Raw genomic sequence first — 144,179 nt, 5'->3', positions numbered from 1 at the left:
AAGCTCAGGATTCGCATCTCAAAAAGATGTGTCCTTAAGGCCTCAGAGGCTTCAGGACAGAGCGATTTCTTCTCGCTCTATTAGCTCTGAAAAGCTTCTTCGCAGGCCCCCTATGTATCTCCTGCAACAATTCGAAACGATCCAGGGCACAGGGCAGCTGCTAAGAGGGGCCGTATGCGGGGTTTATTTCTTTTGCCAAGTTTGCTTCGTTTTGTTTCCTTTCTCTGCTCCTGTGTCCCGGAGGGGCTGAGGACGCCAGTGCTTGTGGCCGATACTGAATCCAGGCCGCAGGGCTGCCCAGGAGAGCCGGGCTGCCGGCCAGCTCCGCCCAGGGGCTGCGACCGCCCCCACACCTCCCCGACCCTCCCCCGCCGCATCACCCCCACTGGGCACCGCCCACCCCGTCCCCGGCCCGCACCCTGCCGCTCAACCCCACCCCTCCCCTCCCCCCCACCGCCAGCACCCCCACTGGATACCGCCTATCCCTTCCCGGGCCCGCCCCTGCTGCTGCAAGCCCCCCGTACCCCGCACTGGGCACCGCCCACCCCAACCCGGACCCACCCCCTGCCGCTGCAACACCCCTACCAAGCACCCTCGCTGGGCACTGCCCACCCGTCCGGGGCCCGCCGCTGCTGCTGCGCCCCGCCCGCCCCCGTCACTCCCACTGGGCACCGCCCACCCGGTCAGCGGCCCGCACCCCTCCCGCTGGGCCCAGCCCGGCCCAACGTCTTGTTCACTCGGTGCCCGCGGCCGGTCGCTGCACGATGTCCACTGCCGGGACCCCGGTCACTCAGCAGGTCCTCGGGGTCGCCGAGCCGGCCGAGCCCCGCGGCCCGGAGCGCGGGCAACCGCTGGACTCCGCCGTGGCCGATCTCCCGGTGCTGGACGCTGCGGGCAGACAGCTGTCTTTCGGGGCGCTGTTCCGGGAGCGCCGGGCCGTGGTGGTGTTCGTGCGGGTGAGTGGGCCGCCGCGGGGGCCGAGGGACTCAGGCCCGGCCCTTTGCGCGCCACCTGCCCGGGGCGCGGAGCGTGCGACCCCCGGAGGCCACCGGGCCGGCCCGGTTTCCGCGCGCGGGACAGGAGCGGCCGAGCCCCGCGCGCCGAGAGTGCCCGCGCCCAGCCCACGCGCTCCGGTGCTCTCCGTGCTCCCGCGCGCCGGGAGTGCCCGCTCCCAGCCCAAGCGCTCCGGCGCCCTCGTACCCCCTCGCGCCGGGTGTGCCCGTGCCCAGCCGACGCGCTCCGGTGCTCCCGTGTCCCCACGCGCCGGGTGTGCCCGTGCCCAGCCCACGCGCTCCGGTTCTCCCTGTGTTCCCGCGCGCGGGACACCCAGTGCCCCGGAGCTCCGACCTCCGGGCGCCTTTGTCCCCTACCCGGGTGTGGCCGCGAGTCCGCGAGCTCTGGTGTCCCGGGCGCCTTCCACCCTCCTGGACCACGAGGTGGCTTGGCAGCGCGTGTTGCAGACTTGGTGGAGTCGGACGCTAACGTGGCTTCTCCCTTCCGTGCCCTGTCGGGATTCTAGCATTTCCTGTGTTACATCTGCAAGGAATACGTGGAAGACCTGGCCAAGATCCCCAAGAGTTTCCTGCAAGTAAGTCCTTAAGGAAGCAGCCGCTTTGCTCCAGCAGACTCAGTTGGGATGTGGAAAATAAAATTGATTAATTCAGTACCCCTGCTGTAATAGTGTTCTTTAATTTATACCGTTGAGAAACTAAAGTGAATTAACGACCATTTAAAATTCTTAGCAAAAGATATCTAAATTAATTAATTAATTGAAAATTTTAATATATGTTATTTTGGCTTAATTTTATTCTTTGAACTATTCTTTTAGAATCCTGTAGTGGGATTTAAACGGAGCAAGGGTTGAGTGGGGAGAATTGTAGGAAACATTTCATTTCTAATGACATGTGTATGTCCTTTTCTTTCCCTTAAAGGAAGCAAATGTCTCTCTTATAGTAATTGGACAGTCATCATATCATCATATTGAGGTAACTTATCACACATCAAGAAATTAACAAATTAAATGTTTCAGATATAAAAATTAACCATTAATTATAGTTTAAAATCGCTTTAAAATAGATTATGATTACTGTTCTTTCATACTCTTAAAAAATCATTTTTAAAAATTTTTATTTCAGTCTTTCTGCAAACTGACTGGGTATTCTTATGAAATCTATGTTGATCCCGAAAGAGAGATTTACAAGAGATTGGGGATGAAAAGAGGTGAAGAAATTGCTGCCTCAGGTAAGACATGACAGTCTTCCAGAATGGCCTGACGGTGCCTTTTCACACCTGGTAGATGGAACAAGTAGTAAGTTCATAAATCATGGTTCTAGAAGTGGTTCACACACTTAGACCCCAAAAAACTCATTTCCTAGGTGGAATGGTGTGAAAGCCTGGGAAACCCTAAATGGATGGGAAAAGCCAAACTGATTCCAGTGTACTCAGGATGGCTACCTTCTTTTGTGAAAATAAACGTAACTTTTGTAAACATGAAATCTAGGGCTTAGGAGACAGTACAAGCATTAAGCGTTTTCCTGAGTGTGCCCACGGTAAGCAGCACTGTCAGGTCTGACTTAGCTCCCATCCCACCCAGCTCCCCAGAAAGGACTGTGGTATGGATGGATGTGTGTGGTGAAAAAGACTTTTAAAATACTGCAGTTATCCCAAGATTATGGGAATGAGAAAAGTGGTGGGCTTTTGCTGCTGTTGTTATGGTTTTTTTTTTCAAGCAATGATTATATTTTACTTTGGGAACTAGAAGTAAAACAATATTGCATAGTTAGTATGTTTTCATAATTTAGCACCAACACCTTGTCTATTCCATCCTCTTTTTTCTTTTTTCTTTTTGGGTCACACCTGGCAAGGCTCAGGGGTTACTCCTGGCTCTGCACTCAGGAATTATTCTTGGCGGTGCTTGGAAGGACATATGGGATGCTGGGGATCAAAGCCCGGTTGGCCACGTGCAAGGCAAACACCCTCCCCGCTATCCTATCACTCCAGCGCGCTCTTCTTTTTTAAAATTTTATTTTAGACATCGTGGTTTACAAAGCTGTTCCTGGTATAGTTCCTTACATAAAACCCCCAGCCCCACACCTTCCAACAGACTGTCCACTGTCAGTTCTCCAGTGAGGAACTCTCCTTTCTCACCTGAAGCTCGGCTCTGGGAGTTCTTTTTTTTTTTTTTCAAATTTCATTTTATTTTTTTCCTTAATTTATATTTTTAAGGTTGTTCACAATAATTTGTTTTCCAACACCAGTCTCACCACCATTACATCTTACCTACCATCATTATTTCAAATTTTCCCAACTTAAGGCTGCCCCAATAGCAGGCCCTAAATAATTTATTTTATAGTGCTTGTTATGAATAATTCTCTAAAAATGATCGGAAAAGGTTTTCTTAGAATAAAATGTGGAAGATTGTTGTATATCTCACCCTGGAGCCATTGAGCCCTTGTATAAGAGATTACTAACATGTTGTTACAGGTTGAGCCTTGTGTGCTAATATTTGTTTTTAATTGAGATCGGTTGCCTTCTACCTTACATCCTATCCAATGTGTTCTACTCCTAGTATACCAGTAGTATAGTATGAGATGTCACGTGGCTGCATTTACAGCTGCACACTCCAGGACTCTGGGACCTCTTAAGTGATTGCTTTTCCTCTTTGTACTTTTTTATGTGCTCCATGACTGTGCTTAAGGCTACCAGGTGGAGGATTCTGATGCTCATTCATCTATTTGGAGGCCCCTCCCCTCAGGGAAGCGTGCTGTGCCGATGATGGAACCCACGTTCCTGGTGCAAAGCCTACACACACCAGCTGAGGGCTGGCCTCATGCCTCTTTTGAGGTCCACATTCCCTGCTCTTAGTATAATTATATATTTAGTATTTATTATTATAAGAGTTTAAAATGGCTTATATGTGTTTTAGGTAGAAAGAATTTGATTTCTGACATACCAAATAAGAGAGCTAGACTCAAATAATTCATCCACTCTCAACAAATAGTACTGAGCATCTGTATTGAAAGCACCCCAAGGCCAGTGATAAGAGGCAGTCTTAAACTGAAGTTTAATCTACTCCAAGGAACAGAACCAAACAGCCAACTGTAATAGAGTCTAAGGGTTTGCAATCCAAAAAAATATGTGCTGGCTCTAACTTTGCAGAAATGTCTGGGGAAAGAAGGATCTGGAAAGCCTTCTCCTAGATTTCGCTGGCTGCAGAGGGGCCAGCAGGTGCTGTTGCTGCCAGGAGCACACACTTGCAAGCAGAGAGGCATGAGCAACCAGGACTCTTGGGAAGTGCAGACACGTGTGGCCAGAGTTTAGGAGCCACTGTGGAGGTGGTGTGGACTGAAGTCAGGGTGTGGTCAGTTCATGGCATAGTGTGTGTGGAGGGCGGGGGGGAATCATGCCATAGAATTTGTTCTGTGGGTCCTGAGAGCCTCATGCAAATGTCTAAAGCAGAGAAGTGACATGATCAAAGATGCAGTGTGAAGGACTAGGTGGAGCTGGCCAGGCTGGAGCCGAATGCTCATCAGGAGGTCCCAGTGGGCTGCAGGGAAATGAGAAGCAAGGGCCTGGAGTGGAGGGGAGGATGGAGTGGGTCTGGGAGTGATTTGTGAGGTCGAATTGACATGATTCTTTGCTGTTTTTATTGTTGCTATTGTCATTGGGACTCAGCTGGTAGTTCATAGAGAAACTTACGGTGCCAGGAACTAAAGCCCAGACCTCACACATGCCTCATACATGCATAAGGCACAGGCTTGAGCCATACCCCCACCTCTTTCTGATGTTTGTTTTTAACTTTCATTTGTTTGGAGGCTGCGCCCCTCTGTGCTCAGGACTTACTTCTCAGGGCTCTGCTCTCAGGGATCACTCCTGGTGGGACTTAGGGGCCCATATGTGGTGATGGGGATTGAACACAGGTTGGCAAGTGCTCCAGCACCCCCTTTACTGATATTTTTAAAGAAAGCAACCTTTCTTTAAATCTTAAATTTAGTCCAGACTAATGATGTGTGTCATGAACTTGGGGTTCAGCTGGCTCCCTTCCCCCACTTTATCTGGGAAATAACAACAGTACAGATTGGTAGCTTTCCTTTTTCTGGTCGGGGATTGAGGGGAGGTATCTCCTAAGGAGGTTCTGGAGTTCCACTGGCTATTCTCAGCCAGTCTGACCAGTGGTTCAGTGCAGGGGCCCAAAGATGTGCTGCTGCCTGGACTTGCTGTGACGCAGTAACCTGCCACTTCAGCATGCACCGAGCTGCACTCTGGGACCATGCAGGTGCAGACATTTGAGCCAGGTCAGGTGTGTTCTAGGCATCACCCTAACCCTAGCCACTGTACTGTTTCCCAGCCAATTACTATTGATGCTTGTTTTCCTGAGCTTTAATAGTCTCAGCGTGGCTAAGGTCTTTTTATCATTTAATGCTTTGGATATAAACTGTGAGTTTCACTTCATAACACCTCATCCATCACTTGTTGCCCCAAAGATATAGAAAGCAGATAAATTATTAACCAAATAAATGCTTATAATCATAAAGCAGGTAAAGAAAGCAGATAAATTCTTAACCAAATAAATGCTTATAATCATAAAGAAAATGTATTTAAATCTTCTAAGTTCCTTTAATTTGCCCTATACTATTGTTACCAAACAAAAAATGTCAGATTAGGGGCCAGAGTGATAGTACAGGGGGCTTGCCTTGCCCATTCGACATGGGTTGCATTCCTGGCATCTCATATGGTCGACCCTGCCAGGACTGATTCCTGAGTGGACAGCCAGGAGTGAGCCCTGAGCTTCACCAGGTGTGGACCAAAAACCAGAAAAAGAAAGAAAATAATGCAGGTTTTACATAAAAGTTGAAGCTGGAAAAATAAGGGGTTGGCTTAAAGGCCTGGAGCACATATTTGCATGCTGACACCCTAGGTTTCATCCCTAACACCATATGGCCTCTCTATGTCACTTAGAGCCCCATTCCCCAGCACAGAATTGAGAATGGACCCTGAAATGCCCAAGTGTGACCTCAGAGCCAAAAACAAGCTAGACAAATGGGATTATGCTTAACAACTAACCTTGTTCAATTCTAGGTTGCGGGATCAATCAGATTAGAATTCTCTTTGGATATTAAATGGTCCCCACTGTTTTCATTTTCTCTTTTTATTTTTGTGGGAGATATCCCTGGTGAAGCAGGGGTCTTGGGCCCAGTCTCACTGATTCCTTGGTACCCCTGTGACCACACGCAGTGGTGCTAAGGTGGGGCTGTGTGTCAGTGGTGGACCCCAGAGCCTTGCAGATAGATGCAAGGCATGTGCTCAGTTCCTGCCCTGCTTCCTGGGCCCAGAGCCTCACTTGAATGGAAAGAGATAGCTTGGGCTTCTGAACATTACTTTTTGATCTAAGATAATAGAAAACAGTGTCTGAGTTAAGAGGCTGGTTAAAAAAAATTACATACTAATGGACCCATTAGATTGATGAAAACTAATAAACATCTGAAAATATTAAGAAATCAGACTGGTTGAAGCGGATTAGTCGTCAAAAAACAGAAAGCTAAATGCAAGGCCTAGCAAGTATTGAAGCAAGATTAGATACAAGGATAAAGAAGGTGAATCGCTTTACTCACAGGGAGTGGAAGTAAAGCTCGAATCACTGTGGGGAATGAAAATGAAAACTGAGAGCCAGGGAAATACAGAATGGTCACTATCATTGTACTGTTGCAGCTAAGCCTCCATCTCAGGAGAATACATGGTAGAAGGTTCATTATCTTTTGATTTATATTGCAAGACTGCTGTATTCAATGTGTGACCCAGATGCAGCGTCCAGGAAGGATGCAGTAGGAAGGGCACAGGCTTTCTACAGGCTCGAACGTCTTTTCAGCCCATGCTTACAAGAACACAGAAGCACATGTGGGAGGTGTTTAGGAGCTGGTGTGAAAAGTGATACTATTTTGCTCACCTTCATGTGACCATGTCAAATTGCTGGGTAGATGGAGGTGTAGTTCACCTACAGGGTCAAAAAGGAAAGGTGCATCTCTGGTGTCACATGTCTGTTAGAAAGGAATGCTGCCTGTTAGTGGGTGGGACTCTAATCAGTGTGCATGGGAGATTTGAAAGGAAAATACTAAAAGTTTGAGATGGCAGAACTATTCTTTTTTGAGTGGCAAAATGGGATCTAGGTCTAATATCACTTCTTTCCTTGAAGCACTAATAACAGTGCTTTAATTCTCAACTGATGATGTTAACCGATCGATTGACCATACCCACACAGTTATCAGGCTCATTGAGGTTTCTCGGGAGTTCAAGATGCTGCTCTGTCTAATGTTCATTGATTTAAAGAAGGCCTTTGATTCTGTTGAGACGGAAGTGGTCATCAAAGCCCTAGCCAAACAGGGCTTTCGAACTCAATACATCAGGATCCTCTGTGAACTGTATTATGGATTCACCACCAGGATCTCACCATTCTACAAGGAAGTGACCACTGGCGTAAAGAGGTGGGTTCAGCAGGGTGATACCATTTCACCAAAACTCTTCAGTGCCATCCTTGAGAACGTCATGTGACAACTGGAATGGGAAGGAATAGGAGGAGTGAAGATAGACGGTCGGCAACTACACTACCTCCGCTTCACTGATGACATCGTCTTATAACACCAAACATTAGCCAAGTGGCACAAATGCTGGCCAAGTTCGACCGTGAGTGTGAAGGGTCAGACTGCAGTTGAGTCTCACGAAGACAATGGTTATGAGAAATGGATTCGTTCCTGACATTCCATTCACTCTCAATGGAACGAATATTTCTGAATGAAACAGTTATGTGTACCTAGGTCAAGAACTCAACATGACGAGTTGCACAGAAGGAAGAGAGTGACTTGGAACGCCATCAAGAGCATTGAAGAAATAGCTAAGAGGATGAAGAACCTCCGGCTCCGGGCACATCTCTTCAACTCCACTGTTCTTCCTGCATTAACATATGCCTCAGAGACCTGGGCCCTACAAAAACTGGATGAGAGCGCCATTCGGGTCTCCCAAAAAGGAATCGAAAGAGCTGTTCTTGGAGTATCATGCTTCACTCAAGTGAGAGAAAGAATCTGGAGTTCAGACCTCCGTCGACGATCAAGAATCAGGGACGCTGTCTTATTTTCCAAGACGTCAAAAATCAGATGGGCTGGACACGCAATTCAATTTGGAGTCGACCGCTGGACTAGAGCTGTTACAGACTGGATTCTACAGAACGTCAAAACATTGCATGGCTGCCCACCTACGAGATGGTCAGACTTCTTCGTCAAGACCCTGCATGAACGGTTTGAGGCTCTTTGTGTTCCTGGAGTGAGCAGACACCACTAGGCTACACTGGCACATGACAGGGATGAATGAAGATGTTATTGGCACCCGCTTGAGCAAATCAAGTAATGGGATGTCAAGAGATTAAGATGTTAACCGAAAGCGGATTTCCCTCGCTGGTGGGTTCTTGAGAATTGTAGGAAAGATTTGCATACAAAACTTATTAGATTAAAGGTAAGAATTTATTGTACAGATGAAGTAGATGGATTCAGGTAGGTCTGGGTCCCTGTCCAGGTGTCCAGGCCTCTCCTTTGCCTATGAACGATGTCCCCAGTCCTGTCCCTGCGCTGATCTCTCTGTCCTCTGTGCACTTTTCCCATCTCTGGCCATGCCACATGCCTGTGGGCGAGATCCCAGTGCTCTGTGCCTGTCGCTGGCCCTCCCTACTGTACCCCAGCAGTTCCTGTCATTCTGTCTGGGCTTTCCTAATCTCCAACCATGGCCACGTATATGAGGGTGAGACACCTGTGTTTAGCTCCTTGTCACTACCTGGGCAGCATCAAGCCTGCCCGACCCTGAGCTTCCCTGGGCATCCAAGCCTTACTTGTCTTCTGCTGCTGTCTGGGCCTATGTGGGCTGCCTGTACTGCACTGTGTCCAGGGAACACAGCCCCACCGGAGAAAGGAGAGAGTCCAGAGAGTGCTGGAAGGGGGGGGGGCAAGGGGAAGAGGGAGAGAGGGAGGGAGGGAGGGAGGGAGGGAGGGAGAGAGAGAGAGAGAGAGAGAGAGAGAGAGAGAGAGAGAGAGAGAGAGAGAGAGAGAAAGGGTTTAAAGTGACCCGGCACTCCACACATCTGCTCCTTGTATAATGACAGTATCCCTTACCTCTCACAGAGGAGGTTTAGCATTATCTGGAAACATTTGTGGTTGTAAAAAGTGGTGAGAGGCTGGAGAGATAGTGCATCAGGGAAGGTGTTTGCCTTGCATGCTGGCACCCTGTAGAGTCCCCCAAGTCCTGCCAGGAATGAGCCCTTAGCTCAGAACCAGCAGCAAGCCCTGAATACTGTGAGATGTTGCCTCTAACCAAACACCAAATCAACCCCCACCCCAAGAAAAAAACCTTGGTGAACAGGTTAGAGAGATAATGCAGCAGTTAAGTCACTTGCCTTGCATGCGGCTGACCCAGCTTCAAGTCCCCACCACCACATCGGGTCTCCTGAACACTGTCAGGTGTGTCCCCCAAACCAAAACAAACAAAAGCAATTTGGTGGACAGAGCTACAGCATTCATTAGGTGCAGGGCGCTAAATTTGCTCTACACCCTGCACTTCATTGAAGAATTTTGTAGTCCAGAATATCAATAGTGAAAAACCTTCAAGAAGAGTTCACTAGAGGAAGTAAAAAGAGAAAAGCAGAAAGTTTGATAACCTACAACAAAGAAATGTTTGGTTGCCAGCCGCTCAGTAAAGCAGGAGCAGAGGAGACAGACTTAGGAAGAGCATTTCCACTTCTCTGCTCAGCCCAGCTTGGCCAAAGGCTCTCAGGAAATGCCTGGCCTAGAGCCAGAACTCACACAGGCATTTGGGGTCCATCACCTTTCCTTACCGGAAAGAATTTCAGAAGGCAATGAAATGAGGAAGCAAGGTAGGTCTTATTGAACTTATTTAGAAAGATATGTGAAAATGGGCTGAAGAGATATCACAGAGGGTAGGACATTTGCCTTTCATGTGGCCAAACCAGGTTTTATCCCTGGCATCCCATGCGGTCCTCCGAGAACTACCAGGAATGTACCTGAATGCCGAGCCAGGGGTTGGCTCTGAACATCACCAGGAGTGACCAGAAACTTTCTTTAAAATTTAAAAAATAAGATGTCAAGGGAAAGAGAAGGAGAAGTATATGTTCAAGAAAGGACACAGGTTTCTCTTAAGTGGAAATAAGCAAGCAAGATATACGTTCAAGGGAGAGCACAGGCTTGAAGAGTCAGGCCTGAATGGCTTTCAAAAGAAACTTCTAGGTTGTTGGGAGGATCCTCCCAGGATGGGAGAAGCATGCTGAAAGTAGACTATAGACCAAACATGATTGTCACCCATTGCCTCTTTTGCAAACCACAACACCCAATAAGAGAAAGAGAACAAAAGGGAATGCCTTGCCACAGAGGCAGGGTGAGATGGGAGTGGGGGTTCGGGGGGAGGGATACTGGGATCCGTGGTGGTGGGAAATGGGCACTGGTGGAGGGATGGGTATTTGATCATTGTATAATTGAAACCCAAACACAAAAATTTTTAAGTCTACAACTATACCTCATGATGTCTCACTAATAAAAATTTTTTTTAAAAAAGAAACTTTTATACATTTCTTCCAAATAGGTGTTTTTGTTGTTTGTTGTTGTTGTTTGTTTTTTTTTGTGTGTGTGTGTGTGTGTGTGTCACACCTGTTGATGCTCAGGAGTTACTCCTGGCTCTGCACTCAGGCATTACTCCTGGCGGTGCTTGGGGGACCACATAGGATGCCGGGGACCAAACCCAGGTTGGCTTTGTGTAAGGCTAATGCCCTAACCCACCCTCCACCCTGCATAGAGTTTGATACACATACAAGTTAACCTGGGTGTTATCACAGGAAAGCCTTGCACTGTTGGTAGTCTCTTCATAACCTCATCCCTTGCACTGTTGATTATTCTCTCATAATCTCCCGAATTCTTCTTAGCATCTCCTTTTCTGAGGAGGCCCACCTTTCTCTGGTTGGGCCCTTGTGTTTCTACAGCTGGGTGCTGCCTCAGTTTCTTTTCCAAGGGGCTTAGAATTTATATGTATTAAAAGGATGTGCTCTCCATACCTTTGAGTTACTTCAGAGCTAGAAAATCTCTTAAGTTTTATTTCTCAAAAGCACATTACAAGGGTCCCCCTACTTATCTGTCTATAGCAGTTTTATGGAAGTACTAAAATTTCCTTTTTAGTATCAAGTTGAATATAAAATAGTAATATCTAAAGACGGCTCCTAATATTTCAGGACACAGCCCCCACATCAAGTCAAATATACTCTCAGGAAGCATTCGGAGCCTGTGGCGGGCAGTGACTGGCCCTCTTTTTGATTTTCAAGGAGACCCAGCTCAACAAGGTGGAACCCTCATTTTAGGTCCAGGTAAGCATACCTTTCTGTGCTCTAGCCGGAGGCATCTTTTATTTTCAATACCTTCTGTATTTTGATATATAAATATTGAACGTAATGATCCCATTCATGCCTGAGTGATTTCAGATATTTGGAACAGGGAACATCAGCTGTGGTTTGTTGAATAGAATGCCTCTGGAATTCTTTTTACAAGTTTGGTAGTGGGGTCAGGGTGTGATTCACTACAGTGTATCAGTGTATGTCTCACACATATGAAATCTTGAGTTCAATCCCTGGCACTGCAAAAACAAAATGAAGGAGGAAAAGATTTATTTTGTATATTTTGTTTGTTTGGGCCATACCTGACTGTAGTAAGAGCTTAGTCCTGGCTCTCTGCTCAGGGATCATTCCTGGTGGTGCTCAGGGGACCATATAAGGTGCTGGGGATCAAAACTAGGTCAGCAACATGCAAGGCAAAGATCTTACCAGCTGTACTAACACTCTGGTCCCAGGAAGAGTTTTTTTTTAAGTTCAGATGTAATCTTTACTTAAGCGATAGCACAGCGAGTAGGGCGTTTGCCTTGCACGCAGTCAACCCGAGTTTGATTCCCAGCATCCCATATGGTCCCCTGAGCACCACCAGGAGTAATTCCTGAGTGTAAAGCTGGGAGTAACCCCTGTGCATCGCTGGGTGTGACCCAAAAAGCAGAAAACAAAAAGAAGGAAGTGTCTTTGATTTTAGAATCTTTCTTTTGCTAATAAGATACAGTATGCTACATAATTCTAATGATTTTTCCTATACTTATGTAACTCTTAGAAACTACAAAGACTGAGATGAGAAATTTCACAGTAATGTCATCCCAGTAGGATCATAGCAAAGCTGGTAGGAAAGTGGCACACAAGCCCACCAATCTCAGTGATCCTGAACAACGCACAGAAGGCTCAGCTGCACCAGCCAGCACAGCAGAACTCAGACATGGTGTTACCTTAGTAACACTACTGTGAGATATAACAATCATCACAAATTGACTCTTATTGATCTAAGAGATGATGATTACATTTGTCTTTGTGTTGTTACAAACAAGATGAAGTAAATTTGGATTTTGTAAAATATATCATTAGTAAATAGCCAGGCATAAATGAAGTCATGAAATTTGCTTATAAATGGATAGACATGGAGAATATCATGATGAGTGAAATGAGTCAGAAAGAGAGAGAGACAGATATAGAATAACTGCATTCATTGGTGGTGTATAAAAATATATAGTATAAGACTAATATCCATGGCTAAGGAAAACAGGGGCTTCAGTGTTGATTCAGTGTTTTGAATCAATCACAAGTATGTGGGGGGTGGGGGGTAGGTAAGATAGAGAAGAGACCAATATGATAATAGCTGGGAATGATCACGCCGGACAAGAATTGAGTGTTAAAAGTAAATAAAGAGAGAGAGAAAGAGAGAGAGAGAGAGAGAGAGAGAGAGAGAGAGAGAGAAAGTAGAAAAGTACCTGCCATAGAGGCAGGCTGTGAGGATGGTGGGGGAGGGTGATGGGAGGGAACTGGAGGACATTGATGCTGGGAAATGTACACTGGTGGAGGAATGGAGGGAATGTACACTGTATAACTGAAACCTAATCATTTATAAGGGTCTTTCTCATAGTGATTCAATTAAAAAAAAAGTAAAAAGAAATTGCAAAGCTTCCTCAATTCTAATAAGCAGTGCACTTAATGACTCATATTATCTGCCGACCTTAACCATTTCTTCTTTTTCTCTCTAGGGAATAACATCCATTTCATACACCGTGACAGGAATAGGTTGGATCACAAACCCATCAACTCTGTCTTACAGCTTGTCGGTGTTCAGCATGTGGACTTCACAAACAGACCTGTGGTTATCCATGTGTGACAGGACCGGCTGTCTGAGTCAGAGGTGCCCTTGCTGTCACGCCGGGTCCCTGGAGTGTGATGGTCTGGGCAGTGTCTGCCTTGTGGGCTCTGCCCCGCCTCTGAGGAATTTGAAAAGACCATGTCAGAGTTGAATTGCAAACTGAGAGGCAGCCATTGCCAAAAGTGATAGATATTTATGATTTTATGACTTTGTTTTTAGTTTCTTCTTGGGCCACACCCAGCAGTGTCCAGGGCTTACTCATGACTGAGCTCAGGAATCATTCCTGGTGGGCACATGGAATCATATGAGATGCTGGGGATAGAACCAGGAGGGCCCCATCCAAAGCAAGTGCCTTACCTGCTGTAGTATCACAGTCTCCCCTGGTTTTATGACTTTCAAAGTTTTATACAATATAAACTTTTAAAAATTATAAATACTGTTCTTCATCTACAGTCCTTTTTTCTATTTAATGGAAAGTTTTAGGCCTTGTCCCGCAGGTAGGTAGGAGGAGCAGGTCCGGGTCCGGGGTGGCACTCGTGCCCTGAGCCCCCACCCGTCCCCAGCACCTTCCAGCTTTCCCGCCACCGCTTCTGGCTCCTCTACTTCTGGTGGACCCAGAGCACTGTCTTGTCTTGCAGGTGTGGCCGTGGAGCCAGGGGACGTGGCCTCTGAGCTAGGGGGCGTGGCTAGAGGGCGCGGCCTCCTCTGAAGGATGTGGCCAATCACGCAGCTGCAGTTATTTTTCCCATTTCCTAGCACTTTGGACTCATATCTCAACATTCATCATGTAATTCGGGGGAGAATATCCAGGCCAGTAATCCACTAGTTTATCCCAATTGCACCATAAAACCCGTAGACACAAGAACCTGTACCAGTCCAATGTGAAAGAATACATCCCCCGAAGCGTCAACAGAGGCCTCACATTAGCCACAGAGGAGCACATGAGAGGAAGCTGCAACTCCTGAAGGTGAAAAAGGCGACCACCAGAGACCGACTCACCTAGAATCCCTAATCGCACCAAGAGGGAAACTGATAGTGAACTGGAAGATCCCACCTCCATACTACCATGAGAACATGAAGAAACAGCGCAAACTCCCGCCACGAAGGGAAGGTGAAGAAAAAGGTCCAGAAACCCCAAAGGAAGCTACTCACAAATATGAACTCTCCGATAAGGAATTCAGAATCAAAATGTTGAAGATGTTCAATGAACTCAAAGAAACAGTGAAACAGACATCCAGGAAATTAAAAGAGGACTTGAATGAAACAGCGAAACAGGCAGTCAACAAAATATGGGAAAAAATGAGAGTAGAAATGGAAAGGCTACAAACAGAAGTGTCATGAATAAAGGATTGATAAATGAAATGAAAAACTCAGTGGGTGCCCTCAACAGTAGAATGGCTACAGCCAAGGACAGAATCAGTGATCTTGAAGATGAGCAGCATAAAGCTTGCATACAACAAGAAACCATGGGAAAAGACCTCAAAATAGCCCTACGGCAAATCATAGTCCTAGGGGATGAATCCAAGAGGAACAATATAAGAATCATCGGAGTCCCAGAAGGACAGGGAGGCAACCCCAATGAAAAAGCCACAGTTAAAGATATCATTGCCGAAAAGTTCTCAGAGGTGGAGAATGCAGGCATCCAGATCCAAGGAGCATGAAGGGTGCCAGCTAAAAGAGAACGTAATAGAAACACTCCAAGACACCTCATAGTCAGAGTGATGGATGATACAGATAGATACACGATATTACAAGCAGCAAGGTCGAAGAAGGAAATCACATACAAAGGAGCACCCCTTAGATTTACAGCAGACCTATCAGAGGAAACCCTCCCAAGCCCGAAGACAATGGGGATATAGTGAAAAAACTCAAAGAAATGAATGCCTCACCAAGAATAATCTACCTCGCTAAACTCCCACTCAAACTCAAAGGAACCATACACTATTTTGCAGATAAACAATAGCTCAGGAACTTCATAGGCTCAAACCCAAATTTAAAAGAAGGAATAAGGGGGCTTCTGTTACACAAGAAAACCTCCTACAAGCACAACAAATCCCTACAGAAAGATGGCACAAAACCCTGTGACAATAATCTTTCTCAACGTCAATGGTCTAAACGCACCAATCAAGAGACACAGAGTGGCAAAATGGATTCGGAAAATGAATCCAAAATTCTGCTGCCTACAAGAAACACACCTGAATGGTCAGAGCAAACACAGACTCATAGTCAAAGGATGGAAAACAATCCTTCAAGCAAACAACTCCCTCAAAAAAGCTGGGGTGGCCATGTTAGTATCTGACAACATAGTTTTAGTTGTAAAAGGATTACAAGAGACAGTGAAGGCCATTTTTTACTAATCAAGGGATATGTTCAGCAGGATGAAATCACACTCCTAAACCTATATGCAACTAACGAGGGAACAGCTAAATACTTAAAACAACTGGTAACAGATTTAAACAAGGACATTACTAGCAACACAATAGTAGATGGGGACTTCAGTACTGATTTATAACCTCTAGATAGATTACCAAGAATAAAAATTGTTGATAAAATAAAACCAAGAATAAAACTCGGCCAGAAAACACTGGCTGTAAAGGAAGAAATAGAAGAGAGAGAGAGAGAGAGAGAGAGAGAGAGAGAGAGAGAGAGAGAGAGAGAAAGCTAAAAGATCTATATAGAGCTTTGCATCCCCAAAAGAAAGAATACATGTTCTTTTCCAGTCCACATGGAACATTCTCCAAAATAGACCATGTGTTGGGTCACAAAACATACTTCAATAGAATCAGGAAAACAGAAATTATATCAACTATCTTCTCAGACCATGATGCACTGAAAATAGAAGTTAACAATGCACAGAGAAGGAAACTCAACACCTGGAAATTAAACAACTCAATGTTGAACGAGTGGGTCAGGAAGGAAATCAAGGAAGAAATTAAAAGATACCTGGAGGGGGCTGGAGTGATAGCACAGCGGGTAGGGTGTTTGCCTTGCACGTGGCCGATCCGGGTTCGAGTCCCAGCATCCCATAGGTCCCCTGAGCAGTGCCAGGAGTGATTCCTGAGTGCAAAGCCAGGAGTAACCCCTGTGCATCGCCAGGTGTGACACTAAAAGCAAAAAAATAAATAAAAAAACATACCTGGAAACAGATGTGAAAGAAGACATTACCAGAATCTATGGGATGCAGATAAAGCAGTGTTAAGGGGGAAAATTTATAGCCCTGCAAATACTCCTCAGGAAAGAAGAAAGAACCCACATAGATAACTTGACTTCACAGCTCAAGATCTTAGAAAAGGTCCAACAAAAGGAGCCCAAACCAGGCAGAAGGAAAGAAATAATAAAACTTAGAGCTTACATTGTGCTGACAAAACTGGACAGCTACATGCAAAAAAATGGGCTCAAATCTCTACATAACACCAGGTACAAAAGTCATATCAAAATGGATTAAAGTCCTCAACATCAGACCAGAATCAATAAGATACATTGAAGACAAGGTTGGCAAAACACTCCACGACATTGAAGCTAATGGTATCTTCAAAGATGACTTGCCACTAGCCAAGAAAGTGAAATCAGAGGTAAAGAAATGGGACTATCTTAAACTAAAAAGCTTCTGCATCTCAGAAGAAACAGTGATCAAAATACAAAGACAGTCTACATAATGGGAAAGGATATTCACCCAATACCAATCTAATAAGGGGTTGACATCAAGGATTTACAAAGCACTGGTCGAACTCCACAAGAAGAAAACATCCAGCCCCATCAAAAAATGGGGTGATTGGGGCTGGAGGGATAGCACAGCAGGTAGGGCGTTTGCCTTGCTCACAGCCAACATGGCCGACCCAGGTTCAATTCCCAGCATCCCATAAGGTCCCCCGAGCACTGCCAGGGTAATTCCTGAGTGCATGAGCCAGGAGTGACCCCTGAGCATCGCCGGGTGTGACCCAAAAAGAAAAAAATATGGGGTGATGAAATGAACAGAAACTTTCTCCAGAAAGAAATCAGAATGGCTAAAAGGCACATGAGAAAATGCTCTACATCATTAATCATCAGGGAGATGCAGATCAAAACAACAAAGAGATATCACCTCACACCACAGAGACTGGCCCACATCCAAAAGAACAAAAGCAACCAGTGTTGGCACGGATGTTGCAAGAAAGGGACCCTCCACTGCTGGTGGGACGATTTTCAAAAAATTAGAAATTGAGCTCCCATTTGACCCAGCAATTCCACTCCTGGGAATGTATCCCAGAGAGGCAAAAAAGTACAGTCAAAATGACATCTGCACTTGTATGTTCATTGCTGCACTGTTCACAATAGCCAAAATCTGGAAAAAACCTGAGTGTCGGAGAACAGATGACTGGTTAAAGAAACTTTGGTACATCTATGCAATGGAATACTATGCAGCTGTTAGAAAAGATGAAGTCATGAAATCTGCATACAAGTGGTTCTACATGGAAATTATCATTGCTAAGTATAATGAGTCAGAAATTGAGGGACAGACATAGAAAGACTGCAATCATTTGGGGAATATGAGGTAACAGAATGGGAGACGAACACCCAAGAATAGTTGCAGTAAGTACCAGGAGGTCTGCTCCATGGCTTGGAAGCCAGCATCACATGCTGGGGGAAAAGACAGCTCAGATAGAGAAGGGAACACCAAATAAAGGGTGTTTGGAGGATTCGATTGGGATAAGAGATGCGTGCTGAGAGTAGCCTATGGACCAAACATGATGGCCACTCAATACCTCTATTGCAAACCACAACACCCTAAAGGTAAGAGAGAACAAATGGAATGCCCTGCCACAGAGGTGGGATGGGTTGCAGGGGTGGGCGGGGGAGGGTTACTGGGATCATTGATGGTGGGGAGTGGGCACTGGTGGGGAGATGGGTACTCGATCTTTGTATAATTGAAACCCAAGCACAAAAATGTGTAAGTCTACAACTGTATCTCATGGTGTTTCACTAATAAAAATTAAATTAAAAAAAATCTTACGAATAATACATAAAAGGAAAGGATCATTGCTCAAGACCATTTTACCCAGTGAAAAGTGGGCCAGAAAGAGCACAGTGGGGAAAGCATTTGCTTTGCTTGCAGCCAGCTTTGTTTTGGGCCCCATATAGTCCTGTGAGCCCCACCAGGTGTGATCCCTGAGCACTTCCAGGATGTAGCCCAAAGGAAAAAAAAAGAAAAAAAGAAAAATGCAGTATATCAAATCTTTAACTGTGTAAACTCACTCAAGAGGGGGCACGGCACCCACAGCGGCGGTGGCTCTATCTCTCCCGCCGCCCGCGTTCTGTAGTCTCACCCTTCTCCCACCCCGGAGAGGTTGATGGCAATGGTCAGGCAGAGGAAGGAACGAGGGCCAGGCTGGTAGGTATTAGTCGTAGTTTATTCTGATTCTCTCCTCATCTGTCTCTCTATCTCTGCCCCCATTCTCCCTCCTCCAGCTACTTCATTCTCCTTCTCCATTCCCCTTCATCCTCCTTCTCTGGAGTCTGGGTTCTGATCCTCTCTGAACTCTCTTCTTCCTTCTGCCCCAGCCCGCTCCTACAGTACAGTTAAATCCTCTCTCCATGAGGAATTGGGGAAAACAATTACATAGGTGCGATCACAATCAATAGGGGTAGAGATCAACAGGGGTAGAAATCTTAGCCTCGGGGAAGACCGCTCCTAGGACAGATCCTTCCTCAGCAGGAAGACCCACCCTAGAGCATAATCCCGTGGGCGTGCCTCTCCTCTCCTTGCCCAACAAGCATATAAGAATATAATATAAATCATTTTGTATGGATACAGTAAGAAATATCTTAAACTTATAGAATTGCTCTCCTAGGGCCATCTCGATCTCAGACTATGGTGCTCAGGCCAGATAGTCTTTCCCACCCCTAGCAGGATCCTAGTCTTGTCGTTACCTTTGGATCATGACAGCATTTGTCTGTGATCAAACTCTTAACTTATAGTTAAGAATCGTGGCACTTTGGCCTGGCCCATTTCGCTGCCAGGGTAGCTCACTGCTTGCCCTGGGTCCATTCAGTCCCTCGTCGGGACCCTGCTTTTGGGGTGTTAGGAACTAAGGGCAACTGAGGCTTAAGTCGAGAAAGATGCCCGGGAGTGAATAATATTCAAGGCCAATCAAATCCTAAGTTACAAAGCATAATGTTAACGTTCTTTCTGTATCTATACAAAAAGGTAAACTATACTTTAAGGTAAACTATTCATAAGGCATAAGGAGAGGAAAAGGGCAATATTTCACTCATACATATAAAATCATAGATTTCTGGGAAACTGATCTTACAAATTAACAAAGTCTGATTAAGGGGAAAGCTGATTAACTGGGTGGGAAGGAGAGCATAGGGAAGACTGTTTATATGTTTACATGTAAACACAATGGAAGTGGAAGTGCTTCAGGAGCACTGTGGTGGGTGTAACCAGATAAAACCTAAGCTTCTTGAAGGACAAAGCAATGTTACCCAACTTTTAACTATTCCTTTTTTAATGTGCTTCGGAAAGAAGACAGATACTAGACATCTCAGAGTTGCCCTGAGGTCTCCCACGCAGCGTGGCGGGTCCTTCTAGGGAACGCACCAGTGTTTCTCAGCCAGCATGGCTGGTAGTTTGGTGTTCAAGCCCCACAGTGCTGGGGGCCAACTGCATTTCCTTACCCATATTTTCTGTATTCCCCAACTATTCTATAATGAGCATGGTTCTTTTTTGTTTAGCCTGCAAATGATTTTTAAAAATTATCTGAAGCACCAAATAAATAGGATCCTCCCAGGATGGGAGATGTATGCTGAAAGTAGACTCTAGACAGAACATGATTGCCACTCAATACCTCTCTTGCAAACCACAGCACCCAAAAGGAGAAAGAGAACAAAAGGGAATGCCCCGACACAAAGGCAGGGTAGGATGGAGGGATGGGGGGTGAGAGGGATACTGGAATCAGTGGTGGTGGAGAATGGGCACTGGTGGAGGGATGGGTACTCAATCATTGTATAACTGAAACCCAAGCACAAAGATTTGTAAGCCTACAACTGTACCTCATGGTGTTTCACTAATAAAAATTTTTTTAAAAAATTATATGAAGATCTGGGGTCGGAGTGATAACAGCAGGTAGGGCGTTTGCCTTGCACGCAATCGACCGAAGTTCAATCCCCAGCTTCCCATATGGTCCCCTGAGTACCTCCAGGAGTGATTCCTGAGTGCAGAACCAGGAGTAAGAGCTGAGTGTCACCTGGTGTGACCAAAAAAGCCAAAAAAAATTATATGAATATTGTATTCCTCAATGTATTTCTACGTAACGAATTTGACAACGTTGCAGATGAAAAGCCCTAATTGGAGAGAATATGCAAACTGAACCTTTGAAAGATGTATTAAAAGCTACTTTCAGTCCCACTATTTCATTTCATGAGGATTTCAGGGGAGAAGAGTGTTAAAAAGAAAAAAAAAGAACAAAACTGTTTTAAATAGTTAAAGTATATATATGTGTGTGTGTGTGTGAGAGTGTGTGTGTGTGTGTGTGTGTGGGTGTGGGTGTGTGTGTAAAATATAGTCAGTTTTTACTTTTTGAAAGGGGTTTTGAAAATCATTTAAATTTAAACCTTTGCAACTTAAATGTAAACTGTGCTTCAGTTATTCATCCTTTGATGGCTTGTATTTCCAACTCCTAAACTATTGTCACCTTTTGTTTTCAATATGTAGAGTATTGACATACTAAGTTTAATGGGGGAGGCAGAGTGATAGTACAATGTGTAGTGCTTTTGCCTTGCACACAGGCTACACGGTTTCCATTCCCAGGATCCCATATGTCACCAAGCACCACCAGGAGTAATTTCTGAGTGCAGAACCAGGAGTAATCCCTGAGCATTGCCAGGTATATTCCCCAAACAAACAAAAATGTTTAGGGGAGTTTGGAAAGATGGAGATAGTACAGCAGGTAGACCTTGCACACTACCAATCCAGGTTCAATCCCTTGCACCACAATTGATACCCTAAACACTGGCAGGAGTAAGTAATCCTGAGCCAGGAGTAAATCCTGAGCATCACCTGGTGTGCTTCCCCCCAAACAAAAACAAGCAAACAAACAAAAAAATGGGAATTATTTAAGAAACTGATGAACAGTATAGCCAGATCAAAACATTGGTTGTTATTAGCAAGTAAATATTCCTTTGAACTTTTAATAATACTTTTTAATATGCAAAGTGACGCTATAAAATATTCAAATATCTTAATGTATTTGTGTATTTTATGTACAAATAATGAAGTCATCTTTAATCAATAAAATGTAAATTGTCATAAATTTTAAAATGATTTGTGCTCTGTTTTCAAAGAAAAAAAGACTAATGACCCAGTTCTCTATTGATTTTGGATTTAAAACTGCTGAATCACAACTAACACAAAAACTTACATATTTATAAATGTACAATTTTCTCTAGGGTGCATAAATGTTCTTCATATTACTTCAACACAGTACAGTTCTGTAAATACAGTACAGTGGTAATTGCCTATCGAAGCAAGTGTTGAATATAAAAATTGCTTATAACACTGCCAGGAATGATCCCTGAGAACAGAACAAGGAATGAGCCCGGAACAAAGCTGAATGTGGCCAAAACTAACAAGCAAAAACCAATTGCTTAAGACAGGTGCTGTAAAGTGTGTAAAAATGCTTCACCTTTAATAATGTACTGGACAAACATTCAATGCCTGAAACAACTGTATTATGAACAACTTGATAAATCAGTGCTTAAATTTCAAAAATTTTTTTTTAGTTTTAAAAGGAATCAGAAGCCTAGATTGACATGAAGAAAAAAAAGAGCATTGGAGAATAAATGAAGATAAAATACTTGGGGTTTTGTTAGGGTTTTTGTTTGTTTGTTTTGGTTTTTGGGTCACACCCAGTGGTGCTCAGGGATTACTCCTGGCTCAGCACTCAGTAATTATTTCTGGGGACTATAAAGTATGCCAGGCAGGGATCGAAGCTGGGTTGGCCTCGGGTCGGCTGTGTGCAAGGCAAATGCCCAACCCGCTGTACTATGGCTCTGGCCCCAATACTGGTTTTTATAATTCAAAAGAAAGAATGTAGCGCAAGACCAGAGAGATAGTAAGCAGTTAGGACACTTACATCGCACTTGGCTATCTGGATTTCCTCCCCAGTGCAGTCTATGATCTGAGTCTTTCCAGTGTGAACCTTGAGTGCAGCCAATGTGCTTGGCGCAAATCTTTGAGTAACCTGTTAGGGATAAATACATAGAGATACTGAGTAAAAGAATGCTCAATATTTCTATGATGCTAGTTACTACTTCAAGTGTTCCACAAAATTCTATGGAATTTGTATCATCACCAACTTCACTATTATACAGGTAAGGGGGAAAATGTTTCTTTTGTCTAAAACTCGAGCGGGCCCAGTAACGTCTCCATTGGAGACTTTGTTGTTACTGTGTCTGGCATATCGAATACTCTCGGTAGCTTGCCGGGCTCTCCGAGAGGGGCGGAGGAATCGAACTCGGGTCGGCCATGTTGGCCGCTTGTAAGGCGAACGCCCTACCCGCTGTGCTATCGCTCCAGCCTAGCACAGCGGGTAGGGCGTTTGCCTTGCATGCAGCCAACATGGCCGACGCGAGTTCGATTCCTCCGCCCCTCTCGGAGAGCCCGGCAAGCTACCGAGAGTATCTCGCCCACACGGCAGAGCCTGGCAAGCTCCCGGTGACGTATTCGATATGCCAAACACAGTAACAACAAAGTCTCCAATGGAGATGTTACTGGGCCCGCTCGAGCAAATCGATGATCAACGGGAGGGCCTTTACTTTTACTTTTACTTGTCTAAAACTAAGAGAAATTAAGAAACTTCGCCAGGACCAAAACTGCAGAGAACTAGGCTGCCTCTACCCACTGGAGCCTCGCTTCCTTCCCTGGGGGCTGCGCCTGTGTGGCTACCGAGAAGCCATTCTTTACTCCTTGGAAAGACTTTGCACAGTGGGAAATTCGACTTACGTGCCTGCAGAGAAATTAGACTTACGTGCCCTGAGGCCAGTCTGGAGCCATGTTAGCGTGTGTTGCAGGGAAATCTGTCCGCAGATCCAGGAGCACTTGTGGAACTGCTGTGGCAGCAACAATAGAATGAAAGTAACAATCGAATATATTTGCTTTTAGAGAACTTGGTGGTGAACTAGCAATCTGAATAAAGTGTTAATTTTATCCTGACTCTGGAGGACAAAATTGACATGGATCATGTGAAAACAAAGCAGACTTATTCAAAGAAGAATGATCCAGAAGGTAACTAAGACATGCAGCTCTAGAAGACATGCACACTGTTCAGTGAAGAATGACCATTCACTTAGATCATAGTTCTTTCCAGTGAATTTGCATTTTGTGAGTTCCAGGTTTGTTTGTGCACATGTGAAAAGTGAAGTAGCTGGGTCCAGAGTGAAAGCACAGTGGGTAGGGCTTTTGCCTTGCATGTAGCCAATCTGGGTTCAATCCCAGCATCCCATCTGATCCTTAACATTTTAATTCTTTTAAAAAAAAAAGTGTTCCCTTCTTTTCATATAATTTACAGTTTACAAAGTCAAAGTAAAACCTTTGGGAGGTTATTCTCACTGATCAAAAAAAACTACTTGTTTTCATGGCAATTACAGAAGCATAAATAAATGAATACATATTTTGGTTAAAAAATACTACCTTAAGAAGCCCATGAAACAGAAACACCATTTTTGTGATGTGCACATAATCCATTATTGCATCCAAACAAGCTGCCAACCAAAAGAGATAGAGCTGCCAAAATGATCAATTAAAAGATGGTGCGGGGCCCAGCGACATGCTCAGGTAGATTTATCTGCCCTGCAGACACAAGGATATGAGTTCAATCCCTGACACTGTCCCACAAGCCTAATGTGACTCTGGTGGCAGTGCTCTTGGGTCCTTGGAGAAACCCTGCTGCACCACAACCAAAACCTGTTTCTAAAACAAAATTTTAATACTATGCCAATCTTCTTACAATGCCATTTTAAAAAATGGATAAGTACTCAGAACATTTCAAAGATTTCTTTAGAAATCATTCCAATCATGCTATTTAATTCATGCTGAAAGAAGCCTATAGTCACTGATATTTTCAGAATTTGATTCTTAAGAACTTAAAATGCCACATGTGAATGCATTTACTGATTTGATGTAAATAAATAAAACTTCATATTTCCAAACTATACATGGCCGACCTGAGTTCGATTCCTCCGCCCCTCTCAGAGAGCCCGGCAAGCTTCCGAGAGTATCTTGCCCTCACGGCAGAGCCTGGCAAGCTACCCGTGATGTATTCGATATGCCAAACACAGTAACAACGAAGTCTCCAATGGAGACGTTACTGGACCCGCTTGAGCAAACTGATGAACAATGGTAGGACAGTGACAGTATCTATGTGTGTATTCATCCATTTTCTATTTAAAGCAATATTTTCCCCTCTATAGCTTGAAAGCTCCAATTCTTATATTTTGTTGTTTGTGTGTGTATATATATAGTCTCTTGTACTTGTGTATATATATGTGTATATATATGCATATATATATATGCAAGTACAAGAGACTCCTGTGAATAAATTGTTTGCCACCAAGAAAATAAAGAAGAAAAACAAACTGTTTCAATAATGTAATAGAAAAATACATTTGTAGGGGCTGGAACAATAGCACAGTGGGTAGGGCGTTTGCCTTGCACACGGCCAACCCAGGTTCGATTTCCAGCATCCCATATGGTCCCCTGAGCACAGCTAGGAGTAATTCCTGAGTGCATGAACCAGGAGTAACTCCTGTGCATCGCAGGGTGTGACCCAAAAAGCAAAAAAAAAAAAAAAAGGTATAATTAGGAAAATGTAGTATCAATGACACTCTGATAAAAATGACCTGTGACTACAGGTAAACAATTTAAGGAGTTATTTGTCATGTTTTTAGCCAAGAAAATGTCCCCAGTATTCTATGAATAAGAAATGCAGTATTTACTTAGACTCCATGGGCTGCAGCATATCTCCACCAATCAGGGGTGTGGCTCAGTAGGAAGGCATATGCCTCAGTTGTACGAGACCCAGGGCCCAATCTCCAGCACCACAAATATATGTTTCAGATTCACTTACAACTGGCTCCGGATAGATGGCACGGCCAATAGGGCACTTGCCTTGCTTGCGGGGGGGACATACAAGTCAAGTGCAGGGCTTGATCCTAGCACCACATAAATATAATTGGTCCCCTGAGCTCTGCCAAGAGTGATCTAAGCCAGGAGTGAGCCTTGAACACCACAAGGTATGGCCCAAACCAAACCCAAACAAAACAGAATTACCTAAAACTTTATAAATATGTCTGCGTGTATACAGATACTCTGGTGAGCACATGTTTGTATTTACACTTAGATATTTTTAAGTTTTAGGTACATAAAGGTACATAAAGGCCCTCCCGTTGATCGTCGATTTCCTCGAGCGGGCCCAGTAACGTCTCCATTGGAGACTTTGTTGTTACTGTGTCTGGCATATCGAATACTCTCGGTAGCTTGCCGGGCTCTCCGAGAGGGGCGGAGGAATCGAACTCGGGTCGGCCATGTTGGCCGCTTGTAAGGCGAACGCCCTACCCGCTGTGCTATCGCTCCAATTAGGTGATTTAGGTAGTTCTAGGTAATTCTGTTTGTTGTTGTTGTTGTTGTTGTTGTTTGTTTTTTGGGTCACACCTGGCAATGCTCAGGGGTTACTTCTGACTCATGCACTCAGGAATTACCCCTGGTGGTGCTTGGGGGACCATTTGGGATGTTGGGAATTGAATCCGCATCAGCCATGTGCAAGGCAAATGCCCTACCCTCTGTGTTACTGCTCCAGCCCTGGTAATTCTGTTTTAAAATGGAAACAATGGACCAAACACAAGATATCCTACACGTATCTTATATAATCTTGCACTATAATTGATACATACAAAATAGAAAATATTATTTCCCAATATGAAAGTAACAATGAGTTGGGGAAACCAATGGATGGGAAGAATTCATCACAGAGTGCTTTAGGTCAGTCTCTTACAGCTGGGGGCCTGGCCCCATAGGTCCTCGGTCCTGTCTAAGAGGTCACAAGAAGAAAGCAAGTTGTAAGGAGGTCATAGTTAGAACAAGGCTGAGAAACACTGGTTCATACTCTGAGGTTTTTACCTATTAGGTAAAGGTAAAAGGTAAAGGCCCTCCCGTTGATCGTCGATTTGCTCGAGCGGGCCCAGTAACGTCTCCATTGGAGACTTTGTTGTTACTGTGTCTGGCATATCCAATACTCTCGGTAGCTTGCCGGGCTCTCCGAGAGGGGCGGAGGAATCGAACTCGGGTCGGCCATGTTGGCCGCGTGTAAGGCGAACGCCCTACCCGCTGTGCTATCGCTCCAGCCTATTTATTTACCTATTAAATAAATTATTTACTTTATTTATTTACCTATTAAATAAATTATTTACTTTATTTATTTATTTACCTATTAAATAAATTAATAAAGGTAAAGGTAAAGGCCCTCCCGTTGATCGTCGATTTGCTCGAGCGGGCCCAGTAACGTCTCCATTGGAGACTTTGTTGTTACTGTGTAGCACAGTGGTAGGGCGTTCGCCTTACACGCGGCCAACATGGCCGACCCGAGTTCGATTCCTCCGCCCCTCTCGGAGAGCCTGGCAAGCTACCGAGAGTATTCGATATGCCAAATAAATTAATAATTATTATAAATAACAGCACTCCAAGTTGTCATTGACTATAACCTCTACACTATTTGACACTACTATTAAAGACTTCAACTAAGGTGCCAGAGAGATAGTACAGCGTGTAGGGTGCTTGCCCTGCATGCAGCCAACCTAGGTTCAATCCCCAATACCTATTTGGTCCCCAAGTCTCACCAGGAGTGATCCCTGAGCACAGAGCCAGGAATAAGCCCAAGCAGTGCTGAATGTCACCCAAAAGTAAAAAAAAAAAAATTTAATGGAAGCACTGTAGGATAACATTGGTTTGTTCTTTCTCCTTTGCCACAGGGAGTTTACGTTTATCGGTTTACTCCTATCACAGTGCTCCCGAGTCACTCCCATTCCTCTGTGTTTATCTGTAAACTCTTTTTTGTGCTCTCCTCCCCAACCAGTTAATCACCTTTTCCCTTAATCAGATTCATTTCAATTGTAAGGTCAGATCCTTCTAAGGACATTGAACTTGTATTGTAATTTACAACTATTTAAGTGGTATTATTAGCTGAGGAAAGAAGGAAGCAACACACCCTGAGTGGAATCCCACCCTTGAGTGGATCTCCTAGTAATCTGGAGTAATCTCCTTAGATGAGATTTTGTCCTTGAATTAATCTCCTGGAGGTTTTAGGTCTCTGTTGATTTGTTAATGTTCAACCCCACCTTTATATCCCCACCCTATTTCTATATAAACTTCTATATGATTTCTATATAAAGTAGGCTGTAAAAGTGGGTTGGGGAGAGGCTGGAAGGAGAATGAGGGGGAAGCAAGAAGGAGAATGAAGGGGGGAGAGAAAGAGAAAGAGAGAGAATGAGGGAGGGGGAGGAGGATAGGGAGGGGGAGAAGGGGAGGGAGAGAAGGAAGGCGGAGGGAGAGGGAGGGAGAGGGAGAGAGAGCGAGAGCGCGCGCGCGAGAGAGAGAGAGAGAGAGAGAGAGAGAGAGAGAGAGAGAGAGAGAGAGAGATCTTACAAAGACTAAGGCTTGATCTGTTTGCCTGCTGCCCAAGCTGGAGGACTGTAGCAAGGCGCAAGGCAGCCAGGGTGAGGCACGGGGCTGGGGAGGCTGAATGTTGGGAGTTGGTACTGGTGGTCTAGGCTGCAAAGTTTCTGCACCAATAGAAGCTAGCCACAGATGCTCTGTGGGACTGATGGATGTTATCTCCCACTCTGCCTAAGCAGGCCTAATCCTCACTCCACAGTGCACAGTGAGGCAGTAGACAAGGCCACCCAAAGCCATAAAAGAAGACAAAGGCTGAAGGAGGTTGTTGAGTGCCTGGAACTCACTACTCTTTTTTTTTTTTTTTTTTTTTTTGCTTTTTGGGTCACACCTGGCAATGCTCAGAGGTTACTCCTGGCTCTGCACCCAGGAATTACTCCTGGCAGTGCTCAGAGGACCATATGGGATGCTGGGAATCGAACCTGGGTTGGCCACATGCAAGGCAAACGCCCTACCCGCTGTGCTATAGCTCCAGCCCATGAAACTCACTACTCTTGATGGAGGTAGGCAGATAGACAGGGAAGGACCCAATGGCAATGACATTCCTGAGAAGTAATGAAGACACTAGTTCTAAGGCTGTCCGGACCCACTATATGGATACAGAAAGCAATATCTGCTAAGACCTCCTCAAGCAGCTGACCCTGAGAAGACTGAACCCTTCCCTAAAGAAATGGCCTGAAGGAAAATCCTAAAGAACCTTCAATCCCTTTCTTTAATCTGATTAAACTCCCAGTTCAGCCCAAAGAAGACTCTAGGATTTCTGAACAACAGCAACTAGAGAAAATACTTAAAAAAAAAAACTGTCTAAAGCCAGTTCAAGGCTCTCTCTGCCTTTGAAGAAGCCTGCATTCTCTCTTGAGCATGTTACTCTCTCACTTTCTCTCACTCCTTCCCTTTCCTAAAACCTTCCAAATAAAACCTTTTTTTACTTCTCTGCTCATCTACTCCTGAAGTTCTTTTCTGTAAGGCAAGAGAAGAATCTGGTAACCCTGAATAAGGCCTAGGACTGACTTTCCTTTCCTGCAAAGAGCAATTCCTCACTCCAACCTGATTCCATGGCTCCCGGAGAAATCGGGTGGTGGTGATGTAGGCAGGTAGATAGGGAAAGGCTCTCTGCAATGAAACAAAGTCTCATAGAAGAAGAATTCTAGGACTGACCCACCCTGTGGAGACAGAGAATAAAGACTTGATAAGACCATCCCCACACCCTGAAGATATGGGCCTCCTCCCCATGAAATTCCTCCTTTCCGAGAACCTGCTTTTAATCCGGTTGACTCCAGCGACCCAGCCCCAAGGAGATTCCAGAATATTCTGAGTCGGAAGGATCTATAAGAGCCAGCTCAAGAGCCCAGTTGGGGCTCTCTCCACCCTCGGAGAAGCCCGCGTTCCCTCTGGACGCGTTACTCTCTCTCTTACTCTCCATTCCCCCGCTTATCTGCTTATCCCTTTCTCTCCCTCTCCAAAAGCCTCCAAATAAAACCTGTTACTTCACTGCTCGTCTACTCCTGAAATTCTTTTCTGCGAGCGAGACAAGAACCCCAGAAACCTTGGGTAAGGCTTGGGACTGGTCTCTCCTTTCCTGCGAAGAGCAAATTCTCGCCCCAACTTGAGTCCATGGCTCCCCGAGCAATCGGGTGGCGGGGATTAACTCCCGTGCCGAGAAGATCAAGCGGACTTCAGGTGTGGCTTGACGGCCACCTTGTGGGGCTGGCAGGGCTTAGGCCCGTGCCGAGCAGGTGCTCACTGCAGACTTTACCAGTCCTAGCCTACCCAGGGTCCGGGGTGGCAGAGGCGGGTAGGGAGAAAGTGATTGTCTTTCTCCTCCCCACTTCACATAAGTCACCCGTGGGGTCCACCGGCATCAGTGGGAACCAAAATTCATTCTAATAAGACCAAGAGGACATCAGGTGTGGCTTGAAGGCCACTTTGTGGGACTGATGGGACTCGAGGTTTGTGCTATGTAGGGCTCATCTCAGACTCTATCAGTCCTAGCCTTCCCAGTACGTCTCCAAAGCAAAGGCCCATCAGGAGAAAGTAACTGTCTCTCCTCTTGGCCTCGCATAAGTACTGTGGAGACCCACTGGCTTCACTTTCTCACATGGTGACTTTGGCATGGCCATAGCGAGGATGTGCAGGGGACAGAGGAAAACAACAGCAGATGCCAGAAATGAGTAAAGAGAAAGGACGAGAGAGGGCGTGAGCAAGCTGCAGGCTGAAGTCACTGCAAGGCACTCCCTCCATAGGGCCGTGGAAGCCTCAACCTTAATTTGAATCTCCAGCACTCCATATGGTTCCCCAGCACACCAAAAGCCATTTCAGAGCAGAGCCAGGAATAACCTATGAGCACTGCCAAGTGTGGCCCCAAAACAAGAATTGGGAGAAGGAAGAAGCAAGAAGAAATAAGGCGAAGAAGAGGAGAATTGGTCCCCAGAGCCTGCCAGGAGTGATTTCTGAGCACAGAGCTTTATCATAAGTATATGTTAGATCTTCTCGGACACATTCTCTGTGTCTATTGGACATGATCCTATAATTTTCATATTTTAATGTGGCATATCACATTAATTGATTTGTATATATTGAACTATCCTTGCACCCCTGGGCCAAATTCCACTTGATCGTGGTGTATGATCATTTTAATATATTGCTGAATACAGTTTGATATAGGCAAGTAGGCAGATAGGGAAGGCCCCCTCCCCAGGTGATGGCAGTAAATTTCCTCGTAAGTAAATGCTCTGAAGTTGCAAAAGGCCAACCTTGCAAAAAACAGAAACTAAGGCCAGACAAGACCCTCACCTGGTGCTAGAAGCGGACCCTGAGGAGACTGGACACCTCCCCATGAAGGAAATTCCTCAAATACCCTTGACCTCTCCCTTAATCCAATTAATTTTCCTGATTCAGCCCAGAGAAAATCCAGCAGGATCAAAGGTCAAGAAAAGGAATTTCATAGGCTGCACCCAGTTTCACCTACTTAGCAATAGATTCTTTTTTTTTTTTTTTTTGCTTTTTGGGTTACACCCAGGGATGCTCAGGGGTTACTCCTGGCTCTGTACCCAGGAATCACTCCTGGCAGTGCTCCGGAGGCCATATGGGATGCTGGGAATTGAACCCGGGACAGCTGCGTGCAAGGCAAATGCGCTGTGCTATCGCTCCAGCTCCAGCAATAGATTCTTATATAGGTAGAAACCCCACGTGGGGGCACATTTAAGAAACCTTATATAGGCCACCTTTTGTGTGTGTGTGTGTGTGTGTGTGTGTGTGTGTGTGTGTGTGTGTGTGTTTGGGGTTGCACCAGCGATGTACAGGGTTTATTGCTGGCTCTGCACTCAGGAATTACTCCTAGCAGTGCTCAGGGAACCATATGGGATGCTGGGAATTGAACCTGGGTCGGCCGCGTGCAAGGCAAATGCCCTACCCGCTGTGCTATCACTCCAGCCCCTATAAAGGCCACCTTGAACAAGAAAGGGATGAGTGGAAGAAAATAAGGGGTGTGTGTGTGTGTGTGTGTGTGTGTGTGTGTGTGTGTAGAGGTATTAAAACTAACTACAAATTTTACCATTCTCTAACACAACTCTGTTTAATCTTTCTTATTGGAGAAGCATAGGTAACTGAAAAATATATATCAGAAATACTATTCTAAAAAATAAGTAGTGTTGAGACTGGAGAGAGAATACAATGGGTAGGGCTCTTGCCTGACACATGGCTGATCCAGGTTTGTTCCCTGACCCCACCAGGAGTAATTTCTTTTTTTTTAAATTTTTTTTTAATTTTTATTAGTGAGACATCATGAGGTACAGTTGTAGACTTACAAATTTTGGTGCTTGGGTTTCAATTATACAGTGATCAAATACTCATCCCTCCACCAGTGCACATTTCCCACCACCACGGATCCCAGTATCCCTCCCACCCCTCATCCCCCCCATCCCACCCTGCCTCTGTGGCAGGGCATTCCCTTTTGTTCTCTCTCTCTTATTGGGTGTTGTGGTTTGCAAAAGAGGCAATGGGTGACGATCATGTTTGGTCTATAGTCTACTTTCAGCATGCTTCTCCCATCCTGGGAGGATCCTCCCAACACCCTTTATTTGGTGCTCCCTTCTCTATCTGAGCTCCCTGTTTCCCTCGCATGTGTGGTTGGCCTCCAAGCCATGGAGTAAAATTCCTGGTACTAATCTCGGCTATTCTTGGGTGTTAGTCTCCTATTTTGTTACTTTATGTTCCCCAGATGAATGCAATCTTTCTATGTCTATCCCTTTCTTTCTGAGTCATTTCGCTTAACATGATACTTTCCATGTAGTACCACTTGTGTGCAAATTTCATGACTTCGTCTTTTCTAACAGCTACATAGTCAGGAGTAATTTCTTAGTGCAGAGTCAGGAGTTATCCCTGAGCATAGTCATCTGTGTGATCCCAACCCCAAGGCAAATGTTTTATATATATATATATATATATATATACATATACATATACATATATATTTATATTTGGGGTATACATGAGTGAAACATGAGTTTTCAAACAAAACTCCAATCCAAAAGCCCTCCTTCAACCAGGCAACCAACCCTGTGGTCCCTCACTTAAACTTAAGAGAATGACAATGTCTCGTAGGAAGTCCTCATACTGCATCCAGAAAAGATAGCAGTGCAATAAATATTTCATTTTCTCCTTTTTTACAATTCTAAGAATTTTTCAGTCATAGTGTCAGAAACATGAAGTGAATTTCAGATAAATGTTGAATCACCAGACTATCCAAGGAACTAAAACCAGTTATGCTTAAATATGCCGGCGAAAATTCTGGGTTGTGTGTTTCCCAGTGATGTCGGTGGACAACACGGGTGGCTCACATGAGTCGGGAGGAGAAAGACAGGTCATTCTCTCCCGATCTGCCTCTGCCACCCGGGACCTAGGGTTACTGGGTTCTTGTCTCGCTCCCAGAAGAGATTTCAGGAGTAGACAAGCCGTGAAGTAAAACAGATTTTATTTGGAGGGTGTTTTGAAAGTGTGGAGGGAAGGGGCGGGGGGTGGGGGGGGGGGGTGGGGGGGGGAGAAGGAGGAAGGAAGGGAGGGAGGGAGAGGGAGGGAGAGTAAAGCGCTCAAGAGAGAATGCAGGCTTCTCCAAGGGTGGAGAGAGATTCCTACACAGATCTCAGCATTAGATAGGAAAGCATGAAAGTACACATCTCAAGAGTGGGTAACACATGTGCTCAGGTACCACATGGGCTCGGGCACCATATGCGCACCCTTCCTTTGTTCAAGGTTGCTTTTACAGGCTCTTCTCAGGTTGTCTTGATCAGGAAGTTCTGGAGTCTTCTCTGGGCTGAATCACTGAAGTTAATTGGATTAAGGGAGAGGTCCCAGGATTTTTGAGGAGAAGACTTCATGGGGAGGGGTCCAATCTCCTCAGGGTCGGTTGAAGGTCTTAATCAGGTCTTTGTTTTCCCGTATCCAAGAGTGGATCAGTCTTAAAATTTTCCTTCTCAGAAGTTTTGTTGACCTCAGTTTCATTGCCGAGGGCCTTTCCCTGTCTACCTGCCTACATCACCAGTGCCGGTCACTCTCTAGTTTCTATTTACATTTGACCTTAAAAATGATGACTAAGGGCTGGAGCAATAGCACAGCGGGTAGGGTGTTTGCCTTGCATGCAGCCAACCCAGGTTCTAGTTCCAACATCCCATATGGTCCCCTGAGCACCGCCAGGGGTGATTCCTGAGTGCAGAGACAGGAGTAAGCCTTGTGTATTGCTGGGTGTGACCCAAAAAGAAAAAAAATTATGACTAAAACTGAAATTTGTGGTGTCTCATATTTATATTAATGTTTCAACATTAATATCATGTATCTATTGACCAGCTTTCTATTAATTGTATTTATTTATTTTTGGTTTTAAACCACATCTGTGATGCTCAGGGTTTACTCTTGACTTTGCACTCAGGAATTAATCCTGGAGGTGCTGGAGGAACATAAGATACGCTGGGGATTGAAGTCTGGTCATCTTTTTAGGAGGCAAATGTCATATTGCTATACCATGGTCCTGGCCCTCCATTAATTTTAGATGAAGTTTTCATATTTTTAGGTATAGGACCTATTTGAAATATACACACAAAAAAAACATTTTTCCATAAGCATCTCTCATGGTAAATTTACCCAGGAAAGAAATAACTTATAGGTGCATTGCAAGCTTTTTTCTGACTGCAGTTCGCTTCTGACCTCACTTCCTTGTGATTCATTCCCGCTCCCCCCCCACCAACCCCCACCCAATCCTACTTGTTGGGCCTCTAGCCTCTAGTCGTAGCCCCCTCGTAATCCCTCCCCCGTTTACAGGATTTTCATCCTTGGAACATCCTGGTGGGGGGCTGAGACCCAAGTTGAGAAAGGACTCTTTTCCTTCATTTCTTTCTATTTGGGGACTTCACCTGGCAGTGCTCGGGGATAAGTCCTGGCTCTATGCTCAGGGATCACTCTTGATGGGTTTTAGGAAGTATATAGGATACCAAGTGTTGCAAGATGACTTGGTAAAGTGGGGAGCAAGGGAGGTTTCCTTGAAGAAACTGTTTCCACCTTCCCAGCCGGTCCTGAGATGGCAGATTGGGAGAAAGTGACCATTTTTCTCCTCTCCATCTCACATAAGTCGGTGGGGGTCCCCCCAACTTCAACATGATCTTCTCCAAAGTCACATACAATTCCTGAAAATTGTCTTGGTCAGGAATTCTCAGGAATTCTTTATATAAAAGTTAACCTGAGTGTAGTCCCAGGGAAGGCCTGGGCATCTAGATGGTCCTTTCCTGTTCTTATCTTGGCCTTTAGATGGTCCTCTGCTTGGGGGGCACCCTTCTCTGAGTTTTGCCTCTGTTTTTCCCTCTCAGAAGAGCTCCGGATCTGCATCTTAATAGGGTGTGTTCCTCATGCCTTTGGACTGTCAGGTATTATTTCCCAAAAGCTCATTACCAGGGCCCTCTTATCTATTTGCCAGGAACACCGGGATCGAACCACGGGCTGGTGTACATTGGGTACGCATCTGACTCTGGGCATTGCTAGGAGCAATTCCTGACTGCAGAGCCAGAAGCTCTGAGCACTGGGTGTAGTCCCCAAACCCAACCTAAACCAAAACAAACAAAACAGCTGTTTCTGAGCTTCCACGAGGAAACCAAGAACCTGCGATCAGTAAGTTCCTGCAAACCAAGACTCATTTGCAGGGCACTTTACCACCCCCTCCCCCCTCCAAGTCACTTGTTTCTCTGCTCTTTCTACAGACAAAACTTAGACCACTTTAAATTTATCAATTTTTTTAAAAAAGAAATCTTAGTAGAAAGTGAATGCGATTCCAAAATTTCTGACAAAATTGGCAGTTTTTTTTATTTTTTAAGCTCCAGACTGTTAAAACCTTTCTTCTTTATTATGCTGGGCTAAAGGTTAAAAAATGGTCTCTAACTATGGAAATTAAATAGTTCCTACTGGAAGTACTGTGAAAATGTGCATTTCTAACAGGCCTCCTCATGGATAATTCAGATTGTTTTCTCTGAACAGATTGATCGTAATTGAGGAATTACAGGAGAAACTTGAAAATAATGAAGGACGGAATTAGAAATAGTGAAAATTGGAAACAGTTTACTTGAAGTTGTGAAATTTGGGGTCATGAGATCTAAAGACTGTTTTTCATTCAATTTTCAAACCCTCGCGGTGCTATCACCAGAATTTTTTTTTTTTGGTTTTGCTTTTTGGGTCATACCCAGCGGTGCACAGGGGTTACTCCTGGCTCTGCATTCAGGAATTACTCCTGGCAGTGCTCAGGGGACCATATGGGATGCTGGGAATCGAACTGGGTCTGCCTCGTGCTAGGCAAACACCCTACCCGCTGTGCTATCGCTCCAGCCCCCAGAATTTGTTTAAATGTCCTCCAAACGGGGAGTTTTGCTTATGTTCCAGAAAGATTGGTATACTTTAATCTAGTAGAAAAAAGGGGTCTGGTTACAGTTTTCAAATACAGTGCAAGGACTAAATTTGCCACCTGTTTTAGAAGTTCAGAGGACCTGATGACACCATAGCTAAGGAAAATACAGCAGCTGCTGTGTAAAATGAGCTAATGAAGGTACAGGATTCCGAGAGGAGAAACTGAGGCACAAGCCATTACTTTATATCATATTTCCAGCAATTTTACCGACTCCTGAATTCAGGAGCTCTGGGTTGATTTCTTTGAAGGCTGGGCAACGATTGGTAACTAGAACGTGGCCGATTTACACTGTAGCGCTCCAGTTCTGAGACCAAGTCTTCCTTGTCTGCAGGGCGGCGGGCACTCTGTCCACACCACCCCAAACCATGCCCCTTACATGGACAACCGAGAAATACTCCCTAGAGCCCACATGCCCAGGAACGCAGTCAGGCAACTGGTGGGGGCGGGGCGGGGGCGCTGGCGGCAAGTCTCAGTAGCCCCCTAAAGGAAACCGGGCAGGGGTCCTGCCCCGGGCCGCGGGGAGGGGCGGGGGGCACAGAAAGTTCCACGGGCAGGCGGCCAGAGACACCCGCTCGCGACTGGCCGGGGCGCAGACTTTCTTTATGGCGTCACCGAGTACCTGCCTGTAGCGACGCGCCGTCCGCGTGACGTCACGCGGGCCCGGCCAATGGCAGACCCGGGATCGCGGCCCCGAGGAGGGTTGTGGGCCTTTTTTTGTGAATGAAGCTCTTCGGAACAGCCCTCCTGGGGGTCCCGGTGGGCGCGCGCGCTTCTCCCGGGCAGCGTGGGCCGCGCGGGCGGGCTGCGGGCCCTGGGGGCGGGCTGGGGGCGCCCGAGCCGGGCTGTGGGGCCCGACCCGCGGCGGCCGGGGCCAGCGGGCCGGGCGCGTCCTGCGGCTCCTGCGCGGCCGCCTCCGGCGGGGCTCGACCGCTCCGTGCCCGGCGGGGGGCCAGCGCTCGGGGCCATGGTCGTGGACCCCTGACGGGCCGCGACCGCCCCCATGAAGCGGAAGAAAGAGCGGCGGCAGACCTGGGCCGCCGCGCCCCCCTCCGCGCGGCGCTGCTCGTCCACCTCGCCCACGGCGAAGAAGAGCCGCAGCTCCACGTCGCAGGACCTGGACGATCCGGATGAGCGGGACGACCTGTACCTGGACATCACCGGTGAGCCAGCCGCGAGCGAGCGCGTGGCCCCGCGGCCGCCCCCGGGGCACGTTCCCCCGCACTCGGCCCCCGGCCCGCCCCGCGGGACCTGACCGCCCCCAACCCCCACTTCGCACCCCCTGGGCTGCAGCCGGCTCCGCCCGGCCCCCAGGACCTGCAGCCTGGGCCCCCACCTAGCCCCCCGGACCTGCAGTCGGCCCCGCCTCCCGGAGCTGCGTCGGCCACGCCCCCACGGGCCGGGCCGGGCAGTTGGCCACGCCCGCGCCCCGCCCCCGGAGCTGCGGTTGGCCACGCCCCCGGAGAGTGGCAGCCGGCCACGCCCCCTCGGAACACCCGCGCCCCCGCGCGCCGGGGACCGCTGTTTGTGCCGCAGCGCGCTAGTCCGAGCTGTGACTATCCCTTTGCAACCCCTCCGCGCCAGCTCGCCGGCCGAGGTCACCATGCTAGGCTGCAGGCGTCAGCAGGGCGCCGCACAGCTCCTCCAAGTTCGCGAGTTCGGGTCCATAGCGCCTGCGGGGCGTGCGGGCTTCGTGGCCCCAGAGGGAGCATCGAGCGGCCAGTGGGGGCTGGCCAGACCGAGCCTTGAGCGGCCCCCGAGGGAGCACGCTCGCTCCCAGTGGGGGCTCCATGGGCTTCGCGCCCGTCTCCTCTCGGCCGTTTCAAAGGAGGTGGGGCCGTGCCCAGTGGCCCAGCCGGCACCCAGAGCCACGCCCCGGCCTTTGGTGCGCTCAGTCCTCTCTTCCTCTCCCCGCGCTCGCTTGGGGACCACCCTCCACCTCCTAAGGAATGATCTCCTCCAGCTCCTCGGTGTCTACAGGGGCGGCGTGGGTGGCGTTTGTGAGCGCGGCGGCGCAGAATTCAGAGAAGTGACTTTGGTCTCGTTGCAGGCCAGCAGAGGAGGTAGCAGGGCGGTCCTGGGGAAGCTGTTTCTTAGAATCTCCAGTGCTCGAGGCAAATGGATTCGCCCTGACTGCTGTTGCATTTGCCATAGGTGTCCCCTAAGTACCTTTGGGCTTTGGATGTGGTGACAGATATGGAGACTAGGAGCACCTGGCATGTAAACAGTGTTTAGGGAACGTGCAGCTCTCTCCCAGGGTGCGAATGTGAGCCCTAGGCTTGTAGGGGGGTTGGTTATACATGTGAATATGAGCCACTTGAATGCGAATAGTCAGAATCTCAGTTCAGAAAGTGTGCAGACAAATTTAGATGAAATTCTTTCCTCCGTTGATGAGTAGGCTGGAGGTTAAAGTCTTCATTTTGCACAATGTAAAATGTAAAAAGTAGAAACTTCGGCTCTACCCTCAGCATATGTCTCCATTTTGCACAATGCTGAGGGTAGATCCAAAGTTTCCTTTGTTACATGGATGGAGGAAGACGCCGGACAGGAGCTGTCCCCGGGCTGTGCCCACATATACCCGGACCCCTCTATCCGATAGAGCTGTCGTGAGTGAAGCCAGCTCCACTGAGCTGAGCATCCCCATGGCGTGTACATCTGGGAGAGGCAGAACCCATAGAGACTTGTACTTCTTTGAAAAAAAATCTAAGAGTGTTTTATTTCACTGCAAGTTATTGCACTTAAGGGGTAGAGTGTTCATTCTACATGTACACAGGAGTATGTAGTGGGAACTTTTAGTCTCAATCAATTTCCCTAGAGGCAACTTATTTTCCTACGTTTTGGAAAAATGTTCTCAGAAACAGGCTCTGTTTCTCCTGCCTATCTCAAGCACGGCAGCACAGATTTCATGCACAGAACACAGTTTTGCATGTTTTTTTTCTTACTGGTAGCACAGTGCTCTTGTGAGTAGATGCAGAACTTACTCATTCTCTTTTAGTCACTGCTTAGATTTCAGTAGGGACCATTTGGAAGTAGAAAAACAGAGTAGAGTTTATGTGGCTTGAAATGTGAGCCGTATATTTAATAATATATTTAGAGGATGGGGCTGGAGAGATAGCACAGCGGGTAGAGCGTTTGCCTTGCACGCGTCCAACCCGGGTTCGATTCCCACCATCCCATATGGTCCCCTGAGCACCGCCAGGAGTAACTCCTGAGTTCAGAGCCAGGAGTAACCCCTGTGCATTGCCAGGTGTGACCCAAAAAGCAAAAAAGAAAAATATATATATATATATATTTAGAGGACCTCTTTTTTTTTTTTTAATCCCCACTACGTTTGTGATCATTTATTTATTTTTGCTTTTTGGGTCACACCCGGTGATGCACAGGGGTTATTCCTGCCTCTGCACTCAGGAATCACCCCTGGCGGTACTCAGGGGACCACATGGGATGCTGGGAATCGAACAGGGGTTGGCCGCATGCAAGGCAAATGCATGCACAGCAGATAGCTGTGCTATTGCTCCAGCCCCATAGAGGACCTCTTTTTGATGAAAATTTAGGTTGCTCTCATCACAAATGAGGGTTTTTTTTGACCTACTGCTTACTTCCTGAAGTAGAAAGGTAGAATGACTAGCTTTGCTGAGGCCAGTGAATCTATGTTAGAGCAGAATATTGAGGAAAGTGCTGACAAATCATAAAAAATAAACTGCTATTCTTTTTATCAGGATTCCAGGTTCAAATAGTGGCTCCCTGGAGTAAGGGAGCCAGCCTTCCCAGGGGTTTCTCCAGCTGTCTCTCAGTGGCAGCTTTCAATTTCTGGAAAAATGATACTAAATTAGTTTGTCTCAATTTGAGGTATTGGTATTGCACAAGCCAAATTAAGGTGACTTTGGATGTAAGAGGCAGATTTCTTTTCACTGGGCTCACTGGGAAGGCTCAGAGGCCTTGTCAGAAAGCAACTTCCTTTATAGTTGTCTTTTTCACTTAAAAAGTAGTGCATGTATGTTTTAAGTGTCCCAGCCACTTGGGTTCTGCACTAAGGAATCACTCCTGGTGGGCTTGGGGACCGTAGGGGGTGCTTGAGATCAAATCCAGGTTGGCCACATGCGAGGCAAATTTCCTTGCATGAACCTTATCAAGGGAGATAAAGTTAGTCTCTCTCCCATAGTTTTCTATGCAGATTTAAAGTTTTTAGGAATACCAGCAAAAAAATGATCTCTCTCTCTCTGGTTTTTGGGCCACACCCACTGTGCTCAGGGCTTACTCTTGGGGTCTGCACTCAGAGATCAATCCTTGTAGTACTCAGGGCACCCTTTGTAGTACAAAGGATCAAATCCCTGTTGACTGTACAAGGTGACCACATTAGCCTCTCTCTACTCTGACCATGTTCTCTCTAATGGCTGCATGGTATTACATTGTATACTTGAATTGTGTTTTATTTAATGGTAATAAATGGTTATTTGAGGGTTTCCAGTTTTATCTTCAAATGACTACAGTAGCCTACATGCCTATTTACATATTTAACTATCGCAGAGCAAACTGAAAGTGGAAAGGTCCTAGTATATGGGCTTATGCAGGCATATGAGGAATTTTAGATGATTATGAGTAATGTTGCTCTGGATATGCATGTTCAAGTGTCTGTATGGACATCCATTCTAGTTCCTTTGAGTAAAGACCTAGGGGTAGAATTGCTGGGTCCCAGGGTGACACTTTGAGGTTTTGAGCATCTGCCAGACTTTCCCAAGACGACTCCACCCCCAGGATTGTCCCCAGAAGTTCCCCTGTCATTTTAATAGTGGTTACTAGATGATGAAGATTCTTCTGCTATAAGATTGGTAAAAAGTTAATGTATTCTTTTTGTTTTGCTTTTTGGGTCACACTCTGCACTCAGGAATTATTCCTGTTGATAATGGTGCTCAGCAAAAGCTAATAGGAACATCCCAACTTTTGGATGGGGTGAAGTAGGAGCTCTGTATGTATGCTACTATTCAGTAATGAATAATACAAGAATGAACTGTTACCAATCAAGCTGGAAGAGGAAGGGAGCTGATGAAGTTTTTTATTTGAATTTGGTACCCAATAGTTCATGGTAGAGAAATATCCAAAGTCAGATTTGAGATTTTATATGGACAGTCAGATTTTTATTTTTCTTAAGCCTTCTTGAGACTGTATTGTTTTTATTTCTATATTCCTGTCTCTTACCTAGAATTTTCATAAAATGACAGTGCACACTTTCCCTGTTTTCTGTTAAAATAAAAAAAAAACTCAATATTTATTTTCATTTTGGGCCACACCCAGCTGTGCTCAGGATCTCTGGTTCTGTGCTCAGGGATCACTTCTAGCCCTCGGGACAGTAGTGCCAGGTATTGAACTGGCTTTGGTAACATGCAAGACCTTCACCCCTGTACTATCTTTTGGGCCTCAGCAAAATAGTATTAAATATTATTGCATAATATGTTAAATAAGCTATAGGCTGTAATTGTTGGTACAGAACTTCAATTTATTTTACTTTCATATTTTTCAAATTTTCTGGTTGTTAAAGAAAATTGGTAATAACTACTGGAAAAAAAGGACTCCTGGTTGTCTTAAATTTTTATGATAATTGAATGATTATTGTATAAAATACATATATATATGTACATATATCTTTTATAGGGCGTCTTTGTGCCACACTTGGCAGTGCTCAGGGCTTACTCTGGTTCTGCTCTAAGGGACCAATCCAGTTGGAATTAGGGTACTATATGGAATCAAACTCAAGTTGGCCACATGCAAGGCAAATGTCTTCCCCATTATACTATTCCTCTGAACCCATATTTATTATAACTTGATCACTTGATCACTTTATATCCGGTTATTCATCGATTTGCTCAAGTGGGTGCCAATAACATCTCCATTCATCTCTGTCGCATGCTAGTGTAGCCCAATGGCATCTGCTCGCTCCAGGAACACAAAGAGCCTCAAACCGATCATTCAGGGTCTTGACGAAGAAGTCTGATCATCTCATAGGTGGGCGGCCACACGCTCTTTTGATGTCCCTTGGAATCCAGTTGATAATGGCTGTAGTCCAGCAGTCGTCTCCAAATCGCATTACGTGTCCAGCCGGTCTGATTTTTGACGGCTTGGCAAACGAGATAGTGTCCCTGATTCTAGATCGTTGACAGAGGTCAGATCTCCGGATTCTTTCTCTGACTTGAGTGAAGCGTGATACTCCAAGCTTATCTCTTTTGATTCCTTTTTGGGAGACCCGAATAGCGTTCTCATCCAGTTTTCATGGGGCCCAGGTCTCTGAGGCGTATGTTAATGCAGGAAGAACAGTGGAGTTGAAGAGATGTGCCTAGAGCCGGAGGTTATTCATCCTCTTAGCTATTTCTTCGAGGCTCTTGAAGGCGTTCCAAGCTGCTCTCTTCCTCCTGTGCAACTCAGGAGGAGTTGAGTTTTTGACCTAGGTACACATAACTACTGCATTCGGAGATGTTCGTTCTGTTGAGAGTGAATGGAACGTCAGGAACGAGTCCGTTTCTCATAAACATTGTCTTCGTGAGATTCAGCTGCAGTCCGACCTTTCCACACTGAGGTTGAAGTTGGCCAGCATTTGTGCTGCTTGGCTAATGTTTGGTGTTATTAGACCGATGTCATCAGTGAAGCGGTGGTAGTATAGTTGCCGACCATCTATCTTCACTCCCATTCCTTCCCATTTCAGTCGTCGCATGATGTTCTCGAGGGTGGCAATGATGAGTTTTGGCGAAATGGTATCATCCTGCTGAACCCTTCTCTAGACATTGATGATCACTTCCTTATAGAATGGTGAGATCCTGGTAGTGAATCTGTAATACAGCTCATGGAGGATCTTGATGTATTGAGTTTGAACACCCTATTTGGCTAGGGCTTTGATGACCACTTCAGTCTCAACAGAATCAAAGGCCTTCTTTAAATCAATGAAGGTTAGACAGAGTGGCATCTTGAACTCCCGAGAATCCTCAATGAGCTTGATTACTGTGTGGATATGGTCGATGGTGCTGAATCCTTTGCGGAACCCGGCTTGCTCGCATGGTTGTCCTTCATCTAGTGTTCTGCCAATCCTATTTAGGATGACTCGAGTGAACAACTTGTAGATGACAGACAATAGGCAGATCGGGCAACGGTTGCCAATGTCGTGGATGTCTCCCTTGTACAGTAGAACAGTCCTGCTGGTTTTCCACTGGGACGGAACCTGGCATTCAAACAGGTAGCATGTGAAGAGCCGAGCCAGTGTATTGATAGGTACTGACGGCAGATTCTTCAGGTGTTCAGGTCTGACCTTGTCTGGAATGGGTGCTATTCGCTTCTTTACCAATGAAATGGTGTGTCAGATTTCAGAAGGGAGAATGCTGGGAGCGACATATCCATCCTGCAGAATTTGGTATGTGGGCAGGTGAACGTGGCTATCGAAGAGATCCGAGTAGAAGTTATGGATAATCTTCTTCATTGCCCTTCTGGAAGATGTGATCGATCCATCAGGATGTCGGAGGGCAGTCATCTTGGTCTTGTAGTTGTCGACGGACAGGTGGGTGTTTTGAATGCTTTTCCTGGCTTCTGCTACATCGGCCTGCACTGCTGCTCGTCTCTCTTTGAGGTCTTCCTTTATCACTTCTCTGCACTGCTTTGAGTGTTTGGACATTGGCTTCTGGTTGCCTGAGGCTCGAGCCAAGTCACATTGGTAAATGAGCTCCAGAGTTTTTGAAGACAGACATCTTTTTGTGGCTTTCTCTCTCGGCATTCCTCACACAATTATGGAGGTACTGAAACAGTCGATCTATTCTTCTTCAGTGTTGTCAATGATGGCGTCTTCCCATGTTGCTGAAATAGTGTCAAAGAGCTCCCAGTTGGTGGTCGTTCTGCGAGTTCTTTTCTTAAACCTTGCAGCCCTTTCTTTCCGTTCTGTGAAGTAGAATATTGCACGAAATTTTCATGCAATATTCTACACTTCTCTAGTGTTGAGACGGTGGTCCGATTTCGTTTGGAATTTTTGGATGGCAGTGACATAGGTCAGGCAAAACTGTTGATTGAATATGGTGTGGTCAATTTTGTTGTGGAACTGTCTACTGGGAGATTCCCATGTCCGACATTTAGATTTGGCCTTCTGGAACTGTGAGTTACCATGGATGATTTTGGTTGACTTGATGAACTCGGACAGTCTCTCACCCTGTTTGTTCCATTCTAGGCCATGGGTCCCGGTATGAGTTCTTTGGCCGATCTTCTCGGTCCTATATTGTCATTAAACTCACGGACAATGATCTTGTAGAAGGTGTGGTCTTCTTTGTAGAACTTCTCCAGCTCCATGTAGAACTTCTCAATTTCTTCTTCATCGTAATTGGATGTTGGTGCATAGGTGATGAAGATAAAAACTGCTGACAATGAGCCAGCAATTATTCCAGTGTAATCGTCCGATTTGGGTTGTTAGGGATTTGAATGACAAGGACACTGACATCACCAACACCTCTTTTGTCGCATGTTCCGAGGAACATTTCTTCTCTAGTGTAGAAAATGGGGGTGATGTGATCAATGCCTTCTTGTCTCTGTCAGACCAATGATGTCGTATTTGAACTTCCATGCTTGCACCATCAGGTCCTCGATGTATGCATCCAATGCCAGTGTAGGTGCATTAAAAGTACAGACAGTCATTTTAGTCCTTCTTCATTTTGGCAGCCTAGTTCGGCCCTGAGATTTTATCAGCCTCTCCTTCCTCATCCTTGATGCTGCCGTATTGGGGGCTCTTTCAGGGTCAGGGGAATGAGACACATTGTATTTACTGTTTTTGGCATATGGAATACGCCACGGATAGCTTTCCAGGCTCTGCTGTGCAGACGGGATACTCTTGGTAGCTTGCCGGGCTCTCCGAGAGGGATAGAGGCTTTTACGGTAGCCTGTAATCACCCTTGCAGGTGTTTCCATGGTTCAAACCCCATCAAATATGGTACGGTAATCTTGGAAGATGGGTATTAAGTGTCTTATGATGTGTTGCGTGGCTGTAAAGCAGCCTGGAGTGTGGCAGTGGCTGGGTAGTGGAGGTAGTAGTACTACTGTTATAATAACAGTAGGTAGGTACTGTTATTATAACTAGCAGAAGAAGCAGAGGGCCCAGCCGTTGATCGTCATTTTGCTCGAGCGGGCCCAGTAACGTCTCCATTGGAGACTTGTTGTTACTGTGTCTGGCATATCGAATATTTTTATTTATTATAGTATAATAAATAAATTTTATATTGAGTGAAGTAGTAAGTGATTATATTGGTTAATATATTGGTCAAGATTTATCTTTTAAACATGGATTATAATGATATCTTGATACTCATCTAATAAAATTAAACATGATGCATGACCCTTTTATTTATTTATTTATTTATTTTCTTTTTGGGTCACACCCGGTGATGCATAGGGATTACTCCTGGCTCATGCACTGAGGAATTACTCCTGGCGGTGTTCGGGGGACCATATGGGATGTTTGGAATCGAACCCGGGATGGCTGCGTGCAAGGCAAACGCCCTACCCGCTTTGCTATTGCTCGAGCCCCAAGCATGATCCTTTTAAATAAGATTTATAATATTCACACCAGACATCATTAGACAGAAATTTTATTTACTAATTGGGAAATATTTATTGAATGCTTATTATGTAAAATAGTCGTGTATATTTATTGTTTACAGTGATAGAAATATTTTTCTTGATAGGAAGGAAATACTGTTACTTGGGGTGCTGATTCAAGAAGGAAATAAGTTCATTTTTCTTCAATAGTTACATGTATATTATTGAGTTTCAGTAAGTTCATCAAAGTATTTAGCATTCATTTTTCTTGCCTCTCCTTACTCTTAAATTTGTGCATAATGTGAGTTTATTCTCTTGAGTTATGTGTTTGCTTGATTCTTCAGCAATTTTTCTTCTGATGGTTTTGTCAGTTTTTTGCTGTATCTCTGATTCCTTAGATAGTTGAACAGCAAACAAGTTAACAGTCACAGTTCTCTCTTGCTCCAGTGAACATAGAAGTGGTGGTTGGGTCAAGAGATGCAGCGACAGTAGAATGACTGGGTTAAAAGGTGGTGGTGGGCAGCGGAGCAGGCACTCACCTTGCGCAGGGTGGCCTGGCTTCCATTCCAGCATCACTTAGGGTTGTCTCAACCCACCAGGGGTAATTCCTGAGTGCAGAGCCAGGAGTAAGCCCTGAGCATTGCTGGGTGTGGCCCCCAAACAAAAAAATGGGGCCCGAGAGATAGTACAGAAGGTAATGCTTGCCTTGCACCCAAGCCATCTTCAGTTAAATTTTCTGCACTGCACGTGGGCACTAACAGGAATGATCCCTGAGCACTGAATCAGGAGTCAGCCCTGAGCACCGATGTGACCCAAAAACTAATGTCAGTAGTTCCAGTCAAGCATAAGCTGTGACATTCTGTGAATCAAAGGGAATGGATTTCCCTAATTTCTGTTGGGAGTAGGGAGAGAAGCGTTAAAAAGACAGTGAAGATTTTTGTTTGTTTTTCTGCTACACCTGGCAGTATTTTGGGCTTACCCTGGCTCTGCATAGGGATCACTCGTGGCGGTGCTCAGAGAACCATATGGAAAATTGAAGCTGGATCTGCCATGTGCAAAGCAATCACCCTATGCACTGTACTGTTGCTCTGCCCCCTCTTGTAAATTCCCGAGTCTCTGGTTCTAGTTGATAGAAATTAGTGTTATGTTATATTTTTGAGAGAATTCTTTTTTGGGGGGATAACTTCTCCAGCTGTGCTCAGATGTCCCAGGGGGCTACCCCAGCATTATTTGAGGGTTTGTGTGGTGCTGGGATTGAATTCTTATATTTAAAGGCATGGATTCAATCCCTTTGAGCTGTATTCCAGGTCCTTTATCAGAGAGAATTGAGATGATGGTAGGGGGAGTTGGGCCAAACTCCTGGTTTTGTACTCAGGAACACTCCCTGCAGTGCTGGTGCTTAGGAGGAACCCTGTGCAATGCTGTGAATTCAGAGGGGGTCAGCCACAGGCCAAGCACCTTAAACCTGCTACAATCTCTCTGTTCCTTTTGAGAGAATTTTAGAAATCATCTAGCTATATTACAACTGTCCACTTTTTCCTCCAAAGTAGCCAAAGCCAGAGAAAATGCAATTTTGGCAAAGCTGATGCTGCGTTTTTTTGTTTTTATTTTTGCTAAAAAAATTGGGGAATGGGGGCTGGAGGGAGATGCAGAAATGATGCAGCTGCTTCACAGAGTGATTTATTGAACATCCATTGATTCCTGCAGTAACTGGCTGTGCTAGCACACTCAATAGCTTGTCTTTGCAAAATTAAGCTTGAGAGGTGAATATTAGAAATGACCAGATTTAAGATAGTCCAGGCCCTCCAGAATTCATTTTCCAGATTGGTTATCACACAATCTGATTTCCCAGATGTTTCATTCATTTTTCTTAAGTAATAAAAATAAATCACTGCTAGAGGAACTCATGAAATCTATACTTTATTTGCTAATTGACAAAAAGAAGTGTGTAATAAATATCTACTCTGCCAGGCCTTTCCCCCTAAGTACTTAAAATAAATTACTGCTAGAGGAACTCTCTCATGAAATCTATGTTTTGTTTGTGAATTGAGAATATAAAAGTTGGTAACTCTGAGGGGGATCTAGAGTACAGAGGAATCATATTGTTGAAAGCTTTGGGGAAGGAAAAATGCTCCTTCTTGTGGCTTTGCATAGGAACTCGGAGAAAGTGAGTGCTTGCCCTTGTATGGGTGGAACAAAGCCTCGTTACTAATAAATCTCGGGGGGCCTCTGTTCTCCTACCTAGTTAAAAATAAAGTGCACAGGAGTGTTGAGGATGGAAGGAAGGGGGTGCATGTGGAGTGCAGGGTTTTGTTTCTGGTTGAGAGAAGAACTCCATAATGAGCTGGGGCCCAGCAGTGGGCTGGGCCAGCGCACAGAGCTGCAGTCAGCAGGGCTTGGAAGGGTTTCAGGCTCCAAAGCAAACATTTCCCCCATGCATTTATATGCAAAAAGGACTCAGTGAATCAGCAAAGTGAATGTGCGGTACGTTTGCTTCTCCCTGGGTCTGAGCACTGGTTTTCACGGCAGAGACACTCCAGATAAGGCTGCTCTGTATTTGTTAGAGCCACGGGGGAGATTTGGTGCCTTGGGGATATTTCTGACCTGGAAAAATGTTAGTTTCTCTTTAAAATTCCTTATAAGGGAAAGGATAAAGCTCTTCCTTTCTATCGGAGACTATTTTTCGTATTTTAACTATACTAAAGAGTTTGTGTTTTGTTATTAAAGTGCAGCTAATCTCAGTGGGTGGGGAAAATGACATCATACTGGGAGGGCTCAGGCAGGAGGTTATTGAAAGAAAGAGGCCTGGTGGAATCCACAGTGTTCCGACAGTGTTCCGAAGGGTTAGTGTAAAAGTAGATAGTGCTTTGTCACAGTGTTTTGGTCCGTTGTATTTCACTGATCCAAAATATTTGATACTGGTGGTGCCCCTTGATGATAGGGAGGTTATTTTGTTTCATTTGTTTTATTTTCGTGGGTAAAACGAATGGTATTTCAAAGAAGACTTTGCCATGTGAATATGTTGTGCAAGTTTCCTTGGTAGGACTGGTAGTCAGACATAAATAAGAAATCAAACTTTTTTTCTTTGCTGGAGGATTGAATCCCGATCCTCACATGTGCATAGCAAACACTCAGCCACACTGGGCCACATCCTGGCTCAGAAATTAAAACTTTTTTACACTGGAACAAAAGAATTCCAGTGACCATTCCCGTGCTGTCCCCTACCCCCCCACCCCCTTCATTCTCGCTACAGGATATAATAACAGGATAAAATATTAGCAGTCTTTTAAAGTCTTTTACATTAAAGTTACTCTTGTTTATTTTGGGGCCCACACCTGGCTGTGCTCAGGGCTCACTTCTGACGCTGAGCTCAGGGATCTTCCTGGTGGGGTTTCGGGGCTCAGATGATTTGCCAGGGATAGAACCTGGTATCCTCCCTGCTGTTCTGTCTCTCCAGCCGGTACTTTCACAGTTGTCTGTGAGTTGAAATGGAGAACACGGGTGGACTGGCTTTTATGAATTTGAGAGACTGCCCCTCTCAGGATGCACACCTTTGTGAGGGGGTTAAGTAGGTGCAGGGTGGTGTGGGCAAAGTCATAGTATTGTTTCTTCACATTTATTTCATTTTTAGCTTCTGAAGTTATTCACTTAAGTTTTCGAGTCTGGAACAACCGAGTATGATATCCTCAAGCAATGATATCCTTAGAAAATATTTTCCAAAGTAAAATTGCTTTGAGTCGGATATTTAACTGGACTGTGTACATCTCATCTGGGTTTCAGTCTGCATGAACGTTTACGCCCTCTCTCTTTCTTTTTCTCTATAGCTTTTCATGGATACTGCTCCAACACAGGTATTCAGACCATTGACTCTACTTTGCAGTTCTTTCTGATCATTTTAAAACTGTAGATTTAATCTGTTAGTGTGAATCTTGCTTTTGTCCCTCCCTGTTTACGTGTCTTAAATTTAGTCTTAGGAAACACATGTAGTTTTCTATTATATGTAGAATATCTTTTGTATGTTTACGACTTAAGTTGATATTTGTTATTATATGAAAAATTCTGTTTTCTGTGTATCAATAATGCTGAAAGTTTCTGTAATAATTGGGTTACTCATGAATGCTGTATCTTGGATGGGGGTGTACTTGGGTGATACTAATTTTTTTCTCTGTTATCACTATCACTATCACCCTGTTGTTCATTGATTTGCTAGAGCGGTGCTCCATTCACCCCTGTCATGTGCTAGTGTAGCCCAAGGCTTTATAAGCTCTTGCTAAAAGGATGTATAAAATGCATTGTTATGATTATAAAAGACTTTATTTATCCTTCTTCCTCTATACCCCAAAACTAGGCGACTCAGTTCTTTCTAGACATTTCTTGCTGAAAGGACAGGCCTATGTCATATTTATTGTATTTGGCCAAAGGAAGTGTTCATAAAATGCCAACTTAAACTTTGGGAACAGAGAAACCTTTCTGAAGTCTGTTTAAAACAAAATTAAAAAGTGTTTGGGTTCCTTTTGATTTTCAAGTTCCATCAAGTCAGTTATCTAAAGAACACCTTTGAATAAATATCTGTATCTTGATCTAGGATCTAGTTCCAATTAAAAAATTTTCTAACTATACTTCTTGGCCATTTATTCAACTCCATAAATTTTGGGATTCCTTAATTTCTAAGGAGTTCTATTAGAGTACTTTGTTCACAGAGCAGTTCAAAGATTTGGTGTCATTGTCTTTGAGTATGACAAGCTGAGGAGGCTGGACTGAGTAAATTCACTCTTAACATCACATGCTGACTTCATTTCTCAGGTGGATCAGTTTTTAACATTCAAGCTTGCTTGGCAGTGAAAAACATCAGAGAAAAACATCTTGTCCCTGATGTCAGTGATATTTGTTATTCCTTCAAGTTCTAATTTGAAAGTAAAATTACTTTCTTGACACTGCTATAAAATTTGACATTGACATTATGACATTTTTTTTTAAGCCTAATCCATAGTGCCGTACTGTTACGGATTCTGAATTCTGCAAAGCCCTCTGTATGTGGACCATTGCAGCTGAATCATTCTCTGCATTATGCTCACTTATACTCTGCTCTATTTGTATGAGTTATTCTATAAAATTAATGTATCCTTTCGACAAATATTTGTGGAGCAAGAGATTGGACCAAATGTTATTTAAGGAGAATATGAAGATGTAATGTACTCCTTATTTCTGAAAGACTGAGAAAGGATAGAGCCTTAATATTAAATAAAGATAGGTGATCAAAGAATCAGTCATTGTATACTTTTGTTCTTTGTTAAAACAACTTTAGTTTGAGAGAATTTTTGTGGTTGAACTATTTTCTCATCAATTATTATACACTGTGAATTATTTCAGCTTGTGGTGAAAGTGATCAGTCTTAAAGGCCCTCCCCACCCTCCTTCTCTCCCTTCCCTTCCTTCCTACTCTCTCCTCCCTCCCTCCCTCCCTCCCTCCCTTCCTTCCTTCCATCCATCCAAGTGTGTTTTAAGTCACACAAGCATTGCTCTGGGCCGACTCCTGTCTTTGTACTCAGGGATCACTCCTGACAACCTTTGGGGACCCATATGGGGTTCTGAGGATCGAACTTGAGTCAGATGCATGCTATGCAAGCCTTCTACATCTGTATTATTGCTTCAGCCCTTGCCTTTTTCTTGTGTGTAGATATTGATAATATACTGAAACACCTATCTCCACTAAAGGTCTACTTTCTAATAAATTCTTTTTTTTTTTCCCACTTTTTGGGTCACACCCAGCGATGCACAAGGGTTACTCCTGGCTCTGCACTCAGGAATTCCTCCTGGCGGTGCTCAGGGGAACATATGGGATGCTGAAAATCAAACCCAGGTTGGACGAGTGCAAGGCAAACACCCTACCTGCTTGCTGTGCTATCGCTCCAGCCCTCTAATAAAGTCTTTATCTCTAAATTGACCTTCACAATATGGAGGCTGTAATCTAAGAGTGGATACTTTGTTTATTCTTAAGAATACCTAATTTATTGGTCTGAATGAATTGCAGAGATTACAGAGTATCTTTTAAGATGAGCATTACTACTTCTTTTTATTTTCTTTTTGGGTCACACCCAGCAGTGCTCAGGGAACCAGAATGAACCTGGGGTCAGCAGTCTGCAATGCCAGCACCTCAGCCTCTGTGCTATTTCTATGGCCAGAGTATTACTTCTCAAAAAGAAGGTAATACAGATAAAAATCCTTAAATATTTTCGGAAGTAGATTTGAACTATGTAACTTGAACTTGAACAGCATACTGATTTTTACATTTATTTTAAATAGCTACCAAAGAAAAGTTGCTTTGACGTGTATGTGTAAGAGAATTAACAGGGATTTGCATTTTGGAGAGCTGTTCTCTGTGTGCTCTCTGAATCTTCTATTATAATACTGTCATTAGAGAACCTGGAAGCAGCTAAAACATGAAACTGTGAAGTATCTTCACATGGATTTCTTTCTTTTTTGACAATAAACTGTCAAGAAATCTTAGCATTTAGCCAGCAAACACAACTGAGTTTGGGATTTTTTTTTTTTTACTTGACTTTAACTATATTCTGATTGGGAACTCTGTGACTGGCAGGGTTGGAAGTACACATTGGCTCAGGCTGTGTGTGCGGCATGTGGTGGTCTCCTCCTTCTGTGGCTGCAGGCGGGCTTCCCGCATCTCTGCTTTCTGGGGACTGACAGCAACACCCTGGACACCCTGACATTTTCTTTAGATCCCCAGCACGTGACGATGGAGGAGGCTCCACATCTTGACAGGCTGAGGAGGAATAGAACCTTAATATTCTAAAAGAAGACAGGATGAAAATCAGTCATTGGATAATTTTAGTCTCTTCTTCCTTAGATATTTTCTTCCTGTGATATGTCCAGGTAAATACACATAGTCATTCAAAGTCATTCTTCTGAATGAATGGAATCCTTGCAAAAGGATATTTGAACTGCATTTTTGTTATTGTTGGATCACACCCATCATTATTTAAGGCTCATCCCTGGCTCTGCTCTGGAATCACTCCTGATGGCCTCTGAGGGCCCTATGGAGTGCTAGGGTTCAGACCCAGGTGATCATGTGCAAGGCAAGTACCCTGCCCCCTGTGCTCTCTCTCCAGCCTCTTGGGCTGCATTGGAAAAGAGTTTATCCCTTTCTAGACCATTCAAGAATAGTTATTGAACACATCACAAATAAATGTCTGCATTTGCTTTCATTTAGAAGCACCATTGCCCCTCCTTTCTGGCAGCTGGGGTGGACATTACCTCAGGAATGACTCCTAGTGAGGTTCAAGGGCCCATGTAAGGTAAAAGGTAAAGGCCCTCCTGTTGATCGTCGATTTGCTCGAGCGGGCCCAGTAACGTCTCCATTGGAGACTTTGTTGTTACTGTGTCTGGCATATCGAATACTCTCGGTAGTTTGCCGGGCTCTCCAAGAGGGGCGGAGGAATCGAACTCGGGTCGGCCATGTTGGCCGCTTGTAAGGCGAACGCCCTACCGCTGTGCTATCGCTCCCCCCTGTGAGGGCCCATGTGGGATGCTAGAAATGGAGCCCGATTGGCCATTGCAAGATAAATGTCCTACTCACCATACTGCTGTGGACCCAAGTCCCTCTAGTGGTTTCAGAATTGTTGATTCAGAAAACCACCATTTCTAGCCGAAATGCTAAAGGATATTGTTTTTATCCTTGAATTAAACATTATATTTTATAACTGTATATTGATATGACATCATAGCATTATACAAGTCTTAGCTATGTGTAATTATAAATTTACATCTATGTATAATACTTCCACTATTAAAAGAGTTATCTAATATTCTGTCAGTTATCTAATATTCTGTCTCCAAAATAAAAATGTCAGATAGGGGCTGGAGCAATAGCACAGCGGGTAGGGCGTTTGCCTTGCACGTGGCCGACCCAGGTTCGATTTCCAGCATCCCATATGGTCCCCTGAGCACCGCCAGGAGTGATTCCTGAGTGCAAAGCCAGGAGTAAGCCCTGAGCATCGCCAGGTGTGACCCAAAAAGTAAAAAAAAAAGTCAGATATTTGATAGTGAGTAAACTTGAACCTCTAAAATTAAATTTTCACTTTTTTTTTCTTAGATTTGGGCCACTCCGGGCAGTACTTGTTAAGATCATGTGATGCTGGAGTTGGAGCCTGGGCTCAAACATGCAGAATAGGTGCTCCAGCCCTTTCAGCATCTCCCTTGCCCTCTTGAATTTTCTTTTGTTGCTTTTTTTGGTTTGTTTGTTTCTGGGACACACCTGGTAGTGCTCAGAGTTTATTCCCAACCTCGCTTAGGGATCGCTCCTAGGTGAAGCTCAGGGAACCACATGCAGTGCTGGGGATTGGTCTTGGGTCAGCTGGACACAAGGCATATGGCCACACTGTACTATTGCTTCAGCTCCTTGAAAAAAAAATTATCAAAAATTTGGTGAAGGATTCTATTTTAAAATGATTTCAGACTACAAATACTATTCTAATGTAGAAACTTAAAAACAAGATTACTAATTATTCTTATTTTATGTTGGGAAAGCAATTTTTAAAATTATGCTTAAGCTTTGTGTACTTATTATATGCTTCATTTAATGTAACCCTGTGCGATACTGTTTTTGTTTGTTTTTGGTGAGTGAGTGTGTGTGTGTGTGTGTGTGTGTGTGTGTGTGTGTGTGTGTGTATGATTATATTATCCTTCCCATGATTTACAGAGACTAAATTGGCATTTCTAAAAATTGTTGTGCCTGACTTGTTTTGGGTTCTCCCAAAATTGGGTCAGAGTCTATGCACACCTTGCATACATTGGACCCAAGTTCAATCCCTGGCACCCCATATGGTTCCCTGAGCCTGCTAGGAGTGATTCCTGAGTGCAGAGTCAGGAGTAACACCTGAGCATTGCCAGAGCATCCCCAAAGCAACAACAAACAGCAAAAAACCCCAAATTCAAATGCAAAAATTTTGTGAGATGATCCCAAGGGGAGCAGTGGGTTATCAAATGATCAGTACTGTGGTCGGGAGCAGGGTCCCAGGGGTGATTCTGCCAGCATAGTGCTAAGCAGATGGTGGGCTTGGGGAGAAAGTGAGCAGGGCTATATATATTTGATGGTGCTCAGGGGTCCTTATGGGATTCAGGGATTGAATCCAGTCAGTCACATACAAGGCAAATGCCCTCCCCACTGTGCTGGGATATTTTATACCCCAATAACTAAGAAAGGGAGCAGATTTTTGCAAGGGCACTGAGAGTGCCCATGAGCGACAGCAAAGAAATGCTGGTGTCACTGCCAAGCAGAAAGGAATGTTCAGGGCTCCTTCTCCTGACCAGCGAGCACCCAGCTGTGCAGTACCACTGTGCAGTGTCCTGCGTGACCAGGAGCATTTTTTAATAGAAGGTGATGAGAACAGGTACATGTGTGAGGGTGAAAGCTGTGTGTTTAAAATGCTAGCTTAAGGTCAATTTATAATTCAGGGTAATTGGAAGGATTTAGATTTTCAGGAAAAGCCCCAGAAATAGTGTTGTCATGTGGAGGCTTGACTAATAATTGGCTGATAAGCATCTTGGAAGTATGGTTAAAGATAAGTTGAGTAAATATGAAGTGACCTCAGGAATTGCGCTTTTCCAGCGTAGAATGCCAGGCTTGGGTCCCTGGAGATTTCATGTTCTATATAAATTCCAATTCCAGAAACACCTTTTTGCCAGGTAAATGGACTTGTGCATCTACTCCTATTTTTTAACTTCTTTATCCTCATAAGTCTATATAAACAAACTCAAGGAATGCTTGAGAAAGTTTCAAGATAGAAAAACCTGCTGATTTTATTGCTCGGGAAGTTTATCTGTATCACATGCATATACAAAATTAGGGAGGTCAGATTAGCTCCGTACGATGTGGTCTCAGCGCCATTTTTCTATTTTGGGGATGCTTTTCATGTATTAATGAATACAGTTCCTTTTAATTTTCCCTGGAAGCTCATGTGGTTTGTTGTTTTCAGTGGCAGGTGTTAATCAGCCATGTTGTTAATCTGTAAAGGCATACTTTTAACAATGCTCAAGCTTTCACAGGGGATTAATAATAAAATACTTGATTTTTGAAAGCAGCAGAAATAATTTTGCTTCATCTTCTTGAACGTCATCCATGGGTAGGTTTTAAAACTTAATTGAGGGGCCAGAGAGCTTGTACAATGGGTAGGGTGTTTGCTTTGCACAGGGGCCAACCTGGGTTCATTCCCAGAACCCCATCTGGTCCCCTAAGCACCTGCAGGAATAATTCCTGGGTGCGGAGCCAGGAGTAACCCCTGAGTACAGCCGAGTATAGCCTAAAAACAAAACCAACCCTCTTTCCCCCCCAAAACCCCTCAAACTTATTTGAAAAAGTGGTACTGATTTCTTTCTCCAGAATTTTTATAAGTACTTCTGTGTTGTTCCAAGAGTCTACATTTTATTAATAAAAGATTCTTTTTGGAGGCCGGAGCCACAGTACAGCGGATAGAGCTTTTGCCTTGCATGTGGCTGACCCAGGTTCGATCCCTGGCATCCCATATGGTGGTTTGTGCACTGCCAGGAGAAATTCCTGAGTGTATAGTCAGGAGTAACCCCTGAGCATCGCTGGTGTGGCCCAAAAGACAGCATGTTCTACACATAATTTTATGCCTGGCTATTTGCTAATGATACCACATTTCACAAAATCCAAGCTACAATAGAATATATATTTTATGTACTTCTAAGAAAGTAAAAATGCTGCCAATTAAATTTCTGAGATTTTAAGAAAATGACACAATTTTAGAGATGTACAAATGTGAAAATGAGACAGAATTGATAGAATATGATTTGTCTTGGAGAATTTTTCAACTATTTCATAGAGAAATTCTCATTTTCTTTTATAGCTGCATAGAATTCCACTTCAAAATGCACATAAGATCTTATATCAAACATAGATATTCACAATAGATTTTTCAGTCTTTACTTTTAAAATTAACACTGAATTGAATAGCCTATTGTTCATGGCCATAACTTTTCATTCACAAGTGATTCTGTTCCATAACCAACTGCACTCAGGGGTTGCTCCTGGCTCTGTGCTCAGCGATTATCCTGGCGAGCTCAGAGGGGTGATGGTAGATGTACATGTTTTTGTAAGTATAGTTACTATCCCACCAGAAATAAATGAGAGGACTTGTTAATGAACTTGTTTATAAGTTCACCAACAAAATGGGTTAACAAATTTGGATTTTGCGAACTTTGAGGAGCACAAATGAATTTCTGAAAAGTGGGTACCAATACCTGGTGCCTGTTTTTCTTCTGGATTGTTGGTTCTTTCTCATTTCAATGCACTAAATTTTTTCTATATTGGGGTAATTGTTATTTCTGATCATTCACAAAGGTGCTTTCTATTTATCATTTTGTATACATATTTTTTATTCACATTTTTCTTTATTTTGCACATTTTTAAAACTTCCCATATTTTAAAACTTCAATATTTTAAATCAAACATTTGAATGCCTAGCAATGGTCTGGGAACCAGATAAATAGTGAATGGGAGTCATTTACTTTTGTTAAAGAAAATTAACATTATTGAGGTAATGCTGGTTTATATATCATTTTATATTTTAGTTTTCCAATAATTGTGGTAATCTGTACTAGCTATGCAGAGTTTATTTTGACATCCCTATTCTTTACTCTCTAGTTCCTGGGTTTTAAGTTCTAGTTGGCCTCAAAGTCATTTAGAAATCTTCATATAAGACTCTTTCATTTTTCTTGTCCTGTTTTTTTTTACATGCATTGTACTTATATAGATTATAAAACTCACAGTACATTGTTGATTTTGTTAAAACCCGGGGGCCACCACCTTCTCAGTACTTGGAATTGAACCCAGGGTTTCTGCATGCAAGCCTGTGTTACAGACTTCTGAGCTCTTTCCAACCCTAAACAAGAAAGTTGGTATCGAAACTTTTTAGAAAGATGTAAGGAGAGAAAGGGAAAAGTAAATGTTTGAGATAGAGCATCAGCTTCTCAGTGGAAATAGGCAAGCAAAGAAACAGAGACAAGCAAGCCAAATACATGCTCAAGGAAAAACAAAGGCTTGAAGGGTCAGCCAACCTTTTTTTTTTTTCCTTTTGGGTTACACCCAGCAATACTCAGGGGTTACTCTTGGCTCTATACTCAGGAGTTACTCCTGGTGGTGCTCAAGGGACCATATGGAATGCTGGGAATCGAATCCGGGTCAGCCACGTGCAAGGCAAATGCCCTACCTGCTGTGCTATCGCTCCAGCCCCGCTCACATATTTTAGCTACAGACACCTTCCCCACTGTCCCATGGCTCTGGCCCAATTTGTATCATTTATATCTTTGTTTTCTTCCTTCCCTGCTAACATATGCTGTTGCTGCTGTTGTGCTGGGGATCAAACACTTGTAGTTGTGCTCCTGAATGCTTTCTGATTATAGTACCAATAAAGCATGTGAGTGCTAAGACATTCCTTCACCACATTCAACCCCCTGCAAGGCCAGCACCTTCTTCACTGCTATTGCTCCAGCCCCTGGACACTTTATAAAAATCATATATGACAGTGTGCCTCTATATACATACCAAATATTGACTGACTTGAGGTGGATGAATTACTTGTTCAAGCTTTAATTTTTACCCCTTCCCATAAGCTGGATGACTGTGAGTTTGTTATTTCCCTTGGCACAGCCAGTTCTGTTTAAACTGGGGAATGATAATACTGGTGTTATAAGACTGTGGTGTGAACAAGTGGGCTAATATGTGTTAAAGTGCTAGACCAGGATAAATCAATACGTACAAATAATCTTTTCTTCTAGCCTCTCTGGCATCACCTTTTGTCTGTGCAACAGGTATTTTTCGGAACACTTAGTTGGTACCAGGCATTGTGTACTGGGATGTGTTTCTGACTGTGGGTGACTTTCATTCTATCTGATACACTCAGAAAACCAGAGTTGTATTGTGAGACCTGGTTAAAACCTTGATACTTGTTGGAGCCAGAGGGCTTAAGAACAGAAGGAAGTCAGAACTCTTTTTTGCTTGCTGATGGGAGAGGCCTTTTACCTCAGAATATCCAGTTGTCAAGGCTATGGGTTAGACACAGTAGCTGTACTTCCCTTAAGTCTGCACTGGCCTGTAGAGTAGCCATTAAGCCCGTGGCTACTGTCTGTGTGTTAACAGATACTGAACATCACTATCACTCAGAAAGTTGCAGTGGGTAGCAAAATTCTAGTCATTGCAAGAGACCTGGCTCATCGGTAGATTTTTTAAGGTCAAGAGAAGAGCGGTTGCATGGTGGCACTGTAACTGGGTAGTTTCATCCTGGCTCCCAGTCTGCCCCTGATGCTGGAAGTCATGCCCTCAACCCACCCCAGGCACCATCTTGCCGTACACAGCAGTGAAGGGCCCCTGTGGTTATCACAGAACTGGAGAATTCTCTGGGCCCCATACCGAGCTGATATTATCAGGATGCCCCAGATGGAGCAGGTACAGTCTCCCCGCCTTCTCCGGATGGAACCACATTGGAATAGCTTCCTACAGAGATGTCTGTGGAACTGAACTATTTATAATTTAGAATCTCAGAAGCATGTGGCTGCTTATGCGGCCGCGCGATCTTTCCTGATATGCAGAGTGAGCAATGGAAAATAAACTATCTAGCGTCTGCCCCTGGAGGGCAGGCTTGAATGGTGGTGGGAAGATCCGAGCAAAATATAATGCCCAAAGGTAGAGAGTATCTGGACAATTGTCTGCCATAGAGGCAGGGTAAGGACTGGGATGGAAGTGTGTGTGTGTGTGTGTGTGTGTGGCGGGGGGGAAGGGGGCGGATAGGGATATTGGTGGTGGAAAGTTTGCACTGGTGGAGGGATAGGTGATCGATCATTATATAGCTGAATATCAAACATTAAAGCTTTGTAACTATCTCTGGTGACTCAATAATTTTTTTTTTCTAAAAAAGAGAAAAGCTGTGAGGAGAGATGATTTTGCTCTACTTACATCACTCTGCAGGTACTTCCTTATAGAGTGTGGCAGTCACGGTTAACTCTATTCTTAGTACTAATTATGTGGGCTGGAGCGATATCATAGTGGGTAGGGCATTTTCCTTGCATGCAGCCAACATGGCCGACCTGAGTTCGATTCCTCTGCCCCTCTCAGAGAGCCTGGCAAGCTCCTCGTGATATATTCGATATACCACAGTAACAAGTCTCACAATGTTACTGGGCCCGCTCGAGCAAATCGATGAACAACGGGAGGACAGTGACAGTGACTAATAACGTGCTTTTTAGAAAATTGGTATTCCCATTGTGAATAGCTTTTTATTGTTGTTGAAACAAAGCAGTCTTGGGTCCAGGGAGATAGTACAGGGGTTAGGACTTCTGACCCAGTGCTGAGTGTCCTGCCATGCAGTTCTGCAGTCTCGGGCAGATGCTGCAGTCACCGCATTTCTGTCCTAAGTGTCAGACTCCATACTGCCTGCATTGCCTCTCTGTCTTTAGCTGTGAATGCTGAGTTACTGTGCTTGATGGTGATGTTCTCTTTCTCTTCTCTCTGGGATGATGCTCTTCTCTCTGGGAAGGTACTCTTAGGTTGTGCTCACACACTTTTTCTGGCGGCTTTTCTGGGAATGTGCTGCGCAGAGACAGGGGATGGAACTCAGCACTGTCCAGGCTGTGCTAGGGCCCAGCTCCTCCAGGGTGCTCTCCTAACTGAGCTGCCTCATCCCTGGGAGAACATTTAAACCACTCTTGTTGAAGTCCCTGGGTCCCCACGGGTGGCTTATGTGAGGCAGGGAGGAGAGAGAGTCACTTTCTCCTGATCCACCTCTGCCCCTGCAAGACCTGCTGGGAAGGTTAGGACTGCAAAGTCTGTGATGAGCCCCTGTATGGCACAGCCCTGTAACTGTAGTCCCACTAGCCCCACCAGGTGGCTCTCAAGCCACATCTGATGTCTGCTTTTTTTTTTTTTCTTTTTGGGTCACACCCGACGATGCACTGGGGTTACTCCTGGCTCTACCCTCAGGAATTTCTTCTGGCGGTGCTCAGGGGATCATATGCGATGCTGGGAATCGAATCCAGGTTGGCTGCGTGCAAGGCAAATTCCCTACCTGCTGTACTATTGCTCCAGCGCCCTGCTTGGTTTTCTTGACCAAGAGGAAGTTGATCCCCTCACCGCTTTCTTGGGGAGCCACAGACTCGGCTGTAGCAAGGAAGTGCTCTTTGCTGGAAATGAGTCAGTCCTAGGCCTTACCCAGTGGTACCAGGCACTTCGTACTGTCTCACAGAAAGGAATTTCAGCCAGAGTAGACAAGCAGCAAAGTAATTACAGATTTTATTCGGAGGTTTTGAGCAAGGGGAGGGAGGGAGAAAAAAGAGGCAGTAAGAGTAACACGTTCAAGAGAGAACTTGGGGTTCTCCAAAGATGGAGAGAGCCCCAGAACATATCTCAAGAGGGGAGGTGTGGGAGACACATGTGCTCCGGTGCCACATGTGCTCTGCCATGCGGGCACAAGCAGCACATGTGCTCGGGCAGCATATGCGCACACTTCCTTTGTTCAAGGTGGCTTTTATAGGGTTTCCCCAAGCTGTCCCACATGCTTCTACCTAAGAGTTCGTTGCTAGGGTGGTTGCCAAAGCAGGTAGAGTTGGGATGGTCTTTGAAAACTCCTTTTCTTGACCTTTGTTCCGGCTGGAGCATAGGTCCAGCCTTCTCTGCTCTGGGCTAGCTCCAAGTAAAGGTCTTAATTTCTGTAGCCACAAGTGGGTCCTGACAGTCTAAGGGCTAGGTAATTTGAGGACTCCCCAGGAATTCCATTGCTCTGGGGTTGGGAGGCGGGAGGCCCTTCTGTGGTCAACCTGCCTGCATCATGGCTCCTGGTGGTGTTGTTTCTGGCGGCCTTCCTTTGTGGTTGCTAACTTGAGTTTTCTATTCATGTTCTCACTAGTAATCTCCACCACTGCTCAGGTTTGGGGCCACAGACATTTCCTGCCTGTCCACAAAAGGGTAGTTTGCCTGTAGAAGAAACAGTGCAGGAAAATGGACCAGAGAGACACTTGGCTGAAAACCTGCCCTTTAGTAATTTTACACTTAGGGTAAGATCATTCTTTGTGTGGTTGTTATGTGACCACACCCAGCACTGATCAGGGTTTAGTCCTGGCTCTGCACTCAGGGACCACTCCTGTTGGCTCTGGGGACCATATGGGGTGTCGGGGATCAAAACCAGCTCTGCATACAAGGCAAATATCCTACTTGCTGTACTATCTCCAATCCTAGATGATTTTTTTTTTCTTTCTGCTTTTTGGGTCATACCCAGCTATGCACAGGGGTTACTCCTGGCTCATGGACTCAGGCTTTACTCCTGGCAGTGCTCGGGGGACCATATGGGATGCTGGGAATCGAACCTGGGTCGGCCGCGTGCAAGGCAAATGCCCTACATGCTGTGCTATCGCTCCAGCTCCACCTAGATGATTTTAATCATATTCTATCCAGAGTTCTTAATTCTGTCATCTTTTCATGGATATGTACCACTCAACACACTTTTTCCCTCCGCCTGATTTAAAATTCCAGCTTGTAAACAGTGATATGCACCAGTGTGTACAGTTTGAATTTTATTTTATTTTATTTATTGTATTTTTGGGTCACACCCAGCAATGCACAAAGGTTACTCCTGACTCATGCACTCAGGCATTACTCCTGGCAGTGCTTGGGGGACTATATGGGATGCTGGGAATCGAACCCGGGTCAGCCGCATGCAAGGCAAACGCCCTACCTGTTGTGCTATCGCTCCAGCCCCACAGTTTGAATTTTAATAGGCACATGAACCTGTGACCCCCGCCTACTGGAATTTGGAGGATCTGGGTGGAAGATGCTCGACTCCAATTCGAGTAGGCTTGGAGGTCTCGGCCCCGGAACCCGCGTGGCTTTGTCCCTCTGCCAGTACCTTCAGGTGTGCGGAGAGTGGTCTCAGCATGGTGGTGTCTGGTCCTGGAGGTCTCCGGCTGCCGTAGCCCTGGCCGGGGCGGGGAGGAAAGCTCAACCCGCTCCCCTCCAAGGGACTCCGGGAAGGAACAGCCAGGCGCAGGGGCAGAGACTGCACTCTTCTCGTCCGGGATCTGGATTTTATAGTCTCTGAGTCTTGGCCGCTGATGGGATTACACGGCGCCAGGGGGCCAGGTGGTGGGTGTGACCCCCGCCTACTGGAATTTGGAGGATCTGGGTGGAAGATGCTCGACTCCAATTCGAGTAGGCTTGGAGGTCTCGGCCCCGGAACCCGCGTGGCTTTGTCCCTCTGCCAGTACCTTCAGGTGTGCGGAGAGTGGTCTCAGCATGGTGGTGGCTGGTCCTGGAGGTCTCCGGCTGCCGTAGCCCTGGCCGGGGCGGGGAGGAAAGCTCAACCCGCTCCCCTCCAAGGGACTCCGGGAAGGAACAGCCAGGCGCAGGGGCAGAGACTGCACTCTTCTCGTCCAGGACCAGACACCACCATGCTGAGACCACTCTCCGCACACCTGAAGGTACTGGCAGAGGGACAAAGCCACGCGGGTTCCGGGGCCGAGACCTCCAAGCCTACTCGAATTGGAGTCGAGCATCTTCCACCCAGATCCTCCAAATTCCAGTAGGCGGGGGTCACACCCACCACCTGGCCCCCTGGCGCCGTGTAATCCCATCAGCGGCCAAGACTCAGAGACTATAAAATCCAGATCCCGGAACCGCGCGACCGCATTCGCGGCCGCGCGACATCTTATTATCTCATTCCTACTTTGGACAAACTTGCAGGCTATCGAATGTAGCCTGCCCACAGGGCAGAGTCTGGCAAACTCCCCGTGGCCTACCAAATATGCCAAATACCAGTAACAATGATGGGTCTCATTCTCCTAAAGAGCCGTGAATATAATCTCAGGGCTAGGATGAAAGAGACGTTACTGGGGCCTGCTCGAGGCAATCGACGATTAACAGGATGATGGAATGAATGGAATGAACCTGTGATCATGTTCCCTTTGGACCCCTTTCCTCTCAACTTTGTCTTACCTTAAACAGTCACTGGCCTGGTTTCTAGCAATATAGATTTATATCATCTGTTTTTGACTTCATGTTTGTGGAATCGTACAGCATGAACTCTCAAAACCAGTCAGCATAGTGATTTTGAAACATATATATTGTCTGCTCTGTCCACACATCATTCCCCTATCTATGACCAATTTCTATAGTTTGTTCTCCTGCTGGTGGATTTTGTCTTCTTTCCAGTCAGGGGCTGTTATAAAGCTACTACCACAACTTCTGTACAGAAACTTTCCTTATGTGCCTACTTCAGAGTAGGGTGGGTGGGTCACAGGGACAGTGTAAGTGACTCTGCAGGAAACCACTAAACTATGTTTTTGTATTTGTGGTAGGTGCATGGGGGTTGTCAGTAACATGGAGGCGGGTGGTAATGCAGACCTAGGTGCTGGATTGAGTCTAGAGTTCCCATATGTAAGAAGCATGTACTCTAGGTGACCTAGAGTCTTTCTGGTCTTCCCATTTCTTAATTTTACATCACGTGAAGGCTTTAATTCATATTAATGATGTTTAATGGGGGTGGGGTGGGGTATGTATGTGTGTGTGTGGTGGGGGGGATGGTGTTCTCATCCACAGTTCTCTACCTTGTCTAACAATTAGTGTTGTCATTCTAATTTTAGTCATTCTAGTGGGAGTGTAGTGTTGTTTCATTGTTTTTATAATTGGCATTTCCCAGATTTGAATGCATTCTTCCTTGAGCTTTTCATCATCACTGTAGATTCTCCATATAAAGTGTTTTCAGATCATTTATCCTGATTCCCATTTAAAAGGAAAAAATATGCTGTATGCCTCTAGTCCTTGTAGTCCTTGTCACCATTCCAAAAAAAAAGGGGGGGGGGCAGATTTGTGTGGTAATTTTAAATCTCCAGAGATGTTTCTGTAGGGGAAAAGTAAATTCTTGATCTGACTAACCTAGTATTGTAATATGTTCCAGATATTGTTACGAGGACCTTGAAATGCCATTGGAGATAGAGTGAATATTTACTGTAATTAAGAATGTTTCTGATAACACAATTTTATATTTTAAGTCGTCATTGCCAAAAATTAGAAATGAGATAAATCAAATGTTTTTTGAAATGCCTAAGTACATAAATTACGATTTAACAGAGTCCTTGCCTTAAGATCCTAGAAAAACACCCATTTGCTAGAGTGGATCACTTCCTGTGTGTTCTGTGTGTTCTGTCAGACTGGCTCCAGGATGCTGTGTGTGTGTGTGTGTGTGTGTGTGTGTGTGTGTGTGTGTATGTGTGGTGTATGTGTGTGTGTGTGTGTGTGTGGTGTGAGGGGTGTGGTATGTGTGTGGTGTGTGTGTGTGGGGGGGTGGGGTGTGTATGTGTGTGTGTGGGGGGGTGGTGTTCTCATCCACTGAGAGGATTTGGGGCAGCAAGTCTGGTCTGAAGACTTGGAGGTGGATGGAGTTTAGCTTTATCTCTGCAGCACTGCTACCAGTTATTTAAGTTCACCTCTTGTTTGTTTTGTTTTTGGGCCACACCCATCAGTGCTGGGGGCACCTTCTGGGGACACTGGGAATCTTGCTGCTGTGCTCTAGAAAATTCTGCTCCTGCAAACAAAGCATATGCTCTAGTCCTTTAAGCTGTATCTCCCTGGCCCAACTCCTGTGTTTTCAGTTACTTTCATCATGCCTTTGGGAAAAGTTTACTTTAAGCAGCCATAATAGTGTGCCAGAAACAAAATTCTTTTCACCTCACTGTTGGTACCAGTTAGAAATTCTTACAATCCACTGAACAGGGCCAGTTTAAAATCTAGACTCGAAGATCCCACACTGTCCCCTAGATAAGAGTGTCACTAGATTTTTGTAATCTGCTTTGCAATCTGTCAGTAAAATATTTTGACAGTTTACACATATGGGTAGTCAATAATTTTCACCCCTGAGAGCCCATTATTAACAACCATTATTGTGATTTACAGGCTACTAATTTGGGTTGCAGCCATAGTATAGCGGGGACTGTGTTTACCTTGCACGCGGCCGGCTGATGTTTGATTCCTGACGTCCCAGAGGGTCCCCTGAGCACCGCTATAAATAATTACTGAGTGCAGAGCCAGGAGTAACCCCTAAGCATCACTGGGTGTGACCCAAAATGCCAAAAAAATTAAAACCTTCTCTTAAAAACAAGCAAAATAACAAGCTACTAATTTTACCAACTTGGAGGACATTCAATATTTAAGTTATAAACTGCAGATGAGTGGATAATAGGAAAATAATGGCTGTCCATATCTGAGTGGCCATAACTGCTCCCAGATTTTCCCAAGAGCTTTAATAAAATTGCATATATTTCAACCTTTTTATGCAGTATGAAAGTAAATCAACAATTAACCGCTTCCACTACATTAAAAAATAATCCATTTAACTAATACTCTATTTTTATCTTTTTTTTTTTTGGTCACACCTACCAATTTCCTGGCTCCACATTCAGGGATCACTCCTAGTGGGTCTCAGAGAGTTAGGGATCTGACCTATGCTGGGTGCATGCAAGGCCAGTGTCCTACCTGCTCCACCCCCACCTCTGACTCTTTGCTTTAATTTTTGTTTGTTTTTGGGAGCACGAGGCAGTGCTCAGGTTTACTTCTGGCATTGCACACGGGTATCACTCCTGCTGGGCTTTGGACACCATATGGGGAGTCAGGGATTCAAACCCGTGACACGCATGTGCAAACCAAGCCCCCTGCTTCCTCTGCTTTGCTTTGGCTCAGGACTCCTTGCTTTAAAGGAGAAAGACCAAGAAGATGCAACAGCCGTGAAGTGCTGCCATCCAGGACTCACTCCCCTTGAAGGGCAGCAAAAGTCAGAGGACTGTGTCCAGTCCAGGTTTGAAACATGGAGGAAGATGATGGAGAGTGTCGAAAGGTTTCTGGAGGGACATATGAACTCATCTTTCCATTCAAGAGTGTCAGCTACTTGCTCACGCTGCTTCAGCTTGAGTCTGTTCTGGGAAACAGTAGATCTTGTTCTGGCTGCAAATAGCTGTTCCAAAACACTTAATAACTTGAAAGTAGGACAAATTAGGCGAGGGACTGATACTTTTCAGAGTTGAAAGGCTTCTTCCTTGTCCCTTCCTGACTTACTAGAGGAATATATTTTCAATTATAAACTAACACAAAGGCATTTTTTGTTGTTGTTGTTGCAGAAGCAAAGAAAATGTGTTTATTATATTATTTAAACAAAATGTGAAAGATGCAGAAATGGATTTGACTTTAGTGCAATTGGACCCTGAAAGTTGACTATAATTTTTTTTTGCTCCTGCTTTCTTGTTACTGTTATTCTACACAAAGACATTCTGAAAAACCCAAATGATATTACTAAATTTTTCTACCCAGCTCCCCAATGCAAACCCCATTGGCATCTTCTAGCTGCTTGTTGGGGGTATTATTCCATTTGCTTTTTTGTCTATTTTTGTACATAAATGTTTACCTATAGGAAAGTGACTTATTTCATTTTATTATTGTTATGTACCAAGCAGAATAGATATATCATAATGCGCTTGAACCCATTTTATCAATTTGATAGCCATACTTTTCTTGCAATTTTCCCCACAACCACCTACTTTCATTCTTTCCTTTTTGTTCAGGGCACTCGGGAGCTGCTGTAGCTAAAGGAGCCAGGGGTCACTTTTCGAGGGGATTGTGCATGTATTTCTTTCTTTTTTTTTTTTAAATCTTATTCTAATAGGCTAAATGTCTCATTTTTTGTCACTTGTATGCATTTTATCTGATTTGCCTCTTGTGTGTGTGGGGAGGGGAGGAGGGTGCCCAGGGTATACTGGCAAGGTACAGGGGTTAAATCCTCACTCTTCACTCGAAAATTACTCCAGAGTGTTTGGGAAACCATATGGGATGTTGGCCATTGAACTTGGGTCAGCTGCATGCAAGGCAAATGCCCTACCAAATATGCTCTCAATCCAACCCCCTATTTCCCTGTTAATTCTTGACTCCCCCCACCCCCTTTCCCTCCCTCCCTTCCCCATACCTGTCTGTGTTCAGGACTTACTCCTGGCTCTGCCCTTGGAGATCACTCCTGGTGATGCTCGGGGGGACCAAATGGGATGCTATGGATCAAACCAGCAACTATCCTACCTGCAGTACAATTTCCTATTGGACTGTTTATAATTTTAAGACTATAGCTCTACTTATAACTAGTGCATGCTATAGAAGTTATAAATATTCTCTCCATTAGGTACTTAAAAAATTGGGGTCAGAGTGATAGTACAGTGACAGTATTTGCCTTGCACGCAGCCGATTTGGGTTTAATCCCTGGCATCCCATATGGTCCCCCAAGCACCGCCAAAAGTAATTCCTGACTGCAGAGCCAAGAGTAAGACCTGGGCATCTCGTGTGTTTGACCAAAAAAGCAAATTAAATAAATAAAAATAGGGCTGGAGAGATAGTAAGGGGGGGGTAGGGTGCTTGCCTTGTGTGTGGCGGACCCGGGTTCAATCCCTGGCATTTTATATGATCATCTGAGCACTTCTAGGGGTAACTCCTGATTGTAGAGCCAGGAGTAAGCCCTGAGTGCTTCTGGGTGTGATCAAAAAACCCCAAACAGTAACAGTAGGCCGACTCAAGTTCGATTCCTCCACCCTGCTTGGAGAGCCCGGCAAGCTACGGAGAGTATCTCGCCTGCATTGCAAAGCCTGGCAAGCTCCCCGTGACGTATTCGATATGCCAAACACAGTAACAACAAGTCTCCAATGGAGACGTTACTGGGCCCACTCGAGCAAAATCAATGAACAGCGGGAGGACAGTGCTACATGCTATAGTAGTAGTAGTAGTAGTAGTAATTTAAAAGAAGGGTGAGAAGGAAAAAGGAGGGGTCAAGAGAAGGTCCAGAGAGATAAGGCACTTTCCTTGCATTTGGCTGACCTGGGGTAAATCCCCAGATGGTGCTGAGCCCCACTAGGAGTATAAAGGTGGTTTACAGAAATATACAGAGAGTTTCACTGTTTTCTGTTTTGTTTGTTTTTGGGCCGTGCCTGGCAGTGCTCTGTGCTCAAGGATCACTCCTGATGATGCTCAGGGGACCATGTGGGATGCTGGAGATCAAAGCTGGGTTTCCTGTGTGCTAGGCAGTTGCTCTTCCTGCTGTGCTCTCTCTTCAACTCCAGTACTGTAGACTTGATTCACATTTCCCCACTGGTTTCCATGAGTGTCCCTTTTCTATTCCAGGGTTCAGCCTGAGGTACCATAATTACATTTAGTTGTCATTTCCGTAATCACCTGAGGTTTGTGAGTTTCTCTTGTTTTCATGAGCTTGATCGTGCTGAAATCACATCCAGACCAGGTGTTTTGTAGGCTGCCTCTCACACCGTGACTTTTTGAAATGAGCATGACTGAATTTTGGGATGAAGACCACAGTGAAGAAGCACCGCTCTTCTTCGGTTCTGTCCTATCAGGGTCTGTGTTTTTGCTTTTCCATAATATATTTTCAGAAGCAGACACGAATTCTAGCTCTACTCAGTATGGGGAGGGATTAATCTCTACCCCTGCAGGAAAGTATTGATATATATTACTTGAAATCCTTCTGTAAGGAAAATTTAATTTTTAAATTTTTTGTTGTAGGGTTTTTGTTATTTCTTTTGGCCACACCCATCTGTGCTCAGGGATCACTCCTAGTGAGGTTCAGGATTGAACTGAGGTCAGCTTATGCAAAGTAAGCACTCAACCCATTGTTCTTTCTGGCCCCTTCTGTGGCTTTATATATTTATTTAAGGGGGAACTTGTCAGATTGCACAAAAAACCCACTGAGATTTCATTTTGTTTGAGATAAACTTTTGTGATATCAAGTCTTCCATTTTATAAACCTGCTTTACTCTTCCATATAAGTATAAAGGAGAGGTAATTTTTTTAAAGCTCATAATCAGTGCTGAGAAATTCTCTTGTGTTTTATGCATCTATATCTAGTAACTGCAATAGTTTATCAGTTTTCTTCTTAGTTTGCCTAGAGATTCTCTTGTATGTCTTAAGAGAATCATTGCTGATAAATAAGTACAACTCTGTTTCTTTCCAATTCTTCTCTTATTTCTTGGCACCACTTTGTACTTCCAGTCACTATATTGTTACCATGGAAGCATTGGTAACCAGATTTTTTTTCCTTACCTTGGTTTTGGTGGGAGAGATACTTTTGTGTTTGTTTTATTTTTATTGCTATTTCTACTCCGCCTGGGGGCCCAGGTGCCTGTACTTGTCTTGTGTGTGGCTGTCTTGGGTTTAATGCCTCTGAGCCTTCCAGGAGTGATCTTTGAGCAGAGCTGGGAGTAAGCCCTGAGCATTGCCAGGTGTAGCCCCCAAACAATTTTTTTCCCCAGAGAACACTGGTAATAGTACCTACTTCCTGGGTTGTTACTGAGCTTAATACAATATGTCATTAAATTTTAAATAATGATTAGCTGTCATCATTTAAGGCAGGGTAATACCTCATTTTTTAAAATCAGTATTTTTAGCAGGAGTTCTTCCAGGGTCTCCCGTGCCCTCATTTGTGAAGGACTAACCCATAGTCGACATCTGTGGGCCTATTGTTAATCTATAACCATGTCTTTTGACCAATTGCCAACCTATAGCTTATGTTTGGCCCTCAAAGTTTTAAGAAGTATTCAGGAAGAGCCTGAGTGACCATCAAGTAGACTGTACTATAGGGAAATCTGGCACTCGAATGTAAAGTCAGCCAAGTTCATGGGAGAGCAGAAACAGTTACAAGCCCATGAATTTACAGATCCATGTCAAAATTTCAGTTTCTTCTAGAAGAAGTAGCTAGTGGCAGATCTTTGAACTCTGAGGCGTGGAGCATTCCCTTGTGTGTTCCCTACCTACCCCCAAGCGTTGTGAAGTCCCCTAGTGGTCCCTAGCAGGCCTCTCAGGATCCACTGGGGAATGCCCAGAAAATAAACGTAGATACTGTGTTATTATTGTTACTTGTTTCCTGTTCTTAATAGGTTCCCAGTTAGATATACTTATGCAGGAAAATGTTTTTAAATAAAATATTAATGGTTTTAAACGTTTTTAATTAGGGTAACATTTATTAAAGGAAAAGGTAGCAAACCAAAAGCCAAACCAGTACTGCAGACAGTTTTGGTGCAAGGATGGATTAGAATATCTGACATTTTTTAAGTTGTAAGCTTTCACTTCCATTTATTTATTTACTTTGCTTTTTGGGTCACACCTGGCATTGCAACAGGGTTACTCCTGGCTCATGCACTCTGGAATTACTCCTGGTGGTGCTTGGGGGACCATATGGGAATTGAACCTGGGTCGACTGTTGCAAGTCAAATGCCCTACCCGCTGTACTCCAGCCCTCATTTCCTTTTAAACATGTGAACTTGAATGAAGAAGCAGGAGGGGCAGGGTATCAGCTTTGTTGTTAAAAATCAAACCTGTGAAGAGAAGATTCACCAGCCAGGCCCAGGATGATGTGTTTAAGTCCCAAGCACTCAAATCATGGTAACAAGATTGCAAACCCTCTTTCTGACTCCAGAAAACTCACTCTCATTCTAGCATTGTAGCCTCAGAAGTTTACTGCCAACTAATCCTATGACAGTATTTTGAAACTGTATATTGTGCAAAGGTTATTGGACATCAAAACACCCCACAATTGGTTAAATCCCTTTACCCCCAGGTCAGAGCCAGGAGTAGCCCCCAGCATGCTGGGTATTACCCAACCCCACCTGTCAATATGTTAGCTGTTTTCCCTCATTCCTACATATACCCCCAGGAGAACTGAAATTTGGCTGGTGGTCCCCAGGGAGTTGTTTATGCCACATATGGCTGTATTCAGGGCTTCTAACTGCACTCAGGTCTCACTCCTGGCTTCCTCAGGGGACCATATTTGGTTCTGGGGATGGAACCCAGTTTGTCTGTGTACAAGGCAAACCCACTGTACTTTCTCCCGCCTTGAATATTTGAGTTGGGCCTGGGAAACTTCTTTCCACTTAAATGTAGCTACTTTCATTTTTTTGGGGTTTGTTAGACATTAGATTTCAGGCAGTGGTAGAAATCAGAACAGGTTTCTTAGCAAGTTCTCTGATTTTCCAAGTTGCATTGTACTGAGCTAACTTCATGAGATGCTTCCTTGTGGTAAACTGGTACGCAGTCGGGTTTACGAATGTAAACTGGACAACCTCCAGTTTACATTCGTAGACCCGATTGCGTGTCTGTTTTTCTGCAACCTCACAAACATGGCACCTTATCAAGGTCCTTTGGCTTTTGTCAGTCTGAAGGGAAAATAGTAACTCAAAGTACAAAGTTTCACTTTAGTTCTTTGAAGTAACATAAAGTTAAAACACTTTTTTGGGATTAATTTACAGTCTTTCTCATTCTGTCTATTTTTGTCTATTGCTGCGAAGATCTTTAAACAAGTTAGCATCAATTTACCAATGCTTTCAGTGCGCTGCCCCGCCGGTCCCCCGGCCGTCCACATGCCTTTCCGCGCTGAGACCCAGGGCCTCTGAAAGAACCCATCACTTCATTTTCAGGGGCACCTTTACCTGGGGGAAAGTTCTGTCGCCGCCCGAGCACTTCCCTCAATCTCTGCCCTGCGGAGCTGGGCGCCAGTGTGCTGCCGGCGGGCGGCGGGTGCACCCCGAGCCTGGTGTGGGCGGGCCAGGACTGACCCGGAGCTGGGTGCGCGCGTGAGGGGCGTGCCCGGAGCTGGGTGTGGGCGGGTCAAGGGCAGTAGTAGGTGGGCCCAGAGCTGGGTGTGACCGGGGTTCGAGTGTCCCTCCACCCTCGGCCCTCCCCCGTCTGCTGCGGCGCCCTCGCTCTCCCCCTTCCTCCCCGCGCCCCTCCGGGCCTGGCCGGGCGCGCCCCTAGCTGGGAGGCCCCTGTGCCCGGAGGCGCCCTTCCTGGAGCCCGCCCGCCGGTCCAGGCGCCCCCGCAGCCTGGGTCGCGGCGCGGGCGCGGGCGCGGCCCTTTAAAGTTCTCGTCCCGGACTCGGGGTGTGCTCGGGCGCCTCCTCTCCCTTCCGCCGCCGCCGGTCCCGGGCCTTCCAGATGCTTCGCAGTCATGAGTCGGAAGGGTGCCGGCACCCTGGTGGCCGAGGTGATCAAAGGTGAGTGCGGCCTGTGTTGCTGCAGCAGGGGAGGTGCAGGTGCGGGTCCGAGTGACCCGCAGGGCCTCCTGCTGCCGGGGCCGCGTCCAGCCGGAGGGCAGGGTTCAAGGGTTGCGGTGGCCGGCGTGAGGCCTCCTGTGGCCGCTTGGGCAGGGGGGAGCCAGCGCGGAGAGCGAGTGGGCTGCCGCCGGGTGCCCGCAGTGGTTCTTTGAGCTACTGTGCCCCGCTGTGCGTGTTCTCTGCGCACGCTGCTCCCTCCCTCCTGTGTGTTGCTGGGAGGGCTGGGCGATGTCTCTGGGCGCCGCGGGTGTGGGTGTCGCGCAGAGCCTTGCGTAGTGCCCTTGCTGCTGTCGCAGTGACTCGGACTAGGCTCACGCAGAGCCCTCACCGCTTCATCTCTGCGCACCCGCCTGACTGTAAAAAACCACCACGCACGTGCACATGCACCCACACGTGCATGCACACACGTGTGCACGCACACCCCCGCACACGCAGCCACACGCTGCATGCACCCACACGTGCATGTACACACGTGTGCACGCACACCCACGCACACGCAGTCACACTCTGCATGCACACCCACACAACATGCACGCACACACGCAGAGGTGCACACGTGCACAAACACACGCACTACAGAAGTTGTGATTCTGATTTTTTTTAATCAAGTGATAATTCCTAAGAACAGTTTTGTGATCTTATGTTGGCTTATTTTGGTGTTTGTGTACTTTAGCCCTCACTTATTTTTCGCCCTTATTTAAAATATATAATTTCTTACTAGACAACTTTCATTGATAGCTTGAAAACTTTGGGGACCCCAGAGAAGGTCATTCCGGTCGATGGCTGGCCTTCAGATGAATGCACGCTACATTTGGCTGAAGTTTCTTAGCTCAGAGAAACTAGTTTGTGATAGTTCTTTTTCTAGATGTCAATCGTATGGCTACGTGAAAAGCAACTTAGCACAACTGAAACTAAAAGACATATTTTTCCTTTAAATTTTTGCTAAATTATTGCTTCCCACCAGAATAGCCAGAACATTTTGAAACTTCCCATTGGCATCCATACCATCTGAACATGCATGGAAACAAAATTTACTTCATCTGAAGAGCATATCGTTCTATAGGAAATTTTTTTTAGTAACTTGAAGGAAGGAACATTGCAATTTTTCCATTTCAGATCGCCTTTGTTTTGCCATTCTCTACAGCAGACCAAAGAGTTCATCAAATATACATTATTTCAGCATAGATAATGAACTTGAATATGAGAGGTAAGTATTGCCTTTGAAAGATTGTTATTAACTTTTTTTTATTAGCTTTGGAAAATTAGAAGTAAGTAGATATTTGCAAAATTCTTTTTTAAGCCTTTGATAATAAAATAGATGGGAGGTGGTGAGAAAAGGAAAGAACCTTCCTAAGCTTAATGGTTTACATGTGAAATAAAAGTTTGTAGTATAACAAAATATAAACTAGTGTATTTAAGTCAGTTATGTTTTTGCCTGTGGAAAATATGTGTACAAAACTGTTCGGAGGTATTTTCATATATTCTCTGTGGCTAGATTTGTCATGCTTTCCAAAAGATGCCGTTTACCAGAATATGCCTTTAATTAGAAAAGTTGTACCTGGTATGAGACTCACATTTTGGTGTATGCCTTTCTGTCTTAATTTGATCTTGTTCCAAAATCTATATTAGAACACTTAGAATAGACCTTGTTATTTTGTTTTTCATTCTTGAAGCTTCTACGCAGATTTTGGACCACTTAATCTGGCAATGATTTACAGATATTGTTGCAAGATAAATAAGAAATTAAAGGTAAAGTCTTATTTTACTTAGTATTTGATTTAAGTGATGGTTAACTTTTTCTTGGGAAGGGACGTGGAAGGAAAATATATAGGAAAATATATGTTTTAAGAAAGAAAAATATCAGGGTTAAATGACAGTAGAACAGGGAGGGCACTTGCCTTTCAGGCAGCTGACCCAGGTCTTTGCCCCCAGTGTTCCCTCTGGTTATCTGAGTATTTCCAGGAGTGATTCCCGAGTGCAGAGCCAGGAGTAACCCCTAAGCATTACCAGGTGTGACCCCTTAAAAACGAAAACAAAGCAAAGGAAATGTTTTAATTTATTTTTAAAAATATTAAGGTAGCATGATTTATAATAGTGTTGTTTCAAGAGGCATTTTGGTGTACAAAGTTAGTGCACTCCCATCATCACCATCACATGTCGCTGCTAGTTGTGGGTCCCTTGCCTCCATGGTACTCTCAGTGAGTACAGGGCTGTGCTCCTTGTTCGTGCCTGCCTTTGTTTCTCTTTTTACCACATATGATTGACATCATGCAACACCAGTCTTCTCTCTCTGCCTTTTTTTTTAACGTTACATAACACCCTCTAGTTCCATCCAAGTTGTAGTAAAAGGCAAGTTTTTATCTTCACTTATATCTGAGGTACTATTCCATTGAATGTATATGTTTCCATTTATCTATACTTTCACTTGTCATTGGGCATTTGGGTTGTTTCCAGAGCTTGACTATTGTAAATATTGATCCCAGTGAACATAATGTGTGCACATATCTTTTTGAATTAATATTTTTGTGTTCTTGGGGCAGATGCCAAGAAGCAGAATCGCTCAGTCATAGGAAAGTTCTATTTTTAAGTTTTGAAAGATGTTTTTGTACTGTGTTTTTGTTTGTTTTGCTTTTTTGGCCATAGCTGGTGGTGCTAAGGGCCTACTCCTGACTCTGGGCTCTGGACTCTGGGATCACTGTGGGGGTGGGGGAGGGGAGAGGGAGACCATATATGGTGCCAAGGATTGAATCCAACTTAGCTGCATGCAAGACAAGCCCCATGCCCACTGAACTATCCCCTTATACTATTTTCTGTAGTGGCTGAAACAGATGGTCTGGTTCTAATAGTGAATGGGGGCTCCTTTTTGTCTGCATCACCCCAACACTAGTTGTTTCCTAGTTTTTAAAAATTGGTCATTTTCACTAGCTTGAGGTAACACCTCATGTTAATTTTGATTTATATTTCTCGAATAGTAAGCCTGTCTACCCGAGGAAGTGGCTGTTCAGCATCTCTCTGCAGTTTATGATTTTGTTACTGAGCTTTGTAGAAAGCACATGAGTGCTTTCCATATTTTGGATGTTAGCTCCTTTTCAGATGTAATAGTATATGATATTTTCTCCCATTTCAGTACAGTGTCTTATATTTTAAGACATGGGTATTTGGAATATACGTGAGTTTTGTCTTTTGTTTTGCTACACCAGTGGTACTCAGGATATATCTGGCTTCGCTCAGGAGTTTTATCTGGTGGTGTTAAGGTCTGAATCCATATGTGGTATTGGAGGTTACACCAGGGTGCAAACCAAGTGTCTTACCCTGTACCATCCCCCTCATCCTCCCTCCCACCCCTTGGCCCCTCACTTTTGGGAGGGGACTGCACCTGAGGTGCTCAGGACTTTCTCCTGGCTCTGCATTCAGGTATTTCTTAGGACAGAACATGGGGGACCATCTGTGGTGCTGAAGATCAACCCAGGTGGGCCTTGTACAATGCCAGTCCCCTACCTGCTGTTCTGTCTTCCCAACTTTAAAGTTAGAGCCTATTTATGTCCCTTTTTCAGAGTTCTCATTGAAAGTTACATGTGGGTCTCTCCTTTCTGTAAAATTTTGATTGATGGTGCTCAATTATTTCAAGTATTAACTTGAAAAACCAGCGCAGATAGGCTAATAAAGTAAGCCACTCTGAAATATGGAACGAAAAACTTACTTGGGAAACTTTCTCTTCTTTATTGTTCTTGCCTTTACTGTGATAAGGAATGTCAGCAAACATACAAGGAAAATAGGCTCTTCTCACTTTCATTTATCTTGAATCTCCCACGATAACTGTAATATGCCTCTTCACTCTGACCCTTCATATACCATGAAAGAAGCAGGGAAGTTCAGGCAAATGGCGTATCCTTAAGGTTTTAGCACAGAGTTGGGAAAGTGTATTTATGTTTATTTGAACATAGAACCCTTTTATTTATTTAAAGAACTTGATTGGTCACATAAAGTAAGAGTTTTTGAACTGCTGCCAGTTCCATATTTACTGTAAATCTTCAAGTAGGAAATACTGAATTTGGGGGCAGGAACTTTGTATTATTTTATTTTTTAAAAATGCCAACCCGTCTTTTAATTGAATTTTTAAATTTTATTTAACTTGGTTTTTGAGCCACACCCAGCAGTGCTCAGGGATCACTCCAGGTGGGACTCCAAGGGAACATTCGTGGTGCCAATGAATGAACATGGGTCAGTCTTGTGCAAGGCAAACACCTTGCCTGCTGTACTATCTCTCTGGCTCCCATTTTCACTTTAAAAAAAAGCAAAATTGTGTTTTTGGGTCACACTTGGCAGTGTTCAGTCTTACTACTGGCTGGGCTCGTTGGACCACATGTGGTGCCAGGGATCAAGCCCTTTGTTATTTGCAAGGCAAGAGTGCTACCCACTGTACTATCTCCCTAACCCCTTAAAAAAATTACTGCCTCCACAGCTAGTCTTCCTCCAAATGCTCTCTACTCCATAGGTTATCTTAGTTCTATGGCTAATTCTGATTGTCTTTTTATTGTGTTAATTTTATATCTCCCTCCCTCCCTCCCTCCCTCCCTCCCTCCCTCCCTCCCTCCCTTCCTTCCTCCCTCCCTCCCTTCCTTCCTTCCTTCCTTTCTGCTTTTGGGCCATACCCACAGTGCTTGGGGCTTATTTCTGGCCTATGTGCTCAGGGTCACTTTTGTGACTTTAGAATACCATTTGGTACCACAGTTCAAACCTAGGTCGCTTGCGTGCAAGGCCAGCGCCCTGTATCCTGCTGCACTGGAGTGAAAGCAGCCAAATCTTTCCTTTTTTTCTTCTAAGATCCTTAACTTTGCATAATTTTCTTCAGTGCATTTCATTTTGCTGAAAAATTTCATCTGTTTTTGATATAAAAAATAAAAAAGGAGAGAGGAAGAAACAGAGTCCAGTCAGAGCAAACCTGGGGTTGGAGCAGTGGGTATGGTGCTTGCCTGCTCACTCACCCTTGGCCCAGGTTGGATCCCAGCATCCCATATGGTCCCCCGAGCACTGCCTGGAGTAATTCCTGAGCATTGCCAGGTATGACCCCCAAAACTGAAAAAGTAACTATACCCCGCCAACCAAGCCCACAACCCCCCCCCCCAAAAAAAAAAACAAAAACAATTTCAATTGTGCTTGAAATGCACAATTGAAGTTAGAGGAGGTGGAGTTATGGATGAAAGTCCATGGCCAGTGTTGGTGGGTGTGGAAGATGGTTGTGCTCCAAGACACTCCTATAAAGCTGAGGGGGGTGGGGAGAGTCTCGGCTGCCTGTGTGCCTCTTCGCGGGGGCCCACCCCCCAGTCTACAGAGTGTCACCATTTTCATAGATGAGTATTAGCCATTGTACTATAGTTATCAATCATCTGTATTTGGGGCAAGAACAGCAGTACATGTGCTGATCCCAGTTCAATATCTGCAACCCCATATAGTTCTCTGAGCCCCTCCAGGAGTGATCCCTGAGGACAGAGCCAGGAGTAACCCCTGAGCACTTCCTGGTATGGCCCTGAAACAAAACAAAAACACAAAAACAATCAGTGGTACTTCATGTTTCCACCATTTAGCTGTTGTCCGTAGAACACCATCCACATCTGGGCGGCATCAGCTCTCTGGTGGATAGCATCCAGATTCTTCAGATCAATACCTCCAAGTGGGATTGCAGGGTCACCTGGCAGCTCTATCCGACACTTCCTGAGGAAACCCCAGAGCTTTTCTCTGCTCATACCAACTGATATCCTACCAACACTACTGGATAATTTTTTCCTCCATTCCTTCTCCAATACTTACTGCTGTTGTTTTTCATGGATCGTGTATTCGTGGGTGTGGGGTAGTATCTTATAGTCCTTAATTACACTTCTGTGATGATGAACATTATTCATATGCTTATTAAACATAACAGTGGTGGGGGGTACAAAACAGGGAAAGAAAATGTATGTTTATTTAGAAAAACAAGAAAAAAAACTCCAAAGCAGCCATGTACTAACAGAAGTTCAGGGAATTGCAAGAACACAAAGCCCCTAAGTTATTAGAATTAGATTCACATACAGCTAGAAAAACCCCAGATATCGATAATTTAAAGGAAATAATGTTTTTTTCCTCCAACATGGACATCTGTAGGCAAACACCTGGATAAATTCTCCCTTATTTATTGTTTTTTTTTTGACCACATTTGACAGTGCTCAGGGCTTACTCCTGACTTTGTGCTTCGGGATTACTCCTGAGCACTTGGTGGACCGGGACCGGGGTTGGGGGGGGGTCCTGGGATCAATTCCCTGGGGGGGAGTTTGGGAGACCATCTGTGGTACTGGGGATTGAACCAGAGCACAGAGTCAGGAGTAGCCCTGAGCACAGCTGGGTGTTGTCCCTCTTCCTAAAAGAGTGTCAGAAATGATAAATTCAAGAAAATCACTAAAAATTGGTTTATCTTTATGCAGACCGTTACAATGATAAGGAAGAAAATAATTCATTTTACTGGCTCTGATCAGAAAAAACAAGCAAATGCTGCTTTCCTTATTGGATGTTATATGGTGAGTATTTAACTTCTAACATTAGTGAATGTACATACAATAATGATACTTTAAATTTACGTTGGACTTCTCAAGCTTAACTGTGTAAACTCCTATTATGGGCTGTGTAAACTGTTTTTCAGAGCTGTGTAAGCTCCTATCTCAGGCTGTGTAAACAGCTTTTAGCTGGCTGACCACTAGGAGAGATTACAATTTGAAGGATGCTCGCCCACCACTGGTGCTTCTGAACTGCTTCCCAACCTGGGACGGCCCTTGCCTTGGACCAACAAGGAGGAACGAGGGCCAAGCTGGTTGTTGATCAGTTGCTGTTTTTTTCCCATTCTCTCCCAAACTCTCTCCCCAACTCACCACTCTCTCTCTCAGCTCTCCAACCCTCTCCATAACTCGCTCCACAATGCTCTCTCCAACTCTCGCTGGCTAACTCTGTCTCTTGCTCTGCCCACAGCTCGCACTCTGCCTTTCAGGAACCCTATCTCCTCTGTCTCAGCTCTGTCTCCCTACCCTCCTCAGCCACCACTTTTATCATCTCTTCTCTAACCACACCCCCAAACCACCCCTCCCCCTAGAAGTGCAATCAACTTGTTTTTCCAGCCTTCCTGACCACCTGCATCCTACAAGGGCAAAAGGGCAAAATAGCACTTAAGGTGTGTTTTTCCTCTCCTTAGTCACATAACTTAATTAACATCTTAATTGGACTTCCTAATATTTACCATTCTGCATAGACACAGTAATAGACACATTTAGGCTTGTAGAGTGACTCTCCTGGGGACATTTCACCACAGACTCGGAATACAGTGCTCAAGCCAGATTAATCATTCCTAACCCTAGCAGGGTCCAAATCTAGTTATTAATGACAGATTTTGTCCATGGCCATGCTCTTAACTTATAGTTAAGCATTATGGCACTTTGGCTAGGCCTATTTTGATGCCAGGGTAGCTTGCTGCTTGCCCTGGGTCCATCCATTCCCTCTTCAGGACCCTCCTTTTGGGGATCTTGGAAATAAGGGCAACTAAGTGTTAAGTCGAGGAGGTATTATCTGGAGTCAATTAACTCCCAAGTTACAGACTTGTATTTTTATCTGTCTTCCTGTGTTCATACAAAAAGCAATTGCTCTGAAGTCATAACCATGCAAAGGACATTAAGGAGAAGAGTAAAACAGTATTTAAAAGCCAGCAGAGTCTGCTCAGGAGGCAAAGGTAATTGACAGATTGGGGGGCAATCAACAAACCCAAGCTCCCTGTAGCCAGGGAGGAAGGGCAAACCAACGTTATCCTTATCCTACACTTACCTTTTTAAAAATATTGCCTTGACTTCCCCCTCCCCCCATCCCTCCAAAGAAAATAATGTGTTGCTTTTAAAAAATTGGCTAATGAAGTTTGGAGAGATAGATAGCACAGGGTTTAAGGCAATTTCCTTGCATGTAGTCAACACAGGATCAAAGCGCTGGCATCACCTATTGTCTCCTGAGCACAGAGCCAGGAGTAAGCCCTGAGAACTACCAGGAATGACTCTAGACCGCCCCCGAGACCCCCCACCCCTCCCCATCCAAATTGGCCCTGCACATTGGGGCCGAGTGGCATATAGGAGACCTATACCTTTTGTTCACAGTTGCTATGAACTAAAAAAATCTCTAAAAAGTTATTATAAGGAAAATTGATAGTATAAAGAAAACTTTGTGTTATGGTATTATGACACTTAGAGTAGGAAGTAATGCTGTTATCAAAGCTCTCTTTTTATTAACCCATAATCTATTTAGTGAAGTTGTGAAATTAAAGTTAGTGCTTAGGATTTACTTCTGGTTTGCTCTGTGCTCAGGGATCATTCTTGGCAGTGTACCTGGGATCGAATCACATGCAAAGCCGGTGCCCGATTCCAGCAACACTCTCAGCCTTGAGTAATTGATTTTTTTAAGGAGACTATCCACCTGTCACATAAGACAGAAGCAGATTACAGTTTGAATGCAGGCACTCTTGCTCTGAGGTCCTCTCCACCATCACCACAGCATTCACGGCAGGACTGGCAACATCGTGGGGACAGGGAAAAAGGCTCCATCATTCACATTCAAAGCTGCGTAGTCCATTAGTGTCACTAGAAGCTTGGTTGACTGTATCCAGTAGTGAAATGGTTATGAGATTCTATTTGTATGTATTTCTAGAATAAATTTTATCTAGCAGCTAGATAATACTTATGTATATCTATACCTAAGTGACAGTTTTCAGCAATTATGCCAGAGGGCACCTCAAGAGACTCATTGTGTGAAGGCCACTGGCTGCGATGCTCAGTGCTGCAGAATAGTGAGAGGTGTTTCTCCTACTCCCACCCTTCCTGTAAGCATTATCTTTCCAGATGAGTAGTAAGACCCTCCTTGGTCTGTGTAGAGCGCTAGCTCTGTCATCTGTCTGTTTATTTGACTTTTAGTTTTTGGGCACATCTGGAGATGCTGAGGGCTGCTTTTGTCTCCTTGCTGGAGAGCCCATGGAGAGGCTCAGGCTCTGGACACTTGGGCATGGAGCATGCCCTCAGCCTGGTGACCACACTCTATAGCTTTGTAATTTGGAATTTAGACAAAAATTGCATTATTATAATAATGTTGAAATTGTAGTTCAAAATGTAATAATTTTCTGTGGTAAACTTGTATCAGTGCAAGAACGAATGATTAAAATGATTTGTGTGTGTGTGTGTGTGTGTGTGTGTGTGTGTGTGTGTGATCACAAAGGGATTTATGAGAAAGATTTATACTGAATTTGAGAAATATAGGTTACAAATTAATAGAATTTATTTAATTCCTTAAACTTCACGAAGTTTTTTTGGGATGGGGGTTTTGGGGGCCTTTTTTTTTTTTTAAACTTTTTCTGTTTTTCTTGGTAATGTGCTTAGTAGAAAACCCCCCACGACAAACCAAAGCTTGTCCAAATAAACACAGTCCCTAGAAAGACAATAAGGAAAGAGGTGATTGATTTACCTTTGGCATTTTGGAAGTCATTGTACTACCACAGAGAAGAACCCCAGGGATTAGAGTAAATCATGACAGCTTTACACAGAGAGGAAAATAGCCAGAATTTCTTGCAGTTCCTGAATATTAAGGCGATCCCTAGAGAAATGACCCTTGGTGTTACTCTCTCGTCTGCCTGGCAGGCACTGAGGGGCCACGGTGCTGAGCAGCACTCTGAGCTGACTAGTGAGGGCTGTGTTACTGGATCATCTCTTTACCTCTGCCAACGTGTTGGGTTCTTAAGGTGCCAAGACCGGTGGCTTCTTCACTAGACGCTGAAGAGTTTGGCTGTGGGCATGGTGGGAGCTAAGGATTATTCTAAAAGAAAAACATTCTCTAATTTTATAAACAAACAACAACAACAACAACAAAACCCACCACACGTTTAAAATCTTACTGCTGTTCTTGATTGCTGGTATAGAAATATTTGAAACTCGATTGATGTATTTTTTTTCCCCAGGTTGATGTTGCCTTTAGACTTTTGTGGTATTTCCACCTACTGGATGTTTTATTCTCTCTCTTTCTCTCTCTTATATTGAATGCCATTTTGGGGTTTAGAAATGCTGGAAACACTGGGATGATTGGTCAGAAAAGTGTAAGGCTAGCAATTTGGACAGTGACTTGAGTTCATTTCTCAGCTCTGTTAAAAGTCAGCGTGTCAAGAATGGTGCAGCTTTTGGCTGTCGCCATGGACTCTGCAGCCATGACAGCTTGAATCTGTCATGATACTCACTGGGGGAAATTTTCCAGGAGAAAAAAGTTCCAAGGAAAGGAAATTTATGCATAGTAAAAAAGATGTATGACTCTGATATAAGAGGCTAGTTAAGAGAGTTACCTCAAAGATTAAATGGTCAGAGTAAGTCTAGCTTCAATCTGTTTGAGATCTCAAATCCCTGATTTGTAGAGATATATGAAAATTGATCAGTCTCCACAACCTTTTCTGGAGTTGAAGGACTCTAGACATTGCAGAATAATCTGAACGAACTGTTAAGAAGTGTTCCGAATGAACTGTCTTTTGCCTGGGCTTCTGCAGAACCTCTTTCTCCCTCCCTGCACACAGTGGCCCAGAGTGGAGTATGAGGGAGCATGAGAGTGGAGAAGCGAGCTTGTTTTTTAAAAAATTTTAAGGCAGAATTGATTGGCATTTATAAAACCTTCAGTACTTAAAATAGGTGTTTCAGAGGAAGGAGAAGTGCAGCTTGCTTGACTAGTTCTTGTCTTCAGTTTAGTTCCAAACATTGCACTTTATGTAGCCTGGTAGCACTGTAGCACTGTCCTCCCGTTGTTCATCTGTATGCTCGAGCGGGCACCAGTAACGACTCCATTGTCAGACTTGTTGTTACTGTTTTTGTTATATCACATATGCCAGGGGGAGCCTGCCCGGCTCTCCGAGAGGGATGGAGCAATGAACCCGGGTCAGCCACATGCAAGACAAACGCCCTACCTGATGTGCTATTGCTCCAGCCCATGTAGCCTGGTAAATGGAATTTACTGATTACCTATGATGGAATCTTGGTACATTTGCACCATTCATTATAAAAGAATAAAAGGAACATAGAAGATAGCTGAGGGTTTTTGTTTTGTTTTGTTTTGTTTTTAATAACAGAAAAGTTAGTGGATTGTGCCATTTTAAAAAAGGATAAATTTGCTATCCTATTCTTTTTTGGGGGCTATCCGATTCTTTAAATCAGTGTCTGTACCCTAGCCATATTTTGGGTGTGGTAGAACTTAAACTTAATTCATTCTATTTCTTGTTTTATTGGGTTTAAAGGATTTATAGGGTTGAGTTTCCCTCTCTGCCTGCCCCGAGCAGAGCCCTGGCAGCTGAGGACCTCCGGGACCCAGCCAGAGCTATGCTAAGACCACACTCCACATGCTCAGATGAGCCTCACACATGAAGGAACCGGCAGAGGAACCGAGGTGTGTGGGATCCGGGGCTGAGATCTCCAAGCCTGCTTGGTTCTGGACTAGGCCTCCTCCACCCAGATCCCCCATCTTCTAGTAGCTTCCAGTTACACCCACCAACTGGCCTATAACCTCATCAACGGCCAAGATCCAGAGACTATGAAACAAAGCTCCTGGAAGTGTGCGGCTGCATTTGTGGCAGTGCAACCTCTTTATTGTCTAGTTCTTGCTCTCGGAGAACCCCGCTAGCTACCAAGAGTATCCTGCCCACATATATGCCTGACTGGGAACACTTGTAAAGGTGAATAGAGGCTGCCCCCAAAGCCTCCATCCCTCTCGGAGTTCCCTGCAAGCTACCCAGAGTATCCCGCCCGCACGGCAGAGCCTGGCAAGCTCCTCGTGGCATACTCGATATGCTGAAAACAGTAACAATGATGGTCCTCATTCCCTGACCCTGAAAGAGCCCCCAATATGCCTTCGGGCTACACTAGCATGTGACAGGGATGAATGGAGACGTTACTGGCGCCCGCTCGAGCAACTCGATGAACAACGGGATGATAGTGATAGTGATAATGATAGTGATATTTTTTGTTTATTTGAGGGTGGCGCGCTGGGGCTCCATTTCCTGTTTCTGTGCTCAGGGAATCTTGGGCCAGCAACTGAACCCGGGGCTATATGCAAGTGACTCTCAACTCACCCTGTTTGTTTTGCTGGCCCTTAAACTCACTTTAAGTAGCTATGAAATTTAAGTAAAAATTACATGCTTTTCAAAATCATTCAGGTTTTAAGAGAAGATTTTTTTTTTTTCTATATTAGCTCGATTCCTCTGCCCCTCTCAGAGAGCCTGGCAAGCTACCGAGAGTATCTCGCCCGCACGGCAAAAGCCTTACAAGCTCCCCATGGTGTATTCGATATGCCAAACACAGTAACAAGTGTCACAATGGAGATGTTACTGGGCCCGCTCGAGCAAATTGTTGAACAACAGGAGGACAGTGACAGTGACAGTGAAATTAGTGAAACACCATGAGGTACAGTTATAGACTTACAAACTTTCATGCTTGGGTTTTAGTTATACAGTGATCGAGTACCCATCTCCACCAGTGCCCGTTCTCCACCACCAATGATCCCAGTAGCCCTCCTACCCCTGCACCCTATCCCCCCAACCCCGCCCCGCCTTTGTGGCAGGGCATTCCCTTTTGCTCTCTCTTTTCTTTAGGGTGTTTTGGTTTGTAATAGAGGTATTGAGTGGCCATCCTGTTCCATCTACAGTCTACTTTTAGATGCGCATCTCGCATCTCCAAACATCCTTTACTTGGTGTTCCCTTCTCTATCTGAGCTGCCATTTCCCCCAGTATGTGCTGCCGGCTTCCAAGCCATGGGGCAAACCTCCTGGTAGTTATCTCAACTGTTCTTGGGTATTCATCTCCCATTCTGTTACTTTATATTCCCCAGATGAGTGCAGTCTTTCTATGTCTGTCCCTCTCTTTCTGGTTCATTTCACTTAGCATGATCACGATCACAACGATCACGACCATCCTATTATTTGTCGATTGCCTCAAGCAGGCCCCAGTAACGTCGCCTTCATCCTAGCCCTGAGATTTTTTTTTTTCCTTAAAAATCTCAGGGCTAGCATGATAAAGAGAAGAAAAATTTTAAATGAAGGTTTGATGGTTTGGAGAGTTCAGAGGGTGCATGTGTCTGTGAGGGAGCTGGGGGGGTGCCTGCCCTGCATGTGGACTCCCAAGCGAGAAGGACCCCTGAGTGGGCGCCCGTGACCCTGACCGTTTGGCTCCGTTAGTGCTGCCGTGTTTGGTCTTCCCAGCAGCTTGCTGGGAATGATCCTGGAGTACCACCAGATGTGGCTGCAAAACCAGGAAAGAAATAAAGGGAGAAATTTTGAAAGGTTTCCTTAAAAACAACACAAGGGCTAAAACTCAGGATTTTAAGAATAAGGCATGATTTAAATCCAATGTTTCAATGTATTTTAGTGAGATTTTCTTTTTCCTCCAAAAGTACATAATGTTAATGGTACTTGTTACTAGTTTTCAAAAGTTGCAAAGTGCATGGGTATACCTTATCTTGCAGATAAGGTTTTATTAGTAGATTAGTATTTTCAAACAAGAGTGATCTGTGGTTGTGAAACACAACCACATTTGAAAGCAGCCCTGAGGGGAGGCAGGAGCTGGGGTGGGTGCAGACTACACTAGTGTCTCAGCTGGGAGGGCAGTTCTCAGGCCTACAGTCTGTGCCCTCAGGCTGAACTGGTTTTCACTTTGAATTTCCGTGAAAAGCTTCAGGCACAGAGTAAGCTCAGCTTATTGCTCTTCTTTTTTTCTCTCTTCTTGGTTTCATTTACCTTAGTCAAACCTTACATCTGTTTTATTTCACAAGTAAGAAAAAATTGCCATTCTGTGTTTGGCTTATTTCTCTTTGGTTTGATTTTACAGGCCCACCATTTTATGTTTTCCTGCAGGTCTGTGACATTTAGCTCTTGAATAGGTCAGATGTACTTTTAGGAATAGCGTTAGAAATGAACCATCATTTCTAGCATGTTTCTATGGCTTTAGCAATCTGAGTGTGAAATAAATAATCGAGCAGACACATGGTACAGAGTTTTCCTTTCCTTTAATGTTCATTTTCACTTATTGTTATTTTGGGGTTACATCCATTTGTGCTCAGGGATTACTCCTAACTCTGAATTTAGGGATCACAGCTGGTCAGTTCAGGGGATCATATGCAGTTTCAGGGGTCAAACCCAGGTCAGACACATACAAGGAAAAACCCTTTGAACTCTGCCATCACTCCAATCTCTCCCCTACTCTGTTCAATAAGTATGGTAGAATTAACTGATTACACGTAGCTTCCTTGTTTGAAATTATTGTTGTATTGTTTAATTTTGAACAACTTTTATGGCTTTTTCAATGCCTGCCTTTTGTCAGCATTCACCGAAAATTATGATGAGATTAAATTCTAGGCATTCTTGATTCAACTGACAGGAGTTCCTTGTATAGTCAGGATAGTAACACATGGACTTCTGTTTCATGATCTTTGGGATGTGTCCACAGCAGACTAATTTTTCATCACATGCGGTGCTTTGTTTCTCTTTCCTTGTCAGTGCTGGTTGGGGCCTGTGCAGGGAGCGTGTTTCCGAGCCGTCAGGCAAGGGAGCAGAGGAAAGGTACTCTGGAGGGCCAAGCAGAGAGGAGAGCCCGCAGTGGGGCTTCTAGAGCCTTCTCTGCTAGTGATACCTGGTTGCTTAAGAACTTTTTACATAAGCCCAGTTATAGAAAAGAGGTGTATAAATCAAAGAGCTAGTGCTAATAATGGATGAGTTTATATTTTAGAACAGACCCCATGCAACCCCTGCATTCAGTGTGCGATCACCGGCCAGAGTTGAAGTAGTGAGTCCCTGAGGATGGGCAGAACTATGTGCATATCCAGCCTTCTATCCGCTGTCCTCAGGAATGTCATGGCACATCATGGCGATTTGGAAGGGAGGAGAAAGGGTAACCATCAACCTAGGTAGCTGCCCTGAGATGGTGCGATTCCAGAAAGGGGACAAGACAGTTCAGGCCTAAGTGAGCTGTGGGCCCTGCCCTGGGAGGAGGCTTAGGGTGGCGGCCGCTTGGCGTCCTTCCCTTCTGTTAGCAGAGCCCTCCCTATCTTTGTTTCTCTGACCTTTCAGTTCTATAATACTGGTATAGACTTTGGAAAGGGGCAGAGAGAAGGCCCTTGGTTCCTTCATGGTCTCTGATGGCAGGTCTGCTAAGCCCTCTGGAATTTTGGGTCCTGTCCTGTTGCAGCCTATGGTTTTTTTTTTTTTTTAAATTTTTATTAGTGAAACACCATGAGGTACAGTTGTAGACTTACACATTTTTGTGCTTGAGTTTCAGTTATACAATGATCCCATCCCTCCACCAGTCAGCAGCGTATGTTTTTGAGAGTAAATACCATCTCTCATTTATAATAAGGCCCAACAGCACTCTTCCTGCTGTGAGACTCAGGCAAGTGCTCAGGGCTGGAGAGATTGTACAGCAGGAAGGACGCTTGCCTTGTGCGTGACTCACCCAGGCTCAGTCCCCAGCATCCTTTGCCCCTGAGCAAGGAATGATCCCTGAGTGTACAGGCAGGAGTAACCCCAGAGCACTGCTGGGTAGGTGGCCCCAAAAACTAACCAACCAGACAGAAACCAGGCAGGTGCTGTTTGGGGTGAGTAGTCAACACTGTCAGCTGAGATTGCCAGCTCTGGTTTCCTTGGTTTCAGAGCTCTCCAGGTGTTGCTCTGGGGACCGTGGTGATGTGCTGGGACTCAGAGGCAGGCCTCCAGCCTCACAACACACTCAGCTTTGCTGAGCTGGTTCTCAGTGCCCTCTCCCCACCCCTCCCCACCCCCCCACCCCCCTTCCCCTGCCAGCTTAACCCACAGAGTGTTTGCCAACAGTAGTTTGTTTTTACCAATGGCTAAAGATTAGGAGATTTATATTTTGTTAATCAAGATTTTTGCTCTGTTCCTACCACACACATACTCCGTTGCTTTACTCCAACCAGACACATGTGTTACTTATGTGGACTGGCCTCTGGAGCCGGTTCATTGGTGTTCGTTACCTGCCTGGCATCAGCAGCTGCATGTGTTTGTCCCTTTCCTCATGCAGCGAGGACCTGATCTTAAGTATCATATATTTGATTATATATGTACTGTTCTGCTCGGAGTATATATAAAACCTAGCTCCCGGAAGCGTGCGGCCGCACGACATATTATTATCTAGTACATACTCTTGGAGAACCCAGCAGGCTACCGAGAGTATCCTGCCTGCACGGCAGAGTTTGGCAAACTCCCCGTGGTGAATTCGATATGCCAAAACGCAGTAACAATGATGGGTCTCATTCCCCAGACCCTGAAAGAGCGTCAAATGTGGCACTTTCTAAAATCGCAGGGCTAGGACGAAGGAGACGTTACAGGTGCCTGCTCGAGGAAGTCGATGAACAACAGGATGACAGTGATACAGTGATACAGGGATCTGTACTACATATAAATAAAAATGGAAATGTTAAAAACGAGCTTACTGAAATGTAGGTTTTTGTTAAGTGATTTAGGATAAAGGTCTTTGTGCAAGGCTGTGAAAGTGATTTTATCTTATGTTTCATATGGAACTTAGAGAATAAAATCTTTCCTCAGCTCACATTTATCAAGCAGCTGCTTCTTTAGCCAAATTTCCAATTGGACTAATGAACATTCCATGCTAATCTGGAAAGTCATTTTAAGAAAAAAAGCAATTGAAATCTTGGCCTGGGAAAGGCTGTGCTATCTATTGAGCTGAAAATAGTTAAACACTGAGACATTGTGATATTTCTCCATGGAGAACATTTGCCAGTAGTTCAGTGCTGGCACATTTCTTATTAGAATTAAATAGCTTTTGTTATTTTTAACTCTTGCTACTAGGATTACTTATATAATGTTTTGATTCTTATTCTTTTTTTTTTCTTTCTTTTTGGGTCACCTGGCGATGCACAGGGGTTAACTCCTGGCTCTGCACTCAGGAATTACTCCTGGTGCTGCTCAGGGTCCATGTTGGATGCTGGGAATCAAACCCGGGTCAGCCGCGTGCAAGGCAAATGCCCTACTCGCTGTGCTATCATTCCACCTCCTCTTTTTTTTTTTTCTCTCCCTTTTTTTAAAAATCTGTCCCGAAGTCTGTCTGTAAGGTACAGAGATTCAGCTTCAAAATGTCCTGTCTCAGAATAGAAACCGGAGGCTACTGCTAAGTCTTCGGGTTTTATTGAGACTTTCACAGTCAGGAGTGAAACTGAGAGTGCTGGGCTGGACCCCTTTTGTTTTCCTCTTCTTAGTCATCATGTCTGTTGCTGACAGGAACACTCTCCATCTGGGGACTCTCAGTCAGCAGCCCTCAGTCACATGTGTGCTCACAGGGGCAGAGGTACTCTTTAGCACAGGGTGCTTTAGGTCTTAGCAAGAAGGAATCTGGCACCATGTCTTTGCAAAGCTGTGCTTCCTTCCCTTTCTCCCCAGTGCTTTAGACAGGCCCTGAGATTGCTGCGTCAGAGTCATCTCTGCCCTACCTGCAAAGACAAGTTTGACTCTGCTTCCTAAACCAAGGGGTATCATGTTAACAATGAAAACCACCATTTCCCTCTCTTCAGTGTACTGCTACATTGTTCATTCCTGTCTAACAACTCACCGTAATACCTGGTAAATCAAAGTTACATTCAGAGTTTCTGTGGGGAGGGTATCTGCAGAGCTAACTTAGGCGTGTCAGCTTCCAGATCACCTAGGTTGTGCTCTGGGACCATATGGTATGCCAGGAATTGAACTTGATCAGCCTCAGATGAGGCAAATACCCTCCCGTTGTACTACCCTCTGATAGCCCTTTTGTAACATACCAAACCCAGCCAGGAAGTCTCCACCCTAATCTCGAAGCATCTTCCAAATACCCATCAACTCGGTTAGCATTGCAACATGAGTTTGGACTGGGAAGGTCACAGATATTCAGATCATATGAATAGACTTCATTCTGAATGTATACATTTTCTTCAGCTTACTTGTATCTGGACTGGAGCGATAGCACAGGGAGTAGGGTGTTTGACTTGCATGCGGCCAACCTGAGTTCGATTCCTCTACCCCTCTCGGAGAGCCTGGCAAGCTACCGAGAGTATCTCGCCCGCATGGCAAAGCCTGGCAAGCTACTCGTGATTTATTTCATATGCCAAAAACAGTAACAACAAGTCTTGTAATTTGTTGTGAGAAGTTACTGGTGCCCGCTCGAGCAAAATCGATGAACAACAGGAGGACAGTGCAGTGCAGTGCAGTGGTGCTCGTATCTAATATTGTATATGTATTGACATTCTCCAGGTAGATGGGAAAATAATATTTTTGTGACATTTCATCATTAGAGTTACTGTATTTGGCGTATCGAATACACTGACAGTGACAGTGTTTTCGTCATTAGATACCCTTTTTCCCTTTGTTCATGAATTAAACTTGGGCTCCAAGGACTTTGCTGTTTGTCTTCAACATTAGAAAGAAATACTACCATTGTAATTTTAGTAAATAAAGAAACCAACTAAGTGCAATATTGAGTAGGAGGAACTATCTTTAATCTGGTGCTTTAGCAAAAATTTCTATAATGTGAAAAGGTTTTACTAGAAATTTGGGGAGAGATTGAAAAGGGTCACTGGATTTATTTAATTGAATTGTATATATATCTATATATGCTTATATATGCGTACACATACACGCAAATGAAGGAGGATTAGTTTTCAACCTTGTTGGTCTCAAAGGTCCTTTTAAATTTAGTGTCCTTTTTTTTTTCCAATTTGTTGAATCACTGTGAGAGCAGTTACAAAGTTTTTGTTTTAAGTCTTAGTCATACAATGATGAAACACCCCTCCCTTTACCAGTGCTCATTTTCTACCACCCAAAACCCCAGAATACCTCCCATTCCACACCCTCCCCATACCTGTGTGGCAGTTGATTTGTACATTACTCTCTTTCTACTTTGATTACATTCAATATTTCGACACCAGACCTACCATTGTTATTTGGGACTTTACCCCAACACTCAAATCTGTCGGAAAGGCAACATTGGACAATTTGTTTTCTGTTGGTGATTATGAATTGCATATGTTGTCACGCGGACGAGATTTTGGAATTCTGAAGTTTTAATAATTAAATCTGGAGGAATTTCTGCTAAAAGCCACTGGGTTCTGAGCTTTGTTTCTGAGTCTCTGGGATCATGGCCTATAGGCAGCTCGAACAGCAGCCAGACGGCTCGTTCATGGGCGGCAACTTGGGGTCTCGTTAGGGTGGGGGGTAAGAGGGAAGGGCCGGCTCTGCTCCCATCCCATGAGGCCCTGTGTTGCTCATCACTGCGGCTGTCCACAGGCCTCTGGAAGATGGCAGCGATCTAGCTGCCAGGGGGAGGAGGCCAAGGCATGAAACCTGTTCCCACCTGGGGGGCCCAGAACCGGAAACCTAAGTTCAGATGCGTTTCTGCCAAAAGCTGCTGGGTTCCAAAATTTGTTTCTGAGTCTCTGGGATCACGGCCAATAAGCAGCTCAAACAGCAGCCAGAGGGCTCGTTCGTGGGTGGCAACTTGGGGTCTCGTAGGGGCCTCTTTTTTTTTCTTATTTTGTTTTTAGGTCTTTTTTTTAAACTTTTATTTTCATAAAGTTCACAATGATTTACTACATTCAATTTTTCAACACCAGTCCCACCACCATTATACCTTTCCACCACCATCATTTTGAATTTCCCACTATCACCCAAGACTGCCCCAAAGGATACTAAGTAATTAATTTTGTATTGCTTGTTATGAATATTTTGATCAAAGTTGGTTGCCTTCTACTTTACACCCCAGCATATGTGGTGTGCTACTTTTGGTGTATCAGTGGCATCCAGAATGAGATGTTGTGGCCATGTGCTCCAGGGATTCTAAAATTTTAATTAGGGTGCTAGAGCTAGAATTAAATTTTTAATTGGATTGTTATTTTGGGGTCTGGAGGCATCTCTGCAGTGTGTTGTGCTCTTCTGAGATTTATTTGTTTCTCTGATCATGCCTGTCAATGTGCTTATATGGTGCCCAGAGGCAGTTTCTGGACATGACTGCCAGGAACCTGGAAGCACAGGGAGGTGGAAAGAGGGGCCCATTCCCAACGCAGTGAGAGCCTGGAGATTTCAGTCACAAGTCCCACATACCTGGACTTTTCAGTGGATTTATTCTCATGAGTAGGGGGCTTGGGACAAGTCTGTGAAGGTTGGCCATGAGCATAGTGACGATTGGGTTCTGGAGGTTTGTGGCTGCCAGAGTTCTTTTGGGGCAGGTGGAGGGACACACTGAGGCTCCCTGAGTAAGTCAGCTTGGCGTGGAGTGAGGACACATCTCTGCAGCGTGCTGCTCTCTTCCAAGATTTATTTGTGAGTCTTTTTTTTTATTTGTTTATTTTTAAGGAGTAGGCTAAGAATTCCTAATACAAAATGGAGAAAAGGTTTTATTACTGTTACCCCATAAGCTTTAGGAGAAGAAAAATGTTGGAGACTAAAAGAACATCAGAAAAAATATTTTAAACTATTTTAATTGAAATATCGAGATTTATTATGCTGCTAATTATACTTGTCTTATATACATCAGTCTGACACCACAGCCATCACCAAAGAGCCTTCTTCCTTCCACCAGTGTCCTAGGACTGTTCCCACGCTCTCCCCCCATTGCCCCATGTAAACCCAGTCCTGTAGCCAGAATGTAAAAGTGTTACTAAAGCACTGTGATTACAGAGATATTCAGAGTTGGGCTTTGGACATACAGTGTTCCAGCACTGATTCCTACACCAGATCATCTTCCCTCAACCAGTGTTCCCAGGTTCCCTCCCTCCTCCACTAGAATTCATCTTGACATGCACCATTTTAGTTTGGTTATTTCCCATGATTTCAGTGTTGATGACTCAGCTTTGGATATTTGGCTCTGCCACTCCTCTGTCCCCTTAACCCCTACCCCTCTTAATAGTAAGATTATAAATGATCTTTGCTTCCCATTTGTCTCTTCTTCCTCAACCCCCTTGGTTTCTTTCTTTCTCTACACTATGAGTTCAAGGGTAATCTAGCATCCCCCCCTTTATTTATTTATTTTTGCTTTGAGACAACACCCAGTGGTGGGCTCAGGGGACCATATTCAGTTCCGGGGATTGAATCTGGGTCATCTGTGTGCAAGGTAAGTGCCCTACCTGCTGTAGTAACTCTCTGGCTCAATATTTTCCCCTTCACACCATTACATTCCCTCATCCAGTTATTCTAAATGCCACAAAAAGTGAAATCATCCAGTGTTTCGTGGACAAATCTTTAGAAGAGTAGAATTCTGGGAGGTGGGGAAACAGTCTTCACTTTAAAAGCTTTTCTAATTTTTATGCGGTTGTTGTATATGCTATCTTTCCAAGCACTGTAGCACTGTCCTCCTCATCTATTTGCTTGAGTGGGCCCAGTAATGTCTCCATTGTGAGACTTGTTGTTACTGTGTTTGGCATATTGAATATGTCACGGGGAACTTGCCAGGCTTTGCCGTGCAGGTCAGATACTCTCAGTAGCTTGCCGGGCTCTCTGAGAGGGGCAGAGAAATTGAACCTGTCTAGCTCCGGCTGGCTGCGTGCAAGGCAAACGCCCTACCACTGTGATTCAGTTGCCACATTGATTCCTACAAAATGTTAATATGATATGTTGAATAAGATTATAAATGATTTTGAGCTTACTTAGTGAGAAGTGATATAATTGAGCATTTTGCTAGGTAATGCATCATTTCTTTATCCATGAAATTGATCTATCTTTTGTGGGTTTTATGTTGTAGATAAGAATTAGAATGATTCTGTATAGCTATTAAAATTTATGTATTTTTAGAGTAAATGAAATGGAATGATATTAAGAAATAGGCTAAACACTTAGAAAATTTTCTGAGTCTTAATCAAAATTTCCTTTGAAGTAAAATGCCCTTTAGAAGCTAGAATCAATAATATTTTGATGAGTTTTAGTGAGTGGCTTCTACATTTCAATGTTCTTTCTGGGTAGGTCTTTGCTTTTTTTTATTATTACTTTTATTCAGTGATTAAATAATTTTATATTGACTTTGTAATTATTGGGCTGGAGCGATAGCATAGCGGGTAGGATGTTTGCTTTGCATGCAGCTGACCTGAGTTCGATTCCTCTGCCCCTCTCAAAGAGCCTGGCAAGCTACCGAGAGTATTTCGCTTACATGGCAGACCTGGCAAGATACCCGTGACGTATTCGATATTCCAAAAACAGTAACAACAAGTCTCACAATGGAGACATTACTGGTGCCCGCTCGAGCAAAATTGATGAATAATGGGAGGACAGTTCTACTTAAAAAATGTTCCTATTATGGGTAAATTTAGGTTCTAAGAATTTTGTATTGTTTTGGGGTCATACCTGACAGTACTCAGGGCTGAGTTGTGATTCTCACCTCAGAGGTGAATTCTGGTGAGGCTCAGGGGACTATGAGGGTTTTTTTGATTGAACTGAGGTTGGCTGCATGCAAGGCAAGTGCCCTACCCACTGTACTATCTTTTCAGCCCCAGGTTCCAAGAATTTAACTTTGATTCAGAGTCTATATATAATGTATGAACAGGACTTAGTTCAGTTAAACCAGGATGTGGGTCCTCCTTCAGAATGCTCTCAACTTGGTTGATGAAGGAGGAAAGTATGCGAAGTGGAAATTAAAATATTTATAATCTATTTTTAAAATTTTACACGAAGGGAGCGATAGCACAGCGGGTAGGGCGTTCACCTTACAAGCGGCCAACATGACCGACCCGAGTTCGATTCCTCCGCCCCTCTCGGAGAGCCCGGCAAGCTACCGAGAGTATTCGATATGCCAGACACAGTAACAACAAAGTCTCCAATGGAGACGTTACTGGGCCCGCTCGAGCAAATCGATGATCAACGGGAGGGCCTTTACTTACTTTACTTTACTTACTTACTTTTAAAATTTTAATGTGTAAAGGTCAGATAGTCTCCACAATCTTCACTGGGAATAGGAGATGATTTATTCAGAAAATGATGATGAAATTCTTCAACTTCAAATCTCTTTCACAAGCTGTTACTCATAAGAAGAGAAAATCAGACAAGTGAAGTACTTCTCCAACACTAGAAATGAGAAGACATTGGAGCAGCATATTAACTGTTGAATGAGAAAAAAACAGCAGTGCCACAATTCTATACCTAGTCAAGCAAACATAAGAGCAGGAAAAAGGAAACTTTGGGAAATGCAAGAAATATCAAGTGCTAAAAAATCTACCTGGCTCTCTACAGGATTACAATTGCAGCATAATTCTGAAGATAAAAGATGTATATGATGTGATGGGACCAGAGAGATAGCACAGCGGGTAGGGCATTTGCCTTGCATGTGGTTGACCCAGGTTCGATCCCCAGTAGTCCATATCATTTCCTAAATCCCTCTAGGAGTAATCCCTGAGCACAGAGCCAGAAGTAAGTCCTGAGCACTGCCAGGTGTGGCCCAGATACAAAAACAACAAAATGTATATGAACTGGGAAAGAAGTGTAAACTTACGGAAAGCATGTGTAATGTGAGTGGTTAAATCTAAATGTATGGAGCTAGTCAGCATCTTTGCCCCCTCATCTCAGTCACTTCACCCCTTCCAACCTGAAACCCTCTCTCCACACACCTCTTCTTTCCTGTCATTCCAGGGGATATTTAGGAAGGAGATGATGATGTAGAAAATCTGTTAAAAATATTATGCTTCTTAACACAAAAGACTGTGATAGGTCTGAAAGATTGTGTGTCAGAGCTATTCTTAGCAGTGGCAGCTGTAAACAAAGCTGGGAATGAAGAGTGGGGTGTTTGAGATTACTCCAGGCTGTGCTCAAGCTTCCTTCTGCCAGTGCACCTGGGAACGTGCCTACTGGATTGGTTTCTGGATCAGGATCAGGGATCAGTATCAGGATCAGATGGTGTCAGGGCCTCCTGCATGCAAAGCCCAGAGGGCGTTTCCAAACCACAGCTGTGTAAACAACACAGACCGGTGCTTTTTAAAAAAAAAAATTCTATTGCACAGATGAAAATAGAAGTATTTTGCGAAACAGTAAGGCAGCATAAAAGCCATTATTATTATTATTATTTATTATTATTATTGTTATTATTATTATTTTAAATGGGACTTCTAGGCTGAAGTTCTAGTACAGTGGGTACAGCATTTCCCTGGCATGCAGCTTCCCGTGGTCTATCCCTGCCATCCTTTTGACCCCCTCCAGCCCCACCAGAGGCCATCCTTGAGTTCAAAGGCAGGAGTAAGCCCTGAGCATTGCTGGTTGTGGCCCCCGAAACAAACTGAAAACAAAAGGGTGGGTGGTGGGTGGAAATTCACTGGCTACTGTTGTTTTTTTAGAAGTACAACTTGCTAGAAATGGTATGGAACTTCAAATGACAAGTACTATGTCTTTCTTTAGAAGTAAATTGACCTTGTCTTCTCTTTTTAAATGTAGGTTATATATTTGGGGAGGACTCCAGAAGAAGCCTATAGAATATTAATATTTGGAGATACACCCTATATTCCTTTCAGGTAAATATAAAAATGTTTGTGGTCAGTTCATTTAAATAGACTGTGGCCAGAAATATTTTGCTATAGTTTATGAAAAAGGAGACATGGTGTAAAGTTTGGGGGACATTCTGGTGAAGGTATTACTGAATCAAGTTCCTCAGTGCCCTAACCTTCCAGGTGTTGTTAGGGATTAGCCTGGGTGTGGAGGAAGTTTAGTAGTGTCCTTTATCTCTGCCCAGTGGTTAAATTTCAGTAATTCTTCTGCCACAGTTGTCATAGCCTGAATATAATTTTTGGTTCTGACCTTAAATCTAAAATGACCTAACTGACCTTATCTCCTTCTTGAGTAATTGAAGGACCACGCAGATTTATGCCATGAAAAGAAATTTGTAAGAGCAGTTTTGCAGAGCTTAGTTTCATACTGCATCAAGAGCTGTACCTGTTGAAATGACTGAAGTTTTTGTGCTGAAAACTGAAGCTAGCTGCTTCTAGCATAGAGTAGGAAAGTAAAGAGTGATTTTGAAGACAGGATTCGGGGGCTGGAGAGGGTATAGGGGATAAAGTCATTTGCCTTGCATATAGCAGATCTGAGTTTGATCCTCAGCACCCTGTATGGACCCCTAAACCCTGTCAGGAGTAAGCCCTGAGCACTGCTGGGTGTGAGCCCCAAAACTAATAGTAATAGTAATAAAATGAAAACAGGATTTAATTAGAAGTGGTTTAGGTTTGTGAAATTCGATTATTTTTAAAAGTTTAAAAAAGTCAGGTTATAAAAGTCAGGTTACTTCATTTGTTCAAAGCATTTTTTTTTTTCCCTGAGTGTGGGCTCCAACCTAATGACATTCTCTGGACTTTCTGTTACATAAGTATACGAAGCCCAGAAATTGAGATAAGTATAGTAATCACGGAAATTGAGAGTAAGACTCTAGAGATGTTTGTATTTTCATATCTGAGAAATCGAGTAATAGAAGAACATGAACTTATGTTTTGTTTCCTTCCATTTTCTATATTTTTAAAAATAAGATCTTTGTATTTTAATTCATAATAGCGTGTTACTGTGTAATGAAACAATCTCCCTGTATGTAACATATGTTGTTTTTCACAGAAGCATTGACCTATGACAGACTAGAATCTGATGTTTCATTAGATGTTGCTATTCTGTTAGGCCCTCTCCTAATAATTGAGAGGATATTGCATTGTCACACTTTTTTCCTTTTCATATTGCCATTGCCCCTATATGTGTTTTTCTATCTTTTTTGGTTAGTAACCACTCAAACACCACTACTACAACCTCTAACCATCAATTAGTCGTTTTTATACTTCATGTAAATGTAGTCGTACAGTAATTTTGGATCTGGCTTTTTCAATACATAATGTTTGTAAGATTTATCCGTGTAGTAACCATCCATAGTTCTTCCTTTCGTAATTGCTTTTGAGCTTTCCATGCTTATGAATATACCACAATTTGTCTTTTCTCCTGACAAGTTCTTGAGTTATTTGTAGTCCTTGGTTATCATGAATATAAGCAGTTATGATACATGTTGTTCTTCCTGAGGGCCATATCCATTGGTGCCAAGGGATCAAATTCGGGCCCCACACAGGCCAGGCACAGGCCACCACTTGAGCCATAGCCCCAGCCCCAGATGCTGTTGTTTTCATAAATTAATATTTAGCATTGTTTTTGCAGTTTCTAAACAGTCCTCCTTTATTGATTCTCATCTGTGTTACCAAGTTTTTAAAATTATCTTAGTGACAAGCTTTCTTCCCACCCTTCCACCCATGACTTGGTTCAAAGTTTATAGCTGCTATTCTGCTGTTTTGAAGAAATTTGATTGCTTGGGTAGGGGAAGATGTGGGTGTGTTTAAAGTAGGAGAGTAATTAAAAAAGTAAGATTCTTGTTGTGTACTCAAACTAATGTGGTATATGAAGCAGAAGTGTTGACAAAGGTAGGGCTTGATCTACAAAAAAATACAGCTTTGAATAAAAGCATCAAGTTTGTCATAAAGACTGAACTAGTATGCCTTCAGCTTGCAGGACCAGAAGTATCAGCATTTTAGAAAGCTAATAGTAGCTAACTGAGAATACATAGTTAACTTTAACTGGGGTACTGTTTGAGAATTCATCTGTTCCACTGAAAAAAATTGACCTTGGCTTTGACCAGGCAGGTTCATTTCTTGCCTTAGAATTTTTGTTGAAAGAGTCCCTTGGTACCAGAGCAATAGTACAGTAAGTCGGGTGTTTTCCGTACATGTGGCTGATGCAACTTTGTTTTCTGGCATCCCATGTGGTCCCCCATGCACTGCCAGACCTCATTCCTGAGTGTAGAGCCCAGGATCAGCCCCTGAGCATTGTCACCAGGTGTGTGACCCCAAAATGCCCTGCCACCGCCAGAAAAAGGGGGAATTAGTTTTCTTAAAAATGAGTATTTTAGAACAGTAATTTTTTTTTTTTTTGGTGAAACACCATAAGATACAGTTGTAGACTCACGAGTTTTTGTGCTTGGGTTTCAGTTATACAATGATTGAGTACTCATCCCTCCACCAGTGCCCATTTTCCACCACCAATGATCCCAGTGTCCCTCCCATCCCCCCATCACATTCTGCCTCTATGGCAGGGCATTCCCTTTTGTTCTCTCTCCCCTTTTGGGTGCTGAGATTGGCAAAAGAGGCATTGAGTAGCAATCATGTTCCATCTATAGTCTACTTTCAGCATGCATCTCCCATCCTGGGAGGATCCTCCCAACACCCTTTACTTGGTGTTCCCTTCTCTATCTGAGCTACCTATTCCCCTAGCATGTGTGGCTGGCCTTCAAGCCATGGAGTGAACCTCCTGGTACTTATCTCAACTATTCTTGGATGTTAGTCTCCTATTTTGTTACTTTATATTCCCCAGATGAATTCAGTCTTTCTATGTCTGTCTCTGTCTCTGACTCATTTCACTTAGCATGATACTTGCCATGTCGTACCACTTATATGTAAATTTCATGACTTCTTTTCTAATAGCTGCATAGTATTGCATTGTGTAGATGTGCCAGTTTCTTTAACCAGTCATCTGTTCTCGGGCACTTGGGTTTTTTCCAGATTTTGGCTATTGTGAACAGTGCAGATGTCATTTTGACTATACTTTTTTGCCTCTCCGGGATATATTCCCAGGAGTGGTATTGCTGGGTCAAATGGGAGCTCAATTTCTAATTTTTTGAGAGTCGGCCATACTGTTTTCAAAAAGGCCTAGACCAATCAGTATTCCCACTGGCAGTGAAGGAGAGTCCCTTTCTCGCCACATGCGCGTCAACACTGGTTACTTTTGTTCTTTTGGATTTGGGCCAGTCTCTGTGGTGTGAGATGATATCTCATTGTTGTTTTGATCTGCATCTCCCTGATGATTAGTGATGTAGAGCATTTTCTCATGTGCCTTTTAGCCATTCAGATTTCTTTTTTGAGGAAGTTTCTGTTAATTTCATCACCCCATTTTTTGATGGGGTTGGATGTTTTCTTCTTGTGGAGTTCAACCAGTACTCTGTATATCCTTGATATCAACCCCTTATTGAATGGGTATTGGGTGAATACCTTTTGCCATTCTGTAGATTGTTTTTGTATTCTGGTCACTATATCTTTTGAAGTGCAGAAGCTTCTTAATTTAAGATAGTCTCCTTTGTTTATCTCTGTTTCCACTTGGTTGGTCAGTGGAGTGTCGTCTTTGAAGATACCGTTAGCCTCAATATCATGGAGGGTTTTACTGACCTTGTCTTCAATGTACCTTATGGACTTTGGCCTGATGTTGAGATCTTTAATCCATTTTCATCTGACTTTTGTACATAGTTTTAGGTTGAGGTCTAAGCCCATATTTTTGCATGTGGTTGTCCAGTTATGCCAGCACCATTTGTTAAAGAGGCTTTCCTTGCTTCACTTTACATTTCTTTCTCCCTTATCAAAGATTAGATGTTCATACATTTGGGGTTGTGTGAACAGATATTCCACCCTGTTTCATTGGTCTGCGGACCTGCCTTTGTTTCAGTATCATGCTGTTTTAATTATTACCACTTTGTAGTAGAGTTTGAGGTTGGGGAGGGTAATAGCTCCTCACGTCTTTTTCTCAAGAATTGCTTTAGCTATTCGTGGGCATTTGTTGTTCCATATGAATTTCAGGAGTGCTTGATCTATTTCTTTGAAGAATTTCATGGGTATTCCTTATAGGGATTGCATTGAATCTGTATGATGCTTTGGGAAGTATTGCCATTTTGACAAAGTTAATTCTTCCTTTCCATGAGCAGGGGATATGTTTCCATTTCTTCGTGTCCTCTTTTATTTCATGGAGTAGTGTTATATAGTTTTCAATGTAGAGGGTTTTTACCTCTTTAGTTAGGCTGATTCTGAGGTATTTGATTTTCTGGGCAATGATTGTGAACGGGATTGTGTTTTTCATGTAACTTTCCTCTCTCATTATTTGCATATAAGAAGGCCACGGATTTTTGGGCATTAATTTTATAGGCTACGACTTTACTGTACAAGTCGATTGTTTGTAGGAGTTTCTTGGTAGAGGATTTAGGATTCTCGAGATATTGTATCATATCATCTGCGAATAGTGAGAGCTTGATTTTTTTCCTTTCCTATCTGGATGCCTTTAATGTTTTTTTCTTGCCTAATCGCTATTGCAGGTACTTCCAGTATTATATTGAACAGATGTAAATCAATCAACATGGATTATGTTGATTGATTTACAAATGTTAAACCATCCTTGCACCCCCGGGATGAATCCTACTTAGTCGTGGTGTATGATCTTTTTGATGAATTGTTGGATTCTATTTGCTAATATTTTGTTGAGGATCTTCGCATTCTTAGAGCAGTGATTCTTAAATCTGAACACACATCAATAATCTTAGAATCTGTCTTTAGGAGCTATTCAAATGAAAATTACCTGGCCCACCCTAGAGCACTCTGACCTGAGAATTGGGTGAAACCTGAGAATTGGGATTTTTTTTTTTCGGGGGTGGGCTACACCTCCTGATGCCTAGGGATATTCCTCAGGGGACCATATAGGATGTCAGGGATTGAATCTGGGTCAGCTACATGCAAGTTAAACACCTTACCCTCTGTACTACTGCTCCAGCCCCAGAATTAGGATTTTTAATAAGTTCTGGTGCTGCTCTAAAGTTGAAAGCAATTTTATTTTTTCCTTCCTGAAAGTTGGCACTAAGCTTCTGTAAGATCACTTTCTGATGGATGGGATAGAGGTCTTTCTTAGCTCTTAGAAGAGCACCTTTGAAATTTGGAAGTGACAGAACAAGAATGGCTCCAGTTCTCAGGAAGACTAATAATGTCTAATATGCCTCAGGAAAACGACCCAGTTCAGAAAGCAATGTCAAAAACTGTTAGCTGAAAAGGATGCTGATGTATTTCTGCATCGTTGCTTCGCTGCTGCTGTATTAGTTTACATTCTTAAGGCATATGCAGAAATAAATGCTAAATGTATAGTTTGATTTTTAAGGTAAGTAATATTACAGTATAAAAAGTCAAGCAAGGCGGGATTCTATGATAGTTGTCATAGAAACTTGGTTTCAACCAAGAGATCCATTTTCATCCATTTCTAACCATTTTTATAATTAAATTTTTAATTTTTGATTAATTAATTAACCTTAATTAACAATCTTAACTAATATTAAATGATTCATAGTAAGGAGTGATAGCACAGTGGTAGGATGTTTGCCTTGCATGCAGCCAGCCCGGCTGAGCCGGGTTCGATTCCTCCACCCTTCTCAGAGAGCCCGGCAAGGTACTGAGATTATCTCGCCCACACGGCAAAGCCTGGCAAGTTCCCCATGATATATTCAATATGCCAAACACAGTAACAACAAGTCTCAAAATGGAGACATTACTGGGCCCACTCGAGCAAATAGATGAACAACAGGAGGACAGTAAGATTGCTAGTGGGTCTTGCTACAGTACTGCTTAGAGCTTCTGTAAGTAAATGCTTCCCCAAGTGTGGAGTGATTCTGCTAAAGCACTTGTGGATTTATTGATAATATTGAATTATAAGATTTATTGATTAATTATATTGAATTATAAGATTTATTGATAAATTATAAGATTTATTGATCATTGTATCACTGTCATCCTGTTGTTCATTGATTTAGAGTGGGCTCCAGTAACTTCTTCATTTGTCCCAGTCCTGAGAGTTTAGCAGCCTCTCCTTACTGGTCTTTACCAACGCTTCCATATTGGAGGTTCTTTCAGGGTCAGGGGAATGAGACCTGTTATTGTTACTGTTTTTGGCATATCGAATAGGCCAGGGTAGCTTTCCAGGTGCTGCCGTGCTGTCAGGATATATATGTATATATACATATATATTTATGTTTTCCTCTATGATTTGTTGCCTACTGTCTGAATCCCATCAAATATGGTGTGGTAATTATGGAAAATAGGTAGGGATTTATTGATAATATTGAATTATAAGAATCAAGGAGATTTTTGAGAAAAAGTACAGTGGATAGGACACTTGCCTTGCATGTGGCTGACCCAGTTTGATTCCCAGCATCCCATGTGGCCCCCTGAGCCCTGCCAGGAGTGGTCACTGAGAACAGAGCCAAGAGTAAGTCATAGCTAGTATGGTTCAAAGAACTGGGGTGGAATTTTGCATGTTGGAGCCTCGGGCTTGATCTCTGTTATTTCAAGGTTCTCAGGACTCAGCCAGGAATGACCTGGAACCTTACTAGAATGTGAGGCTCATCCCTCTCTGTGGGGATGTGAGGACAAACAGAATCTGAAAGAACTTAGCCACTTATATTGTTAAGTTTTTATTGTTATTAAAATATGAAAGAAACACATACTATTTTATTTATTTATTTATTGTTTTTTGGGGTCACACCTGGGATGCACAGGGGTTACTCTTGGCTTTGCACTTAGGAATTACTCCTGGCAGTGCTCGGGGGACCATATGGGATGCTGGGAATCGAACCCGGGTCGGCTGTATGCAAGGCAAACACCCTACCCACTGTGCTTTCGCTCCAGCCCCACATATGCTATTTTAGCTGGTACTCAGTATTTCAGGTATGACTTTGATTTGCCACAGTGTTGTGTTTTTTTAATTTTAGTGTGTGTGTGTGTGTGTGTGTGTGTGTGTGTGTGCGCGCGCACGCGCGCACGCTTTAGTGGAGAAGCACACACATGCTCATGCACAAATTGCACAAATAGAACTAAAAAGTAGGTTTTTTTTTTTCTCCTAGCAATAATTTAATGTGGATAGCACAGCAGGTAGGGCGCTTGCCTTGCACACAGCCAACATGGCCGACCCGAGTTTGATTCCTCCGCCCCTCTCGGAGAGCCCGGCAAGCTACCGAGAGTATCTCGCCCGCACGGCAGAGCCTGGCAAGCTCCCCGTGACGTATTCGATATGCCAGACACAGTAACAAGTCTCACGAAGGAGACGTTACTGGGCCCACTCGAGCAAATCGATGAACAACGGGAGGACAGTGACAGTGATAGTGATTTTCCAACCTGAAGGAAAAAAATTTAAGTTCCTTGTTCTTTTCTGAAAGGGGTGCCTTTTGTTGACCATTTGAACTTGAGGAAATTTTGAAGTTGAATTATCAGTGAAAAATGCTCTCTAGAGAGCCATTTAAAATTTTGAAGAGGGCAGGGTGGGATGGGGAGGATGGGGTGTGGGAGGGATACTGGGATCAGTGGTGGTGGAGAATGGGCACTGGTAGAGGGATGGGTACTCGATCATTGTATAACTGAAACCCAGGCAGAAAGATTTGTAAGTCTACAACTGTACCTCCATGATGTTTCACTAATAAAAATTTTTAAAAAATAAAATAAAGTTATGAAGAGGTTGTTTCATGATCAAATTCTCTGAAGTGCTCTCTGCTTAGAGTAGGTAGAAACTGCAGTGAAATTTTGCTGATTTTGTTTGTTTGTTTTGGGCCATAGTTGATGGTCACCTTTTCCCAGCTCAGCTCAGGGATAACTCCTGGCAGTGCTTCTGGGACATGCACCCCAGCCTTGTGAGCTGTCTCCCGGCAGGGACTTTTATAGTAGGGAGTTATCCTGTATTTAAAAACCAAAAGGCAAGATTTTTTTTAGGTTGGTTCCGAATGCATTTTTGAGTCTAAATTCTAGGCGCATTTATTGGGATTGAGGTAAATGTGCTGCAGAAAATCAAATTAACTAGTTCTGTGTTTCACTATTTCACTGCTTCGGGGACTTCAGAGATGCTGCCTATGGGAGTTGCAATTTCTACATTACGCTTCTTGACTGTTTTCACGCAGTAAAGAAGGTAAGTGCTCACCGGTGGATGGAGTGTCCTGTGGGAGAACTGAGCATACCCAGGAAGATGGGACCCTTCTCCTTCCTCAAGACATGTGTGATGGCTGTGCTGTTTCCACTCCCTAATATTAGCATGTCACAAACCATAAACGTTTATTTTATATTGGTACTTTCTGTATGAGGGAATTTCGGGTCTCCCAAAGAGTAATCGAAAGAGCTATGCTTGGAGTATCACGCTTCACTCAAGTTAGAGAAAGAATCTGGAGTTCTGACCTCTGTTGACGATTGAAGATCGGGGACGCTGTCTTATTTGCCAAGTTGTCAAAAATCTGATGGGCTGAACATGTAATGCAATTTGGAGACAACTGCTGGACTAGAGCTATTACCAACTGGATTCCATGGGACGTCAAAAGATCGCGTGGCTGCCCACCTACGAGATGGTCAGACTTCTTTGTCAAGATCCTGAATGATCGGTTTGAGGCTTTTCGTGTTCCTGGAGCGAGCAGACTCCATTGAGCACAAGACAGGGACGAATGGAGACGTTACTGGTGCCCGCTCAAGCAAATCAATGAGTAACCGGATGTGAAGTGATCAAGTGACTTTATGCATAAATTGGGGGAAAGGCACACAAACAACAGGGACAAAAAGAAACAGCTGTGCAAATTTAGAATTCATTCCTAGGTTCTGTTTGATTGATTAGGTTTATGGGCTCAGTTCCTATCAGTCTGATTTGCATCTATATACAGTCATACACTTTGTTTTTGTTTCTTTTACGTTCAGTGTCAGTTCAACAGCAGAATCTGAATGTTCACAAAATACTCAGTAGTAGGTCACTACAGCTCGCTCACAGCTATTTTAAAATACTGTGTTTTGTCAACGGAACCGTGCTCTCTTGACTCCAGCTGACAGTCTTCCTGGTACATTCCAAACACATTGGGGTGCCTGGAGTTAAGTGGCCCAGCTGTGACACTTTGTGCTCCCTCAGGTCTTATCCCAGAATGCCAGAGCTACACAGAAGCTCAAATCATAGATAAGTAGCCCATGAATCAAATAGGATTTAAAAATCACGGGGGCTGGAGAGATAGCACAGCGGGTAGGGCATTTGCCTTGCACGTGGCCGACCCAGGTTCAATTCCCAGCATCCCATATGGTCCCCTGAGCACCGCCAGGAGTAACTCCTGAGTGCAGAGCCAGGAGTAACCCCTGTGCATTGCCAGGTGTGACCCAGAAAGCAAAAAAAAAAAAAAAATCATCTCAAGATACTGCTCATGTTTTACAAAAGGGACCCTAGTTTAAGGCCCTGTATATTGGAATAAGGAGGCTCTTTGAGAATTTTTTTTTTTGAAAGAAATCGATTAAAGTGAGAGCACAGTTCAGAGATGAATTGTCCTTTTCTCCATAATGCTTTGAGGTTCCTATTCAGTGGCACTGTGACCTGTGGAGCTGATGAGCCATTGCCAAGGCTCCAAGGCAGCTTTGTCAAGCCTCATTTAAGGCAGGTAATGGACAAAATGAAATTAAGAAGGATGGAAGGATAGAAGATGTGACACCCCCAGCTGCAGTTACAGTCCTACCCATTGGGCCCCATGGCTCTGCTAATGTAGGTGGCACTAGAAATATTGACCATGTGTCCAGAGGAAATCTTCAGGAACTTTGGAAGTGCCCACTTCACATTCTGGAGTAGTTTCTGTTGTTTTTTCTTGGGTTCTTGGTCTTTTGTTTGTTTTATTGATTGGCTGTGCAAAGTCTTAAGTAGCTGAAACTCTAGTCCAAAGGTTGCTTTTGTGTGTTTTGTACAATATTTAGGTTTTGTTCCTCTCCCCCCCCCCCCACAAGAGTCAGCTGGTTCAGGTTTTCAATTTAAATATTTCTAATTCGTGAAAAAAATTGAATATTATTATTGGAGGATCACCTGATGAAATAGAAAGTTAAGTTTGTTATGCTGGCCACATAACAAATATTTTACAACATGGCCGATTTTCTTTGAAAGTGGCTTACAGAATCACCCACTTCGAAGCAATAATCTCATTGATCAGGAGTTCTTGGTTAGTGATCAGTAACCTGGGGAAACTTTGCTTAGAGGCCACTATCTCATCCTGGTCTCAGAAAATGCTTCCTTTACTTAACATGCTCTGCCAGTTGCAGCTCTCAGGGCATGGGATAAATCAGAAAATAGACTTCCCTGGTGATAAATTTTTTCCCCCAAAAAACTTTGAATTTTAATGATCACCTCTGAGCTGTCTTTGAGGAAATGTAGTCTTTATTATTAAGAATCTCAATTTTAAATCTCAGATTTAGAAGAATTAAGAAGTGTATATGCAGGGTTTGGAGAGATAGTAGAGCCTTGCACATGGTCAATCTGGGTTTGATCCCCAGAACCACATTCAGTCGCTTGAGCACTGCTAGGAGTGATCCCTGAGCGCAGACCCAGGAGTGAACCCTAATCCCTGCCAGGAGTTATCCTTAAGCACATAGCCAGGAGTAGGCCCTGAGCAGCAGTGTATGTGGCCCAACCTCCCACACCAAACACACACACACACACACACACACACACACACACACACACACAATGTATATGGACATTTTTTAAAAGCAAACCTATGTTTATTTCCCTCTTTTTTTTTTGTAGTTGAATCACCATGAGAGACAGTTACAAAGCTTTTATGTTTGAGTTTCAGTCATATAATGATCAAACACCCATCCCTCTACCAGTGCACATTTTTCACCGCCAATGTCCCCAGTATTCCTCCCCATAACCCCATCCCAACCCTTCCCCTGCCTCTATGACAGACAATTTCCCCCATACTCTCTACTTTTGGGCTTTATGGTTTGCAACATAGATTCTGAGAGGCTATCACGATTGGTCCATTATCTACTTTCAGCACACATCTTCCATCCCGAATGATCCCTCCAATCATCATTGACTTAGTGATCCCTTCTCTGTTCCAGCTGCCTTCTCCCCCAACTCATGAGGAAGACTTCCAATCATGGAGCAATCTTCCTGGCCCTTGTCTCTTATCTCCTTGGGTGTCAGTCTCATATTATGTTATTTTATATTCCACAAATGTTCCCCCCTCTTTTTTATTATCATTTTGGGACCATTGGTTCTGCTTTATATTCAGAGTCTGAATATTACCTTGATCTAATAAATTAATGGGATTACACTGAAACCCTGATTACTTTTGATTACTTATCTCAGAGTGGGTCATTGATGAAGGAACATAAAAACTCCAGTCTTATTAAAATAAATACTGTTATAACTCTTTGCCATATGATGGGAGCATTAAAAGGCACAGCTGATTTCCTTTGAGATGTCTTCAGTGACATATAACCTGGGTATAATAATGCTTTTATGATGTGCTTCATTATATTTCCTATAGGGAGGTTGGACTGCAACCTTCTTGTTTGCATCTTTTTTTTTTTTTTTAAATTTTCTCTGAATTTTAGGCAGTGCTGTTTGGCTTCCTTAATTTCAACACCTTTAACCTTGCTGAGTATGAATACTATGAGGTAAGTTTTCAAGAATAATGTTTTTAATTCATTCATATTCTTAAGAAGTAATACTACTTTTTTTTTTTCTCTTTAATGGTTCTTTTGTCACACCAAGCAGTGCTCAGGAATTATTCCTGGCTCTGCACCCACGTGGGATGCCGGGATCAAACCTGAGTTGACTATGTGCGAAGCAAATGCCCTACCCACTGTACTATCACTCCAGTCCCCAAAGAAGTAATATTCTTGTATTTGGGAAAAAAAGATTTTTGTATTGGGGTCACACCCAGCAGTGCTTCAGAGGCTACTTCTGACTGCTCAGGGATCGCTCCTGGCAGGGCTAAGCGGACCTTTGTGGTGCCGGGGATTGAAGAAGAGTTAGACACTTACTAACAGTCTTCATAGTTCCTGGATTATCTCTCCAATCCTGATAGACAGATTGCTTTATGGGCTGGAACATTTGCTCTGTGTGTAGGAGTACAAGGTTCCTGTTTTCAGCAGTTCATGGTCCCCTAAGCATTACCAAAAAACAATCCTGAAGCACATTCACTGAGCTGGGGTTGTCCCCCAAAATTGAATGATTCTGATACAGAGTTAAAAAAATGGTTCTCTTGAACCTATTACCCCATTTTTGCCATCTCGGTTCTCAGCAGTGGTGTCTGCATTTGATACATCCTTCTGGGATGCTTGAGTGCACCCTTTGCCTCTCCCCTTCATTTTACTTTACATTCTCTTAGCATTGATCTGTGGCTGAAGGAGACCATGCTGGGAAAAATACCTCAGCATAGCATCTGAGGAGATGAGTAGCATCTGCTTTTATCATTATCTTTTGTTTGTGATACTTGTGACTGCACAGATTTAGAAAAAAAACACAAATGGTTTCAGGAAAACAGATGAAAACATACTATCAGTGGAAAGCCTAAGCTTCTGTGAGACTTTACGCCAGACCAGCTACAATAGTTAGACACTTCCCTTCCACGGTTGGTGCCTCAGTTTACATTACTGCATAGGCACTGAGCACCCGTCAGAGACTGGACAGGGATCACTCTCTGCCCAGAGCAAGAAAGGTGGCCAGCATGGCCTTCTGCCTCTTGTCAGCCTTCCTTTCCAGCTCCAGCAGCAGGCCTACAGCCCTTCGCTTGGCAGCCCTCTGTGCTTACGTGGGAATGGCGCTGCTTTCCCAGCAGATGAAGGCTGGAGAATTCTTTGGCCAGCTCGGGAACTGGATTACTGTGGTCAGCCCTATCAAGCTAGACATGTCCCCAGTCCATGCCTGGGCCCTCCTCCAGCCCCGCTTCCAGAGGAGCAAGAAGAGATATTTTTGCTGGCAAGCTCTCTGATTTTGTGTTTGAGCCACACTTGGCAATGCAGGGACCACTCCTGGCAGTACTCAGGGGACCATATGGGATGTCTGCGATCAAACCCAGGTTGACCTCGTGCACAGCAGATGTCCTACCTGCTGCACTATAGTTCCAACCCTCCTCCCTTTAAAAAAAATTTTTTTTTAATTAAATAACTTGATTCTACTGGTCCAGCTTCCAGAGAGTTCATGAGTAAGATGTTATGTTGATGATCTTTTTCAGGCAAGAGTATTTATGGAATTTCATCTTTTTATCCTACCGTACTCATGTAGATATTATTTTTATGCTTATTGAACAGATTTTTTTTAAATAATAGAGTGATTCAAAAGATTCACCCTGACTAGTGCTGAGAATACAAAAGGAAAAGATAGCTGTTGTTCAAAAGTAATTTCTAAAGTAATTTTTATCTTATTAAATTTTTTCCTTTATTTTTCAGGTAACATGCTACAGTAGCTTAAGGATAGTAACATATATATGACTAAACTGTTTTATTAGTGCATTGGATTAATAGTTGTGATCAGTCATTACTTTACCTATAATAATCACCATCTTAATTTTCTGTGCACATGCATATCCTCAAATGGTTAAGCTTATTGGCCTTTTTAAATTTTTTTTTCTTTTTGGGTCACACCTGGCGATGCACAGGGGTTACTCCTGGCTCATGCACTCAGGAATTACTCCTGGCAGTGCTCAGGGGACCATATGGGATGCTGGGAATTGAACCTGGGTTGGCCACGTGGCAAGGCAAATGCCCTACCCTCTGTGCTATCACTCCAGCCCCAGTTTTTTCCTTTCCACTGTCAAATTTCTTCTACTTTTTTGCCTAAGCCTGTGTATCTGTTCCTATTGTTAAATTTCATCTGAGTTTATCTTATAATATTGTTATGGGATTTAATAACCACAGGTAAAGGTGTTTTTCACATTTCAGTCTATGTTCTTTTTTTTCTTCCCTACAGACATACTATGATCTTTAATACTTGTAATTTTTAATTTAGAGATGAGGCCTGTGGGAAGCCTTCATTTAATCCTCTTATTCAATAGCTAGTGAGGTGATGGGAAAGTATCCTTCACACATAAAATGAAAATATTGAAATGGCAAAACCAAGGGAGTTTCCCCCCTTATTGAGGGAAAGTCAGGACTGTTCATACTCAAAACCAGTTTGTCATTCAGGGAAACAGGAAAGCGTTTCTCAACTTAGAAAATTTGCTCTCTCATCAGCTGCAAGTATGTGATAAGATTTTAATAAAACAACCAAAACACTTAGGTGTATTTTGGTGAGAAGTAGTTAGCTCTATTTTCTGAAAGCTGACTACACTATCAGAAGAATTTTGAGAGTATTTGAGGGCTGGAGAGATAGAACAGTGTGCATAACACTTGGCCTTGCCCGTGTCTTTAAAACTGATTTTAAATCCTGGCATCTTATACGGTTCCCTGAGCACTGCCTGGTGTGATCCAGGAACCCCCCCCCCCCAAAAAAAAAAAAAAAACAGAAGAAAAGGAACCCGTAGACTTATCTCTTGGTAATGATCACTGCAGGCTAAATTTTAGTTTTCTGACTGTTTGTTTATATATAAACCAGCTGTTTGTTTATAACAGTTTTATACTAAAGCCAGTGGATTTGCTTGAGACATTCACTTTTGATAAAGGGGTACAAGGAGATTTAGCCCTCACATAAATTGTGTTGGTTTTCTTTTTTGTAGAAAGCAGAAAATGGAGATTTAAACTGGATCATACCAGGGCGTTTTGTGGCCTTCTGTGGACCTCATTTGAGAACCAAACTCGAAAGTGGTATGTGAAGTACTTTTGGTATTAAAAGTATCCATCCTGTAGGAGCCTTCTGAAGGCAAATCATTCTCACTAAAAGAAGACTTGTAAGTTTGCCTACTAAGCACCCTCACTGGATCATTCATCTTATAAGAAAATGTGAACCAGAAATAATATGTTGAAAAATAGACAGGGTATATCCAATTAAAAATTATGCCTGGTTGCTGAGTTGAATTAGCTTCAAGAAATTAAAAAAAAAATAAAGTTCTTATTTCTTGTAACTGGTCCATCTATAGCTTTACTAAAACTTGTAATCAACAGATACCTTGTCAAGGTGATTTTCTACATTTCAAAAGGCATGGATCACTGGTAAAACATCAACCTTTTAGCCATGTAGGTAAATAATAAGCAATTCTTAGCCATCTTCCAACAATAATAGTTGCAGTTTAAGACCCACTGTCATAGTGATTTTGATACGGAATGAATTTTAGTTCTTCTGATTGTAGCATTCTTGAAATTAATATTTGCATAAAGATACATGTGAGTTTCCCCAGGAAAATTCTACTAACCTCCTATCCCCTAGGCATTTCCTGATTTCTGTTATAGGACTTCCATCTCTATGTCAGTTGAAACAACAAAAAAATTCTGCTAAGTTAGTTTTGCTTCTTAATTGTGAAACTTAAAATATTGGCAAACTTAGTGAATATTTTTGTTTTCACTTACAATTAATTATGACCTATTAAATCCAGTAGTTTTATGCTAAAAACTAGAAGCATATCCATCATGTGTTTTCATTTTAAAGAATTCAAAGCACTCTGTTTAAGATGTTGATCACTTAAATACACTTGATCATTTCATCACATCATTTTGCTTGGATTTTCATTTTGTTTTGCTGCATTTAAAATCAGATTGGCATTCAGTCCCCAGTCTAGACACTTCCTACCCAACTGCATGTTCAGTTGTCATTTGTTGTATGTGGTGGTGCCTTTGTGCATTTTACAGCATCTGGTGAATATCTTTCTGTAGGTTACTACCAACATTCTCCCGAGGCTTATATTCCATACTTTAAGAACCACAATGTTTCTACCATAATTCGCCTGAATAAGAGGGTGTATGATGCCAAACGCTTTACCTCTGCTGGGTTTGAGCACTACGAGCTCTTCTTTGCGGACGGCAGTGCCCCCACTGATGACATTGTGAAAGAATTTCTGGACATTTGTGAGAATGCCGAGGGCGCCGTTGCAGTCCACTGTAAAGGTGCGTTTCTAGGGTAAGGTAAAGAGCGGGAGACATGAATGCATTCATACTCAAACACATATCCTTGTTTGGAGCTAGGACGCAGGAAACTGCCTTTCTTTTTCATTTTTATCTATTCACTTTAGTAATTTTGGGGGTGTTTGGGTGCTTCTGAGCCAACCCTGGTGGAGCTCAGGGCTTACTCCTGCCTCTGTACTCAAGAATCACTCCTAGCAGGGTTAGGGGGGCATTATGGGGTCTGGCAACCGAACCCACGTCAGCCACATGCAAGGCAAACACCCTGTCCACTGTGTTATCGCTGGACCCTGCCTTTCATTTTTAAAGATTTTATTCCTTTTAAGTTATCTTTTTGTTGAAACAACTTTATTGAGATTCACAAAATAGTTGTACATTAAAGAATGTATTTTTAATCTACCTGATACTGGGGCCAGAGAGATAAAACAGCAGTAGGACACTTGCCTTTACTTGTAGATGACCCAAATTTGGTCCCCAGTACCTTATACGGTTCCCTGAGCTCTGCCTGCAGTGATCCTTGAGTGCAGAGGCAGGAATAAACCATAAACATCATCAGGTATGATTCAAAAATATAAATATAGGGGCTGAAGAGATAGTACTATGGTAGGGTGCTTGCGTTGCATGCAGATGACCAGGATTTGATCCCTGGATCTCCATATTGTCCCCTTAGCACTGCCATGATTAACCCCTGAGCATCACTGTGTGTGGCCCAGAATAAAAAAATGCATAAATAAAATTCTGATTCATGCAAAAAGTGAAATAAATTGTATTTATGGTAATTCTAAAGGATATCACAGCGAAATAAGTTCATTTATTCACCAACTATCTGTTTCATGTCTAACCTTTGGTAAGATTCTAGGAACAACATTTTCTCCAGACTTATTCTTATATAGCTCATATTCTTAATAGATTGCTTAATTTTAGGTGCTTAATTTTAGGTGCTGGGACAGTGACTGTTTAATTTATTGAGTGAATGAATGTGTAATAATACATGGAATAAATGTACAAGGATTTTTTAGCACTTCTCTTATTGGATAGAAGACAAAAATATACTTTTGTTAAGAAAAATCAAACATTGAGGGAGAAGAAACCAAACCTAGAGAATAGTCAAAAATCTAATCACTAGAATAACATGAGGAGGAGGAGGAGGGGGGGGGGAGGAGAGGGGGGGAAGGGGAGGGGGAGGAGGGAGGGTCATGTTAAAGGTGCTTCTAGAGAAAAAAAATCTAGAGTCTACAAAATAGTGTGAAGATGGAAATACCTATAAATAGATAAGAAATATAAAAAAGGAACCAAAAGAAATTCTGGAACTAAAACACATAGTAACCAAAATTAAAAATTCACTAGTTGTGTTTAAGAATGGGCTGGAGCAATAGCATAGCGGTAGGGCATTTGCTTTGCACACGGCCGACCCAACTGACCTGGGTTTGATTCGTTTGTCCCTCTTGGAGAGCCAAGCAAGCTACCGAGAGTATCTCGCCCTCACGGCAAAGCCTGGCAAACTACCCGTGATGTATTCAATATGCCAAACACAGTAACAACAAGTCTTACAATGTAGACGTTACTGGTCCCGCTTGAGCAAATCAGTGAATAGTGGGAGGACAGGGACAGTGACAGTGTATAAGAATAGACATGAGGGGGATGGCTGGAGAGATAGTACAGTGATTAGGGCACTTCTTTGCATGTAGCTAACCTGGATTTGATCCTGGTATCCCATATGGTCCTGAGTATAGAGCCAGGAGTAAGCCCTGAGCAATGCTGAGTGTGGCCCAAAAACCGTCAGTAAAATTTGAAAACACACACACACACAAAATAGACATGAGGGACCGTACAGTGGGTAGAATATTTGCCTTGGATGTAGCTGACCAGGGTTCAACCTTTAGAACCACTTAAGTTCCCTTGGATCCTGCTCAGGAGTGATTCCTGAGCCTGAAGCCAGGAGTAAGCTCTGAACACTGCCGGTGTACTCCACCCCCAATAAAAAATAACCATGTGTAAGTAAGGCAGAAGTATTTGGCAACTTTGAAGATAGGATAGTTGAAATAAATGATTACATGAAGAGAACAGGAAGAGACTAAAAAGTGAATCTTGTCTAAGGGACTAATGGGACACAGTGTAGACTATTGTGGACCGTGGGAGTTCCAGAGAGAAAGGAGCAGAGATTATTTGAAGTCATGACTGAAAATTTACCAAATTCGATGACAGATTGGAATTTCAGCATCAAGGAAGCTAGGTCAGTGAACTCTAAATATGATAAACTCAAAAGACTTACACCAAGATGAACATAATCAGTACAGAAGCAGAGACAGAGAATGTTGCAATCAACATTGAATATGTACAAGAACATATACAAGAAACCCCAGTAAGCTTATTCACAGATTTCTTATTAGAACCTTATGTGACTAGCTGGCTATGGGCTTGACATATTCAAAGTGCCGAAGGAAAGAGAGAACTAGCCAGCCAGAAATTCTGTTTCTGGAAAAATTGTCCCTGGAAAGTGAGGGAGGAATAAACACATTCCCAGATCATTGTCACAGAGAATTTATTACTGCCACTTCCTAGCCTGCAAGAAATAACAAATGATGGGTACTTTGGCACTTGAAATTAAAGGGTCACTGGTTTAGGTAAGTACTTGAACAGTTGAGAGAACTAGTCTTAGTGTAATTTCAGTTCTAAATTCTCCAAAACATTAGAAACATGGCTTAAAAGTAAAAATCCAATAGTATATTATTGAAGAGAGATTAAGCTTAAATAGACATAAATGAGTAAAGAGATAGGAAAATGTTATATAAGTAATAGCCAAAAGACTGCTGATATAGTACTTATGAAGACATACCAGAGCCCGGAATGATAGTATAGCAGGTAGATTACTTGCTTTGGAGGCAGCCAGCCCTGGTGCCATCTCTGGCCCCACTCATGGTCCCCTAGCCCTCCAGGAGCAATTCCTGAGTGCAGAGCTAGGAAAAAGCTAGGAGTAAGTCCTGAGTGTCACTAGGCCTGAACCCCAAACAAAATAATAAATAAAGGCAAACTGAACTTGTTTTTTTTTTGTTGTTGTTGTTTGGGTTTTTGTTGTTGTTATTGTTGTTTTGCTTTTTGTGTCACACACGGGCATTGCACAGAGATTATTCCTGGCTCTGCACTCAGTAATTACTGCTGGCGGTGGTTAGGGCACCATATGGGATGCTGGGAATCAAACCCCGGTTGACCACGTTCAAAGCAAACACCCTACCTGCTGTGCTATTGCTCCAGCCCATGACAACCCGAACTTGAGATAATAAATTAAGAGACAAAAGAGGACATTTCATACCAGCAAAATTCCAATACAGCAAGGTGATGTAATATGTATCAAGATGATGTAATATTTATAACCGTTTTCAATGACGAATACGAACCTTTAAAGTATATAAGGGAAAAATTGACAGAATTGAAGGAAAAAATAATAGAAGTTAATATACAGTAATAGAACAATTGTGTATAATTAAGTTAGGTATTTTTTTTTTTAATCCTGTTTTTCAGAAATGAACAAGCAGAGAAGAAGATAGTGATCTTGGCTAATACAGTCAACTAGTATATTGTAGCTGATAGAACAGAATACACATTTGTTTCAGGAACAGAATACACATTTGTTTCAGGAATGCACCTAACAGCATGAGTTTATCAATGCCACTGAACTGTACACTTAAAAATGATGATGGGGGCTGGAGCAATAGTACAGCGGGTAGGGCGTTTGCCTTGCACTTGGCCGACCCGGGTTTGACTTCCATCATCCCATTTGGTCCCCCAAGCACAACCAGGAGTAATTCCTGAATGCATGAGCCAGAAGTAACCCCTGTGCATTGCTGGGTGTGACCCCCCCCCCCCCAAAATGATGAGGATGATGATTTCTAGACGTCAGCCTTCAGTAGTCTTTGAATTAGCTGATCAGACATTTCAAGTGTCTGTCTTTTTTTTTTTTCTTTTTGGGTCACACCCAGCGATGCTCAGGGGTTACTCCTGGCTCATGCACTCAGGAATTGCTCCTGGCGGTGCTCAGGGAACCATATGGGATGCTGGGAATCGAAACTGTGTCGGTCATGTTGGCTACATGCAAGGCAAATGCCCTACCCACTGTGCTATCGCTCTAGTCCCTTGAGTTTCTGTCTTGAGCTACAGCTCCTGTAGGGGTTAAGGCGCAGACCTTGCATGCAATCCACCCTGGCTCCATCCTTGTACCACCTTGGCCTCTCAGCACTGTGGGTGCAGCCTTGGACGCTCTCTGAACACCGTCTGGGATAACTCTGGAGGCCCCCAGAGAGCTAGGGTGCCTGGTACTCCCCAGCAGTGCAGCACCCTGAGTAGCACTTTATCCTGGGCCTTCACAGTGAACTGCATCTGGGCTAACTATCCCCAGAGGCCTGGGCACCTCTGAAGAGAGACACTCCTGACGGTGACATCAGTGAGGACCCAGGGCTAGTGCAGTGGACACTTGCATGTAGGAGCCTTAGGCTCAAACCCTCACCTTGACCAGAAGGTTTCCTGAGCATCCTGAGGTGCAATCCAAAACAAAAACAACAAGGAAAATGTCAATAAGCAGATGAATTTAGGGGACTAATATATGAACAAATTTTATAAACATGCTCAATTTGTGCATATTTATGTTACAACAAAATCCATCATTAGTATTTTATGTTTTTAAAGTTCATAATAAATGAGCCTTAGTTAAGGTGCTTCATCAGAGTGATTTTGCTGTCCTAGATACTCAGCAATACCTGTAGACATCTACTGGATACCACAAATTCAGGGGCACTGTTGTTGGTGTCTAGTTGGTAGAGGTCAGGGATGTCTCTAAACATTTTTAAATGTACACAGTAGTCCTCACAACAAAGAATTATTCAGCCCTTTGGTTGACCGATGATCATTTAAAGCCCAGAAGAGTGGGCAGGGGTTTGGGCACTTGGTTTGTATGTGGAGTTCCGTGGAACATCAGTGGAGGTAGTCTCCTTGAGCACAGAGCTGGGCATAGCACTAAATCAAAACAAAACCCATACCAAACCAAAACAAATATACAAAAAAGACCAACAAACTTCAGATAGATATGATTAGATCTTTGTTTTGGGAAGAAAGCTGATACGTGAGGGGTTGGATTTTTAAGTGAAAAGTGACAATCATTAGGAGATATAATAATTTGCTCAAGGTATCAAAACAGAATTTGTTGTGATTTAAACTATGGAAGTCTCTTTCACATGGTTTGGAAGACTTAAAAATCTAGAAGTTTAAAATCTGATGGAGCAGGGTCGCTTTTCCTGGCTTGCAGGTGGCTTCTTTCTCTTGTCCTTTATAATACTCCCTCCTGGCCCTGCTGTATTAGGAGCATGATTACCTATATAAACTGCTCCCCTTGGACCTTAACAGTTAAGACTTCAATCTATAGGGGCTGGAGAGAGAGTGCAGCAAGTAAGGATTATGTCATGTATGTGGCTGACCCGGGTTCTAGCCCCAGCACCACATTTGGTCCCCTGAACCCTACCAGGACCGATCCCTGAGAACAACCAGATGTGGCTCAAAAAAAAAAAAAAAACCAAAAACCGAAAACCCTAAGGTAAACAAAAACCTTTAGTTTATCAATTGGGAGTGGGGTATTGGTGGCCATAACTTTATTCTATTCTCTATCTGCCTGATACTTATGGTTCTTGTATATACAATACACTGAGTCCACTCCAGCCACCCTCAAACACATTTCAGTTCCACCCAAATACTGTTTGAATCCGATATGGCTGATAGTTCAGGAACACACATGCAAAAGCAAGAATTCTTTTCTTGATATGAACCTGTGAAGCTAGACGAGTTTGGGGTTTCTGGAATCAAGGAGTGGATTTGGGAGAGTGTAGTCACTCTCTTGTCTAAGTCAGTTAATCAGAAAAGAGCAAGAGGAGGCAAGTCCATACAAGTCAGTCTTTCATTCGATCTGGAGGCTCACAGTAATGCTCTAATACCACTCTCCCTTCTATCTGCCCATCATTTTGGCAGCCCAGCCACTGTAGTCAGGGAGTTACATCTGCCCTGCGAGACTGACTCTTGCCCCTCTGGTGTTTCCTGCAGGACAGGCAGCGTGGCTATTTCCCCATCACCTTTCAAGATGAGGCTTATTTGCAGCCAAAAGTTCCCATCATAGAACTCAGAGATCTAACTCCTTCAGGAATCTCTTCCACTGTCATCTTCAGACCCAACCACTCTGGTCTGCTGGTATAATCCCATCACTATCTCTGGCTTTTGCTGATTAGATTCATGCATGATCTCTTTACCACACCATCCATGGAATTGATTGTCTCACCACACCCTACTGTTCTCTCTAGAGAACTCTCACTTTGCAATGTGGGTGGGCCTGGTACTGTTTCTAGCTCCTCTTTGCCTGATGATTGCTTCTTTATCTCTCTTGCAGTCCCTCTAATCGGAAAAGAGAAACCAGGCTTGCATATTCAACACTTTATTTACAAATACCCTTTGCTAAATATCCAAGGCCGTCAGTCACTCTAGATATTTTGTTCTTTGTGAAAGTTCTACTTTCCACAAAGGACTGGAACAGAATTCAACTTATTTTTTCCTTTTGCCACTTCCTAACAAAGGTGACTTAACTTTTAATTTCAAATAAGATTCCTCATTCCTGTCTAAGCTTCTACCAGAATCCCCCTTAATCTCTACCTACATTCCCACCAACAGGCAACAGGTCCTGGCTAAGGGGCTGAAGCAATAGTACAGTAGATAAGCCACATGGTCAACCCGAGTTCAATCCCTGGTATCCCAGTATGGTCCCTCAAGTCCCCTCAGGAGTGATCCTGGAGTGCAGTCAGGAGTAAACCCTGAGCACCACTGGGTGTGGCCAAAACAAATCAAAAAGCATTGTCTTTTAAGTTCTTATTGACATATGCTTTAGAACTCATATCCTTTAATAGTTCTAGTTCCAAAGCTGTGTACACATTTTTACATACAGTTATAGTTACATGCCAATTTATGGGGCCAAAATCTTTGTAAATTGCGGTTTTCCAGAGAAGTAGAATCAATAGGATATGCTTATAGGTTTATTTGAAAGTGTTGACTCAGGTGAGCACACAACCTGCAGTGTGGCCTGGAGGGTGGGTCTGGTTTGAAGGCCATTTGCTGTTTCAGCCAAGAGGAAGTGAGGCCCAGTGTGTGTAAAGAGTCTCCATAGGGCTACAGTGGCCTTTAGAACTTGAGACTCGTGTTCAGGGAAGTGGAATTATGGGAAGCCTTTAAAAGAAATTACACCTGGTGGCTGGAGTGATCATACAGCTGGAAGGGCATTTACCAATTGCATTAGGCTGGTCAGGGTTCGATCCTTGGCATCCCATATGGTGCACTGAACACCGTCGGGAGTAATTCCTGAGTGCAGAGCCAGGAGTAACCCTAAGCATTGGCAGGTGTGACCCAAAACAACAACAGTTCTCTCTGCCCAGGATCTTTGAGGACCTAGTGCCGCTTGTCTGATGGGTTTGGTGTGTTTCTTCCTTCCCTAGCTGGCCTTGGGCGCACAGGCACAATGATTGCCTGCTACCTGATGAAGCATTATCGGATGACAGCAGCCGAGAGCATCGCCTGGGTGAGGATCTGCAGGCCTGGCTCCGTCATTGGGCCTCAGCAGCAGTTTCTGCTGATGTACGTGCACAGAGAACGTTGTAATCACTCAGGAAACACACGGGGCTCAAAAAGAATGGGAAACGGATTCTTTTCTTTTCTTTTCTTTTCTTTTCTTTTCTTTTCTTTTCTTTTTTGCTCTTTGCGTCACACTTGGCGTTGCACAGGGATCACTCCTGGCTCTGCACTCAGGAATTACTCCTGGTGGTTCTCAAGGGACCATATGGGATGCTGGGAATCGAACCTGGGTCAGCCGAGTGCAAGGCAAACGCCCTACCTGCTGTGCTATCGCTCCAACTCCTGGACTCTTTTCTTACTGTCCAGTAACAATAGATCCTCCAAGAGCCGAAAGCTGTTTGCGTGGATCTTTCTGGAAAACTCTATGTTCATGTTGTTATTTGAATGCTCTAGGAAACAGTCAAGCCTCTGGTTGGAAGGGGATTATTTCCGTCAGAAGTTAAGTGGTCAGGAGGATGGCAAGCACAGCGCCGCCTTCTCGAAGCTCCTCCTGGCTGTCGATGACATTTCCATCACCGGGGTGGAGAACCAAAACAAGCCAGAACCTGAACTGGTAATCACACTATCTCTGTCATGCAGTTTTCATTGTTTAAAATGCCTTTGAGAACTTTTTAGAGCATTGAAAAAGTTTATAGGTAAAAATAATAAAGTACAGTTGGAGGGATTATTGTCACTTAAAAAATAATTTTTTTTTAACCCTCTTAGTACTTTGTTAAAACCAGTACATTGGTTTCTGTCCATAATACTAAAGTTGTTTCTTGACTCAGTTTGGTGCTGGTTGATAATAGAGGTAGATATAGGAGGTTCTTTCTAAGGATCTACTTACTTTTTCTCCGCCCCCCCCCCCCCCCCCCAGCTTTTTCCCATTTTGTGCCCAGCTTTTTCCCATTTTGTGACAACCCACTTAGGGAATCAGTTCTTCTCCAATGGAGAAATGAAAAGGGAAGAAATGAAAAGGTAGCAGTGTTCTTTGTATTATGTAGTGGGAGAGAGTCTGAAATTTAAACAAAAGAGTGTAGCGTGTTTGTAATATTGAAAACCCATTGTACCTATTTACTGTAAATGCTGTATAAGAGAGTGCTTTGGGTTCTCTGAATGTCAGCTTGTAGTTGTCTTGAAAAATGACCCTTAGCCTTATTTGAAAATAGCAGAATGTTTAGCTGGAAGTTGAAGCATTTGTGTTGCTGAATGTATATCTGTAGACAAATACCCGTTTTTGTGCAGTACTAAAATAATAAGCGTGACTTCAATCATTCACTGTCTCTTTCCTTACCCAGTACAGTGATGAGGATGAAATCAATGGAGTCACACAAGGTGATAGACTTCGGGCCCTGAAGAGCAGAAGACAGTCCAAAGCAAATGCTATTCCCCTCACGTGAGTACTTTCCTCTGAGTGGTTGGTGCTCTCTGATTTGTGTAGGAGTCCCTTAGTGAGCATCTTTCCCCTACATTTTTACTAGTTTGCATGCCTATTATGCCACCTTTAAATGCTTTATCACATTATTTAAAATGTAGAGCAGTGGGTAGGGTGCTTCCCTGCATATTGTCTCAGTCTTTGATCTCCAGCACCCTGTCTGGTCCCTGAGCCTGCAGGGAGTGATCCCTCAGCACAGAGCCACAGGAAGCCTTAAGTACTGCCAGGTGTGACCTTAAAACCAAAAAATAAATAAAATCTAAGACTTTTGCCTAAGAAACTTCTTCTTCGCTTGCAACTTCACTGGTCTGTATAGATCAGAAAACAATCTTAGAGCTGCTTTGTCCCCGTGGATAATCACCATTGTGACATCTCAAGAGAGTAAGATGTGAACAACAGAGGACTATCCAACTGTAGTTATTAAAATCATGAATCTTTTCAGATTCAGCCCTGTATTACAGAAAGTCTGTATGGTGGTAACCTTATAGCAGTGCATTGTATTTTGAGGCAATGATGAAATAAATTAGGCCATATTTTTGTACTAGTATGTTTTAAAAATACATAAAAGTTTTAAGTAAATTTTTTTATTATATTACATGTATAATATATATAAACATATACAATCTAATATGTGCCATTTTGTAGTTAGTATGTGTATTTCTGTTTCTATTTGTACTTATTTTTGTGTCAGTTTGGATTAAAAGACTTTTAATATCAGGGTTATTAGAAAAATAAATAGCTAATGTGATCAGTGAATATAGGAGATGAAACCTGACAACAAATTGAAATAATTGGAGAATTACTCAATTACCTAGGCAATAGGTATAATTATAAAAATAAAATTGTTTCAAACATTAAAAAAGAAGAAAAATATATAGAATAGAAAAACTTGGCCATTGTAAATCTCCCCCTTATAGTTTAATAAATGATTCTACTCGTAACACTGGATTCCTTTTTTATAATTACATCCATTTTCATTGTAAGGCAACGAATTTTCATTCTTTCATGTTACTGAAACTAGATTGTTCCATCCAATAAGGTTACTCTCAAATGCCCCTAATAAGGATATCCATTAAGGAACCAATGAAGTGAATAACTGCCAGTCAGAGCACAGTCATAGAACAAGAGATTTTCTTGGTAACTTTTCATTACTGCAGTTCTCAAGAAGAACTACACCCCGGGCATATATTGTCACGGGTTACATCCTGGAAGGGCTGGAGCAATAGCACAGCGGGTAGGGTGTTTGCCTTGCACGCAGCCAACCTGGGTTTGATTCTTCTGCCCCTCTTGGAGAACCGGCAAGCTACCGAGAATATCCCACCCACACAGCAAAGCCTGGCAAGCTACCCGTGATGTATTCGATATGCCAAAAGCAGTAACAACAAGTCTCACAGTTTATTGTGAGATGTTACTGGTGCCCACTCGAGCAAATCGATGAACAACGGGAGGACAGTGCTACAGTGCTACATTCTGGAAAGTTCCTAAAGACCCAAAGAAACAAGCAACACTTTCCAATAATTAGTGCCATGTGAATGATGTGAATATTGATTATTTGTATTTATTGACTTTTTAAAAGTACTGTTTTTTGTTTGCTTCACCTGAGATGTTATAGCACTTTTTAATTAGAAGCATATTATAGTCCCTTCAGTCATCTTCCTATTTTGCATTCCACCATTCAGATGGTGGAGACAGGTGGGCCCTTCTCTAACACAGGGCCTTAAAGCCTGTGTGGAGCCTGGCCCCAAGGCAGCGGGTTTGATGGGTACCTAGAGTTCTGCATACTCATGGGTTTCCGGAACTACCAGCACGGCTGTCGGGTACCGCCGCCATCTGAATTGGAAAGGCATAGAAGATGAATTTAGTTTTTAATTTAGCCCTGGTTTTGATTTTTTTTTAACTTCTGTTTAGTAGTCACAGAGTTGGTGAATTCTGCATAGTCAAAAGTTATTGTTACCAGAAGTTTTCTTCATTTTTTTAAAACTTCCTTTGAATATTTATCTAGAAAATTTCAAATACTGGTGGTCTTTTCCAAAAAAGGTTGGGACAGCAAAAAGTTCTTTCAGAGTTAATAGATTTGTGGTAATATAAAATGTCCTCAGTGATGGAGCACACTCATCTTGGAGGCCTGGGTTGGGTCTCCCCCAAGTGCTGATCATATCACCCACCACCCTAAGTGTAAATTTGTTGGAAGCCAGAAGATGACACTACGTACTATTGTATGGAACAGTCTAGTTTCAGTACTATAATGTATTCACCTTGATAAGTGATGGCTTCATAGAATGAAGGTTGGAGAATGATGGCTGAATCTATCTAAACAACAAAGACAGGGAGGGAAGAAGTGCCTCTCTGCCGTCATCTGTCTGGTTGTCCAGTTCTGCACACTTCTGCTTACCTGCTGAGGAATAAAGGATAAAGGATACTGGCTCTTTGCACTGAAGCACTCAGCTAAATCAAGGGAAATGGTTAAAGTGTTTTGTTTGTTTTTAAAATGAGGGTAGTTCAGATTCCCTATAATTGTAAAAATAGTGGAATAGTTCCCAAACTGCCCTCCTCCCAAATCACTTTATTTTTTCTTTTTGGGCCACATCTGGCGATGCACAGGGGTTACTCCTGGCTCTGCACTCAGGAATTACGCCTAGCAGTGCTCGGGGGACCATATGGGATGCTGGGAATCGATCCTGGGTTGGCCACATGCAAGGCAAACCCCCTACCCGCCGTGCTATCACTCCACTCCCCCCAACCCCCAATCATTTTTAAAAACTTTTTAAAAAGTTTTCATTATTATAGTTAAGGTAACCTGTTTGTGATAGCAGTAATACCACCACCAAAGTAGGCCACGCTTTTAAAGGGAAGTACAGAATGCTAAATTTTTCAAAGTTTGTAATATGAAGACCAAACCTGTTGGGGAAGGGGGCCACAGAAGTGAGGGGCAGGTGCATTTAAATAAGTCACCGGATTGTTCTTCGTTTTCCTTTAAGTAAGCAGGTTTTTTTTTTTTTTTTTTTTTTTGGTTTGTTTGGGCTCTTCAATCCATCTTGATAGGTGTAATGATCCCTGTTTTCACTTTGTTTGTGGTTACAAAGAGGAGAGATGGGGATGTTCTTCCCCTCCATAGTCCTTGTTTCTAGAAGAGTCCCAAAGAGTTTGGCAATGGATGGGTGGGGAACCCTGAACCCCCTCCCCTTCCACCAGCCCCCTGCCCCCCACCAACCCCCAACCTCCACCTACAGTTCAGGGACCATCCCTGTGGATTCATTTATTGTGGGCAAATTATTGTGTCCACATTTGGGGTCCAGACTTGTCATTGTGAACAAGTCATATTGCTTCCTGATTCCTTATCCAATATTTCTGTTGATTTTCATTTCACAAACTGTTAGTGTTTGGGAGACTTAATGTCCAGAAATTGTGAAAGTCACTTTCTCGGAGAGTCTGCCTGATGGAGACTCCCTTAGAGACAACAAAGCATACAGCACCCCAACCGCAATCTTCAGGACAGAGTGGCAAATGATTTCTGCTCAAATGATTTTGGTGGGTGTAGTAGCATCAGTCTTCTGGTTGTTTTTGCTTGAGTTGAAGGGGTTAATCAAGATGTTACATAAGGAGTATAGATGCATTCTATATGGGAACAAGGTAAGAATCTAGACATGATGACCTCTGACTGCTTTCTTTTTGGTGGTGGTGGAGTGGGGCTATTCCTGGCTTAGTGCTTAGGGGTTGCAAAACTGTGAGATGCCAGAGATAGAAACCAGCCTCCAGCATGTGGAGCTTGTGCTTGGCCTCCTGAGCTCTTTCTGGCCCCAGCTTGGATTTCTTAAACTCTCTGGAGAATAGTGTTTACAGGTTTGTACTCCAATATAGAAAACAATTTTTTGCCATGAGCTTTCACTAGAAGAACTTAAACAAATCTGTGTAATGCGGGCAATCAGACATCCAAGCCATTAAATAATGGCTGCGGGGCTAAGAGCTGGCTCAGCAAGTAGGGTGCTTGCCTCCCAGACGGCTGACTGGGTTCCATCCCCAGCACCACATACGGTCCCTGAGCCTCACCAGGAACGTCTTCTGAGTGCAGCGCTAGGAGTAAGCCCTAAGCACTGCTGGGTGTGCCCCAAAACAAAAAGAAAACAAAAATAACTGTTAAGTCAGTACCTGCAAATGAAATTTGGGATTGGGAAAAAAGTTCTGTAGGGTTTCTAGCCATTTTGGCTGATAATAAATATCAGGCTTCTGCTAATCAAAATAAGTTGGCTTTTTTGGTGGGAGGATCGAATGAGGTAGTGCAGGGTAACTTGTGGGGTGAGTGAGGTTAGACTCAATTTTAGGTTCAGCCTATTGTATCTGGCCCATAATGCTCTTCGAATGTGATGAGAGGGAGAGTAAGGGTGGTGTAGCACATCAGTCATTTCCGACTCCATCAGCAGAAGTTCCTAGGGCCTTTCTGTGCAGTCACAGACATTCCCACATGGCCACAGGTAGGCCTGGTCACTGGAGGGAGTTGCTTCTACCCCACTGTGAGTGGCTTCTCCTCACTGCTGCAAGTCAGACCAGAGGGTAGAAAAACACTGAAAGCTGAGTTGCTGAGTTGCATAAGGGAAAAGGAGTACAAAAAAAAAAATAAAAAAGCAGAGATAGTTTGATCATCTCAGTCCTGTTGCCCGCATGTTGTGTTCCTGCATGTCAGCATGCAGTTTGTACACACGTCTTGACAGCAGACGAGGCATATGGCCAAGCATGGCCCTGGGCAAGAGAGCAAGGCTGCCTCCAGGGGAAAGCTGCCCACTGTCTGGTCAGGACTCTGGTTTGCTTTGCTCACTCTCTCTCGCTCTTTCGGTCATTCAACTGAGATTCTCTGGAGAAATCTCAGCTGCAAGATTAGACTCTGATTGCTGTATCAAATGATCATACAGGTCGGAGTATTTTTCAAACTAGAGATTTGATCTCTTACCACTGAATGTCAAATTTGCTTAAGTTAAAGAGAGTTATTATTGTTATTATTATTATTATTATTATTATTATTATTATTTTAGTTGTGCCACACTGGCGATACTCCATTCCTTATTTCCCATCACTTTGCAATACTGGATATCTAAAATTCATATGGGGCTTTACTTGCTGTTTTATTTGTTTTGGCTTCCCAATTTGAACATCTGTTCTTTCACCCATTTCTAGATGTTCCCTAGCTGTGCTGGCCTCTGCCGTGGGTAGTGTTGTCATCTGGTGGATTGTCTGTGACTACATTCTCCCCATCCTGCTATTCTGTTTCGATGGTTTCAGAACACAGTAGCCCTCAGGACCCTGGCCAGATAGCTGCTGTGTAAGTGCTCCACTCCATTTCTCTACCCATGTTCCCCTCCGGTGTCCTGCATATTTCTCATAACGTATGTTTTTCTCACTCTCAATCTTTTTAGCTTGGCTGGTTTGCCTCCTTTCCGAAGTTGTTTTTATCGAAAGTTCTTGTTATCGAATCTTTTGAACTAATGTGGGTTGGTGATGGGAAGGGCCATTTTATTTGCTCCTTTCATGCGTTTTGTGTTAAGTTGTAGTTGATCTTATATGATTTTAACATAGCAATTTGTGAAGACATTGAAATTATTTCCTTTCTTTATCCAGAAGATTTTAGTTTGGGCTAATTGGGTTGTTTTTCTTTCAATAATTGACTAACACATTGTCCCTAATTTCCTAGAGAAATATTGAGTGTATTCTTTCCAGCTTGCTTATAAATCTTCTATTTTCCTACTGATTTTGTAGCCATGAGGTCTTAGTAAGCATTGCGTCCTGTTCTCTTGATTTTTTTATTGCTTCCTTCCTAAGTCTTCTGTCTTGATTACACAGACTTTTCTCATCCCTTACTTTCCTTCCTTCCTTGTAGGGAATGCCATTATTAGTGCAACCTTTCAGGACTATCAGAAAGAGCCAGAGAGAACTTTCTGGTATTCATTTTCTTCCACAATAGCCCCTCCTGGCCTTATTCTCTGACATTCCCCCATTTCCCAGAAGGAACAAGCCTGCCTGGATTAGGTCATTACAGACAGACTTTGTATTCTCTTTATACTTTTTATTTAAACACATGAAGAGCAAAGAGATTTTTTGGCAGAAGAATGTGGTCAGGTGCTCACCAGGGAAACCTCTTGCTGAGCCCAGTGTATATGGTCACTGTCTGGGCTGCTCGTTTTGTCCTGGCTTCAATATATCCTCTGAAATCCTTTGGCTCCTATGTCAGTGCTTCTCTTTCAACTTGCATCTTAGACTTGGAAGTTACTAGGGGATAAAAAAAAGTGTCTTCTAGGATCTCTGCCAAAGTAAAATTTTTGCTGCAAACATCTCTGGTACTTTGTGGTCTTGGTGTCTTTAGATGGCCTGGAAAGACTTGGAAATTTAGCGATGCCATTCTTTTTCTAAATCAAGGGAAGCATGTTGACATGTTCCCATTTATTCCTTCTTTTCTTGAATATCTTGTTAATTCAAACCTCGCATAAGCAGATGTTATGTTTCTGATCGAGATTATCCTTTAATTGTCCTTTACTTTTCTTAGTAAGCTTAGATTTCTATACATTGAGTTCTGAACGTCACAGATTTATTCTCATCTTTCCAAATGACAAAAAGATTTTAAACTGGTTGGGTTCAATACTACTTAATTCTTGATAATACTGTTTTTCCAGAGCAAGTTTAAAAATCAGGCTGTTTTTGATATTCCTTAAAAGTATAATATTTGGGGGGCTAGAGCGATAGTATAGCAGATAGGGTGTTTGCCTTGCATGCAGCTGACCCAGATTCAATCCCCGGCATCCCATATGGCCCCCCCAAGCACTGCCAGGAGGAATTCCTGAGTGCAGAGCCAGGAGTAACCCCTGAGCATCGCTGGGTGTGACCCAAGAAGTTAAAAAAAAAGTATAATATTTTTATGTTAACATTGACATTTCACACTGTGTTTCTGGAGCCAGAGTTACTTATTTTAACCTGACTGATGAATTTAGAATTTATAAAACAAAAGCTTTCAACGACAGTACAGAAATATAGGAGAGATTCTTTTTCCTGTTACTCTTTTTTGTTGCGGGGGAGCATCATGAACCACTGGTCCTCAGGATTAACTCTGGGTCCTGTCTGACATGCTGGGCATTGATCTGGTTCAGCCACATGCAGGACAAGTGCCAAGACCCGTGTATTGTCTATACAGTAATAGTTCCTACAGTGACCTTGTGAGGCCTTATCTGGGTCAGCATTATTGCCTTCACCTATGCTGGCCAGTAGCTCTGCATCACTTAATATGCATAGAGAGCACAAGTGCTATGTCCCCTCAGTGCTGCGTCAGTGGAGACAATACCTCTGTAAGGACACAGGTTTCCCAGCTCCTGCTCCCTCCCCCCACGCTCCATCTCTCATCTCTCTCTTGTTTCTCCCAAGTGTCAGTACTGCTTATATACCACAGGTCAAAGCATTTTGTAAGAGACCTGACATCTTAGTGTGCGTGGCTGTATTCCTCAGGTAATCCATACTATAATTTTTAAAAGTCCAAGGTTACCAGTATTCAAAAAATCCTGTGGAAAAGATTGTGAGTTGTACTTGGGCAAGGAATTAAAAGAAGAACTGAGGATTCTGTCAGGGAAGGTGGACAGGAAAGAGAAGGTAAGATAATAGTGCTCTGTAGAGCTGCATGCTGGCTGGATTTGGAAAGCAGAAGTAGTCTTTCACATTTCCCACTGGTAGAGTGAATATTTCACGAGTGCTTATCAGCTGCTCCCAAAATTTCTTTCAGTATAGGATGTCAGAGGCAATACAATTGTGGGTTCTCCTTTACAGATGCATATCCAGTAGCTGTAATAACTCCTGTTACTGCAAATGTTAGATGGGTTGAAACTTACTGCTTGAATCATGCATTAGAAATTTTATATAAACTTTCAGATTTCCATGCAAATTTATATTCTATTATTTTATTGAGAAGTTAAAGATTTTTTTAGCCTAAATGTTGAATTGCAATAGTATCTCTCAGTTTGGTAATTAACTGTTTTAAAATCAGGTGCATTGAAAAACCAGGACCTAAATTTTAAGTAGGAAAATATATTGGCATTTGTTTTTTTCTCTCATCGATGGTTTTATAATATGGTAGTTGTTTGCATGATGGCTATAAATGTCCTCAGGTTATTTGAAAAATAGATGTTACACTCCCACTCATACCTCTCCCTTCCCCAAGCCAAGAGCAGGTGCCTCAGTTTCTTCATTGTGACTGGAGATAAGAACCAGGAACCTCCTGGCCTCAGCTACTCCTCCCTAAGTCTCTCTGAACCGATGGTTGGGAAACTGCTGTAGAAGCATCTAGGGCTTATTTTTGTTCTTATTTATGAAAAGTTCTAGATACAGCTTTCAAGAGAGATTACTGGCTATTGTGCCTCCTTGATATTGTCCGCCAGAACATTAAACTAAACTGTTTTCCGGGCAGAGGGTGCTTCATCATAGTGTGTCTTCACCGACATCTCTGTCTGTATTTCACCTCTGTGATGGTGGGGTTTTGTGAGACACGCTGACATGAGCAGGGCTTGTTTGTGGAGGGCCATATGCCTTCTGAGCCTGGAGATGGTTTCCCAAGTCTTCCAGAAACAGGAGATGGATTTTTGTTCAGAAAATGAACAAAAGCAAGGGCTCGGTATGTGCATTTGTCCTGCCAGTCTCTCTCCTTCTTGAAAACCATTGACCTTCTGGAGCTCTTGGTGTTCATCTGACTCAGGCCAGTTTTGTAGGATTTTATGGTGCAACTTTGGTTATGTTGTAATTTGATAAGGATTTCTTAATATATGCTGATAGCCTGGCTTTTAAAAATTAACCTTTAAAATTTAACTTGAGTGATGGCAACAGAGGCAGAGGAAATAGAACTGTGAGAGTTCTAAGGCCATTTTTCTCCTAAGAGCTGGATCCTCCTTAAGTCTCACATTTATTTCGGGTATGGTACAATAGGTATGTTGTGTACAGCTTAGCAGTTCAGACATTATTTCTTGAACAGTTGAAGATCTTTGGATGTTTTCTGTTGTTCTTGGGATGATTCAATGAATAAGTAACAATACCCACTGTTTATAAACAAGACATTCCACATGGACTTTATCTGAAAGCATTCTGTTTCATGAATTTACCATATGGCACCCTATTACCATAAGCATCAGATCCTGGAGATTTAAATTGAATGAAAGCAAGTCTCAGAATTTTAACAGGTTCACTTATATGTTAGTGGTATTAGAAGAGTTTAGTGAGTAGTTACAATCATAGCAAAGTTCAAGTTTGCTTGAACATATTTTAAAATTTTCAAGTGTTAGAGCCGTGGTGATAGTACAGTGGGGGGGGCACTTGTCTTGCACACAGGTGATCTGGGTTTGATTCCCGGTGTCCCAAATGGACCCCTGTATTCACAGAAGTGACCCCTGAGTGCAGAGGCAGAAGTAAGCTCGGAGCACTGCTGGATATGGCCCAACAATAACAAAATAACAAAAATATTGAAGTGTTATGTGAAATCAGTATTGATTTGGTATGTATTATATACATTTTTCGCTCTGAGAAGTCATTATCTTTTAGCTATTTATATTGTTTAGAATTGGAGGACTGTGATTTCTTGTGTTTATGACTAGAATTCTGAGAATCTTGACCAATCGATTTCTTTGTTGTGGGAGCTGCTTAAAATGCCAGTACTTTGCTTTACAAAAACATGGAAATGATATCTTGTGTGGCTGTCTCAGGGAACAAGATGCTTCCTTCCAAAGATCATGTTGTGACATGTATTTCTGAGCTTTTTGACAAATGTGAAAAAAAAAATCTTAGCCAGGTCTCAGTAAAATAATTTGCACTAATGTGCAACAACACTTTCCTCTGTCATTATTTCATCATTTGTTTCAGTGAATATAATCTTTTTTTTTCCAACTGTTTTCAGAGTAATCCTTCAGTCCAGTGTTCAGAGCTATAAGCCATCTGAACCTAACATTTCTGGCAGTACAGGCATTACTCAAAGAACCACCAGATCTGCTTCAAGAAAAAGCAGTTTTAAAAGGTGAGAATCAGTTCTTCCTCATCTAAGAAGTTTAATACTGGTTTCCAGTTCAGTCTTCTGGACATTGAAATGAAGATAAGGACTTCTCTGGGAAATGAATCAAATGTGTTGGAGTTGTTCATAATCTAAGAAAATCTGGTCATTTTACTGCAGGATTTTATCGTGTTTTGATTTTTAGAGATGTTTTCAACACTGCGAACAAGAGGATGTTCTACTATTAAGTTCCTGACTTCAGAATTTCCAAGACTCTTGACAGAACACAGAGGGAATCTTTGGATCTGTGTCGAGCTCGAGCATATTTGTTGGAGAGAGGGGACAGAGTACCAGGCATCCTGTTCTGCCTGTACCTTTGCCAGATATAACTTTGATATTTGCAGGTGAATTAAACTGAACAGTTCAGATGGATGCAGTCTGCTGATGACAGTCTGTGTGGACAGGCTTTAAGTGGAGAGGGTCTTTTCTCTTTGCAGGAGACTTGCTCGGACTTCTCTTCTGGTGGAAAAGGAACTGTCCCCTTGACCGTAGACCACTCCCATGGGTTGTTTCTAGACTTTGAACCCAGCATCTTGCACTTCCTTCATGAGCCAGAATGTAGACACACTCTTTGACCAAGTGCAGCATTTAGCCGTGTCTTTGGGTATACACTGAGTTGAAGGCAGACTTGCTATTTTTATCCTCTTCCAAATGAGATCTTTGGGGTTGGGGGCAAATAAGCCATCCCCCATTCTTGCACTGTTCCATTTGGGGGGATCTTTGCCTGTGACCTGTGTTGCCCTCTCTCTGTTTGATGTTCTGTGCACTCGGCACCACATTTCAGAATAGACCGCAGGTGGGACAAGACTTTGCAGAATGTTCTTTGCAATTTCACCAGTGTTTTTTTTTTCTTTTCTTTTCTTTTAGCTCACAACCCATAGGTTCACTTGGGGGACCCTGTACTGCTGGGGCCAGTCCAGGACTCTGCTGTACGTGGCCTGTGTGCTTGCCTTTGAGCCTTTCCTTAGTCCTTTGAACTTCAGTACGCATCTGTCTTTGGGACTTTAGGCTCTCAGCAATCTGTTTATCTCAGAACAGCCCATGGCAGTCCTTTGGGCCTTTGTGTTTTATGTTTGTTCTGGGCCTCACCTGGCAGTGCTCAGGCTATGCCTGGTTCAGTGCTCAGGAATTGTTCCTAGTGGTACTTGGGGGACCAGGTGGTGTTTGGGTCACACCCAGACCTCCAGGATACAACTGCTTTGTACTTTGCTTTCTAAAGAGTCATCAATTTTTCTGCTTTTCTGCTTTGCTTGATTCAATTTTCCCATTTTTACTTACATATAAATAGATTGGGCTGGAGCTATAGCACAGCAGGTAGGGTATTTGCCTTTCACGCGGCCGGCCCAGCCAACCCAGGTTCAATTCCTCCACCCCTCTCAAAGAGCACTGCAAGCTACCAAGAGTATCTTGCCCACACGGCAAAAGCCTGGCAAGCTACCCATGACATATTCGATATGCCAAACACAGTAACAAGTTTTCACAATGAAGACATTACTGGGCCTGCTCGAGCAAATCGATGAACAATGGGAGGACAGTGACAGTGACAGTGACAGAAATAGATCAGTGCTTCTTTGTAAAAAGGAAAATGCAATGGTCTATGCAATAATTGAAAACAGCTAAACATTGTGAAGTCATACTCTAATTTTATCAATGTACAATACACTATTCTAATTATAGGTCACTGTCACTGTCATCGCGTTGTTCTTCGATTTACTCGAGCGGGTGCCAGTAATGTCTCTGTTTGTCCCAGACCTGAGATCTTAGCAGCCTCTCCTTGCTCATCTTTCCAACGTTCAGAGGCTCTTTCAGTGTCAGGTTATGTTATTTATAACAGGTCTCATTCCTAATTATAGGTACATTTCTAAATAGTTATAGGTACGTTTCTATTTATATGGAGTTTTTTAAAAACTGCCGTGATATTAGTGATTCTTCTGATTCGTAGACCCTTGAGGGCTTCATTATTATTTTTCTTACTTTCAGATTATTTATAATATATGAGAATATTTTAACTTTGGTCATTTTAGGTGAATAAATCTATTCAAAATCCAAGTAGAGAACTGCCATAAATAATGCCAAGATTAGACATGTTGGATGAACATACTAATTTTCAGCATAAAAGAAGTTTTTCTTTTATAGTTGAGTGTGTTTGGCACATTTAATTCAGTTTTCTCTACTGGACTTCATGTCCCTAGAATTGGGGACAGAGACCCCTCCGGACCAGGTTCCCTTAAGGAGCTGGGCATTGAGCAGCTTTTCCATCTTGGTTTTGCCTGGCTGATGGCGCTGAGCATCTGCCCTGCCCCAGCTTGCATTCCTAGAAGGACTGAGCAGGGATCAGGATGCATAAGCTGGGCTGAATATTGAAATGGTCCAAAGCAGTTTCCAGTATCTTGGCCTGTGTTATAAGCAGCAGGTCTCCTAAGTGATGAGAGGAGATGAGCCATGAGAATGAGTGTACCCACTGACCTTTGCAGCTCTGAGGTCCTCCCACTTGGAGACGCCTTCACAGGGCGCCACCACAGCTCCTGGGGACAGGGCCCGGGAGGTAGGCTCCGTCCCTAGCTGCAGACTGGTTGGGATGGCACAGCCGGCAGCTTTCTTCTTCCTGGATTGGATTCATTTTTGGTGGGTGCACAGTGAGCAGATGAACATGTTTGTACAAAATATCATGAGTTAAGATTCTTGAGTCACTTAAAAGACACTATCTAGAAGTCTTGTGTGTGAATGAGCAAAGCAAAACAAAAGAGTCTGCGTCTTGCCAGAAGCTGTTCAAGGACTGGCTGCTGGTTCGCCACCACTGCTGCCTGGTAGGCCTTTTCCTTTGCAGGTTGATGTTCTTCCCTTACCATCAACATGATCTTCATCATTGTCACAGTCCTCTTTATCCTTCTCCTCGTCCTCCTTCTTCTCCTCCTCCATACTGATACTGCATAGGAACTGGACCTTTCATCTCTGTATTTTTTTCTTGTGAGAAGATCTCACAAGTACTTCTGGCTACTGTTTTTTGTTTGTTTGCTTTTTGTTTATTTATATATATATATATATATTTAACTGAGATGCTCTGTGACTCTGGAGAACTTGCCCACGAATACACTCAGAGCACAGTTATTTTGAGACTGAATATTCAAGTCTTGTATATGGTCTTGTTTTGAGAAGACACCACTGTGTCTGTGGTGGCAGGCTATAGTTTTCTTGTGTATCCTTGAGCACATGCCAAATCGAAATCATTGTGACAAGCCTATGTAGGGACAGGTGTGTGGTGGCATGTGTGGCACTGAAGTTGTGATTATACTTCATCCCTTTCTTGGGCTCAGAGAAGCCAGAGACTCAGTGTTCTCTTTGAAGTTCGGCTAAGCCCTGTGAAGAGTGACTAACTGCCCGCCTCATTTCATACCCTTTGATTCAGTTTGGCACACCTTAGTACATGCTGGCTTCTGGATGCTTAGGCTGTTTCTTTAGGATTATCTTTGCTTTCTTTCAGAAAATAACAAATCCATTTTCAGAGAAAACTGTTGTGTACAGGTGCTTTTCTGTTGTTTTGGGGCCACGCCTGGCGGTGCTCACGAGACCCTGTATGATGCCAGGGGTCAAACTCAGTTCGGCCATGTGCCCGGCAAGCACCCTCCCCATGGTCCTGTTGCTCCAGCCCCAACAGTGCCTATTTTCATTCCAAGGTGCATTGCAGGCTCTTTTCTGCTCTACCTTCAAATTAACCTGCCGTCCAGTGCTTTGGGCTATCTCTTATAGGCATTGCTATCATAAGGGAAGAGAAGTACTGAAATCATGAGTTTTATCAAAAGGCCTTCAGTTGGGGACTTAAGACACATTTAGGACTTCTAGGGACTTGTTTTCTTATTCTAAGCTTGCAGTGATCGTTCCTGTCACAGTTTCTTGACACTTAGAGTAGCATTTCTCAAACGGGGGCCTCCTGTCAGACCCCACAATATTCCAAGGTCACATATCTGGGCCACAGCACAAGTCTTGGGACAGGAGGAACCAGATTTGTAAGATGGCCACAGTGAGGAAAAGGTCTCAAAACATTGGCCCCTGCTGTCAGTCCACACCGTCTGGGCTCTGACCTTTTGAGAGTGGCATGTTATCTCTAGAATTGCATCGATGTCCAAGCCTTGAAAGGTTCTGTCTAAATATTCTTTTTTCCCCCTCTTTTTAATATGGATTGCCTTTTTTACCTTTTAGATTATTAACCTTCTTTGACATTCCAGCTGTTTTCCTGCTTGTCTCCTCACTAACTGAACTTGCCCTTTCTCTAGTGCCTTGTTGGGCTGTTACAGTTAAAGGGGAGTGCGCCAAGAACATCTTCAGACAAGGAGGGTCCTTTCAGATTGGGATTTTTTTGAATTCCTTTTTCTCTGAAAGTTGCTCTTAGTTGAAAGTATATGAAGAAATGAATTTGGGAAGGAGAAAACAGAGTGAGAGAAAGTGCATGTGAGAGAATATGAGGGAGAGAGAGAGAGAGAGAGAGAGAGAGAGAGAGAGAGAGAGAGAGAGAATGAGCACTGACTTCTGAGGAACAGCAACAGGTTCTGGCTAGGGTGTGGCCGGGGCTGGCTTCGTGCCCCAGGGTTATGTTGGTACATGTCAGTGTGTGTCAGTGTGTGTTGGTGCATGGAGGTGTGTGTTTGGTGTATGTTGGTGCATGGAGGTATGTTGGTGCTTGCTGGCATGTTAGTGGTGTTGGTGTATGGGTGTTAGTACGTGTTAGTATGTGTTGGTGTGAGTCTGTGTGCTGTTGCATGTAGGTGCATGTTGGTTGGGCCATCTTTTCCCAACCTGGAATCTGCTTGAGGTGCCAGAATTTTTTCTGTGACTTGAAATCCTGCCTTTGGAAATAATCTGGTAACATTTCTCTATCTTTTCATCTTTCTACTTTTCCCACAGCCTGATTGCTCAGAGGGAAAGAAGGAAAAGGAATACTTTGCGACAAATGCCCTTACTGGCTCTATGGTACTCTCACTGCCCTGCTATTTTGTCCTCCCTTTAAGACTGTTATTTTTTTACTGTTTAAAGAATTTCTTTGCAGAACTGAACCATTTTTCTGCTCTGCCTTTCTTTCCTGTTTGTCTTTGCTTTATGATTGGTATTGTACTGTTTTTCCCAAGTTATTTGTCATGAAAACGTACAAGAGTATATACTTTTTAGCATGTTGATATTTTTAGTATGTTGCCTTCCTTATCTTTGATAAACTGTACAGATCATTTGAAAACCTTTGTGGTAAAAGTCTTTTTTTTCCCTTCTGTAGTCCCACCATTTCAAGGACTAAAACAGTCTTGCGTTAAGTACAAACCTGTGACCAGAAGTGAAGATTCTGAAAACTACTGTGGGACGTTATTAGCACAAAACCGAATTGCAAAAGCCTTAGATGCTTTCCACCTAAGAAGTTTATTCAACGGAGAAAATGCCCATTGGAGTTTCAATAACGGAATGAGTTTGGGTACAGACGAATGACTTGAAGGCGGCCCAACTCCCCTTTTATGGAAACTCTCAACAAACAAGCTGGTGTCCAGTTGGCCTCAGGTGCTCACTGGAAGCGCTGCTCAGATTGTGGGCTGAGTGCCAGTGGGAGTGGGGAGCGAGTTCTGCTGATGCCAGTCTTCTAGCTGCTGGCCTTCCGAGGGACCCCCTTAGGGAGGTGTTTTACTTATTTATTTTCTGTTCACCCTGTGTCAGAGTTTTAAAGGAGGAAACTGGCATTAGAAAAATGAGACGTTTATAACTTGATAGTGTTTGCTTTCATGGTCTTCCCATTAACGTCTGTGATGCTGTGCAGTGGCCCCCACATTGCTTGTCTCCCCAGACAGTGCTCCAGTAACAAGAGGCTGTGAAAACCCCGTGGAAATCCTACGTGTATGGTACCAAGTTGTACTTTGGAACCGAAAACTTGGAAAAGACTAGTCATGGGGACTTCAGAAGACAGAAAAGGGAGGCGGGGGTGGGGGTCGGGGGCTGACCTCAGTGCTGTAGAGTAACAAGTCAGAGGGAACACTGAGACTGCCTGGTCAAACAGATTAACGCCACAGTGTCCTCTTGGCATAGTTTGAAGAAAAATAAAAAATGGCGTTTACCTTTGGACCCAGCACTCTCCGATAACAGTTGCTTTTAGAAAGAAAAAACACAGTTCCAGCTTTATTTGGGGTCTTTCCCTATGAATTTGTGGATTTGTTGTCATGTGATGTGATCAGCCTAAGGCTATTCACGCGCCCTTTGATTTAAGTAACAGTTATAGTAGCATCTGAATTTCAGTTGTTTGTAAGTAAGAAACTCACAGGTTGCCTTTGGTTAGGGAGTACAGCTAGCAACTCCTTTTGTAGAGTGCCTTTTCCCCTCAGCCCCACAGAGCCAGAGTCTGCTATAAAGCAATCTCTCTCTGTCTCTGTCTCTGTCTCTGTCTCTCCTCCCTTCCTCCCCCGTCTCCTTTTCCCCCTCTCTACCCCTCCCTCCTTCCTTTCGTTCCCCCTCCTCCCCCCTCCCCGTTCCTCTTTTCTCTACCCCCTCCCTCTCCTCCCTCCTTCTCTCTCTCTCTCTCTCTCTCTCTCTCTCTCTCTTTCTCTCTCTCTCTCTCTCTCTCTCTCTCTCTCTCGTTATTTGCTGCTAAGAAAAACTTGGTCCCCAAGGTAAAGAACATTTTGCAGTCCCCTTGGTCACATCCTTAATTAGAGAATGCTTTTGGTCATTAACCAGTTTTCACCTGTCCTAGCTTGGAAAGTTGGGGATAAGAGCAATTGAGCAGAGGCAAGACCTACACATTACCAGTTGGCCCCAGATAAGGCTGTGGGTAGTTGACAGAACAAAGCTGCCTTTTTTTTTTTTTTAAAAAAACCTGTGAAGACTGCATAGTGGTTGGAATAAATTCTGTGGGTGTACTTGGGAAGCTGTGGCTCCATTTTGGTGTCACCCGTTTGAAGGGAGTGTGGGAAGGCCACTGTAGTGGGGGGAGGACTTTGCCTCCTCCGAACCAGTGCTTGTATTCAGAGTGAAAGACTCACTTGCCTTGGAGATGGCCCTTCCCTGGGGTGGAAGCAGAGATGGTGTTCCAGTCAACCGCATACGCTGGGAAGCAATATTCAGTAGATAAACCAAGCCCAGGCATACACTATGGAATTCCCAGGGCACACCACCCGCCCCCCTCCCTTTGCATGTATCTGTCAAGGTAGAGTCTTGAATCAGAGAGCTGGGAAAACCAAGCCCATCAGAGTGTAGCTGTCTGCCTTTCTCTTTCCTAAGAGAGATCGAGAACACTGCTGACTCCTGCAGCGCATTGGCTGTTGGCCACTGGACATAAGTGAAACATTTGGACTTGAGTGTTAATCCCAACTTTTTCTCATACAAATTGCCTTTCTGTTTTGACTGCTCATTTCCAGATAGAATTGCTGTCAGATACTTGTATTTCCTGGTCTTGTTGAAAGGATTTCTAGGAAATGGGATTTGATAACCTTGTAACCCAGAAGAATTGGCATACTGCCTCCAGAGCTGCTTGGATCTGGGGAATCTGGGGCCTGACTCCAGGGATGCCTCCTGCTGTGAATCAGATGGACACTCCCCTTTTCCCCTCCACACCTCAAGTGCAACTTCAACATACCCAGAATCTTGCGCGATTTGAAATTCTGAGTCCTGGTTCCAGATCTTGTTGCTGTTGAATGGGAAACAGGACATGTCGGATGGAGAGAGCCGATCCACTTATGAGCCTTAAATAGCTTTGAAAGTACACCCAGAGAGTTTCCATTGGAATCAGATTTAGAAATGAGTATTTTTAGGTGCCCTTGGAGCTTTTCGGGAACTCGAATCAGCATGCCCGGAACCGCCCACAGGAAGGGTGTCTGCAAAGTGAGAGAAGGAAAAAGGTATCTGGTGCCCAGCTAGGGTCCAAGCAAGGCTCAGGTCCAGCAGCTGCACTTGGTCGCTGCTGCGTCTCGTGCCACACACTGCCCATCTGCTCCTGGGTCTCTCTACTCTCCATTCGTCTTCCTCTGCTGTTTTCTTCTCTCCGCGGGTTTCTTCTACCTCTTGTCTTGGGCCCAGATACAATTGGTTCTCTAGTGCTTCATGGATGTCTGTGTTGGTGTTGGGAGTCGTGGGACCGGCCCTGCTGGGGGTCATACCCGGGGCCTCCCAGCCTCTGCTAGGATCAATGCCCAGGGTCTGTGGGAGCACATGTGCTGCTTTTGTTGTCTGTTCTGAGTAGCTTGGCAGTGTCTCTCCAAACACTTTTCAAAGTAATTGTTGCATTTTGGGAAGCAGTGCTCAAAAACGGGTTTTAGAAATATTCAAACACAGACCACAGGGGCCAGAGTGATATGATGGGTAGGGCACTTGCCTTGCTCATGGCTGATCTAAGTTCAATCCCCAGCATCTCATATGGTCCCCCGTGCACCCCCAGGGTTCTGAGTACAAAGCCAGGAGTAACTCTTGAGCATTGCTGGGTGTCACTCCCTCCTCACCCCTGCAAAAAAAAATATTTTTTCCCCCAAAAAACAGGCCAGAAAGAAAGTGTTGCTGCTAAGGAATTTGCCTTGCATGTGGTCAACCTAGTTTAATCCCTGGCACCCCACATCGTTCCCCAAACACCACCAGGAGTGATTCCCTGAGCACAGAGCTGGAAATAAGCTCTGAGCACCACAGGGTGTGGCCCCCAAACAAATAAAAGTAGTCTTTGAGATTATTTTCTCCTTAGCCTACCTTGGTGGGGCTACCCATCTCCCACATCTGTCTTCTCCACGTTGGCAAAGTGGAAATTCTAAGATGTGTTTTAAAAACTGGACAACACATCTCCATGGTATAGGAAATTACCTCCTTAATTGCCCAGTAGAATTAACCAGCTGAGCAGATTTGTTTATCTGGTTACAGCATTGCAATTTTATATTAATAATTTGCAGACTTTGACCTACACTCATGTACAGATTACATTTTAAAATGTAACTGATGAATCAGTATTTGATCTATCATTGTCCTGATTTTTTAATCAAAATGTATATTTCTAATCATTTTATAAAGCTGAGAAATGGTTGAATGATTGTTTATTTTCTTGAAGGTATTTTTAAGATAAAGCTTCAATATAGGCCTGGAAACTTTGCTATCTAGGTAGTTTGATATGTTGTTGCATTGAAAATCTTGTGTATTGTAACTGGTTTTATACAAATATGACTAGTGAAAATTGTATAATTATAATCATGCAATTAAAAGTATTACAGCCCTTTTGGTTTGTTGAATTTACTTGCTGGCTCTTGGAGTCGTGACACTTGGAGGCTAAATGCGAAGGAAGGGCATCCCCTGTAGTTTTCTGGTGCAGCTGTAGTAAACAGGACAGAGTGAGGAGTGGTGAAGAACTATACAGGCTGAAGCACCGTCTTTGCATGCAGAAGGCTGGAGTTCAACTCGAGGGCCCTTTAGCACCCCCTGCCCCAGCACTGCCAGGGACAGTCCCAAAGCTGCTAGTTGAGAGTTGCCCCTGAGTACCATTGGGAGTGAGCCTCCAACATCAAATAATAATTTTCTCAGTTCTGGGGGCTGGAAATCCAAGATCAGATCATCTGCTGGATTGGTATTGACTTCCTGTGTCCACACCTGGCCTTTACTTTCTGTGTTCCCACTCCTGGTATTCCCTCCCATCTTCTTGCCCTTATTCTCGGGCCCTAGTCAGATTGGATTCAGGCCCACCACAGGGACTATTGGATTTAATTACCTCTGTCAAGCCCTTGATTACAACTAGTCACATTTTGAAGTACCAGGGGCTTCGTGTTAAGAATTCGGCGGAGGACTGTGGGGTTCAGTCCACAGTAGCATTCCCAGGCCCAGCTTTGATGCTACATTACACACATCTTCAGCTCCAGCAATGCGATGAGCTCACTGTCGGGACACAACACTTCTAAGGAGTGGTGGCCAGGCCCCTACTCTGCCCCTTCTGACCCCATGGCTAGCAAAGGATAGCAGTTTGGGGCAGTTCATCCGCCCTCTCGGTGTTACTGTTTCTGGCACAACCTGGCAGTTTTAATGCCTAGTGTCATGCAGAGATTGAATCTAGGAAGCAGGAGTCTTCCTGGGGTGTATCCTGTACCCTTCAGTATCCCAGAGACGTACATTCTGATCCATGCTGTTTTCCAAGTCCAAACCCAAACCCACACCCACTCTTTACCCTAAACTTAAGCAAACACATTGCCAGCCCTGCCTGTTGCTGAACATGGATGCACTACCCTCCACAGTTGGACAAACAAAGTGGGCCATGCCGCCCTCCTGGGGCACTGTTTGTAGGTAAAAGTAAGTAAATTTCCAGACGGTTGTTGAGGAAGGGGCAGGGAAAGTCTGGGAAGCTCTGATTTAGCCAAGGAACAGAGGCTGACCCTGGCTTATGTCCCCTCTTGCTGACAGGCTGTTACGGAGCAGCCTGAGTGCCATGTCTGTGAGGGAAAGCAGGTCTGAGTGCCATGTTCTGTGAAGGAAAATGGACCTGGGGCAAGACCCAGATCTTCCAGGGATACCCTTGGCCTTTAGACACTTGCTCTCTTTAAATGCTGTCATTGTCCTGGCCATGCCCCTCTGCCACCAGATCACGGGTAAGCCCCTCTGCTTCCATTTCTTCAGCTGGGAGTAAAAAGAAAGATATTCAGTGGCTCGTAGCACTTGTCAGACTGGCAACAAACGTGAATCTGTGATCCAGACCCCAGTGCTGCTGCTGGTACTGTGGGCCAAGACTCACCCAGGAGGAAGTGTCCAAAGACCCCACCCCATCAAAAATAGCAGGCCCAGCCACTGAGGAGCCCCAAGGGGGGAAGCTCAGTCCAGGAGCTGTGTATGTGCTGATGCCCTGATCATCCAAGCAAGGGAGAAATAAGGATTTCTTAAAGATTCAATGAGAAAATGAAATGTAGGCAAAATGCTTCTGACAGTGACACATAGCTTTCAGTAAATTAACTTTTCATACATTTTATATCTTTCATCCACTTCTGATCACTGGTACCTGCAAGATAATTTCTTGCAGGTATGATGGTTTTGTTTTTTACAAACTTTAAGCCCGGTGTTTTAAAAAAAATTCAATGAATTACTGAGATAGTTACAAAGTTTTCATGGTTTTCAGTCATACAATGACACATCCCCTCCACCAGTATACATTTCCCATCACCACTGTCCCCAGTATCCTTCCTGCCACCCCACCCCCACCCCCTGCTTCTGTGGCACACAATTTCCTTCTTACTCTCTACCTTGGGTAGGCCCAGTGATTTACAAAATACTATTGATAATGGGTTTCATGCATGCCATGTTCCAAATTCCTTCACCAGAGGGTGCCCCTTGGCTGTTTGCTTGCTACCAGTTCCTAGTGTTTTCAAAGAGGTCAAGTGTGTTTAAACATTTGAAGGGAGAAACTCGCACTAAGAAGGGCGAGTCTCTGGAGAGTAGATTTTCAGAGAGAGGGATGAGTTGCCATGACATCCCCTCTAAGACACGCTCTGTTCATTACCTCCAAAACCTCCCTCCAAGCCCTCCCTACAAACTCTCCCTTGATTCTTTGTAAAACTAATGATAAGTGCATAGTGTTCAGGTAAAATAGGTTGAAAGGGGCTAGAGAGCACAGTAGGTGGGTACTTTCTTTATACATGGCTAACCCAAGGTTTCTGTTTTGTTTTGAGCCACCATAAAATACAGTTACAAAGCTGATCAGTCATAGTGTTCCAACACCCATCCCTTCATCAGTGTACATTTCAAGTTTGATCCCTGGCATCCCATATGGTGCCCCGAGTACCACCAGGAGTTATCCTTGAGCACAGCTAGATGTGGCCCCCAAAAACCA

The 144,179-nt window shown here is 43.7% G+C and overlaps 2 protein-coding genes across 17 annotated transcripts; both read left to right on the top strand.

The window, feature by feature from the left end:
- Positions 1 to 727: 727 nt before the first annotated feature.
- Positions 728 to 13,320, top strand: LOC130045818 (peroxiredoxin-like 2C). Its single transcript, XM_056138701.1, has 6 exons — positions 728 to 956; positions 1,520 to 1,588; positions 1,932 to 1,985; positions 2,136 to 2,241; positions 11,270 to 11,401; positions 13,144 to 13,320. The coding sequence occupies exons 1-6, from the start codon at positions 765 to 767 to the stop codon at positions 13,269 to 13,271; spliced, it is 681 nt and encodes a 226-aa protein (XP_055994676.1). The 5' UTR covers positions 728 to 764; the 3' UTR covers positions 13,272 to 13,320.
- A 23,405-nt stretch (positions 13,321 to 36,725) lies between these two features.
- Positions 36,726 to 140,793, top strand: LOC130045771 (dual specificity protein phosphatase CDC14B). 16 transcript variants are annotated; one of them, XM_056138613.1, is made up of 16 exons: positions 36,726 to 37,053; positions 49,267 to 49,293; positions 73,713 to 73,803; positions 74,270 to 74,345; positions 79,052 to 79,144; positions 97,060 to 97,136; positions 105,321 to 105,387; positions 108,825 to 108,887; positions 111,929 to 112,016; positions 113,019 to 113,249; positions 120,779 to 120,917; positions 121,308 to 121,467; positions 122,192 to 122,289; positions 132,233 to 132,349; positions 137,282 to 137,347; positions 137,643 to 138,329. In XM_056138613.1, exons 1-16 carry the CDS (start codon positions 36,894 to 36,896, stop codon positions 137,677 to 137,679), a joined length of 1,590 nt encoding a protein of 529 aa, XP_055994588.1. In that variant the 5' UTR covers positions 36,726 to 36,893; the 3' UTR covers positions 137,680 to 138,329. The 16 variants fall into 16 exon arrangements, with proteins under 16 accessions (XP_055994588.1, XP_055994592.1, XP_055994589.1 ...); XM_056138627.1 differs by having other exon boundaries at positions 36,951 to 37,053; positions 73,741 to 73,803; positions 137,643 to 138,328; XM_056138617.1 differs by lacking the exons at positions 137,282 to 137,347; positions 137,643 to 138,329 and adding an exon at positions 139,762 to 140,793.
- The last annotated feature ends 3,386 nt before the right edge of the window (positions 140,794 to 144,179 follow it).

Source organism: Sorex fumeus, unplaced genomic scaffold (assembly GCF_029834395.1).
Source record: "Sorex fumeus unplaced genomic scaffold, SorFum_2.1 ptg000129l, whole genome shotgun sequence".
NCBI classification, from domain to species: domain Eukaryota; kingdom Metazoa; phylum Chordata; class Mammalia; order Eulipotyphla; family Soricidae; genus Sorex; species Sorex fumeus.
This window is presented reverse-complemented; position numbering and strand designations above follow the sequence as displayed.

Excerpts from the sequence above, each read along its gene's own strand:
- LOC130045818 (XM_056138701.1), top strand. The coding sequence starts at position 765 with ATGTCCACTGCCGGGACCCCGGTCACTCAGCAGGTCCTCGGGGTCGCC. Across the intron at positions 2,242-11,269 it reads TGAAGAAATTGCTGCCTCAG|GACACAGCCCCCACATCAAG; the intron begins GTAAGACATGAC and ends CTAATATTTCAG. Across the intron at positions 11,402-13,143 it reads AACCCTCATTTTAGGTCCAG|GGAATAACATCCATTTCATA; the intron begins GTAAGCATACCT and ends TTTTCTCTCTAG.
- LOC130045771 (XM_056138613.1), top strand. The coding sequence starts at position 36,894 with ATGAAGCGGAAGAAAGAGCGGCGGCAGACCTGGGCCGCCGCGCCCCCC. Across the intron at positions 49,294-73,712 it reads TGGATACTGCTCCAACACAG|ATCGCCTTTGTTTTGCCATT; the intron begins GTATTCAGACCA and ends TTTCCATTTCAG. Across the intron at positions 73,804-74,269 it reads AATGAACTTGAATATGAGAG|CTTCTACGCAGATTTTGGAC; the intron begins GTAAGTATTGCC and ends TCATTCTTGAAG.